The sequence below is a fragment of the Tachyglossus aculeatus genome, chromosome 2 (genome assembly GCF_015852505.1).
Source record: "Tachyglossus aculeatus isolate mTacAcu1 chromosome 2, mTacAcu1.pri, whole genome shotgun sequence".
In the NCBI taxonomy this organism is placed as follows: domain Eukaryota; kingdom Metazoa; phylum Chordata; class Mammalia; order Monotremata; family Tachyglossidae; genus Tachyglossus; species Tachyglossus aculeatus.
In genome coordinates, this window is record NC_052067.1 from 169,230,886 (window position 1) to 169,352,781 (window position 121,896).

The 121,896-nt window shown below is 49.3% G+C and overlaps 1 protein-coding gene across 3 annotated transcripts; it reads right to left on the reverse strand.

Moving 5' to 3' along the window:
• Positions 1-34,788: 34,788 nt before the first annotated feature.
• Positions 34,789-118,234, reverse strand: ETNK1 (ethanolamine kinase 1). 3 transcript variants are annotated; one of them, XR_005454892.1, is made up of 9 exons: positions 117,855-118,234; positions 84,081-84,340; positions 77,722-77,862; positions 62,698-62,840; positions 48,676-48,759; positions 44,386-44,546; positions 43,238-43,311; positions 36,881-39,926; positions 34,789-35,171 (listed from the first exon to the last, which is right to left on the reverse strand). XR_005454892.1 is itself a non-coding variant. In XM_038760219.1 (8 exons), exons 1-8 carry the CDS (start codon positions 118,107-118,109, stop codon positions 39,854-39,856), a joined length of 1,191 nt encoding a protein of 396 aa, XP_038616147.1. In that variant the 5' UTR covers positions 118,110-118,234; the 3' UTR covers positions 34,789-39,853. The 3 variants fall into 3 exon arrangements, 1 of the variants encoding a protein (XP_038616147.1); XR_005454890.1 differs by having other exon boundaries at positions 34,789-35,322; XM_038760219.1 differs by having other exon boundaries at positions 34,789-39,926.
• Between the last annotated feature and the right edge of the window lie 3,662 nt (positions 118,235-121,896).

Below are 121,896 nucleotides of genomic sequence, written 5' to 3' on the forward strand. Positions count from 1 at the left end.
CTGTTGTAATAATAATAATGATAATAATAATGATAATAATAATAATAACAATAATAATAAGAGAAGCATCGTGGCTCAATGGAAAGAGCACGGGCTGGGGAGCCGAAGATCGTGGGTTCTAATCCCGGCTCCGCCGCTTGTCAGCTGTGTGACCCTGGGCAAGTCACTTCACTTCTCTGGGCCTCAGTTCCCTCATCTGTAAAATGGGGGAGAAGAGTGTGAGCCCCACGTGGGACAACCTTTACATATTTATAACTGTACATATTTATTCTATTTATTTTATTTTGTTAATATGTTTTGTTTTGTTCTCTGTCTCCCCCTTCTAGACTGTGAGCCCACTGTTGGGTAGGGACTGTCTCTAGATGTTGCCAACTTGGACTTCCCAAGCGCTTAGTACAGTGCTCTGCACACAGTAAGCGCTCAATAAATATGATTGAATGAATGAACCTGATTACTCCCCAGCGCTTAGAACAGTGCTTTGCACATAGTAAGTGCTTAATAAATACCATTATTATTATTATTATCATTACCCTGTATCTACCCCAGTGCTTAGAACAGTGCTTGGCACATAGTAAGCCCCTTAACAAATACCAATATTATTATTATTATTAATGATGGTATTTGTTAAGCACTTTACTTTATTATATTCTCATATTGTCCTCTCCTAAGCGCTTAGTAGAGTGTTCTGCACTTTAATTTGTTAAGCACATTACTCTGTTATATTCTCATATTGTCCTCTCCTAAGCGCTTAGTAGAGTATTCTGCACTTTAATGGCTAGAGCCCGGGCTTGGGAGTCAGAAGGTCATGGGTTCTAATCCCAGCTCAGCCACATGTCTGCTGTGTGACCTCGGGCAAGTCACTTCACTTCTCTGGGCCTCGGTTCCCTCATCTGTAAAATGGGGATTAAGACTTGGAGCCCCACGTGGGACAGGGACTGTGTCCAACCTGACTAACTTGAATCTACCCGAGTGCTTAGAACAATGCTTGGCACGTAGTGAGCGCTTAACAAGTACCATGATAATCATTAGTAAGGGCTCCATAAGTACCACTGATTGATTGATTGATTGATTGAAAGAGCTCATAGTTCACAGAGAGGCGTTTAGCTCACAGGGGTCAGGCACTCAATCACACTTATTGAGCGCTTACTGCATGCAGAGCACTGTATTAATAATGATGATGATGGCATTTATTAAGCGCTTACTACATGCAAAGCACTGTTCTAAGCGCTGGGGAGGTTACAAGGTGATCAGGTTGTCCCACGGGGGGCTCACAGTCTTCATCCCCATTTTACAGATGAGGTTACTGAGGCCCAGAGAAGTGAAGTGACTTGCCCAAAGTCACACAGCTGACAATTGGCAGAGCCGGGGTCTGAACCCATGACCTCTGACTCCAAAGCCCATAATAATAATAATGATGGTTTTTGTTAAGCGCTTACTATGTGCAAAGCACTGTTCTAAGCACTGAGTATGGCGCTAAGCGCCATACTAAGCAATGGGAGACTATTGTCGTGTTGTACTTTCCTCAGCGCTTAGTACAGTGCACACGGTAACTGCTCAATAAATACGATTGATTGAATGAATGAAAGAATCAACTCCCCATTTTGCAAAGGAGGGGACTTGAGGCCCAGAGAAGTGACATCACTTGCCCAAGGTCACACAGCAGCCAAGTGGCAGAGCCGGGATTAGAACCCAGGCCAGTCAGTCAGACAATTGTATTTATTGAGGGCTTACTGCGTGCGGAGCACTGTCACCAATATGAGTAAATAAATGGCAGATCGGGACATAAGGGGAGTGGGGCTGGGATGGGGGATGAAGAAAGGGAGCAGAATAATAATAATAATAATAATGATGGCATTTATTAAGCACTTACTATGTGCAAAGCCCTGTTCTAAGCGCTGGGGAGGTTACAAGGTGATGAGGTTGTCCCACGGGGGGCTCGCAGTCTTAATCCTCATTTGACAGATGAGGGAACTGAGGCCCAGAGAAGTGAAGTGACTTGCCCAAAGTTACACAGCTGACAATTGGCGGAGCCGGGATTTGAACCCATGACCTCTGACTCCAAAGCCCGGGCTCTTTCCACTGAGCCAAGTGGGAGAAGGGGAAAGGGGGGGCTTAATCTGGGAAGGCTTCTTGGAGGAGATGGGCCTTAAATAAGACTCTGAAGCGGGGCGGGGGCAGGGGGCCGGTTGTGAACGAACGTCTCCGTGGCTCGGTGGAAAGAGCCCGGGCTTGGGAGTCAGAGGTCATGGGTTCGAATCCCGACTCCGCCACTTGTCAGCTGTGTGACTTTGGGTAAGTCACTTCACTTCTCTGGGCCTCAGTTCCCTCATCTGTAAAGTGGGGATTAAGACTGTGAGCCCCAGGTGGGACAACCTTGATTACCTTGTCTCCCCCCCAGCGCTTAGAACAGTGCTTGGTACGTAGTAAGCGCTTAACAGATACCATCATTATAAAAAAGGAAGTCGTCGCTTCGGTTGACATTTCCTGGAATCTGATTCCCAAAAGGACACCTGAGCCGTCCGTCGACCCAGCGTTCAGCACACGGTAGACACTCGATGCATACCATCAATCAATCAATCGTATTTATTGAGCGCTTACTGTGTGCAGAGCACTGTACTAAGCGCTTGGGAAGTACAAGTTGGCAACATATAGAGACGGCCCCTACCCAACAGTGGGCTCACAATCAATATTCCGCTCTGGAGTGAGGGACCGTTCTCGTCAGGTTGGGTGGGCTCACGTCGGCGGGCCGGACCCCCTTTTTGAACTCCAGTTGGTTTGCATTTGGGGGGCCAGGCCTCCGCGGATCTCAAATATTCAGCAGATATTCTGTTTAAACCATAGCAGAGGTGGATGGTTTGTGTGAGCAACGTGGCCAGAGTGGAAAGATCTCGGTCCTGAGAGTCACAGAGAACCTCTAGATGGTAGTAGTAATAATAATAATAACAATAATAATAATAATAATAATAATAATAATAGCATTTGTTAAGCGCTGACAATGTGCCAGGCACTGTTCTAAGCGCTGGGGGGATACAAAGTACTCAGGTCGTCCCACGTGGCGTTCATAGTCTTCATCCCCATTTTACAGCTGAAGGAACTGAGGCCCAGAGAAGTGAAGCGACTTGCCCAAAGTCACACAGCTGACAAGTGGCGGAGCCGGAATTAGAACCCGCGACCTCTGACTCCAAAGCCCGGGCTCTTTCCACTGAGCCACGCTGCTTCTCTAATGGTAGTTACAGTTCCTCTAGACTGCAAGCTCGCTGTGGGCAGGGAATTTGTCTGTTCTATTGCTCTCTTGTATTCTCTCAGGCGCTTAGTAGAAGCAGCGTGGCTCAGTGGAAAGAGCCGGGGCTTTGGAGTCAGAGGTCATGGGTTCGAATCCCGGCTCCGCCACATGTCTGCTGTGTGACCTTGGGCAAGTCACTTAATAATAATAATAATAAGGATGGCATTTATTAAGCGCTTACTATGTGCAAAGCACTATTCTAAGCGCTGGACTTCTCTGAGCCTCAGTGACCTCATCTGTAAAATGTGCATTAGGACTGTGAGCCCCATGTGGGACAACCTGATCACCTTGTATCCCCCCCAGCGCTTAAAACAGTGCTTTGCACATAGTAAGCACTTAACAAATGCCATTATTATTAGTAGTAGTAATAGTAGTACAGTGCTCTGCACACAGTAAGCCCTCAGTAAATACAACTGACTGACAGACTGACCTGGGTTCTAATCCTGGCTCTGCCGCTTGTCTGCTGTGTGACCTTGGGCAAGTGACTTCAAGTCTCTGGGCCTCAAGTTCCCTACTTTGCAAAATGGGGAGTCAACACCTGCCCTCCCTCTTTTTTAGGCCGCGAGCCCCATGTGGGATCTGATCATCTTGTATCCATCCGTTGGTTTAGTTCAGTGCTTGGCTCACTGTAAACCCTTCATTCATTCATTCATTCATTCATTCATTCATTCATTCAATCGTATTTATTATTAATGATGGCATTTATTAAGTGCTTACTATGTGAAAAGCACTGTTCTAAGCGCTGGGGAGGTTACAAAGTGATCAGGTTGTCCCACCTGGAGCTCACAGTCTTAATCCCCATTTTCCAGATGAGATAATTGAGGCTCAGAGAAGTGAAGTGACTAGCCCAAAGTCACACAGCTGACAAGTGGCGGAACTGGGATTTGAACCCATGACCTCTGACTCCAAAGCCCAGGATCTTTCCACTGAGCCACGCTTTACTGAGCGCTTACTGGGTGCAGAGCAGTGTACTAAGCGCTTGGGAAAGTACAATACAGCAATAAAGAGTGACAATCCCCATCCATAATAAGCTCGCAGTCTAGAGGTGGGAAGACAGACATTAATACAAATAAATGGGCATCAGTAGAAATAAAATAACAGATATTTGCCACAGTTAGTGTTGTTATTGTCATTGTTAACCTAACTTTGCCACTTGCCTGTTGTGGGGCCAAGGGCCAAGCCCGTTGACTTCTCTGGGCCTCAGTTCCCTCATCTGTAAAATGGAACTTCAATACTGGTTCTCCGTCCCCTTTAGACTGCGATCCCCCTGCAGTCTTTATTAGGCTTTTATTTTGATTAAATTCTTTGATGAAATTCTTCTTCTGCAGGACAAGAACCAGGTCTAATCCGATGCTGTTTGATCTCACCCAAGCTCTTGGCACATAGTAAGCATTTATTAATAATAATAATAATAATAATGGCATTTGTTAAGCGCTTACTATGTGCCAAGTACTGTTCTAAGCACTGCGGGGATATAAAATGATCAGGTTGTCCCACGTGGGGCTCACAGTCTTAGTCCCCATTTTACCGATGAGGGAACTGAGGCCCAGAGAAGTGAAGCGACTTGCCCAAAGTCACCCAGCTGACAATTGGCAGAGCCAGGATTTGAACCCCTGACCTCTGACTCCAAATAATAATAATAATGGCATTTATTAAGTGCTTACTATGTGCAAAGCACTGTTCCAAGCGCTGAGCACTGTTCTAAGCGCTGAAGCAGTTACAAGGTGATCAGGTTGTCCCACGGGGGGCTCACAGTCTTCATCCCCATTTTCCAGATGAGGGAACTGAGGCACAGAGAAGTGAAGTGACTTGCCCAAAGTCACACAGCTGACAAGCGGCGGAGCCGGGATTTGAACCCATGACCTCTGACTCCAAAGTCCGGGCTCTTTCCACTGAGCCACGCTGCTTCTCTTAACAAGTACCACAGTTATTATTATTGACTTTTATAATAATGATGGCATTTATTGAGCGCTTACTATGTGCAAAGCACTGTTCTAAGCGCTGGAACACGGGAAGGTGTTTAGAGGAACTGATAAAGCTGTTTAAAAGGGTAAGCTCAGAAGCCTGGAGAAGCAGAGGGGCCTAGGGGGAAGAGCCCAGGCCTGGGTGTCAGAAGGACCTGGGTTCTAATCCCGGCTCCGCCACTCATCCGCTGCGTGACCTCGGGCAAGTCACCTCACTTCTCAGGGCCTCCGTTCCCTCCTCTGAAAAATAATAATAATAATATTGGTACTTGTTAAGCGCTTACAATGTGCAAAGCTCTGTTCTAAGCGCTGGGGGGATACAAGGTGATCAGGTTGCCCCACATGGGGCTCACAGTCTTAATCCCCATTTTACAGATGAGAGAACTGAGGCCCAGAGAAGTGAAGCGACTTGCCCAAAGTCACACAGCTGACAATAGGCAGAGGTGGGATTTGAACCCATGACCTCTGACTCCAAAGCTCGTGCTCTTTCCACGGTGAGCACCGTCCAACCTGACTAGCTTGCATTCATTCATTCATTCGGTTGTATTTATTGAGCGCTTACTGTGTGCAGAGCACTGTACTAAGCGCTTGGGAAGTCCAAGTTGGCAACATCTAGAGACGGTCCCTACCCAACATTCGTTCATTCATTCATTCAATGGTATTGAGCGTTTCCTGTGTGCAGAGCACTGTACTAAGCGCTTGGGAAGTACAAGTTGGCAACATATAGAGACGGTCCCTACCCAACATTCACTCATTCATTCAATGGTATTTATTGAGCGCTTACTGTGTGCAGAGCACTGTACTAAGCGCTTGGGAAGTACATGTTGGCAACATATAGAGACGGTCCCTACCCAACGGCGGGCTCACAGTCTAGAATCAATCAATCAATCAATTGTATTTATTGAGCGCTTACTATGTGCAGAGCACTGTACTAAGCACTTGGGAAGTACAAGATGGCAACAATGTCAGCTGGGCAAGTCACTTAACTTCTCTGTGCCTCAGTTCCCTCATCTGTAAAATGGGGATTAAGACTGTGAGCCCCCCGTGGGACAACCTGATCATCATCATCATCAATCGTATTTATTGAGTGCTTACTGTGTGCAGAGCACTGTACTAAGCGCTTGGGAAGTACAAATTGGCAACCTATAGAGACAGTCCCTACCCAACAGTGGGCTAACCTCTCCAGTGCTTAGAACAGTGCTTTGCACATAGTAAGCGCTTAATAAATGCCATCATTATTATTATTATTATTATTATTATATAGAGACAGTCCCTACCCGAAGGGGGGGAAATGACTGTGTGCAGGGCACTGGACTAAGCGCTTGGGAAGTCCTAATCGGCCACAAGTAGAGACTGTCCCCACCCACCACCGGGCACTGTACTAAGCGCTTGGGGGAGTCCAATACAACAGACACGGTAGACGGAATCGCTGCCCTCGAGGAGCTTCGGGGAGGGGAGGGGAAGGGACAGCTGACGCGTAGTACAGGGCCCAGCACGTAGTAAGCGCTTAACAAATCGATCAATCAATCAATCAATCGTATTTATTGAGCGCTTACTGTGTGCAGAGCACTGTACTAAGCGCTTGGGAAGTACAAGTACAAGTTGGCAACATACCCAACGGTGGGCTCACAGTCTAAAATATCACACATACACACACACACACACACACAAACACACACACACACACACACACACACACAAATCTCCTCGGCAAAGTCAGAGGAATTTCTACTATAATTCTCCGCCCAAATCATCATCATCATCAACCGTATTTATTGAGCGCTGACTATGTGCAGAGCACTGTACTAAGCGCTTGGGAAGTCCAAATTGGCAACATCTAGAGACGGTCCCTACCCAACAGCGGGCTCACAGTCTCAAAGGGGGAGACAGAGAACAAAACCAAACATACTAACAAAATAAAATAAATAGAATAGATATGTACAAGTAAAATAAATAAATAGAGTAATAAATATGTTACTGATAGGTATATCAGCGGACGGAGCCAAAGGTAACGGACCCAAAATAATTTGTCAGTTGCCACCAGCCCTTGCGGTCTTTAATTAAGGGTGAAAAACTCTTTGGGGTGAAAAATCCCTTTGCCCGTGTGTGGAAAACCAAGCGTAACAAAAAGAATTTAATCAAAGTACAAGCCTAATAAAGCCTCCATCGCCGCGGCTAAATGGTGTTGTTGCAGTAGCTGCTCATAGTTTCACATTTAAAAAAGCAGGTCAGTGTTCATTCATCTTGATTAGCGATGCCAACCTAATTACTTCTGGAGGAAACAATAATTAGCCGCGGAGTCTCACCTCATTAATCATGACATTCTCGTAGCCGACTATTTTTATCTGATAAACGGCTTGGATTGGAACAAGGTGTATATTTGAATTCGAGTTAATTGTACACAGCTTGCCGCATAACATTTCACATTTTTATCATTTAACTGCCTCCTTCCTGTGAACTTTTTAGAATGGCATCTATTAAGCGCTTACTGTGTGCAAAGCACTGTTCTCCGCGCTGGGGAGGTTACAAGGTGATCAGGTTGTCCCGCAGTCACAGTCTTCATCCCCATTTTCCAGATGAGGGAACTGAGGCCCAGAGAAGTGAAGTGACTTGCCCCAGGTCATACGGCTGACAGTTGGCAGAGCCGGGATTTGAACCCATGACCTTTTACTCCAAAGCCCGGGCTCTTAACTTCTGGAGGGAACTTGGCCGAGCTATTTATTCCGAGGAAGAGAGAGCGGACGGGCTGTCTTGGTGGTGGGAATGATGTTCCGATCTGCCAGAAGCAGATCAGATCCGATCAGAAGCAGCGTGGCTCAGTGGAAAGAGCCCGGGCTTGGCAGTCAGAGGTCATGGGTTCAAATCCTGTCTCCAGCAATTGTCAGCTGTGTGATTTTGGGCAAGTCAATCAATCAATCAATCAATCAACTTCTCTGTGCCTCAGTTAGACTGTGAGCCCACTGTTGGGTAGGGACTGTCTCTATACGTTGCCAACTTGTACTTCCCAAGCGCCTAGTACAGTGCTCTGCACACAGTAAGCGCTCAATAAATACGATTGATTGATTGATTGATTCAGTGACCTCAACTGGAAAATGGGGATTAAGACTGTGAGCCCCCCGTGGGACAACCTGATCACCTTGGAACCTCCCCAGTACTTAGAACAGTGCTTTGCACATAGTAAGCACTTAATAAATGCCATCATTATTATTATTATTATTTATTGAGCACTTTCGGCATGGAGAGCACTGTGAGTGCTTGGGAGAGCATGGTGTCACAGAGTTGCCCCCAAAGAGCACCACCCTACAATAATAACATTGGCATTTATTAAGCACGTACTATGTGCCAAGCACTGTTCTAAGCGCTGGAGTAGATCAAGGTGATCAGGTTGCCCCATGTGAGGCTCACAGTCTTAATCCCCATTTTACAGATGAGGTCACTGAGGCACAGAGAAGTGAAGTGACTTGCCCAAAGTCACACAGCCGATAAGTAGCGGAGCAGGGATTAGAACCCACAACCTCCAACTCCCAGGCCTGGGCTCTTTCCAGTGAGCCACAGGCCAAGCCGCACTAGGAGACTATAGTATGTATATCTGTAATTGATTGATTTATGTATATATATATATATATATATACACATAATATATACATAATACATACATATATATACGTACATATATATACATAATCATACTATGATTTATATACATAAATCAATCAATTACAGATATTTCCTGACTGATCTCCTATTCCAGTCCAGCCCGCACACTTCATTCATTCATTGTCAGTCATATTTATTGAGCGCTTACTGTTTGCAGAGCTCACTCCCCTAAAACCTGGCTCTCCTCTATCTCTCCGTCGACCCCCGGCCCACATCCTGCCTCTGACCTGAAATTCCCACCCCCTCCACGTCCGACAGACGACCACCCTCCCCACCTTCATCACCTTATTAATAATAATAATGATGGCATTTGTTAAGTGCTTACTATGTGCCAAGCACTGTTCTAAGCTTTGGGGGGAGATACAAGGTGATCAGGTGATCTCTCCCCCTCTCCCCCTCGTCCCCCTCTCCATCCCCCCGTCTTACCTCCTTCCCTTCCCCACAGCACCTGTATATATGGATATATGGTTGTACATATTTATCACTCTATTTATTTATTTATTTATTTATTTTACTTGTACATTTCTAATCCTATTTATTTTATGTTGTTGATATGTTTGGTTCTGTTCTCTGTCTCCCCCTTTTAGACTGTGAGCCCACTGTTGGGTAGGGACTGTCTCCATAGGTTGCCAACTTGTACTTCCCAAGCGCTTAGTACAGTGCTCAGCACATAGTAAGCGCTCAATAAATACGATTGATTGATTGATTGATTGATCAGGTTGTCCCATGTGGGGCTCACAGTCTTCATGCCCACTTTCCAGAGGAGGGAACGGAGGCACAGAGAAGTTACGTGACTTGGCCAAGGTCACACAGCAGACAAGTGGTGGAGGCGGGATTAGAACCCACATCCTCTGACTCCACCTCCTCCAGGAGGCCTTCCCCGACTAAGCTCTCATTTCTCCGACTTCTCCTCCCTTCTGCATCATCTATGCCATTTAGAAGCAGCGTGGCTCAGTGGAAAGAGCCCGGGCTTTGGAGTCAGAGGTCATGGGTTCAAATCCCGGCTCCACCAACTGTCAGCTATGTGACTTTGGGCAAGTCACTTCACTTCTCTGGGCCTCAGTTACCTCATCTGTAAAATGGGGGTTAAAACTGTGAGGCCCCCTGTGGAACAGCCTGATCACCTTCTAACCTCCCCAGCGCTTAGAACAGTGCTTTGCACATAGTAAGCGCTTAACAAATACCATCATTATTATTATTATTATTATTATTATTATCTGTCCCCCTTAGGGACCGTGCCTGCTAATTACTAATGATAATAATAATTATGGTATTTGTTAAACTCCAGGCACTATACTAAGGGCTGGGGTGGATAATAAAAATAATAATAACAATGATGGCATTTGTTAAGCGCTACTATGTGCCAAGCACTGTTCTAAGCACTGGGGTAGATACAAGGTAATCAGGGTGTCCCACGTGAGGCTCACAGTCTTAATCCCCATTTTACAGATGAGGTCTCTGAGGCCAAGAGAAATTAAGTGATTTAATAATAATCACGATGGCATTTGTTAAGCGCTTACTATGTGCAAAGCACTGTTCTAAGCACTGGGGAGACCCAAGGTAATCAGGTTGTCCCACGTGGGGCTCACTGTCTTCATCCCCATTTTACGGATGAAGTCACTGAGGCCAAGAGAAATTAAGTGATTTAATAATAATCACGATGGCATTTGTTAAGCGCTTACTATGAGCAAAGCACTGTTCTAAGCACTAGGGAGACACAAGGTGATCAGGTTGTCCCGTGTGGGGCTCACAGTCTTCATCCCCATTTTACAGATGAAGTCACTGAGGCCAAGAGAAATTAAGTGATTTAATAATAATCACGATGGCATTTGTTAAGCGCTTACTATGGGCAAAGTACTGTTCTAAGCACTGGGGAGACCCAAGGTAATCAGGTTGTCCCCCGTGGGGCTCACAGTCTTCATCCCCATTTTACAGATGAGGTCACTGAGGCCAAGAGAAATTAAGTGATTTAATAATAATCACGATGGCATTTGTTAAGCGCTTACTATGTGCAAAGCACTATTCTAAGCACTGGGGAGACACAAGGTGATCAGGTTGTCCCACGTGGGGCTCACAGTCTTCATCCCCATTTTCCAGATGAGGGAACTGAGGCACAGAGAAGTGAAATGACTTGCCCAAAGTCACACAGCTGGCAAGTGGCAGAAACGGAATTAGAACCCACAACCTCAGACTCCCAAGCCCGGGCTCTTTCCACTGAGCCACGCTGCTTCTCAAGCAGATCAGGTGGGACGCCTGTTGGTCTGTACTTTCCCAAACGCTTAGTAGAGTGCTCTCCGTACGGAGTAAGCACTCAATAAATACTACTGATTGAGTAAGCATTTGCTATTTCTAGACTGTGAGCCCACTGGTGGGTAGGGACCGTCTCTATATGTTGCCAATTTGTACTTCACGAGGTACGGTGAGGAGATTAGCGGCAGGGGGACAGGAGGCCTGAGGAGGGAATTAAACGTCCAGAACAAATGGCGAGGGCGATGGGCCTGGCTGTCAATAACGGTGGAGAAATCACTTTGCCGGGCAAAGGAGAGGAGTCGGAAGGTCTTGAGTTCTAATCTCAGATCTGCCATGTGTCCGCTGTGTGACCTTGGGCAAGTCGCTTCACTTCTCTGTGCCTCAGTCACCTCACCTCTGAAACGGGGATTGAGACTATGAGCCTCACGTGGGACAGGGACTGTTGTCCAACCTGATTTGATTATATTCACCCCAATCAATCAATCAATCAATCGTATTTATTGAGCGCTTACTATGTGCAGAGCACTGTACTAAGCGCTTGGGAAGTACAAATTGGCAACACACAGAGACGGTCCCTACCCAACAGTGGGCTCACAGTCTAAAAGGGGGAGACGGAGAACAAAACACACCAACAAAATAAAATGAATAGGATAGAAATGTACAAGTAAAATAAATAAATAAAGAGTAATAAATATAAGTATAAATACCCCAGCGCGTAGTAAGCGCTTAACGCAGTGCGGTTTAGCAGCAGGAGCCCGGATTTGGGACGTGGGTTCTAATCCTGGCTCCAACCCTAGTCTGCTGTATGACCTTGGGCAAGCCGCTTAACTTCTCTGTGCTTCAGTGACCTCATCTGTAAAATGGGGATGAAGAGTGTGAGCCCCCCCGCGGGACAACCTGATCACCTTGTATCCCCCCAGAGCTTAGAACGGTGCTTGGCCCATAGTAAGTGCTTAACGAATGCCATAATTATAGTTATTATTATTATTATTATAAAGTGAATAGTCGACACGGAAAGTAGGGAGGGTAGGGTGTACTTCCCAAGCGCTTAGTACAGTGCTCTGCACACAGTAAGCGCTCCATAAATACGATTGAATGAATGAATGAATGAATCCCCCCACCCACAGCCCTACAGTACTTGTGTACAAAATCATAATTGAGTTAAATGTTTATTTCCCCCTCTAGACTTTAAGCGCCTTGAATGTACTCTCCCAAGCGCTTAGTACAGTGCTCCACCCCTCTAGACTTTAAGCGCCTTGAATGTACTCTCCCAAGCGCTTAGTACAGTGCTCCGCACGTGGTCAGCACTAGGTAAATACATTGATTGATTGATTAATGGCGAAAATAGGATTTTAGTAGGGCTTGGAAGAAAGAGAAGCAGCATAGCTCAGTGGAAAAAGCCCGGGCTTTGGAGTCAGAGGTCACGGGTTCGAATCCCGGCTCTGCCACATGTCTGCTGTGTGACCTTGGGCAAGTCACTTAACTTCTCTGAGCCTCAGTGACCTCATCTGTAAAATGGGGATGAAGACTGTGAGCCCCCCGTGGGACAACCTGATCACCTTGTAACCTCCCCAGCGCTTAGAACAGTGCCTTGCACATGTCTCTATATGTTGCCAACTTGTACTTCCCAAGCGCTTAGTACAGTGCTCTGCACACAGTAAGCGCTCAATAAATACGACTGATGATGATGATGATAGTAAGCGCTTAATAAATGCCATTATTATTATTATTATTGTACCCCCCCCAGCGCTTAGAGCAGTGCTTTGCACATGGTAAGCGCTTAACAAATGCCATTATTAAATTAAATTAAAGGGAGGGCAGCGGACATGAATGAAAGGGAAGTAGCGCAGCGTGGCGGATAGCACACAGGCCTGAAAGTCAGAAGGTCCTGGGTTCTAATCCCGGCCTTGCCATTTCTCTGCTGTGTGACCTTGGGCAAGTCATTTCAGTGACCTCAGTCACCTCATCTGTCAAATTCATTCAGTCGTATTTATTGAGTGCTTACTGGGTGCAGAGCACTGTGTTAAACGGGAATTAAGACGCTGAGTCTCATGTAGCATGGGGGCTCCGTTCAAACTGTTTAACTCGTATCTACCCCAGCGCTTAGAACAGTGCCCGGCACATAGTAAGCGCTTAACAAGCGCTTCTAGACTGTGAGCCCGTTGTTGGGTAGGGACCGTCTCTATAGGTTGCCAACTTGTACTTCCCAAGAGCTTAGTCCAGTGCTCTGCACACAGTAAGCGCTCAATAAATAGGATTGAATTGAATGAATGAACAAGTACTTTAAGTATTATTATTATTATTATTATTATTATTATTATTATTATTATTACTATTATTAGTAAGAGAACATCTCAGGTAGGAGGAGGACCTGAGCAAAGGTTTGATGGTGAGAGAGCTGAAAATGAGCCCCAGTGAGTTGTTTGGTATCGGAGGAACAAATTGTACAGGCTGGGTTGTATTCATTCATTCATTCAATTGTATTTATTCATTCATTCATTCAATCGTATTTATTGAGCGCTTACTGTGTGCAGAGCACTGGACTAAGCGCTTGGGAAGGACAAGTTGGCAACATATAGAGACAGTCCCTACCCAACAGTCTAGAAACGGGTTGTATTCATTCATTCATTCAATCGTATTTATTGATCCCTCATCTGTCAAACGGGGATGGAGACCGAAGCAGCGTGGCTCAGTGGAAAGAGCCCGGGCTTTGGAGTCAGAGGTCACGGGTTCGAATTCCGGCTCCACCAACTGTCAGCTGTGTGACTTTGGGTAAGTCACTTCACTTCTCTGGGCCTCAGTTCCCTCATCTGGAAAATAAGGATTGAGACCGTGAGCCCCCCGTGGGACAACTTGATCACCTTGTATTTCCCCTAGCGCTTAGAACAGTGCTTTGCACATAGTAAGCGCTTAATAGATGCCATCATTAAATGCCATTATTATTAGTAAGCGCTTAACTACTACCAGCGTGGCTCAGTGGAAAGAGCCTGGGCTTTGGAGTCAGAGGTCATGGGTTCGAATCCCGGCTCCGCCACATGTCTGCTGTGTGACCTTGGGCAAGTCACTTAACTTCTCTGAGCCTCAGTTACCTCATCTGTAAAATGGGGATTAAGACTGTGAGCCCTCTGCGGGACAACCTCATCACCTTGTATCCCCCCCTCCAGCGCTTAGAACAGTGCTTTGCACATAGTAAGTGCTTAACAAATGCCATTATTATTATTATTATTATTATTATTGAGTGCTTACTGTGTGCAGAGCACTGTACTAAGCGCTTGGGAAGTACAAGTTGGCAACATACAGAGATGGTTGTAGTGAGAGAGGACCAAGAAAATGGAGGAGGTGGAGATATTAAATCTCAATTTTCCCAATGAGGAAATCGAGGCCCAGAGGAGCGAAGTGACTTTCCCAAGCTCACACAGCGGACAACTGGAGCCGCCAAGATTAGAACTCAGGTCCTGTGACTCCGAGGCCTAGGCTCTTTCCACTCGGCCATGCCGCTTCGCTGTTCTTTATGCCGCGACCATCCTATCAATCCCATCCTTGGGATTGTTTCTCATTAATTCAAGCGCTTAGTCCAGTGCTCTGCACACAGTAAGTGCTCAATAAATACGATTGATTGAATGAATGAATGAATTCAATCATTTATTGATCACCTGCTGTGTGCAGAGCACTGGACTAAGAGCTTGGAAAGCACAATTTGGCAACAAAGAGAGACAGTCCTTACCCAACAACGGGCTCACAGTCTAGAAGGGGGGGAGACAGACAACAAAACAAAACAAGTAGTTGGGCAACAATAGCATCTTGTACGTATTTACAATTCTATTTATTTTATTTTGTTAATATATTTTGTTTTGTTGACTGTCTCCCCCTTCTAGACTGTGAGCCCGCTGTTGGGTAGGGACCGTCTCTATCTGTTGCCAATTTGGACTTCCCAAGCGCTTAGTCCAATGCTCTGCACACAGTAAGCGCTCAATAAATATGATTGAATGAATAGTTTCTAATTCCCCTTCTTGCACAGTGGGATCCTGAGTGCCAAGCACTGGATCTGAATTTTAACTCTGGTTCTTTTCCCCGCACCTTGTAATAATGATAATGATGGTACTCATTCAGCGCTTACTATTTCATTCATTCAATTGTATTTATTGAGCGCTTACTGGGTGCAGAGCACTGGACTAAGCACTTGGGAAGTCCAAGTTGGCAACAAAAAAAGACTGTCCCTACCCAACAGTGGGCTCACAGTCTAGAAGGGGGAGACAGAGAACAAAACAAAACATATAAACAAAATAAAATAAATAGAATAAATATATACAAATAAATAAATAAAGTGAATAAATAAATAAATAAATGAATGAATAAATAAATGAATGAATAAATGAATAAATAAATTACTTTGTGCCAAGCACTGTTCTGAGAGCTGAAGCGGATACAAGTTAATCAGGTTGGCCCCAGTCCCTGTCCCACGTGGGGCTCACAGTCTCAATCCTCATTTTACGGATGAGGAAACTGAGGCCCAGAGAATAATAATAAATAAATAATAATGTCATTTATTAAGTGCTTACTATGTGCAAAGCACTGTTCTAAGCGCTGGGGAGGTTACAAGGTGATCAGGTTGTCCCACGGGGGAGCTCGCAGTCTTCATCCCCATTTTACAGATGAGGGAACTGAGTCCCAGAGAAGTGAAACGACTTGCCCAAAGTCACACAGCTGACAAGTGGCGGAGCTGGAATTTGAACCCATGACCTCTGACTTCAAAGCCCGGGCTCTTTCCACTGAGCCATGGTGCTTCTCCAGAGAAGCTAAGTGGCTTGCCCGAGGTCACACAGCAGACAGGTGGCAGAGCCGGGATTAGAACCCCCAACCTTCTGACTCACAGGCCCGGGGTCTACCCACTAGACCAGACTGCTTCGATAGAAAATTAGTTTGGGGGAATCAGGGCAGAGAAAATGTCTATCAATCAGCCAGTTAGACATACTATTTTTTAATGGCATTTATGAAGCGCTTACTATGTGCAAAGCACTGTTCTAAGTGCTGGGGAGGTTACAAGGTGATCAGGTTGTCCCACAGGGGAGCTCACAGTCTTTATCCCCATTAAATAATAATAATAATGATAGCATGAATTAAGCGTTTACTATATGCCAAGCACTGTTCTAAGTGCTGGGGGGATGCAAGGTAATCAGATTGTCCCATGTGGGGCTCACAATCTTAATCCCCATTTTACAGATGAGGGAACTGAGGCACAGAGAAGTGAAGTGACTTGCCCAAAGTCATACAGCTGACAGAGGTGGAATTTGAACCCATGACCTCTGACTCCAAAGCCCGGGCTCTTTCCACTGAGCCACGCTGCTTCTCTAGAACATTTAACATTGTGTGACTAGCCCAAAGTCGCACAGCTGACAGTTGGCGGAGCCGGGATTTGAACCCATGACCTCTGACTGCAAAGCCCGGGCTCTTTCCACTGAGCCACGCTGCTGGTTGCTTGCTGTGTGAAGAGCACTGTACTAGACTGTACGCTCAGGCCTTCCCAGACTGAGCCCCCTCCTTCTTCTCCCCCTCCTCCCCCTCTCCATCCTCCCCTTCTTACCTCCTTCCCTTCCCCACAGCACCTGTATATATGTATATATGTTTGTACAGACTTATTACTCTATTCATTTATTTATTTTACCTGTACATATCTATTCTATTTATTTTATTTTGTTAGTATGTTTGGTTCTGTTCTCTGTCTCCCCCTTTTAGACCGTGAGCCCACTGTTGGGTAGGGACCGTTTCTATATGTTGCCAACTTGTACTTCCCAAGCACTTAGTACAGTGCTCTGTACACAGTAAGCGCTCAATAAATATGATTGTATGAATGAATGAATGACGACACGATGATAATAGCAATAATAGTTTGTTAAGTGCTTACTATATACATATATACTATTTATTGTCTGTGGAATTTAGACGGTGAGCCCGCTGTTGGGTAGGGACCGTCTCTATGTGTTGCCAACTTGTACTTCCCAAGCGCTTAGTACAGTGCTCTGCACACAGTAGGCGCTCAATAAATACGATTGAATGAATGAATGAATGAATGAATGAATGAATGCTGGGCAGGGAAGGTGTCTACCACCTCCATTGTATTGTACTCTCCGAAATGCTTAGAATAATAACAACAATAATCATGGTATTTGTTCAGTGCTTACTATGGTCCAAGCACTGTTCTAGGCGCTGGGGGAGATACAAAGTCATCAGGTTGTCCTACATGGGACTCACACTCTTCATCCCATTTGACAGAGGAGGGAACTGAGGCCCAGAGAAGTGAAGTGACTTGCCCAAAGTCACACAGCTGACGAGTGGCGGAGCTGGGATTAGAACCCACGACCTCTGACTCCCAAGCTCAGTCTCTTTCTACTGAGGCATGCTGAGTGCTCTGCACACAGTAAATTCTCAATAAATACCTCTGAATGATTGATTGATTACTCAGTGCCACTTGTCTGCTGTGTGACCTCGGGCTAGTCGCTTCACTTCTCTGGGCCTCAGTTCCCTCGCCTGTAAAATGGGGATGAAGACCGTAAGCCCATATGGGACAGGGACTGTGTCCAACCCGATTTGCTTGTATCTACAGCACGGCTCAGTGGAAAGAGCACGGGCTTTGGAGTCAGAGGTCATCATCATCATCAATTGTATTTATTGAGCGCTTACTATGTGCAGAGCACTGTACTAAGCGCTTGGGAAGTACAAATTGGCAACATATAGAGACAGTCCCTACCCAACAGCGGGCTCACAGTCTAAAAGGGGGAGACAGAGAACAAAACCAAACATACTAAGAAAATAAAATAAATAGAATAGCTATGTACAAGTAAAATAAATAAATAAATAAATAAATAAATAAATAAATAGTAAATGAATGAATAAATAAATAAAATGGGGATTAAGACTGTGTGTGAGCCCCCCGTGGGACAACCTGATCACCTTGTAACCTCCCCAGCGCTTAGAACGGTGCCCTGCACACAGTAAGCGCTCAATAAATGCCATCGTTGTTATTATTATTATTATTATTTCTCCCAACCACCTCTCACCTCTCAGGTCATGGGTTCAAATCCCAGCTCTGCCACATGTCTGCTGTGTGACCTTGGGCAAGTCACTTAACTTCTCAAAGCCTCAGTTACCTCATCTGTAAAGTGGGGATGATGACTGTGAGCCCCATGTGGGGCAACCTGATCACCTTGTATCCCCCCAGCGCTTAGAACAGTGCTTTGCACATAGTAAGTGCTTAACAAATGCCATTATTATTATTATTATTATTATTATTATTGTTATTATTATCTACAAGCAAGAAGTAACGTGGCTTAGTGGAAAGAGCCTGGGCTTGGGAGTCAGAGGTTGTGGGTTCCAATCCCGTCTCTGCCACGTATCAGCTGTGTGGACAAGTCAATTAACATCTCAGTGCCTCAGTTACCTCATCTGGAAAATGGGGATGAAGACTGTGAGCCCCATGTGGGACAGCCTGATCACCTTGCAACTACCCCAGTGCTTAGAACAGTGCTGGGCACATAGTAAGCGCTTAACAAATACTATCATTATCATTATTATGATTATTACCTACCCCAGCACTTAGAACAGTGCTGGGTACATAGGAAGCGCTTAACAAATACTATCATTATCATTATTATGATTATTATCTACCTCAGCGCCTAGCACATTGCTTGGCACATAGTAAGCACTGAAAAAATACCACAATTACTATTAGACATAATCTTCACCCATAAGGAGCTGCACTGCACCCTGTGCAGAATACTGTACTAAGCACTTGGGAAACTTCAACAGTTAGAAGATACGGTCTCCACCCACAAGGAGATTAGAGTCTAGCAGAGTAGACAGACCCAGAATGATTGCACATTCATTATTCTTTAATAATTTAATAATAATCCAGACTTCCAGGCCCTGGGATAATAATAATAATAATAATAATAATAATGGCATTTATTAAGCACTTACTATTTGCAAAGCACTGTTCTAAGCACTGGACCTACCCACCAAGCGATGCCGCTCCTTAGTCGGGGGGAGAGTGGGCATCAGCCTTCTCATCTCTTCTTGGCTAAACCAATTACTTTCAAGAATCAATTCAGATCTAAATCCATTTCATTCATTCATTCATTCATTTAATCGTATTTATTGAGCGCTCACTGTGTGCAGAGCACTGTACTAAGCGCTTGGGAAGTCCAAGTTGGCAACATCTAGAGACGGTCCCAACCCAACAGCGGGCTCACAGTCTAGAAGGGGGAGACAGAGAACAAAACAAAACATATTAACAAAATAAAATAGAATATGTAAAAATAAAATAAATAGAGTAATAAATCCATACAAACATATATACATATATACAGGTGCTGCGGGGAGGGGAAGGAGGTAATTTGATTTGGGGGGGAGAAAAAGTAATGGAGATAGTGTCTACAATTGGTCTTTTTCTTTGCATTTTGAAGGCCCCTCCAGCATCTAACAACATTGCAGTTGTTAATACCCACTCACCCTCCCTCGTGGGTAGCTTTCTCCTTTCCCTGTCCATGACATTTTGGAAGCGGTGAAAATAAAGCGGAAAATAGCAAATTCATCTTTTTTTTCCTCTCTCCAGTGACCTTTTAAGCACAGAACAAACATAGAGGACTGACTTTATGCTTACTCAACCCCGTAATTAGTATGTCCTCATACGGCCCAATTCTGCTTTTCTTCAGGGTGTCACTTAATTAAATTTGAAAAAAAAATGAAACGAATTGCACGGGTTTCTGTTCCCTTTAAATGGGCAGATAATTACACATACTGAGATCTTTTTTACAATAACTTCTAGCCACAGCAACCAATTGTAGTTTATATGAAGAATTAGGCCTAACTGTGGTTTTGTCTTTTGGTTTTTGTTGGTTTTTTTAAATGTAGAATTTTCAGGAGCATCCAGGCTCTTCTGATGCCGTCGCCTAACCACGTTGAATGAAACTCTGTGTTTGCAGATTATTTCAGCTCCATGCCTTCCCTGGCTATACTTTTAATTCACCCTACCCTCCCTAATTTCCGTGTCGACTATTCACTTTATAATAATAATAATAATAACTATAATTATGGCATTTGTTAAGCACTTACTATGGGCCAAGCACCGTTCTAAGCGCTGGGGAGGATACAAGGTGAACAGGTTGTCCCACGGGGGGCTCACACTCTTCACCCCCATTTTACAGATGAGGGAACTGAAGCACAGAGAAGTTAAGTAGCTTGCCCAAGGTCATACAGCAGACTAGGGTTGGAGCCGGGATTAGAACCCACGTCCCAAGCCCGGGCTCCTGCTGCTAAACCACACTGCGTTAAGCGCTTACTACGCGCTGGGGTGAATATAATCAAATCAGGTTGGACAACAGTCCCTGTCCCACGTGAGGCTCACAGTCTCAATCCCTGTTTCAGAGATGAGGTGACTGAGGCACAGAGAAGTGAAGCGACTTGCCCAAGGTCACACAGCAGACACATGGCAGATCTGATATTAGAACTCAAGACCTTCCGACTCCTCTTCTTTGCCCGGCAAAATGATTTCTCCACCGTTATTGACAGCCAGGCCCATCGCCCTCGCCAGTTGTTCTGGACGTTTAATTCCCTCCTCAGGCCTCCTGTCCCCCTGCCGCTAATCTCCTCACCATACCTCGTTCTCGCCCGTCCCGCCATCGACCCCCGGCCCACATCATCCCCCGGGCCTGGAATGCCCTGCTCCCTCTGCCCATCCGCCAAGCTAGCTCTCTTCCTCCCTTCAAGGCCCTGCTGAGAGCTCACCTACTCCAGGAGGCCTTCCCAAACTGAGCCCCCTCCTTCCTCTCCCCCTCGTCCCCCTCTCCATCCCCCCCAACTTACCTCCTTACCTTCCCCACTGCACCTGTATATATGTATATATGTTTGTACATATTTGTTACTCTATTTATTTATTTATTTATTTATTTTACTTGTCCATATCTATTCTATTTATTTTATTTTGATAGTATGTTTGGTTTTGTTCTCTGTCTCCACCTTTTAGACTGTGAGCCCACCGTTGGGTAGGGACTGTCTCTACATGTTGCCAACTTGTACTTCCCAAGCACTTAGTACAGTGCTCTGCACACAGTAAGCGCTCAATAAATACAATTGATGATGATGATGATGATGATGAATGGGTGTGAAGAGTGTGAGCCCCCCATGGGACAACCTAATTACCTTGTATCCTCCCCAGTGCGTAGAATGGTGCTTGGCCCATAGTAAGTGCTTAACAAATGCCATAATTATAGTTATTATTATTATTATTATTATTATTATTATTATTATCATTATAAAGTGAATAGTCGACACGGAAAGTAGGGAGGGTAGGGTGAATTAAAAGTATAGTCATGGACAGCCTGCCTGCTTTATTGAGGAAGTTGACACTATCAGACGTGAGGTCCCTAAAATCTCCCGGCCCCTCTCCATCCCCTCCCTCAGCCTTTCTTCAACTGTTCCATCTTTCCCAGCAGGATCTGTTGAGGCGATCTCCTACCTCCTCTCAAAATCCCGTCCCCGTCCGCCTGTGCCTCCGACCCCATTACTTCGCCCCTCATCAAAACACTTACCCCCTCCCTTCTCCCCTCCCTGACCACCATCTTCAACTCTTCCCTCTCCAGTGGCTTCTTCCCCACTGCTTTCCAATATGCCCACATCTCGCCTTTCCTAAAAAAAACCCTCCCTGGACCTCCCAGCTCCCTCCAGTTATCACCCCATCTCCCTCCTGCCATTCCTCTCTAAATCCCTTGAACAAGTCGCCTACACCCCCAGACATAAAGTAACTCTCCTCCAATTCTCTCCTCGACCCCCTCCAATGGGATTTCCTTCCCCTTCGCTCCGCAGAAACCGCCCTCTCAAATGATTCACTCATTTATTCAATCAGTCGTATTTATTGAGCCCTTGCTGTGCAGAGCACCGTACTAAGCTATAATTCTATTAATTCTAACGTTTTTTAATAGCATTTATAAGCACTTACTAACGGTTTTGACACCTGTCTACATGTTTTCTTTGGTTGTCTGTCTCCCCCTTCTAGACTGTGAGCCCGTTGTTGGGTAGGGACAGTCTCTACATGTTGCTGACTTGTACTTTCCAAGTGCTTAGTCCAGTGCTCTGCACACAGGAAGCACTCAATAAATACGATTGAATGACTGAATGAATGAAAGTACAATTCGGCAACAGATAGAGACAGTCCCTGCCCAACAACAGGCTCACAGATTTGCTTTTCTACTGTTATTGCTGCCTGTCTACTTGTTTGGTTTTGTTGTCTGTCTTCCCCCTTCTAGACTGCGGGCCCGTTGTTGGGTAGGGACTGTCTCTATCTGTGGCCGAACTGTAACTTCCAAGCTCTCAGTACGGTGCTCTGCACACAGTAAGCGCTCAATAAATATGATTGAACGAATGAATGAATGAAAGTACAATTCAGCAACAGATAGAGACAGTCCCTACCCAACAACGGGCTCACAGATTTGCTTTTCTACTGTTATTGCTGCCTGTCTACTTGTTTGGTTTTGTTGTCTGTCTCCCCCCTTCTATCAATCAATCAATCGTATTTATTGAGCGCTTACTGTGTGCAGAGCACTGTACTAAGCGCTTGGGAAGTACAAGTTGGCAACATATAGAGACAGTCCCTACCCAACAGTGGGCTCACAGTCTAGAAGGGGGAGACAGAGAACAAAACCAAACATATTAACAAAATAGAAATGGAGAGAGAGAGAAACAGAGAGGGGGCAGAGAAACAGACAGAGAAAGAGAGGAAGAAATAGAGAAATGGAGAGAGAGAGAGAGAGAAACAGAGAGGGGGCAGAGAAACAGAGACAGAGAAAGAGAGGAAGAAATAAAGAAATGGAGAGAGAGAGAGAGGGCAGAGAAGCAGAGACAGAGAGAGAGAGACAAACAGGCAGAGACAGAAAGAGAAACAGAGACAGAGACAGAGACTGTGGGCCCGTTGTTGGGTAGGGATTGTCTCTATCAGTGGCCGAATTGTACCTTCCAAGCTCTCAGTACGGTGCTCTGCACACAATAAGCACTCAATAAATACGATTGAATGACTGAATGAATGAAAGTACAATTTAACAGATAGAGACAGTCCCTACCCAACAGCGGGCTCTTAGATTTGCTTTTCTACTGTTATTGCTGCCTGTCTACTTGTTTGGTTTTGTTGTCTGTCTCCCCCCTCCTAGACTGTGGGCCCATTGTTGGGTAGGGATTGTCTATATCTGTGGCCGAACTGTACCTTCCAAGCTCTTAGTATGGTGCTCTGCACACAGTAAGCGCTCAATAAATGCAACTGAATGAATGATTTAATCTTTCCTCCTTGGCAAATCCAACGGCCTCTACTCCATCCAAATCTTCCTCGACCTCTCAGCTGCCTTCGACGCTGTGGCCCACCCCCTTCTCCCGGAAAGGTTCTCCAACTTCGGCTTCACGGACACTGTCCTCTCCTGGTTCTCCTCTCATCTCTGTGGCCGCTCATTCTCCATCTCCTTGGGGGGCTCCTCCTCTGCCTCCCACCCCTCACTGTGGGGGTCCCTCAAGGTCCAGTTCTGGGTCCCCTTCTCTTCTCCATCTCCACCCACTCCCTCAGAGAACTCACTCGCTCCCACGGCTTCAACTACCACCTCTATGCAGAAGCAGCGTGGCTCAGTGGAAAGAGCCCGGGCTTTGGAGTCAGAGGTCATGGGTTCTAATCCCAGCTCTGCCATATGTCTGCTGTGTGACCTTGGGCAAGTCACTCAACTTCTCTGAGCCTCAGTTCCCTCATCTGTAAAATGGGAGTGAAGACTGTGAGCCCCCCGTGGGACAATCTGATCACCTTGTATCCCCCCCAGAGCTTAGAACAGTGCTTTGCACATAGTAAGCGCTTAAAAAATGCCATCATCATTATTATTATTATTAGTGGCAAGAGCCCGGTCTTGGGAGTCAGAGGACATGGGTTCAAATTCCGTCTCTGCCACTTGTCTGTTTTGTGATCTTAGGCAAGCCACTTCACTTCTCTGTGCCTCAGTTACCTCATTGGTAAAATGGGGATTAAGACTGTGAGTCCCACATGAGACAACCCGATTACCTTGTATCTACCCTGGACCGTAGAACAGTGCTTGGCACATAGTATGCACTTAACAAATACCATAATTATTAATTATTATGATAATCAAATCTCCATCTCCCTGTCCTGATCTCACAACCTCTTTCTCATCTCGCATCTCCTCCTGCTTCCACGAAGCAGCGTGGCACAGTAGGAAAGAGCACGGGCTTAGGAGTCGGAGGTCATGGGTTCAAATCCCGGCTCTGCCAATTGTCAGCTGTGTGACTTTGGGCAAGTCACTTAACTTCTCTGGGCCTCAGTTCCCTCATCTGTAAAATGGGGATTAAGACTGTGAGCCCCCCATGGGACAACCTGATCACCTTGTAACCTCCCCAGCGCTTAGAACAGTGCTTTGCACATAGTAAGCGCTTAATAAATGCCATTATTATTATTATTATTATCTATACCTGGATGTCCTGCCGTCACCTCAAACTTTACTTGTCAAAAGCAGAACTCATCTCCTCCTGCTTCCAAGATATCTACACCTGGATGTCCTGCCATCACCTCAAGCTTTACCTGTCAAAAGCAGAACTCCTTGTATTCCCAACTCAGCCTTGTCCTTCTGATTTTCCCATCACTGTAACCAGCACCACCCTCCTTCCCATCTCCCAAGCCTGTAAACCTGGCGTTATCCTTGATTCCTCTCTCATTCAACCCACATATTCAATCTGTCACTAAATCCTATCCTAAGTGCTAAAATCTGTCCTTTCCTCTCTATTGAAACCGGTACCACGTTAATCTGAGCCCACATCCTCTCCCGCCTCGATGACTGCATCAGCCTACTCTCTGACCTCCCAGCCTCCTGTCTCTCCCCACTCATTCATTCATTCATTCAATCATATTCATGGAGCGCTTACTGTGTGCACAGCACTGTACTAAGCGCTTGGAAAGTACAAGTTGGCAACATATAGAGATGGTCCCTACCCAACAGAGGGCTCACAGTCTAGAAGGGGGAGACAGAGAACAAAACAAAACCTATTAACAAAATAAAATAATTAGAATAAATATGTACAAATAAAATAGAGTAATAAATACGTACAAACATATATACATATATACAGGTGCTGTGGGGAGGGGAAGGAGGTAAGGGGGGGATGGGGAGGGGGAAGAGGAAGAGAGGGAGGAGGGGGCTCAGTGTGGGCAGGCCTCCTGGAGGAGGTGAGCTCTCAGTAGGGCCTTGAAGGGAGGAAGAGAGCGAGCTTGGCGGATGGGCAGAGGGATTGGGGGCATTCCAGGCCCGGGGGATGACGTGGGCCGGGGGTCGATGGCGGGACAGGCGAGATCGAGCTACGGTGAGGAGAGTAGCGGCAGAGGAGTGGAGGGTGCGGGCTGGGCTGGAGAAGGAGAGAAGGGAGGTGAGGTAGGAGGGGGCGAGGGGATGGATGGACAGCCTGGAAGCCCAGGGTGAGGAGTTTCTGCCTGATGTGTAGGTTGATTGGTAGCCACTGGAGATTTTTGAGGAGGGGAGTAACATGTCCAGAGCATTTCTGGACAAAGACAATCCGGGCAGTGGCATGAAGTATGGATTGAAGTGGGGAGAGACAGGACAATGGGAGATCAGGGAAGAGGCTGATACAGTAATCCAGATGGAATAGGATGAGAGCTTGAACGAGCAGGGTAGCGATTTGGATGGAGAGGAAAGGACAGATCTTGGCAATGTTGCAGAGGTGAGACCAGTAGGTTTTGGTGACGGCTTGGATGTGAGGGGTGAACGAGAGAGTGGAGTTGAGGATGACAGCAAGGTTGTGGGCCTGTGAGACAGGAAGGATGGTAGTGCCGTCAACAGTGATGGGAAAGTCAGGGAGAGGGCAGGGTTTGGAAGGGAAGACAAGGAGTTCAGTCTTCGACATGTTGAGTTTTAGGTGGCGGGCGGACATCCAGATGGAGATGTCCTGAAGGCAGGAGGAGATGCGAGCCTGGAGGGAGGGAGAGAGAGAGAGCAGGGGCAGAGATGGAGATCTGGGTGTCATCAGCGCAGAGATGATAGTTGAAGCCGTGGGAGTGAATGAGGCCACCGAGGGAGTGAGTGTAGATTGAGAACAGAAGGGGACCGAGAACTGAACCTTGAGGAACCCCTACAGTAAGGCGATGGGAGGGGGAGGAGGAGCCTGCAAAAGAGACTGAGAATCAACGGCCGGAGAGATAAGAGGAGAACCAGGAGAGGACGGAGTCTGTGAAGGCAAGGTCGGATAGCGCGTTGAGGAGAAGGGGCTGGTCAACAGTGTCGAAGGCAGCTGAGAGGTCGAGGAGGATTAGGATAGAGAAGGAGCCATTGGATTTGGCAAGCAGGAGGTCATTGGTGACCTCCAGTCCATACTTCACTCTGCTGCCCGGATCGTTCTTCTACAGAAACATTTAGGCCATGTTTCCTCACTACTCAAGAAACTCCAGTGGTGGCAAAAAAACTCACCAGCAGCTTTGAAGTGGTCCATCCCCACACCCCCTCCTCCCTCCCGTCCCTTCTGTCCTTCTCCCTCCCAGCCGGCCCCCTCCGCTCCCCTGCCAGCGCTCACCTCCTCCCCGGGCCTCCGTCTGGCCCATCTCAGCCCCGACTCCTGGCCCCCATCCTGCCTCCGGCCTGGAACGCCCTCCCTCCTCAAATCCCACAGACAATTACTTGTCCCCCTTCAAAGCCTTTCTGAAGGCCAACCTCCTCTGAGAGGGCTCCCCAGACTAAGCTCCACTTAGCGTGGCTCAGTGGAAAGAGCATGGGCTCGGGAGTCAGAGGTCATGGGTTCGAATCCTGGCTCTGCCACTTATCGGCTGTGTGACTTTGGGCAAGCCACTTCATTCATTCATTCAATCATATTTATTGAGCGCTTACTGTGTGCAGAGCACTGTACTAAGCGCTTGGGAAGTACAAGTTGGCAACATATAGAGACGGTCCCGACCCAACAGTGGGCTCACAGTCTAGAAGGGGGAGACAGACAACAAAACAAAACATATTAACAAAATAAAATAAATTGAATAAATATGTACAAATAAAATCAATAAATAAATAGAGTAATAAATACATACAAACATATATACATATATACAGGTGCTGTGGGGAGGGGAAGGAGGTAAGGTGGCGGGGTGGGGAGGGGAAGAGGAAGGAGCGGGCTCAGTCTAGGAAGGCCTCCTGGAGGAGGTGAGCTCTTAGTAGGGCTTTGAAGGGAGCCCTTTAATTTCTCTGTGCCTCAGTAATTTCACCTGCAAAATGGGGATTGAGATTCTGAGCCCCACATGGGACAACCTGATTACCTTCTATACCCCCCAGTGCTTAGAACAGTGCTTTGCACATAGTAAGCGCTTAACAATCAATCAATCAATCGTATTTATTGAGCACCTACTTTGTGCAGAGCACTGTACAAAGCGCTTGGGAAGTATAAGTTGGCAACATATAGAGACAGTCCCTACCCAACAGTGGGCTCACAGTCTAAAAGGGGGAGACAGAGAACAAAACCAAACATACTAACAAAATAAAATAAATAGAATAGATATGTACAAGTAAAATAAATAGAGTAATACATCTGTACAAACATATATACATATATACAGGTGCTGTGGGGAAGGGAAGGAGGTAAGATGGGGGATGGAGAGGGGGACGAGGGGGAGAGGAAGGAATAATAATAATAATATTGATAATTAATAATAATGACGGTATTTGTTAAGCGCTTACTGTGTGCAAAGCACTGTTCTTATCATCATTATTATTTTCCTCATTCCCCACTCCCTTCTGCGTCGCCCTGACTTGCTTCTTTTATTTATTTACCTCGTCTATCTCGCCTCCGACCTCTCGCCCACATCCTACCTCTGGCCTAGAAAGGCCTCCCTCCTCATAGCAGACTCCCACTTCAATTCAGCACTTAGAACAGTGCTTTGCACATAGCAAGCGCTTAGCAAATGCCATCATTATTTATTTATTGTCTTCGCCCCCGGGGTGGGGAAGGGTGGAGCGTGATGAAGGGCTGAACGTCAACTGGCCCAGGAGCTTCAGCTCTTGAACCCGGAGCCGGGGACCCTGCAGGAAAAGCGGAAGGGCCCAGCCTGCTCTGGGGAATCCATCGGATCGGAGTTACTGAGCGCTTACTCTGTGCAGGGCACTGTACTGAGCGCCTGGGAGTGGCCGGCGGAACAGTTGGCAGACACGTTCTCTGCTGTCCAGGAGTTTACGGGCTAGAGTCCAGGCTGGGGAGTCGGGCGGCCGTGGGTTCTAATCTAATCTAATCATGTAGAGATCAATAAATGCAACTGAATGAATGTAGCCATAATTCTATTCTGACGACTTGACACCTGTCTACATGTTTTGTTTTGTTCTCTGTCTCCCCCTTCTAGACTGTGAGCCCTTTGTTGGGTAGGGACCGCCTCTACAGGTTGCCGATTTGTACTTCTCAAGCGCTTAGTACAGTGCTCGGCACACAGTAAGAGCTCAATATATACGATTGAATGACAATGACTCTCCCCCCTTTCAAAGCCTTATTTAAGGCCCATCTCTTCCAAGAAGCCTTCTCTCACTAAACCCACCGCCTCTCCTCTCCTCCCTCTCCCTTCTGCACCGCTCTTACTTGCTCCTTCATTCATCCTCCTTCCCATCCCCATAGCACAGATGTAAAAAGCTATATGCATCTGTCATTTTTCTATTTATTTCTGTCCTATTTATTTATATTAGTGTCTGTCTTCCTCCCTTCAAGGCCCTACTGAGAGCTCACCTCCTCCAGGAGGCCTTCCCAGACTGAGCCCCTTCCTTCCTCTCCCCCTCGCCCCCCTTTCCATCCCCCCGTCTTACCTCCTTCCCTTCCCCACAGCACCTGCATATATGTATATATGTTTGTACAGATTTATTACTCTTTTTTATTTATTTTACTTGTACATATCTATTCTATTTTATTTTGTTAGTATGTTTGGTTTTGTTCTCTGCCTCCCCCTTCTAGACTGTGAGCCCGCTGTTGGGTAGGGACTGTCTCTATATGTTGCCAACTTGGACTTCCCAAGCGCTTAGTACAGTACTCTGCACACAGTAAGTGCTCAATAAATATGATTGGTTGATTGATTGATTGATTTTCCCCTCTAGACTGTGATCTCATTTTGGTCAGAGAATGTGTCTGTTTTTTGTTATATTGTCCTCTCCCAAGTGCTTAGTACAGTGCTTTGAGCGCAGTAAGCGCTCAATAAATGCAATTGAATGTTTGTCCCCCCCTCCAGCCCCAGAACTTATGTCCATATTCATAATTTACACATTTATATTAATGTCTTTTTCCCCCTCTAGACTTTAAGTTCATTGTGGGCAAGGAATGTGTCTGTAATACTGGGCACTCTTCCAATCGCTTAGTACACTGCTCTGCACACAGTAAGCGCTCAATAAATACCATGGATCTATCACAGCTCTGCCTTCCATCTGCATCGACCTTGGGCAATGCGCAACTTCTCAGTGCCTCAGTTTCTTTATCTATGAAATGGGGATTCAATATCTGTTGTCCCTCCTACTTGCCTATGAGCCCCAAGTGGGGCAGGAATTGCATCCAGCCAGCGCTTAAAGAGTGGCTTAATAAGCGCCCGACAAACACCACAGATAAGCAGATAAGCTGGAGAAGCAGCGTGGCTCAGTGGAAAGAGCCCGGGATTTGGAGTGAGAGGTCATGGGTTCAAATCCCGGCTCCACACTTATCAGCTGTGTGACTTTGGGCAAGTCACTTGACTTCTCTGGGCCTCAGCAACCTCATCTGGAAAATGGAGATGAAGACTGGCGAGCCCCTCGTGGGACAACCTGATCACCTCATATCTCCCTAGCGCTTAGAACAGTGCTTACGTACATAGTAGGTGCTTAACAAATACTGCCATTAGTATTATTAGTAATAATAATAATTATTAAGTATAATATAATTATACTTATATATTATAATATATAATTATATGTTTATGTATATATATGGCATATGTATGTTAATAATGTATATAATATGTAATTATATATAATATATAAATAATAATTCTATATGTTTATGTATAATATATGACATGTGTATGTTAATAGTATATAATATGCAATTTTATATAATATATAAATAATATATATCATGTATATTGTATATAATTATATGAATATCATATATAACTATATATAATATAGTTATAATTTTATTATTATTATGAGAAGCAGTGTGGCTCAGTGAAAAAGAGCCCGGGCTTTGGAGTCAGAGTTCATGGGTTCAAATCCCAGCTCCGCCACTAGTCAGCTGTGTGACTTTGGGCAAGTCACTTCACTTCTCTGGGCCTCAGTTCCCTCATCTGTAAAATGGGGATTAAGACTGTGAACCCCCCGTGGGACAACCTGATCACCTTGTAACCTCCCCAGCGCTTAGAACAGTGCTTTGCACACAGTGAGCGCTTAATAAATGCCATCATTATTACTATTATTATTATTATTACTATTATTACAGCACAGGACTGGGAGTCAGAAGGTCATGGGTTCTAATGCCAGCTCTACCACTTCTCTGCTGTGTGACCTTGGGCAAATCACTTCACTTTGTATCCATCCTGATTACTTTGTATCTACCCCAGAACTTAGAACAGCACTTGGCACAGAGTAATTGCTTAAGAAGTGCCCTAATTAATGATCATTAATTAAATGATCATTAAATACGATTGATGACGATCATTACGGTGTGCAGCACCGTAGTAAATATTGGGGAGACTATAATACAGTAGTTGGTGGACATGATCCCTGACCTCAAGGAGCTAACAGCGTGGCATAGCGGCTAGAGCCCGGCCCTGAGAGTCAGAAGGTCATGGGTTCTAATTCCGGCTCTGCCACTTTGCTGGGTGACCTTGCGTAAATCACTTCTCCGGGCCTCAGTGACCTCATCTGGAAAATAGGGATTGAGACCGTGAGCCCCAGGTGGGACAGGGACTGCGTCCCAACTGATTTGTTCGTATCCACCCCAGCGCTTGGCACAGGGTAAGTGCTTAACAAATGATAAAAATGATGACGGCATTTATTAAGCACTTACTATGTGCCAAGCGCTGGGGTGGACACAAACAAATCAGTTGGGACGCAGTCCCTGTCCCCTTAGCACATAGTAAGTGCTTAACAAATAATAATAATGATGATGGCATTCATTAAGCGCTTACTATGTGCTAAGCACTGTTCTAAGCGCTGGGGAGGTTACCAAGTGAGCAGGTTGTCCCACGGGGGGCTTCACAGTCTCCATCCCCATTTTCCAGATGAGGGAACTGAGGCCCAGAGAAGTGACTTGCCCAAAGTCACACAGCTGACAATTGGCAGAGCCGGGATTTGAACCCATGACCTCTGACTCCAAAGCCCGCGCTCTTTCCACTGAGCCATGCCGCTTCCCAAAACAAATCCCATTATTATTATTATTATTATTATTATTATTATATGAAACCCTCTGCGTCCCTTGCCTGCATCAGAGGAAGCAAGGCAGGCAAGGGATTGGAGCCTAGACTAGCAGAGAAGCAGTGGCCTAGTGGATCAAAAGGACCTGAGTTCTAATCCTGCCTCCACCACATACCCGCTATATGACCTTGGGCAAGTCGCTTCACTTCTCTGGGCCTCAGTGACCTCATCTGTGAAATGGGGATTAAGTGCGAGTCCCACGTGGGACTGGGACTGTTTCCAACCTGATTGACTTGTATCCACCCCAGCGCTTACAACAGTGCTTGGCACATAGTAAGTGCCTACCAAGGACCAAATTATTAGTAGTAGAGGAGGCGAGGTGTGGGTTCTGCCCTTGCCCCTGCCATGACCCCCCACCTCAGGGTGGGCTCCTCGGGGGTCTCTCGGCCCCTCACCACGAGACGCCGTGGTCATCGTCATCAATCGTGTTTATTGAGCGCTTACCGTGTGCAGAGCACTGTACTAAGCGCTTGGGAAGTACAAGTTGGCAACATATAGAGACGGTCCCTACCCAACAGTGGGCTCACAGTCTAAATGGTCGGCCTCCACCCCTCTCCCCTCGGCAGGAGCCGCACCGGATTGTCTCTCTTTATGGCTCAATTGTACCTTCCAAGCGCTTAGTACAGTGCGCTGCACGCAGTAAGCGCTCAATAAATTCAACCGAATGAACAAATGACCTGAAGAGGAGCGAGAAAAGGAGGAGTGAGAAAAGGAGGATCTACCACGGCAAAGTGGGTAGAGCACAGGCCCTGGGAGTCATGAGTTCTAATCCCAGTGTGGCTCAGTGGAAAGAGCCCGGCCTTTGGAGTCAGAGGTCACGGGTTCAAATCCCAGCTCCGCCAATTGTCAGATGGATGACCTTGGGCAAGTCACTAAAAAGCAGCGTGGCTCAGTGGAAAGAGCCCGGGCTCTGGAGTCAGAGTTCATGGGTTCAAATCCCGGCTCCGCCAACTGTCAGCTGTGTGACTTTGGCCAAGTCACTTCACTTCTCTGTGCCTCAATTCCCTCATCTGTAAAATGGGGATTAAGACTGTGAGCCCCCCCGTGGGACAACCTGATCACCTTGTAATCTCCCCAGCGCTTAGAACAGTGCTTTGCACATAGTAAGCACTTAATAAATGCCATTATTATTATTATTACTTCACTTCTCTGGGCCTCAGTGACCTCATCTGGAAAATGGGGATTAAGACTGCGAGTCCCCTGTGGGACCTGATCACCTTGTAACCTCCTCAGCGCTTAGAACAGTGCTTTGCATATAGTAAGCACTTAATAAATGGCATTATCATTATTATTATTATTATTATTATTAATCCCAGCCCCACCGTTTATCTGCCGGGTGACCTGGGGCGAATCACTTCACTTCTCTAGGCCTCAGTTCCCTCATCTGCAAAATGGGGATTAAAGACTGTGAGTCCACGCGGGACAGGAACTGTGTCCAGTGCAAATTGCTTGTACCCATTCCACCTCTTAGTACAGTGCCTGGCACATAGCACTTTAAGAGCACAATTATTACTTATTATTAATAGTAATATTAGTAGTAGTAGTTCAACTATTATTGTACTTCCCAAGCGGTTAGTCCAGTGCTCTGCACACAGTAAGCACTCAATAAATACGATTGAATGAATGAATTAGGGGCAGACAAGTGATTCCGGGAGGAAGGGAGCACGGCGCAGACTTGTTCTCCCGCGCCAACCTTCTCTTGCCTCTCCTGGGCCCTTCCCTGACTCGGGACAAAAGCAGGCAGTCCAGGGCGTCCCCGCCTCCCCTCCAAATCCTCTCGAGATCCCACCTCCTCCAGGAAGACTTCCCTGCTGGATTCCGAGCATCCGAATGTCCCTGGGCCAGCTCCGGGAAGTCTGACATCACTCATACGAACTCACTTGAGAAGCAGCGTGGTGCAGTGGGCAGACCCCGGGCCTGGGACTCGGAAGGTCGCGGGTTCTAATTCCACCTCCACCCCTAGCTTGCTGTGAGACCTTGGGCGAGTCACTTCTAGACTGTGAGCCCACTGTTGGGTCAGGACCGTCTCTATATGTTGCCAACTTGTACTTCCCAAGCGCTTAGTACAGTGCTCTGCACACAGTAAACGCTCAATAAATACGATTGAATGAATGAACTTCGCTTCTGTGTCTCGGGTACTTCATCTGTAAAATGGGGATTGAGTCTGGGAGCCCCACGAGGGACAGGGACTGGGTCTAACCCGATTGGCTTCTATCAGTCCCGGCGCTTAATACAGTGCCTGGCACCAAGTAAGCACTTAATACCACAATTACAATATCAAACCCATCCTTAGCGGGCACACAATTATTCAATTGTACCTTCGATTACCGCCAATGTTTTGAACTCAGTCTCTTCCCCGTTAGAATAGAAGCTCCTTATGGATAGGGAACGGCGTGGTTTAGTGGAAAGAGCCCAGGCTTGGGAGTCAGAGGTCATGGGTTCTAATTCCGACTCCGCCACTTATCAGCTGTGTGACTTCGGGCACATCACTTCACTTCTCTGTGCCTCAGTTACGTCATCTGTGAAATGGGGATTGACTGTGAGCCCCACGTGGCACAACTTGATTACCTTATCTACCCCAGTGCTTAATCATCAATCAATCGTATTTATTGAGCGCTTACTGTGTGCAGAGCACTGTACTAAGCGCTTGGGAAGTACAAGTTGGCAACATATAGAGATAGTCCCTACCCAACAGTGGGCTCATAGTCTAGAAGCGCTTAACGAATACCATCATTATTTAATCCTTTCTGTTTTGTAATAATGATAATAATGATGGTATTTGTTAAGCGCTTACTATGTGCTGGGCACTGTACTAAGCTCATAAGTACTTAGTCCAAGGCCCTGCCTTTAGCGGGCGATCAGTACATGGTTTTAGCACGGTTCCGCACACCGAGGAGTGGCCGAAATTTAGCGAGAGGCAGACAAATCCCACGTTACTGTGAGCCCGCTGTTGGGTAGGGACCGTCTCTATATGTTGCCAACTTGTACTTCCCAAGCGCTTAGTACAGTGCTCGGAGCACAGTAAGCGCTCAATAAATACGACAATGCACGATGAGGCCGGCGTCCACTAACTTCAACGACTGAATGGCCCTCGGGGGCCGCGGGCGCGATCGGAGGGCAAGAACACCAGAAACCAGCACGGTCCACGGGGTCGACGCCGTTAGAGCTCAGCTTTATTGTCACGACCAGTTTTCATTTATTTACAGGGTAGAAATCTCTTCCAAAAGATACATTCCTTCAATTACTTAATGACGGACGGTCTTATTACAACAGAAATAAAGCTCAAACAACACTGTTATCCAAAAGGGGGGGGGGGGGGGGGGGGGACCAGAACAAAACCCCAAACAATCGACTGCAAAAAAAAGTTTATGAACAGGGAGCAAAATGGTACGGGTTTACTTCATTTCCTAACATAGATGAGGTTACCGGTTTAGTTCTCTTCGCTCGGGGGCCCCCGGTTGATCCACGGAACAGATTTCTGACAAATAAATGGAAGTCTTCAGGGTCCAAACGAAATTGAGATCACTGAAGAGAGGCAACGTAAAACAGGGAGTATCTTCATCAGCGGGCGGATCGACGGGTCCTCGGACGCCCGGGCCCAACCCGGAACGCCTACACCGTCGCCTTCGCCGAGAGGTATCGATACGTTTTGGGGTGCCGAGGCTGTCTGCGGCACCTACAGTATATATATGTACAAAGCAGCAACACGACTACGGTTTTCACATTCAGTAAATGACAAATCCGCGCCCCCGCCTCCCGATTCGAATCCGCCCGATCGCCCCGGCCTCTCTCGGCCCGCCCCGCGCGGGACACGGGAGCTCTCTCCGAGCGCTCGGCAGGTTCCCGGGATTTGCTCCCGAGAAGAGACGTTAAGGGGTCGGCGGGGTCCTCCCGTGTCCCGTCGGACTAATCGGGACAGACTCCGCGCGGCGGCTCCTCGGGACGCGGGCGGTGATGCGATACGGCTCGCGGCCGGGCCTTGGGAGCGACCCACTTCGGGAGCCCGGCGAAACCGTCGGCTGCCCGCGACCGGTGACCGTCGCCAAGGTCCCGGGTAAGGACGGGAAGAGGAAGGACTCTACCTAAGGTGGGCACCTCTTTTGCCAACGCGAGGCGGCGAGGCCTGAACTTTCAAGCTCCGCAGCTCGGCCCTAACTTCGAAAACTGGGGAACGGGCACGATCAACCACCGCAATTTCGGCTGCCCCGAACGGAGACTCCTCTCCCTACGTTTCTCACGACCTCTCCCTTCCTCAGACGTTCCCCGGATTTGTAGAAATCCCTGGGAACGGAATGACTTTTATTTAGGAGACGCTGAAGTACTTTTCTCACGCCAATGGTTAAACTATTCCTCCGGGCGCTTCTTCGGGTTTCGACTAAAGTACTGGGAAAACGGAGCCGAAGGGAGACATCGGAATCAGCCCGACTGCCAAAAAGAATTTCTGCCCAAACCTCCTGCAACCGCCTCCACTGATCTAGATCAAGAGCAACTCTACCACATTGTTGGCCTCTTTAAAAGGCTTGGACTTAAAATCTCAGACCCCTGCGTCATTGTCAAACCTATGGCCGACCCCCGAGGGAGGTCCGGCCGGGCTCGGAGAGCCGCATCGCGCTTTTGGTTGACTCTCTTCGGCCCCAAGCAGCCGACGACCAAAGGACGCTGCCATTCACCGCCCATCGTCCCGCCCCGCGGTTGGGATCGGGAAACAAAAACTTAGCATGGTTGTTCGTTAACGAAATGCGCCATCAGAGCAAAACCCTACCCACTTGGAGAGGATAAATTCAGGAAAAAACAGATCGCCAGGTCTTTTTCGGTCTCGTCTTCCTGCCGGCCGCTACTGCCGTCTTAGCCTCTCTAGGTTGAACCGGTGCCTTCCACCACGAGAGCCCTCCTCAACGCCCTGAAAGGGGGTCGCGTCGCCCCACTTTCTTGGTGTGCCGGGAAATCCCGGCACCCCCGATTCCCCCTGGCCTGGAAATCGTTCATTTCACCAACAGCTCCGTCTCCGAGGCGGCGCGGGTTAAAACGACGGTCCAAGGCAGGTCTAGATTAGAAGTCGAGACCGCCGGGGTGGAATCCGCCTTCCCCGCAGCGGGCGAGGGATCCGCGGAGGGTGCCGAGGGGCGGCGCGCGTTCCCCGGGGCTAAAACCCTACAGGGCGACCCCGTTTCCTCTGCACTAACCGAACCCCCCAGACCAAGGTCTTCCGTCAGTTGGGGAGACTCGATATTTACCAAGGTGCGCGCTCCGTCGTCGTCGTCGTCTCACGCGACGGCCGAGGATTCCGCCGGATGGGTCCGGGAGGGACGGCCTTCTCCATTTCGGGCCAACAGTAATCGCTTCACCCGGCCGAGTGAACGTTTGTCTGTAGGCGGTGGGAATGGGAAGTCCTCCTCTCGGACCACGGCAGTGGTTGTCCATTTCTCGGGGCGGGCTGACCCCTCCGCTACTTAATCCGCCCCCTTTCCCCCGGAGCGAAGCATGTCGACGCGGTGATGGACTCTTCTCTCCCCAGGCGGGGGGAGGCCACGATCTGGGGCACCCCGAAAGCTCCCGGCGGATCCCTAACCGGGCTCCGGCCGAACCCCGACGCCCGGCCAGATGAGCGGACGGAAGCGAAGACGGAAAAATGTCAGGGGGTTGGAGGAGGAGGAAATCTTTCTTTACAGCGGGATCTCTACAAAAGGAGGGAGGATACAGTGCGACACACAAGGTCATAAGTGCGAGGTACGTTTCACGCTCATTTACAAATGGCTATGTACACGGTCGTATTTACAGCGCCAATCGGACCCGGTTAATGACTTCTGTGCTCAAATTCTCGCCAAAAAATGAAGGAGGAACACAAAGCCCAACTTTAGGGGCAGCGTTATCGAAAGCACACGAGACTTTAGGTTTCCAGAAACTGACGGTGGCGGGGAGCTGAAATGAAAGAAACCACATGGACAACAACAAATAAAAAGCCGGAGGGGTTAACCAGGTCTGATCGTTTCGGTGGGTCGCGAGGGGGAAAAAACGAAACCAAAAAGAGAAAAAAAAAAAGTCAGTTGCTCAATGCTGCTTTTACAAAAGCTCCCAGGCCACCAACGGCCTTTAAGCTAAACATTGTGCACATAGGAATGTCATATACCGAACAACTCTCTTGGTATTTACAGTTCAGGTTCACCCTGGGTTGAGTTGTTAGGCGGAGACATTCAAGCCTCCCAACTTGAAAAGAAAAAGGCAACGGGGATTAGCATTTCGGCAAGTCCCGGAGAGGTGGTTTCGGGTCTTCGGGGCTTCAGATTCTCTTCTCCCTTTGGAATTCCTTAAATGGTTAGCATCGTGAAAGGACGAGAATGAACTTTATACAACATAGTGTTCTGTTTTAATTCCCCTGTTCTAGCCAGTGAAATATCTCCAGGATCGGGGGTTTGGAAAAACCTGCCACCGTCTATTCCACCGGCTCAGAGATCCTTGAATATATGGAAAGAAAGCTAATTCCGTTTTCACCGGGGCGACTATTTGCTGAAGCGGACAACAACGATTGACCTCCCACTATAGGTTTGGGTTGGTTGGTTGATTTTTTTTCTTAGTTTTGGGGGGTTTTTTGTGTTTTTTTTTTTAGGTTTTTTGGGTTTTTTTGAACTAAGCGGGTAAGAAGTCTCGGGAGGTAGAAAAAGGAATCTTGGTCTAACACTGTTACGGGCACCAATCCGTTTGAAGACGCTCCTTTCGATGGCCTTTTGGGTTAAAAAGTGGTGGTACTCTTCGTTTGAGCTGTAAGCCCTGAGGATCTTAAGCAAGCAACGCTTGGGGAAAACGTGTGGCCTGACTGAGGATGTGACAATAAGAAATCTGGGCTAAACATCCTGCACCACAAATGGCCTCGGGGAGAAGGAAAGCGGGCGGGGAGGGGGCAGGCTCTGAGGGCGGGCGGGCTGCCGTGCCAACTTGGTATACGGGCACTTCAGTGACCTCTAAGTGCAAAGCTTGTCAGTAGTTTCCTTCAAAAAAAAAAAAAACACCCCCAAAAATCACAAAAACTGACCATTTGACTGCCGAACGCCAACGCGATCGTCCTCAAGATATACAGACGGTTTCACAGATCCTTCCCCCGCCCGCCCCCAAAAGTGAAAATAAGTCTCCCAAAACCCTCCTTCACACACCGCAAGGGTCCCTTCCTCTAAATTCACATTTCGGGAATTTGACTGTTCCGAGGATAACAGGCTTGAAGGATCCAAGGAAGCCTGAATATCCCTTCACGGCCGCTACGCGCACCGAGCATTCGTCCCGCAACGACCGTGGGCCGCTGCGGACGCTCCCCCCCCAAAAAAAAATCAAACCGTCTAGGACTACTAGGTTCTCAGTACTAGACAGAGGAAAACGGGCTAGGTGGGTGAGGGGAAGGGGTAGGCAACTGGATAATGGGGGTTGGGGGGGTGGACTTCAACGATATCCTCTTGTTCCCGACTCTGACGGAATTTCAAGTTTCAGAAACGCTTGGTTCGACCCGGCCGGACTAGGAGACGTCCCGCGTCCGGGGTTCGCGTTCTGCCCGAGAAGTCCCCCTTCCCGACTGTCTTCCCCGGCGGTTCCGCCCGCCGGATCGGAGGTGGGGGGGAGAGGTCGGCCGACTGGAGGACGGGGACCGGGTTCGGAGCCTCGATTCCCAAACCGGCGTCATCCCGGCCGAGCCGTCTGGGCCCCCGGCGCCTCCGGGGAGGAGCCTCCGCCCGCAAGCGGACGCTTCGGCCGGGAGATCTCCCTCCGGGATCCGCCCGGACACCCTAGCTAAGGTCGCCTCCGCCGGGGCCCGGCAGCCGACCTTTCCGGAGCCATCCCACTGCCGCCCGGACCTCCCGGGGGAATCGGGAAGCGGCAACGGGATCGGGCTAAAACTGGCAATAAATAATTCACACGGACAACGGGGGGTGAAATGATCCAAGACCAACGAACAAAGGAAAAAGGATCGAGTCACCGGCTCTCCGACCCCTTCCGGATTCACCGGGCTTCCATTCCAACTCACACCGGGCAGCGGTGGTGGGGTGGGGGGAAGGTGGGGGTGGGGAGGGGACGGGGAGAAGGTAACACCTCCTGTATTAGGCTGAATATCGGGTGGGTCGTGTGGAGAGAAGGATGACCGAACGGACATGAAAGGACTTGGGACAAACGTGCGCTTTCCGCTCTCTGTTCTCTACAAGCCTGCGGAGGAGGACGCGATCTCTTCTCTACTCGGGCACTTTTAAGGCGGTGACCTCGGGCTTCATCTTGAAGTACTGGTTGAAGCGGACGATGGCGTACCTGGCGGGGAGAGACGGAGAGGGCCGGACGCTGACCGGGAGAAGAGTTCCCGTGGGGAAATTCCCCCTTCTAGACCGTGAGCCCGTCGTTGGGGAGGGACCGTCTCTTTCTGTTGCCGCCTGGTACATTCCGAGCGCTTGGTCCAGCGCTCTGCACACAGTGAGCGCTCAATAAATCATCATCATCATCATCAATCGTATTTATTGAGCGCTTACTAGTGCAGAGCACTGGACTAAGCGCTTGGGAAGCACAAATTGGCAACATATAGAGACAGTCCCTACCTAACAGCGGGCTCACAGTCTAAAAGGGGGAGACAGAGAACAAAACCAAACACACTAACAAAATAAATAGAATCGATATGTACAAGTAAAATAAATAGAGTAATAAATCTGTACAAACATATATACATATATACAGGTGCTGTGGGGAAGGGAAGGAGGTAAGATGGGGGGGATGGAGAGGGGGACGAGGGGGAGAGGAAGGAAGGGGCTCAGTGTGGGAAGGCCTCCTGGAGGAGGTGAGCTCTCAGCAGGGCCTTGAAGGGAGGAAGAGAGCTAGCTTGGCGGAGGGGCAGAGGGAAGGCATTCCAGGCCCGGGGGATGACGTGGGCCGGGGGTCGACGGTGGGACGGGCGAGAGCGAGGCCTAACGGGGAGGAGGTGAGCGGTGGCAGAGGAGCGGAGGGTGCGGGCTGGGCTGGAGAAGGAGGGAAGGGAGGTGAGGTAGGAGGGGGCGAGGGGATGGATGGACAGCCTCGAAGCCCAGGGTGAGGAATTTCTGCCTGATGCGCAGATTGATTGGTAGCCACTGGAGATTTTTGAGGAGGGGAGTGACTTGCCCAGAGCGTTTCTGGACAAAGATAATCCGGGCAGCAGCATGAAGTATGGATTGAAGCGGAGAGAGACACGAGGATGGGAGATCAGAGAGAAGGCTGATGCAGTAATCCAGACGGGATAGGATGAGAGCTTGAACGAGCAGGGGAGCGGTTTGGATGGAGAGGAAAGGGCGGATCTTGGCAATGTTGCGGATGAATGAAGAACAGTGCTTTGCACATAGTAAACACTTAATAAATCCCATCATTATTATTATTATTATGAATGAACATCAGGGATGAGCCGTCCGGGGGCCGAAGGGGCTGCGGACGGGCGCCGGCCATGGGCTCGTGGCGCCACCTGGCGGCCGGGCCTGGCCACGACTTTCCCGGAATCCGGAGGGAAGCGCGATCGGGAATGGGGCGCCCATCCCCGGGAATGGGGCGCCCACCTCCGCTGCGGGGCCTCGGAGCTGTCCCCGCACACCGTGAGCTCGCTGCGGGCAGGGACTGTCTCTCTCTCTCTCTCTACTGTTCTAACATACTTTCCCAAGCGCTTAGTAGAGAAGCAGCGTGGCTCAGTGGAAAGAGCCCGGGCTTTGGAGTCAGAGGTCAGGGGTTCGAATCCTGGCTCCGCCACCTGTCCGCTGTGTGACCTTGGGCAAGTCACATAACTTCTCTGAGCCTCAGTGACCTCATCTGTAAAATGGGGATTAAGACTGTGAGCCCCACGTGGGACAACCTGATCACTTTGTATCCCCCCAAGCGCTTAGAACAGTGCTTTGCACATAGTAAGCGCTTAACAAATGCCAACATTATTAACAGTAGTAGTAGTAGTAGTAGTAGTAGTAGAGAATCAATCAAACGTATTTATTGAGCGCTTCCTGTGTGCAGAGCACTGTACTAAGCGCTTGGGAAGTACAAGTCGGCAACACATAGAGACAGTCCCTACCCAACAGCGGGCTCACATGGCTCAGTGGAAAGAGCCCGGGCTTTGGAGTCAGAGGTCATGGGTTCAAATCCCAGCTCTGCCAACTGTCAGCTGTGTGGCTTTGGGCACGTCACTTCAGTTCTCTTGGCCTCAGTTACCTCATCTGGAAAATGGGGGTGAAGACTGTGAGCCCTCCGTGGGACAACCTGATCACCTTGTCACCTCCCTAGTGCTTAGAACAGTGCTTTGCACATAGTAAGCGCTTAATAAATGCCATCGTTATTATTATTATTACAGCATGGCTTCGCGGAAAGAACCCGGGCTTGGGAGCCAGAGGTCGTGGGTTCTAATCCCGGCTCCGCCACTCGTCAGCTGGTTTGGGGCAAGTCGCTTCACCTCTCTGGGGCTCTCATCTGAAAAATGGGGATGAAGACTGTGAGCCCCGTGGGGGACAACCTGATTACCTTGTATCCCCTCCAGTGCTTAGAATGGTGCTTGGCACATAGTAAGTGCTTTAAAAAAATACCATTATTGTTACTATTACTACGCGCTGGGGCTGAGACAAGCACGTTGGGTCGGAGACAGTCCCTGTCCCACATGGGGCTCACAGTTAACCCTTTCTCACTGGGCCTCCAGCTCGCCCATCTTGCCGTCGACCCCTGGGCCCCGTCCCACCTCTGGCCCAGAACGCGCTCCCTCCTCAAATCCCCCAGACAATGACTCTCCCCACCTTTACTGACGGCCCACCTCCTCCAAGAGGCCTTCCCAGACTAAGCCCCACTTTTCCTCATCTCCCCCTCCCGTCTGCGTCGCCCTGACTTGCCTCCCTTTGCTCTTCCCCCCTCCCTGCCCTACAGCACTTATATCTAGATCTGCCATTTTATTTACTTCTATTAATGCCTGTTTACTTAATAATAATAATAATAATGACGGCATTTATTAAACTTGTACTTCCCAAGCGCTTAGTACAGTGCTCTGCACACAGTAAGCACTCAATAAATATGATTGAATGAATGAATGAAGCACTTACTATGTGCAAAGCACTGTTCTAAGCGCTGGGCAGGTTACAAGGTGATCAGGTTGTCCCATGGGGGGCTCATAATCTTAATCCCCATTTTACAGATGAGGGAACTGAGGCACAGAGAAGTGAGGTGGCTTGCCCAAGGTCACACAGCAGACTCACAGTCTTCAGCCCCATTTTTACCGAGGAGGGAACTGAGGCCCAGAGAAGTGAGGTGGCTTGCCCAAGGTCACACAGCAGACCAGTGGCGGAGCCGGGATTAGAACCCACGACCTCTGGTACTAATGGCAGTAACCCCATTACTATTATTATTACCAATAACAATACACAGACACATTCCCTGTCCACGACGAGCTTACAGTCTAGAGGGGGTGAAGTGAACGACAGCTGGGTACTCGCATAAACACACGCACACAGATGTGTACTACTAATCTTTCACACATTTTCCGCCAAAAAAAAAAAAAGGGGAAGCCTTCCGGTGCAAGCAGAGGGTTAAGTGTTCTGAGAAGAGGAAGGAGGGCCCACAGAATCAAAAATGCAGCGACTTACCCCAGGAAATCGAAGTCGATGGTGGAATATTTGGCTTGAATCAAAGCCCAAAGTCCCCAGAAAAAGTGAGAGGCCTAAAGGAAAAGCATCGGAGGACATCAGTTTATTAATAATAATAACAATAATAACATCATCATCAATCGTATTTATTGAGCGCTTACTATGTGCAGAGCACTGTACTAAGCGCTTGGGAAGTACAAATTGGCGACATATAGAGACAGTCCCTACCCAACAGTGGGCTCACAGTCTAAAAACTATAACAATAATATATATATATATTATATATATATATATATATATACACAAAACTATAACAATAATAATAATGGAATTTCTTAATCAATCAATCAATCCATCGTATTTATTGAGCGCTTACTGTGTGCAGAGCACTGGACTAAGCGCTTGGGAAGTCCAAGTTGGCAACATATAGAGATAGTCCCTACCCAACAGTGGGCTCACAGTCTAGAAGGGGGAGACAGAGACACAAAACCAAACATACTAACAAATTAAAATAAATAGAATAGATATGTACAAGTAAAATAAATAAATGGAGTAATAAATCTGTACAAACATATATACCTATATACAGGTGCTGTGGGGAAGGGAAGGAGGTAAGATGGGGGGGATGGAGGGGGGACGGGGGGAAAGGAAGGAGGGGGCTCAGTCTGGGAAGGCCTCCTGGAGGAGGCCTTAAGCGCTTACTATGTGCCAGGCACGGTATTAAGCGCCGAGGTGGATTCAAGAAAATCGGGTTGGACCCAATCCCCGTCCCACGTGGGGCTCGCGATCTCCATCCCCATTTTACAGAAGAGGGAGCGGAGGCCGGGAGAAGCGAAGTGACTTCCCCACGGCCACACGGCAGAGTCGGGATTAGAACCCAGGTCCTCCCGACACTCCCAGGCCGCGCTGCTCTTCTAGGCGCTTGGGAGCGGACGGCAAGGACGTCGGAGTCGGTCGCCGTGGCGAGGGGGAGGCGGGCGTCGGGATAAATGCCGCCCCACCACCAGAATCCAGGCACCGTTGGGTAGGGACTGTCTATATGTTGCCAATTTGTACTTCCCAAGTGCTTAGTGCAGTGCTCTGCACACAGTAAACGCTCAATAAATACGACTGATGATGATGCTGATGACCGGCCGGGGGGAGCTTACCAGCGCGAACTGGTTGACTTGAATGTAGAGGACCTCCACTTCCTTCTCGCTCACGTCCACGCCGAATCCTTTGAATTCCTTGTAGGCCTCAAGGTAGGCTCTCAGCCACTGCACCTGCAGGGCCTTATCCGGATAGAGGCTGTAGTCCACTTCGCTCACTCCTACGGAAAACACGAGGGAAAAGGGACGACGACGACAACGAGTCCCTTTCGGCCAACGCACCCCAGCGGGCCTCGTATGGGTGGCTCTTACTTCCATCTCTACTTTTCAATCAATCAATCAATCGCATTTATGGAGCGCTTACTGTGCGCAGAGCACCGTACCAAGCGCTTGGGAAGTACAAGTTGGCAACGTATAGAGACAGTCCCTACCCAAAAGTGGGCTCAACACTGACTTTTCACCTTTTTTTTTTTTGGTTCTTTCTGGTTAGAATAATAATGATGGCATTTGTTAAGCTCTTACTATGTGCCAACCACTGTTCTAAGCGCTGGGGAGGTTACAATAATAATAATAATAATAATAATAATAATAATAGTCTTAATCCTCATTTTACAGATGAGGTAACTGAGGCCCAGAGAATTCAAGTGACTTGCCCAAAGTCACACAGCTGACAATTGGCAGAGCCAGGATTCGAACCCATGTCCGAACGTTTCCCGGAAACGTTCTCCAACCTCGGTTTCACTGACACCAGTCTCTCCTGGTTCTCCTCTTATCTCTCCGGATGTTCATTCTCAGTCTCCTTGGCGGCCTCCTCTTCCCTCTCTCATCCCCTCACCGTGGGGATGAGACTGTGAGCCCGCTGTTGGGTAGGGACCGTCTCTATATGTTGCCAACTTGTACTTCCCAAGCGCTTAGTACAGTGCTCTGCACACAGTAAGCGCTCAATAAATACGATTAAATGAACCAACAGTAAGCGCTTAACAAATGACATTATTACTATTATTTTGACAGTATTTGTTAAGCGTTTACTACGCGGCGGGCACTGTCCTGAGCGCTATGGTAGAACCAAGCTAATCAGGTGGGAGACAGCCCTATCCCACTTGGGGCTCACGGTCTTCATCCCTGTTTGAAAAATGAGGGAGGTGAGGCCCGGAAAAGCGCAGTGACTTCCCCCAGGGCCCCACGCTTCCCGCCGGGAAGCGTCTCTGCCGCCGTTCCCGGAGGATGCCAAGGCGTGTCTTCGTCCCCCGGTCCCCGCCAGAGGCCACGAGGTCCGATCTCCGCACGGGGGGCGGGAGGAGGCAGAGGCGGCAAGGTTGTCAAAAGAGGTGATCGTCGGTCAAATCTCCAACTGTGTCTAGTTTTCCAGAGCCCCGGGAAAGTTGAAACGTCCCAGCCCAAGGGCCCGGGGGAGGGACCGTCTCTATATGTTGCCAACTTGTACTTCCCAAGCACTTAGTACAGTGCTCTGCACACAGTAAGCGCTCAATAAATACGACTGAATGAACCTTATTATCCTTGCTCTCTCTTTCAATCCCCATATTGAGTCTGCAACCACCACCATCCTCTCCATCTCAAGCCTGTGACCTGGTAGGGACCGTCTCTATATGTGGCCCATTTGTACTTCCCAAGCGCTTAGTTCAGCGCTCTGCACACAGAAAGCGCTCAATAAATACGATTGAATGAATGAATGAATGAATGAATGAATGGAAGAATGACTCGTGCTCATCTCCCACGTCCCGTGACAGAAACGACAGGCGACGGTGGGTTCTGGCTTCTCCCTGGGGCCGCTTGGCAAAAGACCATCCCCATCGTGCTCTCGTCCCATCCTCGGGAAATAAAATCGGCAGGGAAAATACGAGGTGACATGCTCTTTCCATCCTGCCTTGTTTCTTCCTCTCGGGGTAAAAAGACGACCCTCTCCCGGTCCCCGCCAGAGGCCACGAGGTCGGATCTCCGCACGGGGTGGCGGGAGGAGGCAGGGGCGGCAAAGTTGTCAAAACAGGTGATCGTCGGTCAAATCCCCAACTGCGTCTAGTTTTCCAGAGCCCCGGGAAAGTTGAAACGCCCCAGCCCAAGGGCCCGGGGGACAAAGTCCCCCTTCTAGACTGTGAGCCCGCTGTTGGGTAGGGACTATCTCTATATGTTGCCAACTTGTACTTCCCAAGCTCTTAGTTCAGTGCTCTGCACACAGTAAGTGCTCAGTAAATACGATTGAATGAATGAATGAATGAAAGAATGACTCATGCTCATCTCCCACGTCCCGTGAGAGAAATGACGGGTGACGGTGGGTTCTGGCTTCCCCCCCGGGGCCGCTTGGCGAAAAACCATCCCCATCGTGCTCTCGTCCCGTCCTCAGGAAATAAAATCGGCAGGGAAAATGCAAGGCAACAGGCTTTTTCCATCCTGCCTTGTTTCTTCCTCTCGGGGTAAAAAGACGACTCTCTCCCTGGTCCCCGCCGAGGCCACGAGGTCGGATCTCCGCACGGGGTGGCGGGAGGAGGCAGGGGCGGCAAAGTTGTCAAAACAGGTGATCGTCGGTCAAATCCCCAACTGCGTCTAGTTTTCCAGAGCCCCGGGAAAGTTGAAACGCCCCAGCCCAAGGGCCCGGGGGACAAAGTCCCCCTTCTAGACTGTGAGCCCGCTGTTGGGTAGGGACTATCTCTATATGTTGCCAACTTGTACTTCCCAAGCTCTTAGTTCAGTGCTCTGCACACAGTAAGTGCTCAATAAATACAATTGAATGAATGAATGAATGAAAGAATGACTCGTGCTCATCTCCCACGTCCTGTGAGAGAAACGACAGGTGACGGTGGGTTCCGGCTTCTCCCCTGGGCTGCTTGGCGAAAGACCATCCCCATCGTGCTCTCGTCCCGTCCTCGGGAAATAAAATTGGCGGGGAAAAGGCGAGGCGCTGGGCTCTTTCCATCCTGCCTTGTTTCTTCCTCTCGGGGTAAAAAGACGACCCTCTCCCCGGTCCCCGCCAGAGGCCACGAGGTCGGATCTCCGCACGGGGTGGCGGGAGGAGGCAGGGGCGGCAAAGTTGTCAAAACAGGTGATCGTCGGTCAAATCCCCAACTGCGTCTAGTTTTCCAGAGCCCCGGGAAAGTTGAAACGCCCCAGCCCAAGGGCCCGGGGGACAAAGTCCCCCTTCTAGACTGTGAGCCCGCTGTTGGGTAGGGACTATCTCTATATGTTGCCAACTTAGACTTCCCAAGCTCTTAGTTCAGTGCTCTGCACACAGTAAGTGCTCAATAAATACGATTGAGTGAATGAATAAATGAATGAATGAAAGAATGACTCGTGCTCATCTCCCACGTCCCGTGAGAGAAACGACGGGCAACGGTGGGTTCTGGCTTCTCCCCGGGGCCACTTGGCGAAAAACCATCTCCATCGTGCTCTCGTCCGGTCCTCGGGAAATAAAATCGGCGGGGAAAATGCAAGGCAACAGGCTTTTTCCATCCTGCCTTGTTTCTTCCTCTCAGGGTAAAAAGACGACTCTCTCCCTGGTCCCCGCCGAGGCCACGAGGTCGGATCTCCGCACGGGGTGGCGGGAGGAGGCAGGGGCGGCAAAGTTGTCAAAACAGGTGATCGTCGGTCAAATCCCCAACTGCGTCTAGTTTTCCAGAGCCCCGGGAAAGTTGAAACGCCCCAGCCCAAGGGCCCCGGGGGAAAAAGTCCCCCTTTCTAGACTGTGAGCCCGCTGTTGGGTAGGGACCGTCTCAATATGTTGCCAACTTGGACTTCCCAAGCTCTTAGTTCAGTGCTCTGCACACAGTAAGCGCTCAAAAAATATGACTGAATGAATGAATGAATGAATGGAAGAATGACTAGTGCTCATCTCCCACGTTCCGTGAGAGAAACGACTGGCGACGGTGGGTTCCGGCTTCTCCCCAGGGCTGCCTGGCGAAAAACCATCCCCATCGTGCTCTCGTCCCGTCCTCGGGAAATAAAATCGGCGGGGAAAATGCGAGGCCACAGGCTTTTTCCATCCTGCCTCGTTTCTTCCTCTCGGGGTAAAAAGACGACTCTCTCCCAGGTCATCCGCCACCGACAACGCGCTTGTCCTTATTTTGTTTGTTCGTTTTAACAAGGTTCTTCCCGAATCTTTCTTTTTATGTAATAATGATTACGGTATTTGTTAAGCGCTTACTCTGCATCAGGCACTGTCCTAAGCGCTGAGGAGGATACAAACAAGTTGGACTGGACACAGTCCCTGTCCCACGTGGGGCTCACAGTCTTCATCCCCGTTTTCCAGACGAGGGAACTGAGGCCCGGAGGCGTGAAGCCGACTGCCTGAGGTCCCGCAGGAAACGGGTGGCGGTGCCGGGATTAGAACCCAGGTCTTACCTGCAAACTCGTTGAAATGGTTCCCGATGTCGTAGGCCACGTAGTTGTAGCCCGAGTATTCATAGTCGATGAACTGGACGTCACCTGGGGGAAACACAGAAAAGGACGTCTGAGCCTTTTGGGTAGGGACCGTCTCTACGTGCTGCCGATCTGTACTTCCCAAGCGCTTAGTACAGTGTTCTGCGTACGGTAAGCGCTCAATAAATACAACTGAATGAAGCAGTGTGGCTCAGTGGAAAAAGCACTGGCTTTGGAGTTAGTGGTCATGGGTTCTAATCCCGGCTCCGCCAGTTGTCAGCTGTGTGACTTCGGGCAGGTCACTTAACTTCTCTGTGCCTGAGTTACCTCATCTGTAAAATGGGGATTGACTGTAAGCCCAAGTGACTTGGGCAAGTCACTTAACTTCTCTGGGCCTCAGTTCCCTCATCTGTAATATGGGGATTAACTGTAAGCCCAAGTGACTTGGGCAAGTCACTTAACTTCTCTGGGCCTCAGTTCCCTCATCTGTAATATGGGGATTAAGACTGAGCCCCATGTGGGACAACCTGATCACCTTGTAGCCTCCCCAGCGCTTAGAACAGTGCTTGCACATAGTAAGCGCTTAATAAATGCCATCGTTATTAATGGAGAAGGGCCAGACAGTACACTACCTGAGCCTAAATCTGCTGTGGGCAGGGACTGTCTCTGTTGCTGAATTGTCCTTCCCAAGCGCTTAGTACAGTGCTCTGCACACAGTAAGCGCTCAATGAATACGAATGAATGAATGAATAATAATACTAATGATGTTTAAGCACTTACTGTGTGCAGGCACTGTACTAAGCATCCGGGTGGATACAAGCTAATAGGGTTGGACAGGGTCCCTGTGAGCCCGCTCCCGGGTAGGGACCGCCTCTATATGTTGCCAACTTGTACTTCCCAAGCGCTTAGTACAGTGCTCTGCACACAGTAAGCGCTCAATAAATACGATTGAATGAATGAATGAATGCCCCACAGTACGGCAGACCATCTCCATCCCCATCTGACAGGTGAGGGAACCGAGGCCCGGAGAAGTGAAGCGACTTGCCCGAGGTCACTCAGCAGACAAGCGGTGGGGCGGAGATTCGAACCCATGGCCACCTGACTCCTAAGCCTGTGCTCTAACCCCTAGGCCACGCCGCCTCTCATCTTCTCCGGCACGTTCTGGTCTCGGTGATGGATTTGTCGCCCGCAATTCGGAGATGCAGCCAAGGAAAGGCAGCGGACCGGGGGTCCCAAATCGAGTTGGCAGTGACTCTGGTGGGCAGCTTGCTTTATTTCCCGGCCCCCCCCGCCATTCCCAGAGAAGCAGCGTGGCTCAGTGGAAAGAGCCCGGGCTCTGGAGTCAGAGGTCATGGGTTCAAATCCCAGCTCCGCCAATTGTCAGCTGGGTGACTCTGGGCAAGTCAGTTCATTCATTCATTCATTCAATTGCATTTATTGAGCGCTTACTGTGCGCAGAGCACTGGACTAAGCACTTGGGAAGTCCAAGTTGGCAACACCTAGAGACGGTCCCTACCCGACAGCGGGCTCGCAGTCTAGAAGGGGGAGACAGACAACAAAGTAAAATATATTAACAAAATAAAATAAGTAGAATAAATATGTACAAGCAAAACAGAGTAATAAATACATACAAACATATATACATATATACAGGTGCTGTGGGGAGGGGAAGGAGGTAAGGCGGGGGGGGGGATGGAGAGGGGGAGTGGGAGAGGGGGAAGTCACTTCACTTCTCTGTGCCTCAGTTCCCTCATCTGTAAAATGGGGATTAAGACTGAGCCCCCCGTGGGAGAACCTGATCACCTTGTATCCCCCCCGGCGCTTAGGACAGTGCTTTGCACATAGTAAGCGCTTAACAAATACCATCATTGCAGAGAAGCAGCGTGGCTCAGTGGAAAGAGCCCGGGCTTGGGAGCCGGAGGTCATGGGTTCTAATCCCGGCTCCGCCACTTGTCAGTTCTGTGACCTCAAGTCACTTCTCTGGCCCTCAGTGACCTCATCTGTCAAATGGGGACGAAGGCTGTGAACACCCTGTGGGAAAACCTGATCACCCTGTAACCTCCCCAACGCTTAGAACAGTGCTTCGCACATAGTAAGCCCTTAACAAATGCCATCACTATTATTAGTATTATTCCAATGCCCTGGACCACTGGATACCTAACCGGGAGTCAAGGAAAATCTGCCCACAATAGGACTCCAGGAGGCCTTCCCAGACTGAGCCCCCTCCTTCAATCAATCAATCAATCGTATTTATTGAGCGCTTACTATGTGCAGAGCACTGTACTAAGCGCTTGGGAAGTACAAATTGGCATCACATAGAGACAGTCCCTACCCAACAGTGGGCTCACAGTCTAAAAGGGGGAGACAGAGAACAGAACCAAACATACCAACAAAATAAAATAAGTAGGATAGAAATGTACAAGTAAAATAAATAAATAAATAAATAAATAGAGTAATAAATGTACAACATACATATAAGGATATATATATATATCCTTCCTCTCCCCCTCCTCTCCCTCCCCATCCCCCCAGCCTTACCTCCTTCCCCTCCCCACAGCACCTGTATATACGTATATATGTTTGTTCGTATTTATTACTCTATTTTATTTGTACATATTTATTCTATTTATTTTGTTAATATGTTTTGTTTTCTGTCTCCCCCTTCTAGACCGTGAGCCCGCTGTTGGGTAGGAACCATCTCTAGACGTTGCCGACTTGTACTTCCCAAGCGCTTAGTCCAGTGCTCTGCACACAGTAAGCGCTCAATAAATACGATTGCATTGAATGAATGAATGAATGAATCACTCCACTTCCGCCACATGGGGGCGACAGTTCCCTACCGATGTATCCAGATTCATTCATTCATTCATTCATTCATTCAACGGCGCTCACTGTGTGCACAGCACTGGACTAAGCGCTTGGAAAGGACAATTCGGCCACAGACAGAGACGGTCCCTACCCTACAACGGGCTCACAGTGGAGAAGCAGCGTGGCTCAGTGGAAAGAGCCCGGGCTTTGGTGTCAGAGGTCTTGGGTTCAAATTCCGGCTCCACCAACTGTCAGCTGAGTGACTCTGGGCAAGTCACTGCACTTCTCTGGGCCTCAGTTCCCTCATCTGGAAAATGGGGATTAAGACTGAGCCCCATGTGGGACAACCTGATCACCTTGTAACCTCCCCAGCGCTTAGAACAGCACATAGTAAGCACTTAAATAATAATAATAATATAATTATTATCATATCATCATACCATCATCATCATTGTTATTATTATTATTAGAAGGGGGAGACAGACGACAAAAGAGAAGCAGCATGGCTGCTTGGCAAGAGCCTGGCTTGGGAGTCAGAGGTCACGGGTTCTAATCCCAGCACCGCCACTTGTCAGCTGTGGGACCTTGGGCAAGTCACTTCACTTCTCTGTGCCTCAGTTGACCTCATCTGTCAAATGGGGATGAAGACTGTGAGCCCCACGGGGGACAACCTGATGACCTTGTATCTATCCAGCGCTTAGAACAGGGCTTGGCACATCGTAAGCACTTAACAAATTAATATTATTATTATTAAATAGACAGGGGTCAATAGCATCAAAATAGATCAACAGAATAGTCCCATCCCCGTCCCAAACAGGTCCATTAGGACCTCGACGAGCAGCAGCGTGGCTCAGTGGAAAGAGCGCGGGCTTTGGAGTCCGAGGTCATGGGTTCAAATCCCGGCTCCGCCACTCAGCTGTGTGACTTTGGGCAAGTCACTTCACTTCTCTGGGCCTCAGTTACCTCACCTGTAAAATGGGGATTGAGACTGTGAGCCCTACCTGGGACAACCCGCTCACCTTGTAACCCCCCCAGCGCTTAGAACAGTGCTTTGCACATAGTAAGCGCTTAATAAATGCCATCATTCTCTGGGCCTCAGTTCCCTCATCTGTAAAATGGGGATGAAGACTGTGAGCCCCCCGTGGGACAACCTGATCACCTTGTAACCCCCCCAGCGCTTAGAACAGTGCTTTGCACAGACTAAGCGCTTAATAAATGCCATTATTTTATTATTATTTGTGTGTGGGGGGGTCTTATTCTGACCCTACCACGGCCAGGAGGGGAGGGAAAGCTTCCCTTTTGGAAATCTGAAAGCCTGCGTCAGCGGAGCACGGGAGAAAGGATTTAAAGGCTTCTGGCGCCTGCAGTTTTCCGGCGAGAATCCACCCTGGGGAGTTGAGCTTCTTGGCTGATGTTGGGGGGGATCGCAGGGGGAGCCGGGGGGGGACAGGGAAGAGGAGGAGGGGGGCAGGTAAACGCCGGCCTCGATAATCATCATAATGATGGCATTTGTTAAGCGCTTACTAGGTGCCAAGCACTGCTCTAAGCGCCGGTGTACAGACCAGGTGATGAGGTGGTCCCACGGCGGGGGGGGCTCACAGTCTTAATTCCCATTTTAAGGATGAGGCAACTGAGGCCCAGAGAAGTGGAAGTGGCTTGCCCAAGGGCACACGGCAGACAGGTGTCGCAAATCAATCAATCAATCGTATTTATTGAGCGCTTACTATGTGCAGAGCACTGTACTAAGCGCTTGGGAAGTACAAGTTGGCAACACATAGAGACAGTCCCTACCCAACAGTGGGCTCACAGTCTAAAAGGGGGAGACAGAGAACAGAACCAAACATACCAACAAAATAAAATAAATAGGATAGAAATGTACAAGTAAAATAAATAAATAAATAAATAGAGTAATAAATATGTACAACCATATATCCATATATACAGGTGCTGTGGGGAAGGGAAGGAGGTAAGATGGGGGGGGATGGAGAGGGGGACGAGGGGGAGAGGAGGGAAGGGGCTCAGTCTGGGAAGGCCTCCTGGAGGAGGTGAGCTCTCAGCAGGGCCTTGAAGGGAGGAAGAGAGCTAGCTTGGCAGATGGGCAGAGGGAGCAGGGCATTCCAGGCCCGGGGGGTGACATGGGCCGGGGGTCGATGGCGGGACAGGCGAGAGCGAGGTACGGGGAGGAGATTAGCGGTGAAGGAGCGGAGGTTGTGGGCTGGGCAGTAGAAGGAGAGAAGGGAGGTGAGGGAGGAGGGGGCCAGGGGATGATGGACAGCCTGGAAGCCCAGGGTGAGGAGTTTCTGCCTGATGCGCAGATTAATCGGTAGCCACTGGAGGTTTTTGAGGAGGGGAGTGATATGCCCAGAGCGTTTCTGGACAAAGATAATCCGGGCAGCAGCATGAAGTATGGATTGAAGTGGAGAGAGACACGAGGATGGGAGATCAGAGAGAAGGCTGGTGCAGCAAAGCGGCGGGGCCGTCCGCTGGGAGAGGAGACGCTCGCCCCTCCGGGCCCAAAGCCCCCCCTTCTCCAACCGGGGACCAGCCGGCTACAACCCGAAAAGGCGGGGGCTTCCCGGGGCGGGCGGGGAGGGAGAAGCAGCGTGGCTCAGTGGAAAGGGCCCGGGCTTGGGCGTCAGAGGTCGTGGGTTCAAATCCCAGCTCCACCAATTGTCAGCGGTGTGACTTTGGCCAAGTCACTTCACTTCTCCGAGCCTCAATGACCTCATCTGTAAAATGCGGGTTAAGACTGTGAGCCTCATGGGACAACCTGATCACCTTGCATCATCATCATCATCATCAATAGTATTTATTGAGCGCTTACTATGTGCAGAGCGCTTGTACTATGTACTAAGCGCTTGGGAAGTACAAATTGGCAACATATAGAGACAGTCCCTACCCAACAGTGGGCTCACAGTCTAAAAGGGGGAGACAGAGAACTAAACCAAACATACTAACAAAATAAAATAAATAGAATAGATATGTACAAGTGAAATAAATACAGTAATAAATATGTACAATGTGTACAATATGAGGGGTGAGCATCTCCTCCCCAGTGCTTAGAACAGTGCTTTTTGCTCATAGTAAGCACTTAAGAAATGCCATCATCATTATTATTATTAAAGTCTGTGAACCGCCGCTATTCTGAGGGGATTTTCTTTCTTTGTTTGGTAGGGGGGCGGCTCCTGAAAAGATCGTGTAATGTGAAAATCCAATAGTGCAAAGAGGTGGGGGACCATCACCCCACGTGTTCAAACTCCGGCTCAGGGTTTCCCCTCCCGAAATTTGAAAACTTTCCCCGTGGAGATAAAATAATAATAATAATAATAATAGCACTTGCTAAGCGCTTACTGTGTGCAAAGCACCATCCTAAGTGCTGGGGACTATAAGTTGATCAGGTTGTCCCACATGGGGCTCACAGTCTTCATCCCCATTTGACAGATGAGGTCACTGAGGCCCAGAGAAGTGAAGTGACTCGCCCAAGGTCACACAGCAGGCAAGTGGCAGAGCCGGGATTAGAACCCACGACCCCCGACTCCCAAGCCCGGGCTCTTGATGATGATGGCATTTATTAAGCGCTTACTAGGTTCAAGCGCTTAGTACAGTGCTCTGAACACAGTAAGCGCTCAATAAATACGATTGATTGACTGATTAATCCAAGGCAGACTCGCTGGAAACAGCGCTCGGCTCACGGAGAATCCGGCATCTACTTCAAAACCGGTGGGGGAACTGAAAAATTCGCTCGTGGGGTGTGGGAGCAGCAGCACGGCCCAGCGGGTAGAGCCCACGCCTCGGCGTCAGAGGGTCCTGGGTTCTAATCCCGGCTCTGCCACTTGTCTGCTGTATCACTTCGCTTCTCTGGGCCTCAGTTCCCTCATCTGCAAAATGGGGATTGAGACCGTTGAGCCCCACGGGGGACAGGGACTGGGGCCAACCCCATCATCATCAATTGTATTTATTGAGTGCTTACTGTGTGCAGAGCACTGTACTAAGCGCTTGGGAAGGACAAGTTGGCAACATATAGAGACAGTCCCTACCCAACAGTGGGTTCACAGTCTAAAAGGGGGAGACAGAGAACAAAACCAAACATACTAACAAAATAAAATAAATAGAATAGATATGTACAAGTAAAATAGAGTAATAAATATGTACAAACATATATACATATATACAGGTGCTGTGGGGAAGGGAAGGAGGTAAGATGGGGGGATAGAGAGGGGGAAGAGGGGGAGAGGAAGGAAAGGGGGAGAGGAAGGAAGGGGGAGAGGAAGGAAAGGGGGAGAGGAAGGAAAGGGGGAGAGGAAGGAAAGGGGGAGAGGAAGGAAAGGGGGAGAGGAAGGAAAGGGGGAGAGGAAGGAAAGGGGGAGAGGAAGGAAAGGGGGAGAGGAAGGAAAGGGGGAGAGGAAGGGAAACGCCATCTGTTGCATCCCCCCCACCAGCGCTTAGTACCGGTGCCTGGCACATAGTAAGCGCTTAACGAATGCCGTAATTATTATTATTAAATGAATGACAGCACCGAAAGATCGCTTAAAGGAAAGATCCCCGGGGGATGGAGGAGAACTTGGAGGTTGGTGACTTTTTCCCCGATGGCGGAGAGCTGTCCCTTGCGCGTTGAAATGCCAAGCGGCGTTTGGGATGCCAGCCATAAATTGCAAGCAAAAGGTAACGCGGTTAATGAGCGACCCAGAGGGGGCTGTTACCGGAGCTCTGTCGAAGTGAACAAGTGGGGCGAGGAGCCTCCATTAGTGCGTTTAAAAAGCACGGAGTTGGGCTGCCAGTTGGCACGAGCCGCGGCACGGATACCTAATCTGCGGCACACGTGACGAAAATCGGGCAAACTCACGTTTCACAAGACGCAAACGCTTCAGAAGGTAAAAAAAAATTAAAATAAAGGAGAAAAGTGTCTGCATTTTACCGATTTTTTTCCTGTCTTTTTCACACCATCATGGATTGGAAGCGGAACTCAACTTTCAATGTCCCCTTTAGCAGCACAGGCCAAGAGATGCCACCTTCCCTTGATTCCGGGAGAGAAATTTGGGGGATGGCATCGCTCTTGTCATTCAGTTGACTGAATTGGTGGTGCGCTTTGGGGAACCCCCCCTCCCCGAGAATCTCCCTTATATAATAATGATGGTATTTGTTAAGCGCTTACTATGTGGGGGGATACAAGGTGGTCAGGCTGTCCCACGAGGGGCTCACAGTCTTAATCCCCATTTTACAGATGAGGTAACTGAGGCCCAGAGAAGTTAAGTGGCTTGCCCAAGGTCACCCAGCTGACACGTGGCAGAGCCGGGATTCGAACCCATGACCTCTGACTCCCAAGCCCGGGCTCTTTCCACTGAGCCATGCTGCTTCTCCCATCTCTGCTATATTGTACTCTCCCAAGCGCTTAGCATGGTGCTCCGAACACAGTAAAGGGCTCAATAAATACCACTGCCAGAGAGATACACATATATCTCCGTGGAGATGGGAGGAATTCCTTTCGATCGAATTCCTTTCAATTAAATCCTCTCCCTTCAGGTATTTGATTTTCACCCCACTCTCACGCCCAAAGGCCTTTATGTACGTATCCATAAATCACATATTATAAATTATTTCTATTTCTGTCTCCCCCTCCAGACCGTAAGCATGTTGCGTGCAGAGAGAATGGATCTACAGTGCTCTGCACATAGTAAGCGCTCAATAAATACGATTGATGATCTACTACCCGAACTCTGCGCACAGTAAGTGCTCAATACCACTGATGATGAGGCTAACAATGCTAATAATAATAACGGCATTTGTTAAGCGCTTACTGCGGGCCAGACACTGGACTGAGCGCCGTGGTGGATCATCATCATCAATCGTATTTACTGAGCGCTTACTATGTGCAGAGCACTGTACTAAGCACTTGGGAAGCACAAATTGGCAACACATAGAGACAGTCCCTACCCAACAGTGGGGATCCGAGTAAATCGGGGTGGACACAGTCCCTGTCCCACGTGGGGCTCCCGGTCTCCATCCCCGTTTTCCAGATGAGGTCACTGAGGCCCAGAGAAGTCAAGTTGCTTGCCCGAAGTCACGTAGCCGACAAGTGAAGCAGAAGCAGCGTGGCTCAGTGGAAAGAGCCCGGGCTTTGGAGTCAGAGGTCATGGGTTCAAATCCCAGCTCTGCCAATTGTCAGCTGGGTGACTTTGGGCAAGTCACTTAACTTCTCTGGGCCTCAGTTCCCTCATCTGTAAAATGGGGACTAAGACTGTGAGCCCACGTGGGACAACCTGACCACCTTGTAACCTCCCCAGCGCTTAGAACGCTGCTTTGCACATAGTAAGCGCTTAATAAATGCCATCATTAAGTCACTTAACTTCCCTGGGCCTCGGTTACCTCATCTGTAAAACGGAGATTAAGACTGTGAGCCCCCCGTGGGACAACCTGATCACCTTGTAACCTCCCCAATGCTTAGAACAGTGCTTTGCACATAGTAAGCGCTTAATAAATGCTATTAAAAAAAATAAGTGGCGGAGCCGGAATTAGAACCCACGACCTTCTGGCGCCGGGCCCGGGATCTGGCCACTGCTCATTCATTCATTCATTCAATCGTATTTATTGAGCGCTTACTGTGTGCAGAGCACTGTACTAAGCACTATGCCACGCTGCTTCTCAAATCCAAGGACGATGACAACGATACACGGGATGGGCTAAAATCGTTCTTTTCACCCCGCCAGGGGTTTCCTAACAACCGTCGGACAAAAGTGAGAGTTGCCCTCTGTCCATCTGTGACCGTGAGCCCGCTGTTGGGTACGGACCGTCTCTATATGTTGCCAACTTGTACTTCCCAAGCGCTTAGTACAGTGCTCTGCACACAGTAAGCGCTCAATAAATACGATTGATTGATTGATTGATCTGGCCAAGCGACAGGCTCGATGGTGTCTTCCGCCACCGAGGGGATGGCCCCGGGGGCGGGATGCAGGGGGGCAGTTTGGGAGGCGGGACGTGAGGCGGGTTCAGGGCTGGAACAACTGGCGGCGGGCACCTCGCCGGGCACTGCCAACCGTTTCCCGTCCTTGATTCATTCATTCAATCGTATTTATTGAGCGCTTACTGTGTGCAGAGCACTGGACTAAGCGCTTGGGAAGTACAGGTTGGCAACATCTAGAGACGGTCCCTACCCAACAGCGGGCTCACAGTCTAGAAGGGGGAGACAGACAACCAGACAAAACATTAACAAAATAAAATAGGATAAATATGTATAAATAAAATAAAGAGTGATAAATACGTACAGACATATACACAGGTGCTGTGGGGAGGGGAAGGAGGTAAGGGGGGAGCTCAGTGTGGGAGGAGAGGACTCAGTCTTGGAGGGACGCGGGGGACGGAGCCGGGAGGAAGGAGCAAGACGTGCTCGGCAGGTGCGGTGACACCTGCACATAGTAAAGCGCTCAATAAATACGACTGACTGATTGATTGATTGATCTTGAGGCCGAAGCCTGAACCTTCCTTTCAGAAGAAGAATAATGATGATGGTATTTGTGAAGTGGTATTTCTAAATATTGGAGTAGAAAGAAGATAATAATAATGATGGCATTTATTAAGCCCTATGTGACTGGCCCAGGGTCACGCAGCTGACAGTTGGTGGAGCCGGGATTTGAACCCATGACCTCTGACTCCAAAGCCCGGGCTCTTTTTCCACTGAGCCACCCTGCTTCTCTTCACCTGAATTTGCTTCTCTTAATCTGAATCTCAAGGGCTCCATCTTTCTAAAGCAGACACTGTCCCGTGTCATTTACCCTCGGCGCCAAACACGCGTCTCGCTGACCGGGCTCTCGAAATTCCCGTTTTCTTCGGGCGTGCCTGAAAGATCCAGCCAAATCTCTCAGCCACCGAACCTCAAACCACCGGATTCGCCGGGGCAACACGATCAGACCGTATTGCTTTGGGATTCCACTGCGCCCAGACTGACCTTGGTGTCCGGGCGAGTGAATTTTACGGCTTGGGAGAGATGGCGAGGCGCGAAAAGTAAGTAGCAGCAATATTAAACCCCAAAGCGGCCCCTTCCCGACCTCAAAACGGAGCCTCGTGTTTAGACTGCGAGCCCACTGTTGGGTAGGGACTGTCTCCATATGTTGCCAACTTGTACTTCCCAAGCGCTTAGTCCAGTGCTCTGCACACAGTAAGCGCTCAATAAATACGATTGATGATGATGATGATGATGAAACGCTAACAGCGTTGTACCCCGCGACATCTCTCCGGGAGACGCATGGGGATTCACTGATAATAATAATAATGATGATGGTATCTGTTAAGCGCTTACTATGTGCAAAGCACTGTTCTACACGCTGGGGAGGTTACAAGGTGATCAGGTTGCCCCATGGGGGGCTCACGGTTTTCATCCCCATTTTCCAGATGAGGGAACTGAGGCCCAGAGAAGTTCATCTAGCCCCTTCTTTCCTCTCCTCCTCGTCCCCCTCTCCATCCCCCCGTCTTACCTCCTTCCCTTCCCCACAGCACCTGTATATATGTATATATGGTTGTACATATTTATTACTCTATTTATTTATTTATTTATTTTACTTGTACATTTCTATCCTACTTATTTTACTTTGTTGGTATGTTTGGTTCTGTTCTCTGTCTCCCCCTTTTAGACTGTGAGCCCACTGTTGGGTAGGGACTGTCTCTATGTGATGCCAATTTGTACTTCCCAAGCGCTTAGTACAGTGCTCTGCACATAGTAAGCGCTCAATAAATACGATTGATTGATTGATTCATCGGAGAAGCAGCGTGGCTCAGAGGAAAGAGCCTGGGCTTGGGAGTCAGAGGTCACGGGTTCAAATCCCGGCTCCACCAACGGTCAGCTGTGTGACTTTGGATGACTTTGGGCAAGTCACTTAACTTCTCTGGGCCTCAGTTACCTCATCTGTAAAATGGGGATTAAAACTGTGAGCCCCCCGTGGGACAACCCGATTACCTTGTAACCTCCCCAGCGCTTAGAACAGTGCTTTGCACATAGTAAGCGCTTAGCAAATACCATCATTATTATTATTATTATTAAGTGACTGGCCCAGGGTCACACAGCTGACAGTTGGCGGAGCCGGGATTTGAACCCGTGAACTCTGACTCCAAAGCCCGGGCTCTTTCCACTGAGCCACGCTGCTTCTCAAACCCCGAGCAGAATGGGGCCAAGCTGACCGATCCCCGGGGCGCGTCCTCCATCTCAGTGCTCCGCACACAGTAGGCGCTCAATAAATACGACTGAATGAATGAACCTCCAGAGAGCTGGTGAGTCTGATGAATAAAAGACGGAGAACGGGAAACCAGGGGGCTTGGCAGCCATCAATACTGGAGCGACGCCGAGATTCTAGACTGGAAGCTCACGGTGGGCAGGGATCGCGTCTACCAATTCAGTTCCCAAGCACTTAGTCCAGTGGTTGGCACACTAATATTCATTCAGGCATTCAGTCGTATTTACTGAGCGCTTACTGTGTGCAGAGCACTACTAAGCGCTTGGAAAGTCCAACACGGCAATAGAGAGAGACAATCCCTGCCCGCAACGGGCTCACGGTCTAGGGCGGGGGATATAGATACCACCGATGGATGCCGTGCCAGGGTTGGAATAAAATGAAAGCACTACAAAGCACCCGGCAGAGCCCGAGAGCCGGGCCGTTTTCCAAGTGGGCGTGATGACACTGGCATTGGCGGGGTGGTGGTGGGGAGAGGGGGAGAGAGGACCATCAGCTCCAGATATCCGGCACATCCCGTGGCTTAGAGGCTGATGGGGGCGGGTGGGAGGGCGACCGAATTCCAAAATGGGTCACCTCGCCCATCGGGATAATGTCTGAGAGGCGGGGGAGAGAGGAAAAAGAGGAGAGACAGAAGGAAGGGGGAGACAGGGAGGGACAGAGACAGAGAGAACATAGACATCCAACCCACTGCACTGCAGGCTGGTGAATTAGAGTGGCGCCCACAGACTTATGAATCAGAGTGGTGCCCGTAGGCTGGTGAATTAGAGAGGCGCCCACAGACTTGTGAATCAGAGTGGTGCCCGCAGACCGGTGAATTAGAGTGGTGGCCCCAGGCCGGTGAATTAGAGTGGTGCCCACAGACCGGTGATTTAGAGTGGTGCCCACAGACTTGTGAATCAGGGTGGTGCCCCTAGGCTGGTGAATCAGAGTGGTGCCCGCAGACTGGTGAATTAGAGTGGTGCCCCCAGGCTGGTGAATTAGAGTGGTGCCCGCAGACCGGTGAATTAGAGTGGTGCCCCCAGACTTGTGAATCAGAGTGGTGCCCATAGGCTGGTGAATTAGAGTGGCTCCCGTAGGCTGGTGATGCCCGCAGCCTGCTGCATTAGAGTGGTGCCCGTAGGCTGGTGAATTAGAGTGGCATCCACAGACTTGTGAATAAGAGTGGTGCCTGTATGCTGGTGAATTAAGAGTGGCTCCTGTAGGCTGGTGAATTAGAGTGGTGTCCCAGGCTGGTGAATTAGAGTGGTGCCCGTAGGCTGGTGAATTAGAGTGGCGCCCTCAGACTGGTGAATTAGAGTGGCGCCTGTAGGCTGGTGAATTAGAGTGCTGCCCGCAAGCTGGTGAATTAGAGTGATGCCTGCAGGCTGGTGAATTACAGTGGTGGCCACAGACTTGTGAATCAAGAGTGGTGCCCGTAGGCTGGTGAATTAGAGTGGCATCCACTGACTTGTGAATAAGAGTGGTGCTCGTATGCTGGTGAATTAGAATGGCTCCTGTAGGCTGCTGAATTAAGAGTGGTGCCCGCATGCTGGTGAATTAGAGTGGTGCCTGTAGGCTGGTGAATTACAGTGGTGCCAACAGACTTGTGAATCAAGAGTGGTGCCCGTAGGCTGGTGAATTAGTGGTGCCCCCAGGCTGGTGAATCAGAGTGGCGCCCGTAGGCTGGTGAATTAGAGTGGCGCCCGCAGGCTGGTGAATTAGAGTGATGCCCGCAGGCTGGTGAATTAGAGTGACGCCCGCAGGCTGATGAATTAGAGTGATGCCTGCAGGCTGGTGAATTAGAGTGACGCCCGCAGGCTGGTGAATTAGAGTGACGCCCGCAGGCTGGTGAATTAGAGTGGCACCCACAAACTTGTGAATCAGAGAGGTGCCCGCGGGCTGGTGACTTAGAGTGGTGCCCGGCATGGGCCCAACGTCAAGACCCCAAGCCCCAGGGGATGAAGGAGAGCCCCTAGGAGTGGGGGGCCGGGCTACTTACCCTGCTTGTCATTGTAGATGATGTTCTTACACAAGAGGTCGTTGTGGCAGAGGACGACGGGCGAGCCCAGGTTGGCCAGGTACTCCTTCATCCACGTCATCTCCTCCTGCAGGACCTGGGGGCTTGGGACGTCCTCCAAAAACCTGGGCGGGTTGAAAGGAAAGCACCAAGTTACCCCCTGCTCACCCACGCCCTTCTCAAGGGCCGAGAGAGGGAAGCGGCGGGGCCGAGTGGAAAGGGTTGGGGCCCGGCAGTCGGAAGACCCGGGTTCTCGCCCCGCCTCTGCCGTTTGTCTGCTCTGTGACCTTGGGCAAGGCGCTTCACTTCTCTGGGCCTCGGTGCCCTCGGCTGCGAAACGGGGACTCAAAGACCTGCTCTTTGTGAGCCCCAGGCGGGACGTGATGATCTCCTCCGGCGCTGGGCACAGAGTCATCGCTTAACATATTAAAGCGATTACAATTAGTATCATTATCAGGGAAATGACTTTAGTCATTCATTCAACCGTATTTATTGAGCGCTTACTGTGTGCAGAGCACTGGACTAAGCGCTTGGGAAGTACAAGCCGGCAACGGATAGAGGCGGTCCCTACCCGACAACGGGCTCACGATCTAGAAGGGGGAGACAGACAACAATACGCAGCGTGGCTCAGTGGAAAGAGTCCAGGTTTTGGAGTCAGAAGTCATGGGTTCAGATCCCGGCTCTGCCAACTGTCAGCTGTGTGACCTTGGGCAAGTCACTTAACTTCTCCGCGCCTCAGTTCCCTCATCTGTAAAATGGGGATTAAGACTTTGAGCCCCACGTGGGACAACCTGATCACCGTGTATCCCCCCAGTGCTTAGAACAGTGCTTTGCACATAGTAAGTGCTTAACAAATGCCATCGTTATTATTATTACTATTATTATTATTATATACAAGTGCTGTGGGGAGGGGAAGGACTTTATGAGGGTCGTCGCACCTGTCTACTAAGGGAACCGTTCGAATTGAGAAGCAATACGGCCTGGTAGATAACGCCCGGGCCTGGGTTTTAATCCTGGCCCTGCCACTTGTCTGCTGAGTGACCCTGGGCAAGTCACTTCACTGTGCCTCAGTTCCCTCATCTGTAAAATAGGGTAGGAAAAAAAAAAACTGAGAGCCCCCCGTGGGACAACTTGATCACCTTGTATCCTCCCCAGCACTTAGAACAGTGCCTTGCACATAGTAAGCGCTTAACAAATGCCATTATTATTATTATTATTATTATTGTTATTATTATTAAGACTGTGAGCCCCAGTGTCCAACCCAATCAGGGCGTGTCTACCCCAGAGGCTGGCACAAACTATGCACTTAAATGCCATTTAAAAAACAAAGAAACAAAAATAAACCCTCCGATACGTGGGCTGAACCAATCAAGGGTGTTGTTTCAATATAATTGATTCCACTCCTACTCAGCTTGGGACATAGCCATCAGCACCAACCAAGTATTTAGGGATGACAATAATAGTAATGGCATTTATTAAGCGCTTACTATGTGCAAAATACTGTTCAAAGCGCAGGGGAGGTTACAAGGTGATCAGGTTGTCCCACGGGGGGGGGGCTCACAGTCTTCATCTCCATTTTATTCATTCATTCAATCGTATTTATTGAGCGCTTACTGTGTGCAGAGCACTGGACTAAGCGCTTGGGAAGTACAAGTTGGCAACCTCATTTTCCAGATGAGGGAACTGAGGCCCAGAGAACTGAAGTGCTTGACCAAAGTCATACAGCTGACAATTGGCGGAGCCGGGATTTGAACCCATGACCTCTGACTCCGAAGCCCGGGCTCTTTCCACTGGGCCACGCTGCTTCTCTGTACTCTCCCAAGCACTTAGTTCAGCGGTCTGCAAACAGGTAGCGCTCAGGAAATAGCACTGATTCGCCTTCAGGGCCTTGGGAAGCCGCCCCCTGCATAGAGGAGCAGCATGGCCTAGTGGCTAGAGCCCGGGCCCGGGCATCAGAAGGTCATGGGTTCTAATCCCGGCTCCGCCACTCGCCCGCTGTGTGGCCTTGGGCTGGTCACTTCACTTCTCTGTAAAATGGGGGTGAAGACTGTGAGCCCTGTGCAGCAGTGACTGTCTCCAGCCCCGGTTGCGTGTATCCACCCCAGCAATTAGTCCAGTGTCTGGCATTCATTTATTCATTCAATCGTACTTATTGAGCACTTACTGCATGCAGAGCACTGTACTAAGCGCTTGGAAAGTACAATTCAGCAACAGAGAGAGACAATCCCTACCCAACAACAGGCTCACAGTCTTGAAGGGGGAGACAGGCGACAAAACAAGCAGACAAAACAAGCAGACAGGCATCAATATCATCAGAACAGATAAATAGAATTATAGCTATATAATAATAATCCATCATCATCATCAATCGTATTTATTGAGCGCTTACTGTGTGCAGAGCACTGTACTAAGCACTTGGGAAGTACAAGTTGGCAACATGCAGAGACAGTCCCTACCCAACAGTGGGCTCACAGTCTAAAAGATAATAATAATAATGATGGCACTTGTTAAGCGCTTACTATGTGCGAAGCACTGTTCTAAGCGCTGGGGGGGATACAAGGTGATCAGGTTGTCCCACGAGGAGCTCAGTCTTAATATCCATTTTACAGATGAGGGAACTGAGGCCCAGAGAAGTTAAGTGACTTGCCCAAAGTCACACGGCTGACAAGTGGCAGAGCCGGGATTAGAACCCACAACCTCTGGCTCCCAAGCCCGGGCTCTTCCCACTGAGCCACACTGCTTCTCCATACACATCAGTAATAAAATAAATAGAATAATAAATATGTACAAATGTAAACAAGTGCTGTGGGGCAGGGAAGGGGGTAGGGCAGAGGGAATAAAAAATAATAATAATAATGGCATTTATTAAGCGCTTACTATGTGCAAAGCACTGTCGGGCGATGGGGAGGGGAAGAGGAGCAGGGGAAAAGGTGGGGCTCGGCCTGGGAAGAAAGTAAGCACACAGTAAGCGCTTACCAAAGACCATCATGATTATTATGGACAGCCTACATTGTCATTAACGGTTTAAAAAGGCCATTCTGGGTCACAGAACCAGAATGCCCTGGGAGGGAAAAATATCTACCGGAACCTGTTGTTGTGGGAACATTTTTCCAAAACAAAACAGAACAAAAAAAAAAAAAACCCAAATGAAAAAAATACTTCCTCCTATTACCTCTCTCTGCCCTCCCCCTTGGCATTTCCGAAGCCCTTCGGGACATGTATGGGCTCATTCCTCAGAGGGGGTTTTAGCGGGATCTGGACACTCACCAGTGGCTTTTTGGTTGTATTTTTTTGCGGTATTGGTTCAGCGCTTACTACGTGCCAGGCACTGCACTAAGCGCTGGGGTAGATCCGGGCTAATCAGGTTGGACCCAATCCCTGTCCGACGTGGGGCTCACAGTCTTAACCCCCATTTTACAGATGAGGTCACCGAGGCCCAGAGAAGCGAAGGGACTTGCCCACGGTCATCGGTCACACTTCTGCCTCTTGGCTAAGCGGACACTCAAAGTAATAATAATAAAAATAATGATGGTATTTCTATGTTGGAGGCCTTCCCAGACTGAGCCCCTTCCTTCCTCTCCCCCTCGTCCCCCTCTCCATCCCCCCCATCTTACCTCCTTCCCTTCCCCACAGCACCTGGATATATGGATATACGTTTGTACGTATTTATTACTCTATTTATTTTACTTGTACATATCTATTCTACTTATTTTATTTTGTTGGTATGTTTGGTTCTGTTCTCTGTCTCCCCCTTTTAGACTGTGAGCCCACTGTTGGGTAGGGACCGTCTCTATATGTTGCCAATTTGTACTTCCCAAGCGCTTAGTACAGCGCTCTGCACATAGTAAGCGCTCAATAAATACGATTGATTGATTGGTTGATTGATTAAAGCGCTTACTATGTGCCAAGCACTGCTCTAAACACTGGGGGAGATACAAGGTCATCAGGTTGGCCCCCGTGGGGCTCACAGTCTTCGTCCCCATTTTACAGATGAGGGAACGGAGGCCCAGAGAAGCAAAGTGGGTTTGCCCAAGATCACACAGCAGATGAGTGGCGGAGTCAGGATGACAACCCACGTCCTCAGACTCCCAAGCCCGGGCTCTATCCACTAAGCCATGGGGCTTCTCAATCAATCAATCAATCAATCAATGGCATTTATTGAGCGCTTACTGTGTGCAGAGCACACAGGTCAACCTGACCTGGGGACTAAAGGCCCACGGCGGTCAGCGGCCACGGGACATCCCGCCCCGGGCTGAAGTTGGAGGCCGGAAGGACGGAGGAGGCGGCACCGGCTTTGTAATAATAATAATGTTGGTATTTGTTAAGCGCTTACTACGTGCTAAGCACTGTTCTAAGCGCCGGGGGGGATACAAGGTAATCAGGGTTGTCCCACGTGGGGCTCACAGTCTTAATCCCCATTTTACAGGTGAGGGAACGGAGGCACAGAGAAGTGAAGTGACTGGCCCAAAGTCACACAGCTGACAGTGCTCTCCACACAGTAAGCGCTCAATAAATACAATTGATTGACAATTGGCGGAGCCGGGATGTGAACCCATGACCTCAGCCTCCACAGCCCGGGCTCTTTCCACTGAGCCACGCTGGGCGAGACTACCGCCTAAAGCCCCCACAGGGCAGCCCCTCTCCCATTCATTCATTCAATCCTACTTATTGAGCGCACACTTTGTGCAGAGCACTGGACTAAGCCATAGGGAGAGTCCAATACAGGAGACATACCCTGCCCACAATGAGCTGACAGTTATAGGTCTCAAGAGCGTCAGGCTCAACTGCTCAATGGCCAAGGGTGGGGGGTGGAGGAGGGAACTGCCAGTCCTGAGGGGTCCCAGGACGCCCGGGCATGGAGGACCAGCCTCGGCCGAGACCCCCAACCAGGAGTGGGCACCACGCGGTAAACAGTCCAGGGCCCACCATGGCCAAGTGTGCCCTCGAACTCGCCAGCGGTAAACAGTCCAATCAATCAATCGTATTTATTGAGTGCTTACTGTGTGCAGAGCACTGTACTAAGCGCTTGGGAAGTACAAGTTGGCGACATATAGAGACAGTCCCTACCCAACAGTGGGCTCACAGTCTAGAAGGGGGTTCACAGTCCAGGACCCACCACGGTCAAGTGTGCCCTCAAACTCGCCCTCCGACCTCTCGCCCCCGTCCTGCCTCTGGTCAGGAGCTCCCTTCCTCCTCTAATTCATTCATTCATTCAATCGTATTTATTGAGCACTTGCTGTGTGCAGAGCACTGGACTGAGCGCTTGGGAGGTACAAGTTGGCAACATATAGAGACGGTCCCTACCCAACAACGGGCTCCCAGTCTTCCCACAGACGATTACTCTCCCCCTCTACAAAGCCTTATTGAAGGCCCATCTCCTCCAGGAGGCCTTCCCTAAGCCCCCTTTCCTCGTGAGTCCCACGGTTGGGTAGGGACCGTCTCTATATGTTGCCACCTTGTACTTCCCAAGTGCTTAGTACAGTGCTCTGCACACAGTAAGCGCTCAATAAATACGATTGATTCATTCTCCCACTCCCTTCTGCATCGCCCTGACTCGCTCCCTTTCTTCATCCCCCTTGCAGCCCCACACCCCCCATTTATTTACTTCTATTCCTGCCCGTCTCCCCCTCTGGCCTGTGAGCTCCCTGTGGGCAGTGGGTGTCTGTTATATGGTTATACCATCCTCTCCCACGCACTCAGTACACTGTTCTGCACGCAGTGAGCGCTCGATAAACAGGACCGGTGGACTGACTGAACCGACGCGGCGCTCCAGGAAGCGCCTGTGAGAAATAAACGGTAAGAGGGTGGAATTACAAAATGAGCAGGGGTGGGGCGGACACCTGGCTGCTCCGATAAGACCGGGCAGTGCAGGGGGAGGGGAAGGAAGGGGGAAGGAGGACAGGAGGAGGAGAGGGAGGAGCAGAAGGGGGAGGGAGGAGGGGGGAGAGGAGGAGGAGGAAGAGGAGGAGGAGGAAGAGGAGGAGGGAGGAGGGGGAAGGAGAGGAGGAGAGGGGGAGGAGGAGGAGAGGAGGAGGAGGGGGAGGAGGAGGGGGAGGAGAAGGAGGGGGGAAAGAGGAGGAGGGAGGAGGGGGAAAGAGGAGGAGGGAGGAGGGGGAAAGAGGAGGAGGGGGAGGGGGAAGAGGAGGAGAGGGAAGAGGAGGAGGAGGAGGAAGAGGGGGGGAAGAGGGGGGGAAGAGGAGGAGGAGGGGGAAAGGAGGAGGGGGGAGAAGGAGAAAGAGGAGGGGGAGGAGGGGGAAGGGGGAAGAGGGGGAAGGGGGAGGAGGAGGTCGAAGAGGAGGAAGAGGAGGGGGGGAAGAGGAGGAGGGGGAAGGGAGAAAGAGGAGGAGGAAGAGGAGGAGGAGGAGGAAGAGGAGGAGGGGGAAGAGGAGGAGGAGGGGGGAAGAGGAGGAGGGAGAGGGGAGGAGGGAGGGGGGAGGAGGGAGGAGGAAGGGGGATGAAGGGGGCAGGGGGGGAGGAAGGGGAGAAGGGGGAGGGAGGGGGAAGGGGGGAGGAGAGGGAGAAGAGTGAGGAGGGTGAGGAGGAGGAGGCCAAATGGTGATGGCAGGCTTCCAGGCTCGGCCTGTGGCTGGGGGCAGACGAGGCAGACGCCCAAGGGGACGGTGGCGGTGCCGCGGGCTGCCCTGGGGAGGGATGGGGCCCGCTGGACTGTCCCCGCCGCCCATTCCTGGCCCGGAGGCCGGCTGTCTAGCACACTGCCTTGGGCGGGGGCGGTTGGGGCAGACCCAGAAGGTTGGTACGGGGTTGGCCATCACGGTGACGCCCGGTGACCGGGCGGAGACCTCAGCCCTGGGCCCACTCTGTCCCCTCTGCCCCATCAGTGGCCTTTACTGAGCCCTTACTACGCGTGAAGCACTGTAGTAAGCACTGGGGAGCGTCCCCTCCAACACCCACTCCCTCGGAGAACTCAGTCGCTCCCCCGGCTTCAACTGCCACCTCCATGCGGATGAGGCCCAAATCTCCCCCTCCAGGCCTCATATCTCTCTCGCTCTCTCCCAGCCTCCCGTTTCCTCCGGCCTTCAGGGCGTCTCTCCTTGGCCGCCCTCCCGTCACCTCAAACTTAACAGGCCCAAGACGGAGCCCCTCATCTTCCCACCCAAACCCTGTCCCACCCACCTTCCCGTCTCCTTGGCGTTCTCCTCGACTCCTCTCCCTCCTTCAACTCACATGTTCAAGCCGTCGCTAAATCCTGCCGATTCCCCCTTCTTTGAATGTGGCTAAAATCCTCCCTTTCCTCTCCATCCAAACTGGTACCGCGTTAATCCAATCTCTTATCCCGCCTGGATGATCACATCAGCCTCCTGCCTCTCCCCGCTCCAGTCCATAGTTCACTCCGCTGTACAAGTTATCTTTCTACAGAAACATTCGGGCCTCGTCTCCCCCCTCCCTCAAAAGTCAAAAGACTCCAGCGGTTGCCCATCCACCTCCACATCCAACAAAAACTCCTCACCATCGGCTCTAAAGGCTGTCCATCCCCTCGCCCCCTCCTCCCTCACCTCCCTTCTGTCCTTCTCCAGCCCAGCCCGCACACTCCGCTCCCGTCTGTCTCTCCCTCTAGACTCTAAGCTCTTCGTGGGCAAGGAATGTGTCTGTTTATTAATAAAGATGAAATTTATTATTCATTCATTCATTCAATTGCATTTACTGAGCGCTTACTGTATGCAGAGCACTGGACTAAGCGCTTGGGAAGTACAAGTTGGCAACATATAATAATGATGGCATTTGTTAAGCACTATATTCAGAGCACTGTTCTAAGCACTGGGGGGGGGGGGGGATACAAGGTGATCAAGTTGTCCCACTTGGGGCTCACAGTCTTAATCTCCATTTTACAGATGAGGTAACTGAGGCTCAGAGAAGTTAAGTGACTTGCCCAAGGTCACACAGCAGACATGTGGCGGAGCTGGGATTCGAACCCATGACCTCTGACTCCAAAGCCCGGGCTCTTTCCACTGAGCCACGCTGCTTCTCTTCTATAGAGACGGTCCCTACCCAACAGCGGGCTCACAGTCTAGAAGGGGGAGACAGAGAACAAAACCAAACATATTAACAAAATAAACTAAGCAGAATAAAAATGTACAAGTAAAATAAATAAATAAATATTATTAATAGATAATTATAAATTATTAAGCTCTTACTATGTGCAAGGCACTGTTCTAAGCGCTGGGGAAATAAATAAATTTATTTATTTTACTTGTACATATTTATTCTACTTATTTTATTTTGTTAATGTTTTGTTTTGTTCTCTGTCTTCTCCTTCTAGACTGTGAGCCCATCGTTGGGTAGGGACCGTCTCTATATGTTGCCAACTTGTATTTCCCAAGCGGTTAGTACAGTGCTCTGCACACAGTAAGCACTCAATAAACACGATTGAATTAATGAATGAATAAGGAGGGGAGGTTGAGAAACAGCGTGGCTCAGTGGAAAAGAGCCCGAGCTTTGGAGTCAGAGGTCATGGGTTCAAATCCCGGCTCCGCCACTTGTCAGCTGTGGGACTTTGGGCACGTCACTTCATTTCTCTGAGCCTCAGTTACCTCATCTGTAAAATGGGGATTAAGACTGTGAGCCCCCCGTGGGACAACCTGATCCCCTTGTAACCTCCCCAGCGCTTAGAACAGTGCTTTGCACATAGTAAGCGCTTAATAAATGCCATCATCATTATTATTATTACAAAGTGATCAGGTTGTCCCACGGGGGGCTCACAGTCTTCATCCCCATTTTACGGATGAGGTAACAGGCCCAGAGAATAATAAATAATAATAACGATGGCATTTATTAAGCGCTATGTGCAAAGCACTGTACTAAGCACTGGGGAGGTTACAAGGAGATCAGGTTGTCCCACGGGGGGCTCACAGTCTTAATCCCCATTTGACAGATGAGGGAACTGAGGCCCAGAGAAGTGAAGTGACTTGCTCAAAGTCACACAGCTGAAAAGTGGCGGAGCTGGGATTCGAACCCACGACCTCTGACTCCGAAGCCCGGGCTCTTTCCACTGAGCCACGCTGCTTCTCATGTTGCTGTATTGTTCTCTCCCAACTGCTCAGTAGAGTGCTTTGCACACAGTAAGCGCTCACTAAATACGATTGATGGACTGAGCAGTCAGGCCCCCCTCCGAAGGAGGAGCTCAGGGTGCAGCTGCCCATGCGCTCCCCCTCCAGAAATATGCCCACGGCCCTGTCAATCAAATCAATCAATCGTATTTATTGAGCGCTTACTGTGTGTAGAGCACTGTACTAAGCGCTTGGGAAGTACAACTTGGGAACATATAGAGACAGTCCCCGTCGGCTTCTGCTTTGGATTTCCCCCCCCAGCCTGGGGCTCTTCTGGGCGTTTTGGCTGGGGAAGGGAACGTGAAGCGCTTAGTACAGTGCTCTGCACACAGTAAGCGCTCAATAAATACGACTGAATGAAATGAAGCCCAACCCGGGCTGTGCTGGACTCTCCCAAGGGCTTCTGCACACCGCAAGTGGCGTGGCAAAGTAGACGGAACTCCGGCCTAGGAGTCAGAATGATAACGATGGCATTTGTTAAGCGCTTACTATGTGCCACGCACTATTCTAAGCACCGGGAGAGATACAAGGTGATCAGGATGTCCCCCGTGGGGCTCCCAGTCTTCATCCCCATTTTACAGATGAGGTAACTGAGGCACAGACAAGGGAAGTGACTTGCCCAGAGTCACACAGCTGATGTGGGTTCTAATCCCGCCTCTGCCACTTGTCTGCTGTGAGACCTGAGCAGGTCACATCACGTCTCTGGGCCTGTTACCTCGTCTGGAAAACTCATTCATTCAATCATATTTATTGAGCGCTTACTGTGTGCAGAGCACTGTACTAAGCGCTTGGGAACCACAAGTTGGCAACATATAGAGATGGTCCCTACCCAACAGCAGGCTCACAGTCTAGAAAATGGGGATTGAGTCTGTGAGCCCTCTGTGGAACAGGGACTGTGTCCAACCCTATTTACTTGGCTCCATCCCAGCGCTTAGTACAGTGCCTGGCACGCAGAAAGCGCTTAACACACGCCACAACTATCATTACAGTGCCTGGCACAAAGTAAGCATTTAACAAATACTATAAAATAAAATAAAAGCAGTGTGTGAGCCCCCAGTGGGACGGGGATTGAGTCCAATCTGATTCACCTGTATCGACCCCAGTGCTTAGAATTGTGCTTGGCATATAGTAAGCACTTAAGTACCATCATTATTATTATTAATTCTTAGTATAATAATTATTAATTATTATTAGTAGTAGGAAGCGTACAAACAACAAGGCCCTGCCGAGAGCTCACCTCCTCCAGGAGGCCTTCCCAGACTGAGCCCCTTCCTTCCTATCCCCCTCGTCCCCCTCTCCATCCCCCCCATCTTACCTCCTTCCCTTCCCCACAGCACCTGTATATATGGATATATGTTTGTACATATTTTTTTACTCTATTTATTTATTAATTTCATTTGTACATATCTATTCTATTTATTTTATTTTGTTAGTATGTTTGGTTTTGTTGTCTGTCTCCCCTTTCTAGACTGTGAGCCCACTGTTGGGTAGGGACTGTCTCTAGATGTTGCCAATTTGTACTTCCCAAGCGCTTAGTACAGTGCTCTGCACATAGTAAGCGCTCAATAAATACGATTGATGATGATGGATTTTTGCCAGGTAGAATGTGAGTCCGGCAGCACCTAAGGAGCGAGAACCCAAGGCCCCAAGACCATCTACGTCACAGCCCCGGACCCTTACCCTCAAAATAAACTCTATGAACTGGGTTATAATAATAATAATAATAATGGCATTATTAAGCGCTTACTAGGTGCAACGCACTGTACTCAGGGCTGGGGAGGTTACAAGGTGATCAGGTTGTCCCAAGGGGGGCTCACAGTCTTCTTCCCCATTTTACAGATGAGGGAACTGAGGCACAGTAAAGTGACTTGCCCAAAGTCACAAAGCTGACAAGTGGCAGAGCCGGTATTTGAACCCATGACCTCTGACTCCAAAGCCCGGGCTTTTTCCCACTGAGCCACGCTACTTCTCTATGATTCAAGGTGGCCTAGTGGCTAGCCCGGGCTTGGGAATCAATAGGTCATGGGTTCCAATCCCGGCTCTGCCACTTCATTCATTCATTCAATCGTGTTTATTGAGTGCTTACTGTGTGCAGAGCACTGTATTAAGCGCTTGGGAAGTCCAAGTCGGCAACATATAGAGAAGGTCCCTACCCAACAGCGGGCTCACAGTCTAGAAGGGGGAGACAGACAACAAAACAAGACATATTCACAAAATAAATAGAATAGTAAATATGTACAAGTAAAATAAAGTAATAAATCTGTACAAACATATATAGAGGTGCTGTGGGGAGGGGAAGGAGGTAAGGTGGGGGGGAGGGGGACGGGGGGAGAGGAAGGAGGGGGCTCAGTCTGCTGCACACACTTGTCTGCTGTATGACCTTGGGCAAGTCACATCACTTCTCTGAGCCTCAGTTCCCTCCTCTGTAAAATGGGGATGGAGACTGTGAGCCCCACGTGGGACAAGGGACTACGTCCAACTTGATTTGCTTGTCTCCACCCGGCGCTTATCACAGTGCTGGCACTGACTGAGACTGAGCCCCCTCCTTCCCCTCTCCATCCCTCCTGCCTCACCCCCTTCCCCTCCCCCACATCACCTGTATATATGGATATATGTTTGTACGGATTTATTACTCCATTTATTTAATTTGTACACAGTTATTCTATTTATTTTATTTTGTTAATATGTTTTGTTTTGTTCTCTGTCTCCCCCTTCTAGACCGTGAGCCCATTGTTGGGTAGGGACCGTCTCTATATGTTGCCGACTTGTACTTCCCAAGCGCTTAGTACAGTGCTCTGCACACAACAAGCGCTCAATAAATACGATTGAATGAATGAATGGCACATAGTTAAGAGCATAACAAAATCCACCACCATTTTTCTTTCCTAGAGCTGTGGGCGCTGTGTTGGTGAGGATGCAGCTGGCCCACAGTGGTTTCTCTTCCTGGGGGGCGAGGGGGAGGAATGGGTACGGTTAGCCTCGCTGCCCAATTCGCACTCGGCCCTCGGCCCCGACTCTGGACAGAGACCCAGGCCCCCGTGGGGATTTCTCCCCACCTATTTGCCGGGCACCAGGGAAACCCACGTTCCACAAGAGAAGCAGCGTGGCTCAATGGGAAAGAACCCGGGCATTGGAGTCAGAGGTCATGGGTTCAAATCCCGGCTCTGCCAATTGTCAGCTGTGTGACTTTGGGCAAGTCACTTCACTTCTCTGGGCCTCAGCTACCTCATCTGTAAAATGGGGATGAAGACTGTGAGCCCCACGTGGGACAACCTGATTACCTTGTAACCTCCCCAGCACTCAGAACAGTGCTTTGCACATAGTAAGTGCTTAATACCATTATTATTATTATTATTATTATTATTATTATTATTAAGTTCCCTGGAGCAGTGGGGGCCGGGGGTGAGCTCACCCCCCATCTGCCTTCCAGTCCACCCGCCGATGACATTTATTTATGTTTTGAGTGAGTACTTGAGTTCTCGCCCATCCCGCCGTCGACCCCCGGCCCAAGTCCTCCCCCGGGCCTGGAATGCCCCCAATCCCTCTGCCCATCCGCCAAGCTAGCTCTCTTCCTCCCTTCAAAGCCCTCCTGAGAGCTCACCTCCTCCGGGAGGCCTTCCCACACTGGGCCCCCTTTTCCCTCTCCTCCTCCCCATCCCCCCACCCTACCTCCTTCCCCTCCCCACAGCATCTGCATATATTGATTCATTCTATCATATTTATTGAGCACTTACTGTGTGCAGAGCACTGTACTAAGCGCTTGGGAAGTCCAAGTTGGCAACATATAGAGACGGTCCCTACCCAACAGTGGGCTCACAGTCTAGAAGGGGGAGACAGACAACAAAACATATTAACAAAATAAAATAAATAGAATAAATATGTACAAATAAAATAAATAGAGTAATAAATACGTACAGACATATATACAGGTGCTCTGGGGAGGGGAAGGAGGGGGCTGAGTGTGGGAAGGCCTCCTGGAGGCGGTGAGCTCTCAGTAGAGCTTTGAAGGGAGGAAGAGAGCGAGCTTGGCGGATGTGCCGTGGATGTGTATATATGTTTGTACAGATTTATCACTCTATTCTACTTGTACATATTTACTATTCTATTTATTTTGTTAATGATGTGCATCTAGCTTTAATTCTATTTGTTCTGACGACTTAACACCTGTCCACTTGTTCTGCTTTGTTGTCTGTCTCCCCCTTCTAGACTGTGAGCCCGTTGTTAGGTAGGGACCGCCTCTATATGACTTGTACTTCCCAAGTGCTGAGTACAGTGCTCTGCACACAGGAAGCGCTCAATAAATACGACTGAATGAATAAATAAGTCATTTAGGATCTACACTTGAAAGATGGGGGTGCAGGGGCTGTGGCGTTTGGGGGGCCGGGGGGGGGGGGGAGTATCAACTGTCCGAAAGAAGGTGTCGGAGACGACGCAGGAGGGAGAGTGGGGCCGGGGAAGCCCAAGGTACGAGCAGGTAAGCCAGAGGGCATCGTGCCTGCTTCTCAGTAATAATAATAACAATAATAATATTATTATTATTATTGTTATTATTATTATGGTATTTGCCGACTTGTACTTCCCAAGCGCTTAATACAGTGCTCTGCACACAGTAAGCGCTCAATAAATACGATTGAATGAATGAATGAATGTTAAACGCTCACTAGGTGCCAAGCACTGTACTGCTTGGCACAGTATCCGCTGGGGTGGATACAAGCAGATCGGGTTGGACACAGTCCCTGCCCCGCATAGGGCTCACAATCTTAAGCCCCGTTTTTCCAGATGAGGTCACTGAGGCCCAGAGAAGGGAAGTGACTTTCCCAAGGCCACACGGCAGACATGGGGCAGAGCCAGGACTAGAACCCAGATCCTTCTGACCCCTAGGCCTTATCCACTAGGCCATGCTGCTCCCCCATGGAGCCCGGGACACGTGTGCACGCATGCACACAAACACGCCCCCAGTTTCCCTTCACGGAAGGGGGTCTCCATGTTACCACACGATAATAACAATAATAGTGATAGTCGTGGTATTTGTTATTAATAAATAATAATAGTGATAGCTGTGGTACTCATTAATAATAGTAATAATAATTGAGAAGCATACAGCTATTAATAATAGAGAAGCACCGTGGCTCAGTGGAAAGAGCACGGGCTTTGGAGTCAGGTCATGGGTTCAAATCCCGGCTCCGCCAATTGTCAGCTGGGTGACTTTGGGCAAGTCACTTCACTTCTCTGCGCCTCAGTTCCCTCATCTATAAAATGGGGATGAAGACCGTGAGCCCAACATGGGACAACCTGATCCCCCTGTAACCTCCCCAGCACTTAGAACAATGCTTTGCACATAGTAAGTGCTTACTAAATGCCATCATTATTATTATTATAATTGCGGTATTTGTCAAGCGCTTACTATGTGCCAGGCACTGTCCTAAGCGCTGGGGCGGATTCAAGCAAATGGGGCTAGACAGTCACTGTTCCATGCTGGGCTCATGGTCTCTAACTCCATTTTACAGATGAGGGAACTGAGGAACGGAGAAGTGAAGTGACTCGCCCAAGGCCACACAGCAGATAAGCGAAAGGGCCGGGAGTGAGCAATTACCATACGCCAGGCATTGTACTAAGCGCTGGGGTGGATATGAGATCACTGCATTGAGCACAATCGCTGTCCCACGTGGGGCTCCCAGTCTCCATCCCCATTTTCTAGATGAGGAAACTGAGGCCCAGAGAAGTCAAGTGCTTTGTCCAAGGTCACACGGCAAAGTCGGAATTAGAACCCAGGTCCTTCTGACTCCCGGGCTGTTCAGGACGCTGATTTCGTTCCCAGGACCCGGACCCCAGGAGGGGGTGGAGGTGATTGGCGGGTGGAGAAAGAGGGTAGCAGGGTAGGATTAGACAGTCAGGAAAAAGCAATATACCAGTTGAAAATGGAAGGCAAAATCATTTTTACCTTTTATTGATTTCCTCATCGGCGAATTCCGTGGGTATGAGGGAGAAGTACTTCCCCATCTTCAGCCAAAGATTAGATTTGGGAATCCAGCCATTGTGCGCATGGATAGCGTGAATTTTAGCCAGCTGACGTGCTATGAGCCTGTTTAAAAAGAAAAAAAGGAGACATCCCAGTTAAACAGGATATGGCTATTTGCTCACCCGAGAGAGAGTCCAATGACTAAACTGCTGGACGCCTTCATGTCATTTCTAGCCTGCCCAAGTTGCCACCCGACATTATTATTATTATTATTATTTTAAAAACAGAATCTTCGCCCTCGGGGACCTTATTCCTTCATTCAATCGGATTTATTGAGCACTTACTGTGCACACAGCACTGGACTAAGCGCTTGTAAAATATAATCCCTTGGATACATCCACGATAACCAGAGAACACCATGACGCTATTCGACTTCGCAGGCAAGGGAGCTGGGGAAAAGGGATTCGTTCAATCGCATTTACTGAGTGTGTGCAGAGCACTGTACTAAGCGCTTGGAAGGAAGAAACGTTCGGGGAAGTCCTGGGACAGATTTTGTCCACCTGCAAATGGGAGGCTGAAAACTTTGCCCCAACAGGTGAGGGAGGCAAGCGGATCAATAATAATAATAATAATGAGAGCATTTATTAAGCACTTACTATGTGCAAAGCACTGTTCTAAGCGCTGGGGAAGGTGATCAGGTTGTCCCACGGGGGGCTCACAGTCTTAATTCCCATTTTCCAGATGAGGCAACTGAGGCCCAGAGAAGTGAAGCGTCTTGGCCAAAGTCACATGGTCGGCAATTGGCGGAGCCGGGATTTGAACCCACGACCTCTGACTCCAAAGCCCGGGCTCTTTCCACTGAGCCACGCTGCTCAAGTGACCCTAGGATCCGCTTGACCCGGAACTTCGTTCTGGCGGGAGCAGAGAACCGGCCTCTTTCTCGCCGTCTCAGACGGGGGTGGGGACGCTTGGGGCGGGGGGCTTTTCTGATCCACACTGTAAAACGGCATTGCCCTGCTTACTCTGTGCCAAACCCTGCCCTAAACGCTGGGGTGAAGACAAGCTTATATGGCAGTATTTGTTAAGCATTTACTATGTGCAAAGCACTGTTCTAGGCGCTGGGGAGATACAAGGTGATCCGGCTGTCCCACGTGGGGCTCACAGTCTTAATTCCCCATTTAACACGAGGGAACTGAGGCACAGAGAAGTGAAGTGACTTGCCCAGAGTCACACAGCTGACAGTTGGCGGACCCAGGATCTGAACCCCTGACCTCTGACTCCAAAGCCCGGGCTCTTTTCACTTCTTTTCGACTGTGAGCCCACTGTTGGGTAGGGACCGTCTCTATATGTTGCCAACTTGGACTTCCCAAGCGCTTAGTGCAGTGCTCTGCACACAGTAAGCGCTCAATAAATACGATTGATTGATTTCCACTGAGCCACGCTGCTTCTCTAAGGGTTGGATCCGGTCCCTGTCCCACATGGGGCTCGCACTCTTCATCCCCATCTTCCAGGCGAGGCCACTGAGGCCCAGGGAAGCAACATGCCCCAGGTCCCACAGCAGGCAAGTGGCAGAGGTGGGATTGGAACCCAAGTCCTCCTGACTCCACGCCTGGGCTCTACCCACTAGGCCGTGCCGCTCCTCTGCTGTACTGTCCTCTCTCGGGTGCTTAGAGAAGCAGCTTGGCTCAGTGGAAAGAGCCCGGGCTTGGGAGTCAAAGGTCGTGGGTTCTAATCCCGGCTCCGCCTCTTGTCAGCTGGGTGACTTTGGGCAAGTCACTTCACTTCTCTGGGCCTCAGTTCCCTCATCTGCAAAATGGGGATGAAGACCGTGAGCCCCATGTGGAACAACCTGATTACCCTGTAACTATTCCAGAGCTTAGAACAGTGCTTGGCGCATGGTAAGCATTTAACAAATAACATCATCATCATCATCATCATTATTAATATAATGAATTATTATTAATAATATTATAATTATTATTATATTATTATTATTATTGTTGATGATTGTTTTAGTAGAAGTAGTAGTAGTGGTACTAGTAGAAGTACAGTGCTCCACACATCCGCAGTAAGCTACTCGATGAGTATCACTGATCTTCTAGACTGTGAGCCCACTGTTGGGTAGGGACCATCTCTGTATGTTGCCAACTTGTACTTCCCAAGCGCTTAGTACAGTGCTCTGCACACAGTAAGCGCTCAATAAATACGACTGAATGAATGAATGAATGAATCAGTGGGAAGGAGAAGGGCTTTCAGAGAATTAACTCATAATGGCATTTGTTAAGCGCTTACTATGTGCAAAGCACCGTTCTAGAGAAGCCGATGACGGAAACACTGCGGCCGGGGAGTTAAGGGAAGCAGAAAATGGATTATAATAATCTAAAGCCTTCTAGACCGTGAGCCCGTTGTTGGGTAGGGACCGCCTCTAACCGCTGCTGACTTGGCCTTCCCAAGCGCTTAGTCCACTGCTCTGCACACAGTAAGCGCTCAATAAAATACGACTAACTGAACGAATAAAGCCGGCAGAGCTGAGCATCCGCACTGCTCCGGCAGGTCAGAATAATAATAATGATGATAACAGTGGCATTTATGAAGCGTGTATTATGTACCTATATATGTATATATACCTGTATATATGTATACATGTTTGTACGTATTTATTACTCTATTTATTTTATTTGTACACATTTATTCTATTTATTTTATTTTGTTAATATGTTTTGTTTTGTTGTCTGTCTCCCCCTTCTAGACTGTGAGCCCGCTGTTGGGTAGGGACCGTCTCTATATGTTACCAAGCGCCTAGTACAGTGCTCTGCACACAGTAAGCGCTCAATAAATACGACTGAATGAATGAATGACTGTGCAAAGCACTGTTCTAAGCGCTGGGGAGGTTACAAGGATCAGGTTGTCAATCAATCAATCAATCAATCAATCGTATTTATTGAGCGCTTACTATGTGCAGAGCACTGTACTAAGCACTTGGGAAGTACAAATTGGCATCACATAGAGACAGTCCCTACCCAACAGTGGGCTCACAGTCTAAAAGGGGGAGACAGAGAACAGAACCAAACGTACCAACAAAATAAAATAAGTAGGATAGAAATGTACAAGTAAAATAAATAAATAGAGTAATAAATATGTACAACCATATATACATATATACAGGTGCTGTGGGGAAGGGAAGGAGGTAAGACGGGGGGATGGAGAGGGGGACGAGGGGGAGAGGAAAGATGGGGCTCAGTCTGGGAAGGCCTCCTGGAGGAGGTGAGCTCTCAGGAGGGCCTTGAAGGGAGGAAGAGAGCTAGCGCGGCGGATGGGCAGAGGGAGGGCATTCCAGGCCCGGGGGATGATGTGGGCCGGGGGTCGATGGCGGGACAGGCGAGAGCGAGGTACAGTGAGGAGATTAGTGGTGGAGGAGCGGAGGGTGCGGGCTGGGCTGGAGAAGGACAGAAGGGAGGGGAGGTAGGAGGGGGCGAGGTGATGGACAGCCTTGAAGCCCAGGGTGAGGAGTTTCTGCTTGATGCGCAGATTGATCGGTAGCCATTGGAGGTTTTTGAGGAGGGGAGTAATATGTCCAGAGCGTTTCTGGACAAAGATAATCCGGGCAGCAGCATGAAGTATGGATTGAAGTGGAGAGAGACACGAGGATGGGAGATCAGAGAGAAGGCTAGTGCAGTAGTCCAGACGGGATAGGATGAGAGCTTGAATTAGCAGGGTAGCGGTTTGGATGGAGAGGAAAGGGCGGATCTTGGCAATGTTGCGGAGCTGAGACCGGCAGGTTTTGGTGACGGCTTGGATGTGAGGGGTGAATGAGAGAGCGGAGTCGAGGATGACACCAAGGTTGCGGGCTTGGGAGACGGGAAGGATGGTAGTGCCGTCAACAGAGATGGGAAAGTCAGGGAGAGGGCAAGGTTTGGGAGGGAAGACAAGGAGCTCAGTCTTCGACATGTTGAGCTTTAGGTGGCGGGCGGACATCCAGATGGAGATGTCCTGAAGGCAGGAGGAGATGCGAGCCTGGAGGGAAGGGGAGAGAGCAGGGGCAGAGATGTAGATCTGGGTGTCATCAGCGTAGAGATGATAGTTGAAGCCGTGGGAGCGAATGAGGTCACCAAGGGAGTGAGTGTAGATTGAGAACAGAAGGGGACCAAGCACTGAACCTTGGGGAACCCCCACAGTAAGAGGATGGGAGGGGGAGGAGGAGCCTGCAAAAGAGACTGAGAAAGAACGACCGGAGAGATAAGAGGAGAACCAGGAGAGGACGGAGTCTGTGAAGCCAAGGTCAGATAACGTGTGGAGGAGAAGGGGGTGGGCCACAGTGTCAAAGGCAGCTGAGAGGTCGAGGAGGATTAGGACAGAGTATGAGCCGTTGTGAGCCCACGGGGGGCTCACACACAGTCTTAATCCCCATTTTACAGATGAGGGAACTGAGGCCCGGAGGAGTGAAGTGACTTCATTCGTTCATTCATTCAATCGTATTTATTGAGCGCTTACTGTGTGCAGAGCACTGTCCTAAGCGCTTGGGAAGTACAAGTTGGCAACATATGTGCCCAAAGTCACCCAGCTGACAATTGGCGCAGCCGGGATTTGAACCCCCGTCCCTCTGACTCCGAAGCCCGGGCTCTTTCCACTGAGCCACGCTGCTTCTCTTGAAGGCACTCATTCGGCCGATCGTATCATATCGTTACGGCGTGTGGAGCGCTTGTGAGCCCGTTGTTGGGTAGGGACCGTCTCCATATGTTGCCAACTTGTACTTCCCAAGCGCTTAGTCCAGTGCTCTGCACACAGTAAGCGCTCAATAAATACGACTGAATGAATGAATGGGGGAGGACCGCAGAAGGGCAGCATGTTCCCAGCTCCCGGTCTAGGGGGATCCAGCCCTCCCAGACTGAGCCCCCTCCTTCCTCTCCCCCTCGTCCCCCTCTCCATCCCCCCAAGTCTTACCTCCTTCCCTTCCCCACAGCACCTGTATATATGGATATATGTTTGTACATATATATTACTCTATTTATTTATTTATTTATTTATTTATTTTACTTGTACATTTCTATCCTACTTATTTTATTTTGTTGGTATGTTTGGTTCTGTTCTCTGTCTCCCCCTTTTAGACTGTGAGCCCACTGTTGGGTAGGGACTGTCTCTATGTGATGCCAATCTGTACTTCCCAAGCGCTTAGTACAGTGCTCTGCACATAGTAAGCGCTCAATAAATACGATTGATTGATTGATTGATTGAGCGCTTACGGCGTGCGGAGCGCTTGTGAGCCCGTTGGTGGGTAGGGACCGTCTCCATATGTTGCCAACTTGTACTTCCCAAGCGCTTAGTTCAGTGCTGTGCACACAGTAAGCGCTCAATAAATACGACTGAATGAACGAATGGGGAAGGACTGCAGAAGGGCAGCGCGTTCCCGGCTCCCGGTCTAGGGGGATCTGGCCTTCCCAGACTGAGCCCCCTCCTTCCTCTCCCCCTCGTCCCCCTCTCCATCCCCCCAAGTCTTACCTCCTTCCCTTCCCCACAGCACCTGTATATATGTATATATGTTTGTACGGATTTATTACTCTATTTATTTATTTATTTTACTTGTACATATCTATTCTATTTGATTTTGTTAATATGTTTGGTTTTGTTCTCTGTCTCCCCCTTCTAGACTGTGAGCCCACTGCTGGGTAGGGACTGTCTCTATATGTTGCCAACTTAGACTTCCCAAGCGCTTAGTCCAGTGCTCTGCACACAGTAAGCGCTCAATAAATACGAATGATTGATTGATTGATTTACTGAGCGCTTACGGCGTGCGGAGCGCTTGTAAGCCCATTGTTGGGTAGAGACCGTCTCCATATGTTGCCAACTTGTACTTCCCAAGCGCTTAGTCCAGTGCCGTGCACACAGTAAGTGCTCAATAAATACGACTGAATGAACGAATGGGGAAGGACCGCAGAAGGGCAGAGCGTTCCCGGCTCCCGGTCTAGGGGGATCCGGCCTTCCCAAACTGAGCCCCCTCCTTCCTCTCCCCCTCATCCCCCTCTCCAACCCCCCGAGTCTTACCTCCTTCCCTTCCCCACAGCACTGTGTATATGTATATATGTTTGTACGGATTTATTACTCTATTTATTTATTTTACTTGTACATATCTATTCTATTTAATTTTGTTAATATGGTTGGTTTTGTTCTCTGTCTCCCCCTTCTAGACTGTGAGCCCACTGTTGGGTAAGGACTGTATCTGTTGCCAACTTGGACTTCCCAAGCGCTTAGTACAGTGCTCCGCACACAGTAAGCGCTCAATAAATACGACTGATTGATAGATCGATCGATCGATCCGGCCGGGCGGAGGGAAGCCGGGGGGTCACCTGAAGATGTGCGGGCTGCAGACGTGCTCGGGATCGAGCGCCTGGCCCTGGATGAACTGGTAGCAGAGCCCGTTGTTGAAGGTGCAGTAGAGCTGGGGGGCGCAGCCGTGGGCCTGCAGGACGCGGAAGCTCTTCACCTCCTCCTCGCGGTCCACCAGAAGCTCCGTCTTGTTGCCGTAGATGCGCACCAGGACCACGTCCTCCATGCTGTCGCCCACGTAGCAGCCGATCAGCTTGTTGGTGATCCCGTCCGTGAACAGCTGAAAGGGGGGAGAGGGGGCACGCGTGAGGGCCGGCTGCCAGGGGAAAGAGGAGCCACCCCCCCACCCCGGGGGGGACGCGCGCCCACTTTCCGGGGGAAGACCCTGCTCGAAATTCATTCACTTGTCTTCACTGAGCGCTTACTGCGTACTAAGCGCTTGGGAAGTCCAAGCTGGCAACATCTAGAGACGGTCCCTACCCAACAGTGGGCTCACAGCCTTCCAGGCTGCTCGAAATCTGGCCGGGCGGCGGCCCTTTCGAGACGCGGCGGCCAGAGGAAAAGAAATGGAGACCGTGAGACTCCTATCGATGATGGCAAGCGCTTAGTGCAGTGCTCTGCACAAAGTAAGCGCTCAATAAATACGACTGAATGAATGAATGATGGTATCCCCCTCCCCACCCTACCTCCTTCATCATCATCATCATCATCAAGGAGCTCCTTCCCCTCCCCACAGCACCTGTATATATGTTTGTACAGATTTATTACTCTATTTTACTTGTCCATATTTACTATTCTATTTAGTTAGTGATGTGCATTTAGCTTTAATTCTATTTGTTCGGACGACTTGACACCCGTCCACATGTTTTGTTCTGTCCTCTGTCTCCCCCTTCTAGACTGTGAGCCCGTTGCTGGGAAGGGAGAGTCTCTATATGTTGCCGACTTGTACTTCCCAACCGCTTAGTACAGTACTCAGCACACAGAAAGCGCTCAATAAACACGACTGAATTAATGAATGAATGAATGAATATTTGTTAATCACTTACTATGTGCCAAGCGCTGGGGCAGATACAAGGGCATCAGGTTTTCCCACGTCGGGCTCACGCTCTCCGTCCCCCATTTGATGGCATTTATTAAGCGTTTACTATGTGCAAAGCACTGTTCTAAGCACTGGGGAGGTTACATGGTGATCAGGTTGTCCCACGGGGGACTCACAGTCTTCGTCCCCATTTTACAGATGAGGGAACTGAGGCACAGAGAAGTTAAGTGACTTGCCTAAAGTCACACAGCTGAAAATTGGTGGAGCTGGGATTCGAACCCACGACCTCTGACTCCCAAGCCTGTGCTCTTTCCACTGGGCCACACAGGTCACTGAGGCCCAGAGAAATGAATTGACTTGCCCAAATAATAATAATAATTTTGGTATTTGGTTAAGTGCTTACCATGTGCAAAGCACTGTTCTAAGCAGTGGGGAGGATACAAGGTGATCAGGTTGTCCCATGTGGGGCTCACTATCTTAATCCCCATTTTCCAGATGAGGTAACTGAGGCACAGAGAAGTGAAGTGACTTGCCCAAAGTCACACAGCTGAAAATTGGTGGAGCCGGCATTTGAACCCACGACCTCTGACTCCCAAGCCCGGGCTCCTTCCACTGAGCCACGCAGGTCACTGAGGCCCGGAGAAGTGAAGTGACTTGTCCAAAGTCACACAGCTGACAAGGGGTGGAGCTGGGATTAGAACCCAAAACCTCTGTGAGTCCCAAGCCCGGGCTCTTGCCACTAGAGAAGCAGCATGGCTCAGTGGAAAGAGCCCGGGCTTTGGAGTCAGAGGTCATGGGTTCGAATCCCAGCTCCCCCACAAGTCTGCTGTGTGACCTTGGGCAAGTCACTTAACTTCTCTGAGCCTCAGTTACCTCATCTGTAAAAATGGGGATTAAGACTGTGAGCCCCATGTGGGACAACTTGATCACACTGTATCCCCCCAGCGCTTAGAACAGTGCTTTGCACATAGTAAGCGCTTAATAAATGCCATAATTATTATTATTATTATTAATTAAGCCACGCTGCAGGGGACACAGAGAAGCAGAGTGGCCTGGTGGATGGCGTGCACGGCTGGGAGTCAGAGGTCATGGGTTCTAATCCCGGCTCCGCCGCTTGTCCGCTGTGTGGCCCTGGGCAAGTCTCTTTACTTCTCTGGGCTTCAGTGACCTCATCTGTTCAATGAGGATTAACATCAGAAGCCCCGTGTGGGACATGGACTGTTTCCAACCTGATTAGCTTAGTACAGTGCCTGGCACATAGTAAGCGCTTAACAAATACCATTAACAGAAACAATCGTCTCCTGAATGTGTTGTACTCTTCGTGGCACTTAGCATGATGCTCCGCACACAGTAAGCGCTCAATATAGTCTAATGACTGATTGTGAGCCCACTGTTGGGTAGGGACCGTCTCTATATGTTGCCAACTTGGACTTCCCAAGCGCTTAGTACAGTGCTCTGCATACAGTAAGCGCTCAATAAATATGACAATGAATGAGTGAATAATGCCACACCAGTGGCAGCAACGGAGATCGTTTCAAGGAGAAATGAAAATTCTGTCAAGAGCAGGTGGTTAGTTCTGCTTTGTTGCCTGTCTCCCCCTTCTAGACTTGTGAGCCCGTTGTCGGGTAGGGACCGTCTCTAAATGTTGCCAAACTGGACTTTCCAAGCGCTTAGTACAGTGCTCTGCACACAGTAAACGCTCAATAAATACGATTGAATGAATGAATGAATACAGAGAAGCAGCGTGGCAGAGTGGAAACAGCCAAGGCTTGGGAATCAGGGTTCTAATCCCCCCTCCGCCACTGACCAGCTGTGTGACTCTGGGCAAGTCACTTGACTTCTCTGTGCCTCAGTGACCTCATCGCTAAAATGGGGATTAAGACTGTGAGCCCCACGTGGGACAACCTGATGACCTTGGATCTACCCCAGTGCTTAGGACGGTGCTCGGCACATGGTAAGCGCTTAACAAATGCCATCGTTACGATTTATTATTATTACTGGCAGAAGTGAGCAGGAGAGAACACTACGCCAAGGTGAAAACTAAGAATAATAATCACAGTATCTGTTAAGCGCTTACTGTGTCAAGCACTGCTCTAAGCATTCATTCAATCGTATTTATTGAGCGCTTATTGTGTGCAGAGCACTGTACTAAGCGCTTCACTGGGGTGGGTTCGAGTTAATCAGACTGGACCCGATCCCTGCCCCACATGGGGCTCACAGTGGAAGGAGGAGGGAGAACAGGGACTTTACGGAAGAGGAAAACAAGGCCCAGTGAAGTAAAATTCATTCATTCGATCGTATTGATTAAGCACTGCACTAAGCGTTTGGGGGAGTCCAATATAACAATGAACAGACGACACATTCCCTGCCCACGGGTGACTTGCCCAAGGTCACACCACTAGCAAGTGACAGAACTGGCAGAAGAACCCGGGTCTTTCGACTCCCGATCTCCATTAAGCCCCGCTGCTTCTCTAGTTGACTAGACCACGGAGGAGTCAGAGGTCCTGGGTTCTAATCCTAGCTCTGCCACATGTCTGCTGTGTGGCCCTGGGCAAGTCTCTTTACCTCTCTGGGCCTCAGTGACCTCATCTGTAAAATGGGGATAAAGACTGTGAGCCCCACGTGGGACAACCTGATCACCTTGTACCCTCCCCAGCGCTTAGAACAGTGCATAGTAAGCGCTTAACAAATGCCATCATTATTATTATTATTACTACGACTCCGGTTCCGACGCATTTCAGAGGCCTATATTCCTTTTCTGTAAAATGGGGATTAAAACTGTGAGCCCCCCGTGGGACAACCTGATCACCTTGTAACCTCCCCAGCGCTTAGAACAGTGCTTTGCACATAGTAAGCGCTTAATACCATCATTATTATTTTACTGAAGGAATCCAACGGTGGTATTTATTATTTATCGGGTGCTTACTGTGCGCAGGCCACTGTACTAAGCGCTTGGGAGAGGACAACATTACAGAGTTGGCAGACACGCTCCCTGCCCGCAACCAGCCAGCGCCTTAAAAAGCTTGAGGGAGTGAGGGAGGAATCGTCCTAATTTTCAAGGAGTAATACAGTCTTTTCACGAGGCAACAAAAGAAAAAGAAAATGGTAGAGGTCATCAGTTCTACCGGCATCTTAAATCACTCTTCCATTCACCACACGCCTGCGCCTAAATCCGTATGAGTTACTACCGTATTCGGTTATCCTTTAATCCTTGGAATCCTGGGAGCCGAGTTAATAAAATGAACTATTCATTACCTTAAATTACTTAATATTTAGTTTAACCATTAACAGCTTTAGAAGATGGCAATCAGTGGCGGATTCCCATCGGCAGGGCGGCCAGAGCCAAAAACGCCCCTCGCAACTGTTCGGAAAGGGGATCTGCGTTCACCCCGAGGAGATTTTCAAGAGGAAAAATCTCAAAATCCTCGGCAAAGCGCTATAGAGAAAATGGGAAGATCAGAAATGAGCCCGGGGAGTGGGGAGCCTCGAGAATTTCTTGAATCTTCATATTTAATAACAGTAATTCTCACTGTCGCTCGAGCCCATCTATCTCGCCGCCGACCTCTCACCCACATCCTCCCTCCTCAGACATGATTGCTTCCCCTGCCATATTGAAGGCCCATTCATTCATTCGTGCAATCGTATTTATTGAGCGCTTACTGTGTGCAAAGCACTGTACTAAGCTCTCCGGAAGTACAAATCGGCAACATATAGAGACGGTCCCTACCCAACAACGGGCCCACCTCCTCCAAGGAGCCTTCCCTGACCCAGCCCTCCTCTCCCTCCCACTCCCTTCTACGCCACTCTGAGAAGCGGCCTGGCTTAGTGTCAAGACCCCGCGCTTCAGAGTCGGAGGTCGTGGGTTCCAATCCCGACTCCGTCACTTGTCTGCTGTGTGACCTTGGGCAAGTCACTTCACTTCTCTGGGCCTCAGTTCCCTCATCTGTAAAATGGGGATGAAGACTGTGAGCCCCACGTGGGACAACCTGATAACCTTGTATCTACCCCAGTGCTGAGAACAGTGCTTGGCACATAGTAAATGCTCAACAAATACTATTGTTATTGTTGTTATTATTATTACTTGCTCCTTCATTCACCCTTCCTCCCATCCACACAGCACAGATGTATATATATACATCTGTATACATATAGATAGATAGATATATATCTGCAATTTATTGATTTATATTAATGTCTGTCTAGCTTGTAGTGGGAAGGAATGTGTCTCTTTCTTGATATATGTACTCTCCCAAGCGCTGCACACTGTGCTTTGCACACAGTAAGTGCTCAATAAATACAACTGAATGAATGTTAGTCTTTTAGACTGTGAGCCCACTGTTGGGTAGGGACCGTCTCTATATGTTGCCAACTTGTACTTCCCAAGCGCTTAGTACAGTGGTACAGTGCTCTGCACACAGTAAGCGCTCAATAAATACGATTGATTGATTGATTGAATAATAATTATGATGTTTGTTAAAGCACTTACTGTGTGCCAGGCGCTGTACGGAGCACTGAAACCGACATAAGCAAATCGGATTGGACACAGTCCCTGTCCCCCGTGGGGCTCACAGTCTCCATCCTCTTTTTCCAGAGGAGGGAACTGAGGCCCAGAGAAGTGAAGTGACTTGCCCAAGGTCACAGAGCAGAGAAGCGAGTGGTGGAGCCGGGATCAGAACTCCTCCCCTCTGAATCCCAGGCCAAGGGTAAATTCAACTGAATGAAAAATAGGAAATGAGACCCTGAAGCAGATAACCCTTTATGTTCCCCAGACTACCACGGAATCTTTAGGGGAAAGTGTCCAGAGATGTTTTCTCCACTCTGGAGAGTCCCCTGAGGCGCCATGTGAACAATAATGATAATAATAATAATAATAATAATAATAATAATAATGGCAATTGTTAAGTGCTTACTATGTGTGAAGCACTGTTCTAATAATACTAATAATGATGATGGTACTTGTTAAGCGCTTACTATGTGCAAAGCACTGTTCTAAGCGCTGGGGGGATACAAGGTGATCAGGTTGTCCCACGTGGGGCTCACAGCCTTAATCCCCATTTTACAGATGAGGGAACTGAGGCCCAGAGAAGTGAAGTGACTTGCCCAAAGTCACACAGCGGATAAGCGGCGGAGCCAGAATTGCAACCCATGACCTCTGACTCTCAAGCCCGAGCTCTTTCCACTAAGCCACGCTGAAGTGGAGAGAGACTGTTTGGCGGTGAAAAAGGGGAAGTTTAAATTGACCTTTAAATGTAAACACTAAAAAAACAAATAAATAAAGCCTAAGTGCTTTTCAAACAGGCCCTGTCGCTTTTCTCCCAAGCAAAACAGGTCTCGATTCAGGCAGGATCTGACTAATCCACGGGTCTCTGGTCCCTGGAGCCCTCTGAGACACTAATAATAATAATAATAATAATAATAATAATAACAACAACAACAACGACAGTATAAGTTAAGCATTTACTATGTGTCAAGCACAATTCTAAGTACTGGGGTGGATATAAGCTAAGCAGGTTGGACCCATTACAAGAACCAACTTCTTGTACTTCCCAAGCGCTTAGTACAGTGCTCTGCACACAGTAAACGCTCAATAAACAGACAATGAATGAATGAATCAACTAACACTCAGCTCCGGGTGACAAAATGGGCTTCGCCAGGAAAACCCAGGTTTTCTTTCCAAAGACTGATTGTCCTGAAAACATAATCCCTGTAACAAAATTAGTTTCCATTAAAAAAAAAAAATTAAAACAAAAACCAAAAATCTCCCACTGTGATAACCCAGAAAAGCCCTGGCAGCTTTGCGCTGTTCCTGATAAAGCAGAATTCCACCAACTTGTTGTTACTTTGGGAAGTGTTGGGGACCTTGGCAATTTAGTTTCAAAAAAAAAAAAAAAAGTCAGATGACCTTGTGCACGCCAAGGTCACTTCAAGAGTGTACCAGAGGACTAACTTAGAAACATGCAATGCCACTTTCCAACTGCCTTGTCCACCCCATCGTCTTACTTCTTTTAAAAAAAAAAAACCAACCAAAATGGTATTTTTTAAGCATTTACTGTGCACTGTTCTAAAGACTGGGATACATAAAAGAAAATCCAGGTTGGACACTGTCTATGTCCCCCATAGGGCTCACAGTCTTAATCCCCATTTTACAGATGAGGGAACCTGATGCACGGAGAAGGGAAATTAACTTTGAAAAAAAGGCCTTCCCCGATTAGTCCCTCATTTCCTCTTCTCCCAATCCCTCCTCCCAAGCAGCGTGGCCTAGTGGTTAGAGCCCGGGCCTGGGAGACAGAAGGTCACGGGTTCTAATCCTGGCTCTGCCACTTGTCTGCTGTATCACTTCGCTTCTCTGGGCCTCAGTTTCCTCATCTGGAAAATGGGGATGAAAACTGTGAGCCCCATAGGGGACATGGACAGTGTCCAACCTGATTTTCTTGTATGTATCACTTCTCTGGGCCTCAGTTCCCTCATCTGGAAAATGGGGATGAAGACCGTGAGCCCCATGTGGGACAGGGACTGTGTCCAGTCTGATTAGCTCTCCCCCTCGTCCCCCTCTCCATCCCCCCCCATCTTACCTCCTTCCCTTCCCCACAGCACCTGTATATATGTATATATGGTTGTACATATTTATTACTCTGTTTATTTATTTATTTTACTTGTACATATCTATCCTATTTATTTTATTTTGTTGGTATGTTTGGTTTTGTTTCCTGTCTCCCCCCTTTTAGACTGTGAGCCCACTGTTGGGTAGGGACTGTCTCTATGTATTGCCAATTTGTACTTCCCAAGCGCTTAGTACAGTGCTCTGCACACAGTAAGCGCTCAATAAATACGATTGATGATGATGATGATTAGCTGGTTATTTCTCCCAGCGCTTAGAACAGTGCCTGGCAGATAGTAAGCACTTAACATCAGCGCTTAGAACAGTGCGTCGCACATAGTAAGTGCTTAACAAATACCATCATTATCATTATTATTATTAAATACTATCATTATTGTTATTATATTCTGCATCACCCTTGCATTGGGATTTGCTCCCTTTCCTCACCCCTCCCTCAGCCCCACAGCATTTATGTCTATATCTCTCATTTCTTTATTTCTATTAATTAATGCCTGTCTCCCCCTCTAGACTGTAAGCTTATTGTGGGCAGGGTACGGGTCTACCAACTCTGTTTGGTTGTACTCTCCCAAGCGCTTAGCATGGCGCTCTGCACATAAAAAGTGCTCAAAAAAATACTATCGATCGACTTGCCTAGGGTCATGCACAGCAGACTAGGGGCAGAGGCAGGATTAGAACCCAGGTCTTCGAACCTCCAGGCTCCAGCTCTTTCCACTAGACCACCCTGCTTCACCCTGACTGCCGAACCGTTTGCCTCCCCCTCCGCTGAGCTGTTAAGGATTCATCGGTGAACTACTGTTTGTGGATGACGGCACAAAATCATAATAATAGTGGTATTTGTTAAGCGCTTACTATGTGCCAGGCACAGTACTAAGCGCTGGGGTGGATACCAGCAAATGGGGTCAGACACAGCCCCCGTCCCACGCGGGGCTCACAATCTCAATCCCCATTTTACAGACGAGGGAACTGAGGCCCAGAGAAGCGACTTGCCCAAGGTCACCGAGCGGATGAGTGGCGGAGCCGAGATTAGAACCCATGACCGCCTGAGTCCCAGGCCCGGGCTCTACGCACTCCACCAGGCCGCTTCTCGCCATGCGGCCAACCTTAGTAATAATAATAATAATAATAATGATGGCATTTATTAAGCACTTACTATGTGCAAAGCATTTATTAAGTGCTTACTATGTGCAAAGCCCTGTTCTAAGCGCTGGGGAGGTTACAAGGTGATCAGGTTGTCCCACGGGGGGCTCAGTCTTAATCCCCATTTTATAATAATAATAATGGCATTTATTAAGTGCTTACTCTGTGCAAAGCACTGTCCCAAGCGCTGGGGAGGTTACAAGGTGATCTGGTTGTCCCACGAGGGGGGCTGAGTCTTAATCCCCATTTTACAGATAAGGCCCAGAGAAGTGACTTGCCCAAAGTCACACAGCTGACGAGTGGCGGAGCCGGAATTTGAACCCATGACCTCTGACTCCGAAGCCCGGGCTCTTTCCACTGAGCCAGGCTGCTTCTTTAAGACACACAACCGCTCTCCCGATGTTTTGAATGCTGTGCTTGTTTTCTGGGGGGAGCGCCAGTTTAGGTTAAATTGCACCTTTTATGTATTAATTCATAATGTTCACATCTGTTCAACATTTGAAACTTTAACCGGAACCGTAACAGTCTGGGGGGCAGAATAATTTTCTGGAAGACTTTCTAGCTGGAGAAGCAGCATGGTGGTGGCCAGAACACAGGCCTGGGCAGTCGGAAGGATCCAGTACCGGCTCCGCCGCCTCTCTGCCGCGTGACCTTGGTCAAGTCACTTACTTCTCTGGCTTAGTGGAAAGAGCCCGGGATTGGGAGTCAGAGGATGCGGGTTCTAATCCCGGCTCCGCCACTTGTGTGGCCCCGGGCAAGCCCCTTCACTTCTCTGGGCCTCAGTTCCCTCATCTGTAGAATGAGGGTGAATAATAAGAATGGCATTTTACTAAGCACTTACTATGTGCAAAGCACTGTTCTAAGCGCTGGGGAGGTTACAAGGTGACCAGGTTGTCCCACGGGGGGCTCACAGTCTTCATCCCCATTTGACAGATGAGGGAACCGAGGCCCAGAGAAGTTAAGTGACTTGCCCAAAGTCACACAGCTGACAGTTGGCAAAGTCCGGATTTGAACCCACGACCTCTGACTCCAAAGCCCGTGCTCTCTCCACTGAGCCACGCTGTGAAGACTGTGAGCCCCACGTAGGACAACCTGATTACCCTCTATCTACCCCAGGGCTTAAAACAGAGCATGGCACATACTAAGCGCTTAACAAATACTACTATTACTATTGTTATTATCAGTAGTATTATTAGTATTATTCTCTGGGCCTCAGTTGCCTCATCCATAAAAAAATGGGGATTAAGACTGTGAGCCCCATGTGGGACAGAGACTGTTTCCAACCCAATTTACATTCATTCATTCAATCGTATTTATTGAGCACTTACTGTGTGCAGAGCACTGTACAAAGCGCTTGGGAAGTGCAAGTTGGCAACATATAGACACGGGCCCTACCCAACAGTGGGCTCACAGTCTAGAAGGGGGAGACAGACAACAAAACAGAACATATGAACAAAATAAAATAAATAGAATAGTAACTATAGAATAATAAATATGTACAAGTAATTTACATGTGTTTTTTCTCCCCCACCCCCCAGCCCCAACCAGCACTTAAGCACAGTGCCAGGCACATAGTAATAATATAATAATAATGGCATTTATTAAGCACTTACTATGTGCTAACCACTGTTCTAAGTGCTGGGGAGGTTACAAGGTGATCAGGTTGCCCCATGGGGGGCTCACATTCTTAATCCCCATTTTGCAGATGAGGGAACTGAGGCACAGAGAAGTGAAGTGACTTGCCCAAAGTCACACAGCTGACAGTTGGCAAAGTCCAGATTTGAACCCACAACCTCTGACTCCAAAGCCCGGGCTCTGAGCCCACTGTTGGGTAGGGACTGTCTCTCTATGTTGCCAACTTGTACTTCCCAAGTGCTTAGTCCAGTGCTCTGAACACAGTAAGCACTCAATAAATACGATTGATGGATTGATTTCCACTGAGCCACGCTGCTTCTCCTAGTAAGTAAGGGCTTACGTAGTAAGCCCTTAACGAATAGCATTATTATCATCATTTTATACAAGATGGCCAAACTCAGGACAGCACTATGGGCTGAAACAAAACCCAGGGGCTCCAGAAAATTCTGGGGTGCATCTTCCCTGGGTGAGGAAGAAAAATTCTGGTTTCATTACTCCGCCTTGCCAGGGTACTTCCTGATGGGCCTCAGGCCGAACCGTTAGTGGTGGGTAGGAAAGGGGATTTTTGTTGGGTTTATTTCAGGGGGGTTTCCCCAAATAAAGTAGTCTCCCTGCAGTCACAGTCACTGCTGAAACGGTCTCTGGTTCAGGATGCCTACGGGGCACCTGTTCTGCTAGGCTCCAGTGAGGATTAGATGGAGTGGCTGCTTTGTCGCATAGGTAACAAGCAATTAAAATAAATGTTTCCTCGGGTTATCAGCTGTGGGATAACTCTCCCCGCTGAAGCAATGAGCAGAACCTGTAGGATTGCATAAGAGTGAAAACAGGTGAGTCATTTCACCTCACAGCCCGGGTGGATGGCGGTGAGGAAAAAATAAAGAACCTCTGACAAACTACCAAGAGACCCCCATTTTCGAGGGACTCTGTGGTGTTCTCCCAACACAACTTGCACCTTTCCAAAGCTCTCCGGGCCCTCTGTGAACTTGAAAGTTTGGGCATTCAACAAATACCAGGAACTGCGGGGGATAAGGGCCTCTGGAATGCCCATATATGTTTGTACATATTTATTACTCTATTTACTTGTACATATCTATTTTATTTTGTTAATATGTTTTGTTTTGTTCTCTGTCTCCCCCTTCTAGACTGTGAGCCCACTGTTGGGTAGGGACCGTCTCTATATGTTGCCAACTTGGACTTCCCAAGCGCTTAGTACAGTGCTCTGCACACAGTAAGCGCTCAATAAATACGATTGATTGATTGATTGATTGATTTCCCCCAAGGTAGGAGACCTCAGTCGTCTCTTGGTCGTCCAAGTCACTGACGAAGAAGCAGCGTGGCCCAATGGGTAGAGCCCGGGCCTGGGAGTTGGAAGGACCTCCGTTCTGACCATCTGTCTGCTGGGTGACCCAAAGCAAGTCACATCACCTCTCTGGGCCTCAGTTCCTTCATCTGTAAAACGGGGATTTAAGCTTCGCGGGTCCAACCTGATTAGCTTGTACCTACTACTCCAGTGCTTAGTATAGGGCCTGGGAATTGTTTTGTTCTCTGTCTCCCCCTTCTAGACTGTGAGCCCACTGTTGGGTAGGGACCGTCTCTATATGTTGCCAACTTGGACTTCCCAAGCGCTTAGTACAGTGCTCTGCACACAGCAAGCGCTCAATAAATACGATTGATTGATTGATTGTACTTCCCAAGCGCTTAGTACAGTGCTCTGCACACAGTAAGCGCTCAATAAATACGATTGAATGAATGAATAATAATAATAATAATGATAATAATAATACTTTGGGTATTTGTTAAGCGCTTACTATGTGCAAAGCACTGTTCTAGGTGCTGGGGAGGATACAACGTGATCAGGTTGTCCCATGTGGGACTCACAATCTTAATCCCCATTTTACAGATGAGTTAACTGAGGCCCAGAGAAGCAAAGTGAGTTGCTCAAAGTCACACAGCTGACAAACAGAGGAGCCGGGATTTGAACCCACGACCTCTGACTCCCAAGCCCATGCTCCTTCCACTGAGCCACGCTGCTTCTCTACATAGTAAGCACTTAAATACCATTAAATTTACCTCCTTCCTCTCCCCCACCTCCCCCTCCCCATCCCACCCTACCCCCTTCCGCTCCCCACAGCACCTGTATATATGCATATATGTTTGTACGTATTTCTTACTCTATTTTATTTGTACATACTTATTCTATTTATTTTATTTTGTTGATATGTTTTGTTTTGTTGTCTGTCTCCCCCTTCTAGACTGTGAGTCCGCTGCTGGGTAGGGACCGTCTCTATATGTTGCCAACTTGTACTTCCCAAGCGCTTAGTACCGTGCTCTGCACACAGTAAGCGCTCAATAAATACGATTGAATGAATGAATTTTTAAAAAACCTTGAAAATACAAACAGGGAAGCAGTGTGGCCTTGTGGAAAGAGCCTGTGGAAAGGCTGGAAAGGGAATGTTCATTCATTCCATTGTATTTACCGAGCGCTTACTGTGTGCAGAGCACTGTACTAAGCACTGGGGAGAAGACAATACAACGATAAACAGACACATTCCCTGCCCTCAATGAGCTTACAGCCTAGAGAGTGCCTACCAACTCCGTTACTGTATTCTCCCAAGCATCTACCACAGTGCTCTGCACACAATAAGCATTCAATACTAATAATGATTGCATTTGCTAAGCGCTTAATATGTGCCAAGCACTGTTATTAAGGATTAAGACGTGGGACAACCTGATCACCTTGTATCCCCCCCCCCCACCCCACCCCCGCCCCCTCAAGCGCTTGGCGCTTAACCGCTTAACAAATACTACCATTATTATTATTTTCAAGTGCTTTGTACAGTGCTCAGTACACACTAAGTGCTCAATAAATACTACTGAATGAATGAATGAGGCAAGATAATAATAATAATAATAATGGCATTTATTAAGCTCTTACTATGTGCAAAGCACTGTTCTAAGCGCTGGGGTAGATACAAGGTGATCAGGTTGTCCCACGGGGGGCTCGCAGTCTTAATCCCCATTTTACAGATGAGGTAACTGAGGCACAGAGAAGTTAAGTGACTTGCCCAAAGTCACACAGCTGACAACTGGCAGAGCCGGGATTTGAACCCGTGACCTCTCACTCCAAAGCCCCCGCTCTTACCACTGAGCCACCAGTGAGGAGGTTGGCGGCACCAGAGGAGCTGAGGGTGCAGGTTGGGCTGGAGAAGGAGAGAAGGGAGGTGAGGGAGGAGGGGGCGAGGGGACGGATGGCTTTACAGCCAAGACTGAGGAGCTTTTGCTTCATTTGAACGTTGAGAGGCAACCAATCAATCGTATTTGTTGAGCGCTTACTATGTGCAGAGCACTGTACTAAGCGCTTGGGAAGTACAAATTGGCAACACATAGAGACAGTCCCTACCCAACAGTGGGCTCACAGTCTAAAAGGGGGAGACAGAGAACAGAACCAAACATACCAACAGAATAAAATAAATAGGATAGAAATGTACAAGTAAAATAAATAAATAAATATATAGAGTAATGAATATGTACAACCATATATACATATATACAGGTGCTGTGGGGAAGGGAAGGAGGTAAGATGGGGGGATGGAGAGGGGGACGAGGGGGAGAGGAAGGAAGGGGCTCAGTCTGGGAACCACTGGAGATTTTTGAGGAGGGGAGTGACAGTCATTCATTCAATCGTATTTATTGAGCGCTTCTTGTGTGCACAGCACTGTACTAAGCGCTTGGGAAGTCCAAGGTGGCAACATATAGAGACGGTCCCTACCCAACAGCGGGCTCAGAGTCTAGGAGACTGTGCCACGACATGGCCAGAGCGATTCTGTAGGAAGATAATCCGGGCAGCAGAGTGAAGTATAGACTGAGGCGGGGAGAGACAGGAGGACGGGAGGCCCGAAAGATGACTGATGCAGTAATCTAGTTGGGATAGGATGAGTGCTTGCCAAGCACTTACTATGCGCCAAACGCCGTTGCAAGCGCTGGGGTGGATACGAGTTTAATCAGGTTGGATAAAGTCCCTGTCCCACATGGGGCTTACAGTCACACCAGGAGGGAGTAGGATTTAATCCCCATTTTCCAGATGAAAGTGCCTGGAGCCCAGAGAAGGTACGTGACTTGTCTAAGGTCAGAGGGCAGGCACATGACAATCAATCAATCAATCAATCGTATTTATTGAGCGCTTACTATGTGCAGAGCACTGTACTAAGCGCTTGGGAAGTACAAATTGGCAACACATAGAGACAGTCCCTACCCAACAGTGGGCTCACAGTCTAAAAGGGGGAGACAGAGAACAGAACCAAACATACCAACAAAATAAAATAAATAGGATAGAAATGTACAAGTTAAATAAATAAATAAATAGAGTAATAAATATGTACAACCATATATACATATATACAGGTGCTGTGGGGAAGGGAGGTGATGAGGTTGTCCCACGGGGGGGTTCACAGTCTTAATCCCCATTTTACAGATGAGGTAACTGAAGCCCAGAGAAATGACGTGACTTGCCCAAAGTCACACAGCTGACAGTTGGCGGAACCGGGATTTGAACCCATGACCTCTGACTCCAAAGCCCAAGCTCTTTCCACTGAGCCACGCTGCTTCTCCAGGTTGGACAAAGTCCCTGTCCCACATGGGGCTTACAGTCACACCAGGAGGGAGTAGGATTTAATCCCCATTTTCCAGATGAGGTGCCTGGAGCCCAGAGAAGGTACGTGACTTGTCTGAGGTCAGAGGGCAGGCACATGACAATCAATCAATCAATCGTATTTATTGAGCGCTTACTATGTGCAGAGCACTGTACTAAGCACTTGGGAAGTACAAATTGGCAACACATAGAGACAGTCCCTACCCAACAGGGGGCTCACAGTCTAAAAGGGGGAGGCAGAGAACAAAGCCAAACATACCAAAAAAATAAAATAAATAGGATAGAAATGTACAAATAAATAAATAAATAAATAGAGTAATAAATATGTACAACCATATATACATATATACAGGTGCTGTGGGGAAGGGAAGGAGCCTGACAGAGCCAGGATTAGCAGCCAGGTCCTCTGACTCCAGGCCTGGGCTGTTTTTACTACGCCATACTGATTCATCAACTCCCTTCTCCCACTCCACCCAGGCTCGCGCTCTGTTCCTCCCCATCCAACCTACACGGCATCGTCTCCTTCTCCGGCATCGTCTCCTTCTCCTCTCTCCCATCAGCCTTCCTCGTGCCCCTCCTCTTCCCCGGGCCTCCTTCCCCCATCATTCATTCGTTCAAATGCACTTATTCAGCTCTTACTGTGCGCCCAGCACCGTACTAAGCGCTTGGAAAGTAGAATGCAGCGATAATACAGAATATATACAATAATAAAAATAACAATGATGGTATTTGTTAAGCGCTTACTATGCGTGAAGCACTGTTCTCAGCGCTGGGGGGGGGATGCAAGGTGATCAGGTTGTCCCCCCCGTGGGGCTCACAGTCTTCATCCCCATTTTGCAGATGAGGTCACTGAGGCACAGAGAAGGGAAATGACTTGCCCAAAGTCACACAGCTGACAGGTGGCGGAGGCAGGATTAGAACCCATGACGTCTGACTACCAAACCTGGGCTCTTTCCACTAAGCCTCGCTGCTTCTCTAAGCCAGAGAAATTAATTTAATGTCATTATTATTATTAAGTGCCGTCGAGTTGTTTCCGATTCACAGCGACTCCGTGGATTTGCTTTCTCCAGAACATCCTGATCTTTGCCATATATAATATAATATGTATACTTAATAGTATATCACATATAATAATAATAATAATAATAATGATATCTGGCAGACCACTGTTCTCCCCCATCTTCAGAGCTCTCCTGAAATTACAATTCCTCCAGAAAGCCTTCCTCCATTTCCCATGCCCCCTAATTGCTACTTCATCACTTCGGCACCTCCTAATCACATAATGATGATGATGACAATAGGAATGTTAATACTAATAATAATAATAATAACAATAATGACGATGGTACTTTCTGAGCGCTTACTATGTGCCAAACACTGTTCTAAGCATTGGGGGAATACATTGTGATCAGGTTGTCCCATGTGGGGCTCACAGTCTTAATCCCCATTTTATAGATGAGGTAACTGAGGCCCAGAGAAGTGAAGTGACTTGCCCAAAGTCACACAGCTGACAAGTGGCAGGGCACCTGTATATATGTACATGCTTGTACATATTTATTTATTTTACTTGTACATATTTGTTCTATTTATTTTATTTTGTTAATATGTTTTGTTTTGTTGTCTGTCTCCCCCTTCTAGACTGTGAGCCCGCTGTCGGGTAGGGACCGTCTCTATATGTTGCCAACTTGTACTTCCCAAGCACTTTGTACAGTGCTCTGCACACAGTAGGCGCTCAATAAATACGACAATGAATGAAGTGACTTGCCCAAAGTCACACAGCTGAGAAGTGGCAGAGCTGGGATTTGAACCCATGACCTCTGACTCCAAAGCCCAAGCTCTTTCCATGGAGCCATGCAAATAATACTATAATAATAATAAAAACTGTGATTTGGAAGCAGCATGACCTAGTGAATAGAGCTCGGGCCCGGGAGTCGGAAGAACCTGGGCTCTCATCCCCGATCCGCCATCTGTCTGCTGTGTGACCTTGGGCAAGTCACTTTACCTCTCTGGGCCTCAGTTCCCGCCTCTGTAAAATGGGGATGAAGACTGTGAGCCCCATGCAGGACAGGGACTGAGTCCAACCCAATCTGTTCCTGTCCACGCCACTGCTTAGTACGGTGGTTGGCACATAATAAGCACTTAAATTCCACAATTATTATTATTATTATATGTAAAATGGGGATGAAGACTGTGAGCCTCACGCTGGACAGGGACTGTGGCCAACCCAATTTGGTTCTATCCACCCCAGCGCTTAGTACAGTGCTTGGCACATAGCACTTAAATTCCACAATTATTAATTATTATTATCTGTGAAACGGGGATGAAGACTGTGAACCCCATGCGGGACAGGGACTGTGTCCAACCCAGTTTGTCTGCATCCACTCCAGCACTTAGTACAGTGCTTGGCGAAAGACCCCGGGCTTTGGAGTCAGAGGTCACGGGTTCAAATCCCGACTCTGCCACTTGTCAGCTGTGTGACTTTGGACAAGTCACTTCACTTCTTTGGGTCTCAGTTCCCTCATCTGTCAAATGGGAATGAAGACTGTGAGCCCCACGTGGGACCACCTGATCGCCTTGTAACCTCCCCAGCGCTTAGAACAGTGCTTTCCACACAGTAAGCGCTTAATAAATGCCATCATTATTATTATTATTATAAGCACTTAAATATCACAACATTTAACTCCTTCCCCCATCATTATTATTTATTATTATTATTATCATCTGTAAAATGGGGATGAAGACTGTGAGCCCCATGCGGGACAGGGCCTGCGTCCGACCTGATTAGGTTCTATCTATCTGTCTGCCTAGGACAGTGCCTGGCACATAGTAAGTGTTTAACGAATACCATAAAAAGCCGGTAAAGACAAGGTGATCAGGTGACACCCTCGGCCGGTCTCCCATGGCACTTGCTGTATAGTAGGAGGGGGAGCGGGCAGTGAGTCACCATTTACAGGTGAGAAAACTGAGGGACTGAAAAGTCAAATGACTTCCCCAAGGTCACCCGGCAGGGGAGTGGCAGATCTGGGATCCCACGGTACGCACTCCCGCCCACAACCCCCTTTTCCTCCTATCTGCAAACGACTTGAGCGTCTCTCGCCCATTAGACTGTAAGCTCCAGGAGGGCATGCGAGGATCCAATCTACCGACTGGCCGTGGGCAGGGAATGCATCTATTTATTGTTGTAGCACGTTATCCCAAGGGCTAAGTCCAATGCCCTGCACACAGTAAGCGCTCAATAAATGCGACTGACACGGTCCCCACCCTAGGCCGGGCTCCCAGCATAAGCGGGATGGCGAACACCACTGGGGTACTTGTTCTGTATGTCGGCTTCCCCGGCACGGCTGGTTCCTCCTTTCTGATCTCCCATCCTCCTGTCTCTCCCCGCTTCAGTCTATACTTCTCTCCGCTGCCCGGTTCATCTTTGTGCAGAAACGCTCTGGGCCTGTTACTCCCCTCCTCAAAAATTTCCAGCGGCTGCCAGTCAACCCACGCATGAAGCAAAAACTCCTCACTCTCGGCTTCGAGGCTGTCCATCCATCTCCTCGCCCCCTCCTACCTCACCTCCCTTCTTTCCTTCTCCGGCCCAGACCGCTCCCTCCGCTCCTCCGCCGCTAATCTCCTCACTGGGCCTCGTTCTCGCCCATCCCACCGTCCACCCCCGGCCCACATCCTACCTCTGGCCCGGAATGCCCTCCCTCCACACATCCAAACTAGCTCTCTTCCCCCCTTCAAAGCCCTACTGAGAGCTCACCTCCTCCAGGAGGCCTTTCCAGACTGAGCCCCCCTTTTCCTCTGCTCCTCCTCCCCTCCCCATCACCCTGACTCCCTCCCTCTGTCCTACCCCCTTCCCCTCCCCACAGCGCTTGTGTATATCTGTACATATTTATTACTCTATTTTATTAATGAGATGATGTGTATACAGCTATAATTCTATTTATCTATTTTGATAGTACTGATGCCTGTCTACTTGTTTTGTTGTCTGTCTCCCCTTCTAGGCTGGGAGCCGGTTGCTGGGCAGGGACTGTCTCTATCTGTTACCGAATTGTACTTTCCAAGCACTTAGTACAGTGCTCTGCACACACTAAGCGCTCAATAAATACGACTGAATGAATAAATGAATGAATATGAAAAATGCCTTCCTCTATTCCCTGGAATGCCCGGAAAATGCCTTCCTCTATTCCCTGGAATGCCCCTACTTGATTCCCTCAGGCTTCGCCACTCCCATCCCCTCCACCACCAAAGCCTTATGCTTTCCTACACTGCCCCCCGCGTTTTTACAATAATGATGGCATTTATTAAGCGCTTACTATGTGCAAAGCACTATTCTAAGCGCTGGAGAGGTTACAAGGTGATCAGGTTGTCCCACGTGGGGCTCACAGTCTTAATCCCCATTTTACAGATGAGGTCCCTGAGGCCCAGAGAAGCGAAGTGACTTGCCCCAAGTCACCCAGCTGACAACTGGCGGAGCCGGGATTGGAACCCGTGACCTCTGACTCCAAAGCCCAGGCTCTTTCCACTGAGCCATGCTGCTTCATTCCATCGGATTTTACTGAGTGCTTGCTCTGTGCAGGGCACTGTACAAACTGCTTAGGGTTATTTTTAATATTACCATTTTTACGGTGGTGGTCTTTGTGAAGCGCTTCCTATGCGCCAGGCCCTGTACTAAGCGCCGGGGTGGATATAAGCAAGTCCCCGTCCCCCGTGGGGCTCCCGGTCTCGATAGCCACGGGTTAAAAGGGCTGGCCACCGGCAGCTTGGTGCCATTTCGGTTTAGGTGGCCTTCGGCAAGTTCTGCCCGGTTTCCAAAGCTCAAGGCTTCCTTCTCTAAGCTCCCCGTCGGCGGAAAATGCGTCTAATAACTCGTGGGGATTCTAAACCATCCAGTGATGCTCTTTATCAGCCAGTCAATCGCGTTTAATGAGTGCTTGTGTGCGCAGAGCACTGTACTACTACTAATAATGATGATGATAATGTGCTAATTTAATAATAACTTAATAATAAAGTTAAGCGCTATGTGCCAGGCACTGTTCTAAGCGTTAGGGGAGACACAAGGTAATCAGACCGTCCCCCGTGGGGCTCACGGGCTTCACCCCCATCTTACAGATGAGGGAACTGAGGCCCAGAGAAGTGAAGTGGCTTGCCCAAGGTCACCCAGCTGACAAGTGGCGGAGCCCGCGGGATTAGAACCCACGTCCTCTGGCTCTTTCCACTGAGCCACGCTGCTTCTCTAAGCCTGTACTCTGCCCTTGGGTGAATATAGTAGAATCAATCAATCGTATTTATTGAGCGCTTACTATGTGCAGAGCACTGTACTAAGCGCTTAATAATAATGTTGGCATTTGTTAAGTGCTTACTATGTGCAAAGCACTGTTCTAAGCGCTTGGGGGGATACAAAGTGATCAGGTTGTCCCACGTCGGGCTCACAGTCTTAATCCCCATTTTACAGATGAGGTAACTGAAGCTCAGAGAAGTTAAGTGACTTGCCCAAGGTCACACAGCAGACATGTGGCGGAGCCGGGATTCGAACCTATGACCTCTGACTCCAAAGCCCAGGCTCTTTCCACTGAGCCACGCTGCTTCTCTGTAGAACAATATTAAGAGACGCATTCCCTGCCCACAATGAGCTAACAGTGGAGCACTTGAATGAATGCCCTTCATTCATTCAATCGTATTTATTGAGCGCTTACTGTGTGCAGAGCACTGTACTAAGTGCTTGGGAAGTACAAGTTGGCAACATATAGAGACGGTCCCTACCCAACAGTGGGCTCAAAGTCCTTGGGAGAGTACATGCTGTAACACTGTACCAGACACATCCCCTGCCCACAATGAGGATACAGTGGAGAGCTTATCTTGTGCAGGGCACTGTAACGCTTTAAGTGTTCTACTGTCCTCTCCCAGGCGCTTAGTACACTGCACTGCACGCAGAAAGCGTTCAATAAATACAGATACCTGACTGACTGCTTGGGAGACTACAGTACAGTGCCGCTGACCCCCTGCCCGCCCCCTCCCGGGGTAATCGTGTTGCCCGCCTGCTGCTCTCCAGGTGCCCCCCACCCCCCTCCACGCGTGTCCTCCATCCTCACAAAAAGCCACCTGGTACATGTTGGGGAGGGGACGAGGGGGAGAGAGGGTGAGGGGGGCAGAGAGGGCCAAGGGGAGAGGCAGAGAGGGCCAAGGGGAGAGGCAGAGAGGGCAAGGGGGGGCAGAGAGGGCAAAGGGGGGGCAGGGAGGGCCAAGGGGGGGCAGGGAGGGCCAAGGGGGGGCAGAGAGGGCCAAGGGGGGGCAGAGAGGGCCAAGGGGGGGGGGCAGAGAGGGCCAAGGGGGGGGGGCAGAGAGGGCCAAGGGGGGGCAGAGAGGGCCAAGGGGGGGCAGAGAGGGCCAAGGGGGGCAGAGAGGGCCAAGGCGGGGCAGAGAGGGCCAAGGGGGGGGCAGAGAGGGCCAAGGGGGGGGCAGAGAGGGCCAAGGGGGGCAGAGAGGGCCAAGGGGGGGCAGAGAGGGCCAAGGGGGGGCAGAGAGGGCCAAGGGGGGGCAGAGAGGGCCAAGGGGGGGCAGAGAGGGCCGGGGGGGGGGCAGAGAGGGCCGGGGGGGGCAGAGAGGGCCGGGGGGGGAGCAGAGAGGACCAAGGGGGGCCAAGAGGGCAAAGGGGGGGCAGAGAGGGCAAAGGGGGGGCAGAGAGGGCAAAGGGGGGGCAGAGAGGGCAAAGGGGGGGCAGAGAGGGCAAAGGGGGGGCAGAGAGGGCAAAGGGGGGGCAGAGAGGGCAAAGGGGGGGGCAGAGAGGGCCAAGGGGGGGCAGAGAGGGCCAAGGGGGGGCAGAGAGGGCCGGGGGGGGCAGAGAGGGCCGGGGGGGCAGAGAGGGCCGGGGGGGGGCAGAGAGGGCCAAGGGGGGCAGAGAGGGCCAGGGGGGGCAGAGAGGGCCAAGGGGGGGCAGAGAGGGCCAAGGGGGGCAGAGAGGGCAAGGACTTGGAGCACACTGGGGTGAGCGGGCAGGCAGCAGAGGCAGGAAACAGAGGCCGCAGAGGCCACACAGGGCGGAAGCAGAGACGAGGCGAAGCCAACCTTGGCAGCCTGGCCCCAGGAAGTGAGTCCTACCAACCGTATGAAGGGTGCGGCCTGGGTGCCAGCCCCCGGGCCCGGCCCGACCCGGGGCGGGGCTCAATCAATCAATCATATTTATTGAGCGCTTACTGTGTGCAGAGCACTGTACTAAGCACTTGGGAAGTCCAAGTTGGCAACATCTAGAGACAGTCCCTACCCAACAGTGGGCTCACAGTCTAGAAGGGGGAGACAGAGAACAAAACAAAACATATTAACAAAATAAAATAAATGGCATAGATATGTACAAGTAAAATGAAGAGAGTAATAAATACGTACAAACATATAAACATATATACAGGTGCTGTGGGGAAGGGAAGGAGGGGTGGAGGGGGAGCTCTCGCAGCTTCACAACATGTCTCTTGACTAACTGTCACGGGAGGAGGAAACTGGCATGGAGGATTAATTAATTATTACTATGGTATCTGTTAAGCGCTTGTCACGTGCCAAGCGCCGTTCTCCGCACTAGGGTAGATGCAAGGCAATCAGGTAGTCCCACGTAAGGGCCCCATTTTCCAGATGAGGTCACTGAGGCCCGGAGAAGTGAAGTGACCTACCCAAGGTCATCCAGCAGACACGGGGCGGGGCCGGCATTAGAACCCAGGCCCTTTCGGACTCCCAGGGCCGGGCTCTAAAAGCTGGGGAAGGAAGGGGGAGAAGTCTATGCCTTATGCTGCGTACTGAGCATCTCCCCCATCCGTGGCTCAGTGGAAAGAGCCTGGGCTTTGGAGTCAGAGGTCATGGGTTCAAATTCCGGCTCCGCCAATTGTCAGCTGTGTGACTTTGGCCAAGTCACTTGACTTCTCTGTGCCTCAGTTACCTCATCTGTCAAATGGGAATGAAGACTGTGAGCCTCCCGTGGGACACCTGATCACCTTGTAACCTCCCCAGAGCTAAGAACAGTGCTTTGCACATAGTAAGCGCTTAATAAATGCCATCGTTGTTATTATTATTATATCCCCATACCCTTTCCCCTCTAGACTGTAAACTCCTGGAAAGCACAATTCAGCCACCAATATAGACAATCCCTACCCAACAACGGGCTCAGGGTCTAGAAGGGGGAGACAGACAACAAAACAAAACAAGTAAACGGGCATCAATAGCGTCAATATAAATAAACAGATTTATATATATACGCATCATTAATAAAATACAATCATTCATTCACTCATTCAATGGTATTTATTGAGCGCTTACTGTGTTCAGAGCACTGTACTAAGCGCTTGGGAAGTACAAATCAGCAACCTATAGAGGCGGACCCTACCCAACAAAGGGCTCACAGTCTAGAAGTGGGAGACAGACAACAAAACAAAACATGTAGACAGGTGTCAAGTCGTCAGAATAGAATTATAGCTACATTCATTCGGTTGCATTTATTGATCTCTACATGATTAGATTAGATTAGAACCCACGGCCGCCCGACTCCCCAGCCTGGACTCTAGCCCGTAAACTCCTGGACAGCAGAGAACGTGTCTGCCAACTGTCCCGCCGACCACTCCCAGGCGCTCAGTACAGTGCCCTGCACAGAGTAAGCGCTCAGTAAGTCCGATCTGATGCATTCCCCAGAGCAGGCTGGGCCCTTCCGCTTTTCCTGCAGGGTCCCCGGCCCTGGGTTCTAGAGCTGAAGCTCGAGGGCCAGCTGACATTCAGCCGTTCATCATGCTCCACCCTTCCCCACCCCGGGGGCGAAGATAATTAATCAATTAATAAATAAATAATAAATAAATAAATAAATGATGGCATTTGCTAAGCGCTTGCTATGTGCAAAGCACTGGGGAGGATATAAGGTGATCAGATTGTCCCGGGGGGGGCTCACAGTCTTAATCCCCATTTTACAGATGAGGGAACTGAGGCACAGAGATCAATCGTATTTGATTGATGTTAAGTGACTTGCCCAAAGTCACACAGCTGACAATTGGCAGAGCTGGCATTTGAACCCATGACCTCTGACTCCCAAGCCTGGGCTCTTTCCACTGAGCCATCCTGTTTCTCTACAACTATAATACAGCCTCTCCAACGTTTAATGTTCAATATTCATTCGTTCATTCAATCAATCGTATTTATTGAGCGCTTACTGTGCGCAGAGCACTGTACTAAGTGCTTGGGAAGTACAAGTTGGCAACATCTAGAGACGGTCCCTACCCAACAGTGGGCTCACAGTCTAGAAGGTGGGCTCACCGTCTAGAATTCATTCAATTGTATTTACTGAGCCCTTCCTGTGGGCAGAGCACTGTACTGAGCGCTTTGGAGACTACAATACAGCAATAAAGAGGGACGATAACGACTTAACCTTTACACCCTCGACCTCCCCACCTTCCACATTCTCCCGCTCTGGCCCAGGGAGCCAGACAATGCTACAGGGAGATGATTGATTTCTTTTTCTTTTTTAACCCTGGGGCTCTTGGGAGAGAAAGTAAAAACAATCTAGAGGCCCGGGGACCGTCTCTATATGTTGCCGATTTCTGCTTTCCAAGCGCTTAGTCCAGTGCTCCGCACACAGTGAGCGCTCAGTAAATACGATCGAACGAATGAATGAATGACATATGTATATATGTTTGTACATATTTTTTACTCTATTTATTTATTTATTTTATTTGTACATATCTATTCTATTTATTTTATTTTGTTAGTATGTTTGGTTTTGTTCTCTGTCTCCCCCTTTTAGACCGTGAGCCGACTGTTGGGTAGGGACTGTCTCTAGATGTTGCCAATTTGTACTTCCCAAGCGCTTAGTACAGTGTTCTGCACATAGTAAGCGCTCAATAAATACGATTGATGATGATGATGATTGGGCCAGCTCGCCTCAAAGGGGCCGGGATCTGCTAACCGATGGACTTGGGGGGGGAAGGAAGGAGTTCTTCCTAAGGAGTCCATCGCAGCTGGGTGAGACTGAGCCCGTTGTTGGGTAGGGATTGTCTCTATTTCTTGCTGGATTGTACTTGCCAAGCGCTCAGTACAGTGCTCTGCAGACAGTAAGCGCTCAATAAATACGGCTGAGTGAATGAATAAGTTTATTTTTTTACGAACCCAGCGCCGGAGCCTCACGGAGAGGGTGGCAGGTGCCGGAAACGAGGAAGGGAGAGGCGTTGGCAGTGTCCAAATCATTCTGTCCAAAGGTCAGGACGACTCGCCAAGGGGCCGGAGCCCAAAAGCCAAAGCTCACTTTCAGAGCCAAACACAATGCGCTGAGCACTCTGGATGGGGCGGATCTACCACCTGGGCAGGGAGAGAATATTCAAGCGGCATGGCACAGTGGCTAGAGCCCGGGCCTGGGCATTATTACTATTATTGTTATTATTATTATTATTATTATTATTAAGAATAATGATTGCATTTGTTAAGCACTTACTATGTGTGAAGCACTGTTCTAAGCGCTGGGGTGGATACAACACGATCAGGTTGTCCCACGTGGGGCCCGCAGTCTTCATCCCCATTTAACAGATGAGGTAACAATCAATCAATCAATCAATCGTATTTATTGAGCACTTACTATGTGCAGAGCACTGTACTAAGCCCTTGGGAAGTACAAATTGGCAACACATAGAGACAGTCCCTACCCAACAGTGGGCTCACAGTCTAAAAGGAGGAGACAAACAACAGAACCAAACATACCAACAAAATAAAACAGGATAGAAATGTACAAGTAAAATAAATACATAAATAGAGTAATAAATATGTACAACCATATATACATATATACAGGCACAGAGAAGTGAAATGACTTGCCCAAAGTCACACACCTGACAACTGGCGGAGCCAGGATGAGAACCCATGACCTCTGACTCCCAAACCCGGGCTCTTTCCAATGAACCACGCTGCTCCTAATCTAATCCAATAATGAGTTCTATTATTCTATTTATTTATATTAATAATAATCATAATAATAATAATAATGGTATTTGTTAAGTGCTTACTATGTGCAAAGCCTGTTCTAAGCGCTGGGAAGGTTACAAGTTAATCAGGTTGTCCCACAGGGGGCTCACACTTTTAACCCCCATCTTACAGATGAGGTAACTGAGGCACAGAGAAGTTAAGTGACTTGACCAGAGCCACAGAGCTGACGTTTGGCGGAGCCATGATTTGAACCCATGACCTCTGACTCCATAGCCCGCGCTCTTTCCACTGAGCCACACTGCTTCTCTAGTGGAGTGACTTGCCCAAAGTCACACAGCTGACAAGTGGCGGAGCCGGAATTAGAACCCATGACCTCTGACTCCCAAGCCCGGGCTCTTTCCACTGAGCCACGCTGCTTCTAATCTAATCCAATAATAGGTTCTATTATTCTATTTATTTATATTAATGATATGCATATACCTATAACTCTATTTATTGATATTGATGCCCGTTTACTTGTTTTGATGTCTGTCTCCCCACTTCTACACTGAGCCGGTTGTTGGGTAGGGATTGTCTCTATCTGTTGTCGAACTGTACTTTCCAAGCGCTTACTACAGTGCTCTGCACACAGTAAGTGCTCAATATGATTGAATAATCCCGGTTCTGCCACTTGTCTGCTGGGTGGCCTTGGGCAAGTCACTTCACTTCTCTGGGCCTCAGTTCCCTCATCTGTCAAATGGGGATTAAGACCATGAGCCCCTAGAGACACAGGAAGTAAATCCAATCTGACTAGCTTGTAATAATAATAATGGCATTTATTTATTTTACTTGTACATATCTATTCTATTTATTTTACTTTAATATGTTTGGTTTTGTTCTCTGTCTCCCCCTTCTAGACAGTGAGCCCACTGGTGGGTAGGGACCGTCTCTATATGTTGCCAACTTGTACTTCCCAAGTGCTTAGTACAGTCCTCTGCACACAGTAAGCGCTCAATAAATACGACTGATTGATTGATTAAGCGCTTACTATGTGCCAAGCACTGTTCTATGCACTGGGGTTGATATGAGGTGATCAGGTTGTCCCACGGGGGGCTCACAGTCTCAATCCCCATTTTACAGATGAGGCAACTGAGGCCCAGAGAAGTGAAGTGACTCGCCCAAGGTCACACAGCAGACACCTACCCTGATGGCATCTTCAATCCATGAAACCAACGCCTCGAAGATTAGGAACTTCTTTATTATTTTTTTTTAATTTAGTGTCACATTCAAATCATCAGGTATCTCTAAAGCAGCAGCACGGCCTAGTGGAAACAGTCCGGGCACCTGAGTTCTAATCCTGTGTGACCATGGGCAAGTCCCTTCACTTCTCTGGCACAGTCTCTGTTGCCGAATTTGTACTTTCCAAGCGCTTAGTACAGTGCTCTGTACACAGTAAGCGCTAAGAGCACGGGCTTTGGAGTCAGAGGTCAGGGGTTCGAATCCCTGCTCCGCCATATGATCTTGGGCAAGTCACTTAACTTCTCTGGGCCTCAGTTACCTCATCTGTAAAATGGGGATTAAGACTGTGAGCCCCACGTGGGGACAACCTGATCACCCTGTAGCCTCCCCAGCGCTTAGAGAACAGTGCTTTGCATATAGTAAGCGCTTAACAAATGCCAATTATTATTATTATAAATATAAGTGAATGAATGAATGAGTAATAAGTGCTTAACAAATACCACTATTAATAATAATAATAATAATATATTGTTATATGTTATATATTATTATAATAATAATATTATTATTCTCTGGGCCTCAGCTGCCTCAGCTGCAAAATGGGGATTAAGTCCTACTCCCTCCTTCTTTGACCGACCGTGAGCTCCACGTGGGACGGGGGCTCCGACCGAACCGATTATCTCGCGTCCACCCCAGGGTTTAGAACAGCGCCTGCCACGCAGTGAGCGCTTAACAAGCCCTGCCATCATGATGATGATGATTCATCCCTGAACGGTACCAAGAGGGAATTGATCACAAAGCAATTTAACCTTCCAAATCAAGAGAGCAAAATTCGAAAAGCCACCCCAACGGTTTTTCCCTTCTGGCAGAACTGAGTTTGGGCTCTTTGGGGCAATTCTCTGAGCGAATAAAACGAAACCTCAACATGTGGAAAGCATCAGGGGTCGTCTACTCCGCGAAGGTTTCCTTCACGGTGGAGTTTTAGAATTTCCTGTTTGAACTTGAAGGCAGAAGGATTTGTCCGTCTCCCAGGGGGGTGGGGGAGGAGTGTTTCAGGTTAACACAGAACCCCAAACGCCAGGTATTATCAATTTGAACTAAAAATCTATTCGTTGGTGAGAAACGGGTAATTTGGCCTATTTCCTCCGGACTGTAAGCTCCTTGTCGGCAGAGAACGTGACTCCCAACTCTGTTCTACTCTACCGTCCTCTCCCAGGCGCTGAGCTCCGCACACGGTAAGCGCTCAAGCGGTGTGGCTTAGTGGGTAGAGCCCGGGCCTGGGGCTCAGAAGCTCCTGGGTTCTAATCCCGGCTCCACCACTTGCCTGCGGCGTGACCCTGGGCAAGTCACTTCACTTCTCTGGGCCTCAGTTCTCTCATCTGTAAAATGGGGATTGAGACCGGGAGCCCCATGAGGGGCAGGGACTGTGTCCAACCTGGTTGGCTTGTAATAATAATCATAATAATCATAATCATAATAATCAAGGCCCTACTGAGAGCTCACCTCCTCCAGGAGGTCTTCCCAGACTGAGCCCCTTCCTTCCTCTCCCCCCTCCATCCCCCCATCTTACCTCCTTCCCTTCCCCACAGCACCTGTATATATGTATATATGTTTGTACATATTTATTACCCTATTTATTTTACTTGTACATATCTATTCTATTTATTTTATTTTGTTAGTATGTTTGGTTTTGTTCTCTGTCTCCCCCTTTTAGACTGTGAGCCCACTGTTGGGTAGGGACTATCTCTATATGTTGCCATCTTGTACTTCCCAAGCGCTTAGTACAGTGCTCTGCACACAGTAAGCGCTCAATACGATTGATTGATTGATGGCATTTATTAAAAATTTGGTATGTGCAAAGCACTGTTCTACCCACCCCAGTGCTCAGTACAGTGCCCGGCACGCAGGAAGCGCTCATCGAATACCACAATTATTATTATCATCATGATTGAGAAGCGCAGCGTGGCTTAGCGACAAGAATACGGCCCTGGGAGTCAGAAGGACCTGGGTTCTAATCCCGGCTCCGCCACTCGTCTGCCTTGTGTCCTTGGGCAAGCCATTTCACTTCTCTGGGCCTCAGTTACCTCAACTGTCATATGGGGGTTAAGACTGTGAGCCCCAAGGGGGACATTTCTAGACTGTGAGCCCACTGTCGGGTAGGGACCATCTCTATATGTTGCCAACTTGTACTTCCCAAGCACTTAGTACAGTGCTCTGCACACAGTAAGCGCTCAATAAATACGACTGAATGAATGAATGAATCCCGATGACCTTGTTTCCACTCCAGTGCTTAGAACAGTGCTTGGCACGTAGCAAGCATTTAACAAATACTGTAATTATTCTTATTATTAATTTCCTCAGGCAGGCAGAAACTAGAAAGGGATGGGCCCGTTAAGAAAAAAAAACGGTGTGGAAATCCTCTAGACTGTGAGCTCCCCAAGGGCAGGGATTGTCTCTCTTTATTGCTGTATTGTACTTTCCCAAGCGCTTAGTACAGCGCTCTGCACACAGTAAGTGCTCAATAAATACGACTGAATAAATCCCGATGACTTGTATCCACTCCAGTGCTTAGAACAGTGCTTGGCATGTAGTGAGCATTTAACAAATACCGTAATTATTCTTATGATTAATTTCCTCAGGCAGGCAGAAACTAGAAAGGGATGGGCCCGTTCAGAAAAAAAAACGGTGTGGAAATCCTCTAGACTGTGAGCTCGCCAAGGGCAGGGATTGTCTCTCTTTATTGCTGTATTGTACTTTCCCAAGCGCTTAGTACAGCGCTCTGCACACAGTAAGTGCTCAATAAATACGACTGAATAAATCCCGATGACTTGTATCCACTCCAGTGCTTAGGATATAGTAAGCATTTAACAAATACCGTAATTATTCTTATGATTAATTTCCTCAGGCAGGCAGAAACTAGAACGGGATGGGCCCGTTCAGAAATAAAACGGTGTGGAAATCCTCTAGACTGTGAGCTCGCCAAGGGCAGGGATTGTCTCTCTTTATTGCTGTACTGTACTTTCCCAAGCGCTTAGTACAGTGCTCTGCACACAGTAAGCGCTCAATAAATACGATTGAATGAATCCCGATGACCTTGTATCCACTCCAGTGCTTAGGATATAGTAAGCATTTAACAAATACCGTAATTATTCTTATGATTAATATCCTCAGGCAGGCAGAAACTAGAAAGGGATGGGCCCGTTCAGAAAAAAAACGGTGTGGAAATCCTCTAGACTGTGAGCTCGCCAAGGGCAGGGATTGTCTCTCTTTATTGCTGTACTGTACTTTCCCAAGCGCTTAGTACAGCGCTCTGCACACAGTAAGTGCTCAATAAATATGATTGAATGAATGAATGAATCCCGATGACCTTGTATCCACCCCAGTGCTTAGAACAGTGCTTGGCATATAGTAAGCATTTAACAAATACCGTAATTATTCTTATTATTAATTTTCTCAGGCAGGCAGAAACTAGAAAGGGATGGGTCAGAAAAAAAAACGGTGTGGAAATCCTCTAGACTGTGAGCTCGCCAAGGGCAGGGACTGTCTCTCTTTATTGCTGTATTGTACTTTCCCAAGCGCTTAGTACAGCGCTCTGCACACAGTAAGCGCTCAATAAATACGACTGGATTTACTAAAGGGCATCCACCATCTCCACAAGGGTCGGCTCTTCTGGCAACCGGAAAGTAAAATGCCTGGGTAGAGTTTGGTGCCTAGGACGCTCTCTGTCTAAGCTCCTGGAGGATTCTAGGACGGGGAGGGCCCGGAGGGCTTTTGCTTTTGTTTTCGTTTCCTACCTCCTACGTATGGTTACAAGTTCAAGAAAGGGAAATTAAGAGAGCTTTGAGTCATCCTAAACGTTATTTGTTACTAATAAGATGTTTTCAGACCGGGGCCGATGAAAACGGAGAACAATAATAATAATAATTATGGTATTTGTTCAGCGCTTACTATGTGCCAAGCGCTGGGGTAATAATAATAATAATAATGATGGTATTTGTTAAGCGCTTAGTATGTGCAAAGCACTGTTGTAAGCACTGGGGAGGTGATCAGGTTGTCCCACAGGGGGCTCACAGTCAATCCCCATTTTACAGATGAGGTGACTGAGGCCCGGAGAAGTTAAGTGACTTGCCCAAAGTCACACAGCTGACAATTGGCAGAGCCGGGATTTGAATTCATGACCACTGACTCCAAAGCCTGTTCTCTTTCCACCGAGACACGCAAGGTGATCGGGTTGACCCACTTGGGGCTCCCAGTCTTAATCCCCATTTTACAAATGAGGTCACTGAGGCCCAGAGAAGTGAAGTGGCTTGCCCAAGGCCACACGGTTGAAAGTCGGAGGAGCCGGGATTAGAACCCACGACCTCTCCCGACACGGAGGATTCAATCTGACTGGGTTCCCTGGTAAACGGCTTCCATGACAACCAGGGCGCTGCAGACACCGTCCTGTCCTGCCTGCAGTGAGGCCCGGGGTGGTAATAATAATAATAATAATAATAATAATAACAATAATAATAGCGGCATTTATTAAGCGCTTACTATGTGCAAATCACTGTTCTAAGCACTGGGGAGGTTACAAGGTTGTCCCACGGGGGGCTCCCAGTCTTCATCCCCATTTTACAGATGAGGTCACTGAGGCCCAGACAAGTGAAGTGACTGGCCCAAAGTCACACAGCTGACAATTGGCAGGGCTGGGATTCGAACCCATGACCTCTGACTCCAAAGCCCGGGCTCTTTCCACTGAGCCACGCTGCGGGAGAGGGGGCTGGGGTGAGGCTGAGGATGCCTAGGGTGAGGTGACTAAGAAAAGTGAGTAAGGACTCCCCAAGCGTCCACACAGCCGGGTTGGGCTGGGTTATTCATTCATTCAATCGTATTTATCAAGCGCATACTGTGTGCAGAGCACTGTACTAAGCGCTTGGGAAGTACAAGTTGGCAACATATAGAGACGGTCCCTACCCAACAGCGGGCTCACAGTCTAGAAGGGTTAAGTGCTCACTACGTGCCAGGCGCTGCCCTAAGCATTGGGAAGGATACAGGCAAATCGGGCTGAACCCGATCCCTGTCCCCCGTGGGGCTCACAGTCTTTCACCCCCATTTTCCAGACGAGGGAACTGAGGCCCAGAGAAGCGAAGGGACTTGGCCAAGGTCACCCGGCTGACAAGTGGGATGAGAAGCCAGGAGCTTCTGAGTCCCCGGCTCGGGCTCTCTCGTTCTAGGGGGAAAAGGGCGCTGCTGTTCAATCCTTAAGGCCCTGTGACTAGCGCGTAGAACAGTGCTCTGCACATAGTAAGCGCTTAATAAATGCCATCATGATGATGATGATGACTTGGAGAGAAGCTCTGAGGCTGGAATGCCCTGCACCAGGTGGAGAGGGCAGGGTGTCCGGGTGTCCGTCCCCCGAGGATCTGGGCGACCTCCAGTGGGACAGGACGACTGAGGGAGGCAGAGGGGAAGAGGGAGCCCCTGAGGAGCAAGGGGGGGAGGGAGGGGGAGGGAGGGAGGGAGGGAGGAAGGGAGAAGAGGGAGAAAGGTGGGGAGAGGAGGGAGAAAGGTGGGGAGAGGAGGGAGAAAGGTGGGGAGAGGAGGAGGAAGGGAGAGACGGAGTGGCGAGAGGGGAGGGAGGGCAGGGGACGGAAGGGAAGGTGGGAGAGAGAAAAGGGGGAGGGAGAGAAGGGCAGAGGAAGGAGAGAGGAAGAGGGAGAAGGGGGAGCGGGAGAAGGGGGAGCGGGAGAGAGGATGGGAGGGAGGAGGGGGGAGAGGGAGAGAGGATGGGAGGGAGGAGGGAGGGCAGGGGATGGGAAGGGGGAAAGTGGGAGGGAGATGGGAGAGAGGGAGATGGGAGAGAGGGAGATGATGGGAGAGAGGGAGATGATGGGAGAGAGGGAGAGGAGGAGGGAGGGGAGGAGGGAGAGGGGGGAGGAGGGAGAGGGGGAGGGGGGAGAGGGAGGGATGAGGGAGAGGGAAGGATGAGGGATGAGGGAGAGGGAGGGAGGTTGGGACGGTGAAGAGACAGGAGAAGGGGGAGGGAGAAGGAGAGGAGGGGAAGGAGAGGAGGGGGGAACGAGAGGAGGGGGGAAGGAGAAGGGGGAACGAGAGGAGGGGGGAAGGAGAGGAGGGGGGATGAGGAGGGGATGAGGGGGGATGAGGGGGGATGAGGGGGGATGAGGGGGGAGGGAGGGGGGAAGGAGAGGGGGAAAGGAGGGGGGAAAGGAGGGGTGGAAGGGAGGGGGGAAGGGGGAAGGGAGGGGGGAAGGGAGGGGGGGAAGGAGGGAAGGAGGGGGGGAGGGAGGGAAGGAGGGCGGAAGGAGGGGGGGAAGGAGAGGGAGGGAGAGAAGGAAGAAGGGAGAGAGAGAGAGAAGAAGAGAGGGAAGAGGAAGGAGGAAGGGAAGATGGAGAGAAGAAGACAGGAGGGGGAGGGAAAGGCAGGAGAGATGGAAGGAGGGAAGTGCGGGCCGTTTCCCGTGATCCCCCGGGGCGGCGGGGGGGACTGTTTCCCGTGATCCCCCGGGGCGGCGGCGGGTTGGCCTGTTTCCCGTGATGCCCCGGGGCGGCGGGGTGCCTGCCGCTCGTACCTGCAGGGTGACGTGCCGGGCGTCCCAGTGCGGGCGCAGGTGTCGGAGGAGGCTGAGGGCGCCCCGGCGGCAGCGGCCCTCGTCGTCCTCCTCCTCGTCATCCTCCTCGTCCTCCTCGTCGTCGTCGTCGTCGTCGCCGCCGCCGCCGCGGCCGTCGTTGCCGCGGCGGGCGCCCTGCCCGCCCCTTTGGCGGACCGTCACGTCCAGCCGGGGCACGTCGGGGGCGCCGGGGGGCACGTGGATGTAGTTGGCCATGGCGCGGGCCCGAGCCCAGGCCCAGGCGGCCGCAGACACCGCCGCCGCCACCCCCACCAGCGCGGCGCCCGCCACCGCGACCGCCGGGGAGGGGGCACGGCACGGAGGGCACGGCACGGACGGCGGGCACGGAGCAGGAGCAAGAGGAGGAGCAGCGGGCACCCGTGGGCACCGCCGACGCTCCGCTGAGGAGGAATGCCAACGCGCGGCCCCGGGGCACGCTGGGACTGGCCCGCCTCGCGCGCGCCCGCCCCTCATTCTGACGTCACAGGCGGCGCGAGCCGCCGAGGGGGGGGCGGTGCCCCCTCGCCGGCGGGCCAATGGGCGGCCGCGCCCCACGCCGCGCATGCGCGCCGCCCCGGCGTCGTTGCCCCGGCAACCCCCCCTTCCCGCCTGAGGGGCCTCGCGCCCCCGTCGGCCTCCCCTCAGCCGCACGCGGGCCTCATTTTCATCCTTAGTCACCAATCAATCAATCAATCAATCAATCGTATTGATTGAGCGCTTCCTGTGCGCAGAGCACTGTACTAAGCGCTTGGGAAGTCCAAGTTGGCAACATCTAGAGACGGTTCCTACCCAACAGTGGGCTCGCAAGGTGGTCACAAGGTGATCATCAGCAATCGTATTTATTGAGTGCTTACTGTGTGCAGAGCACTGTGCCAAGCTCTTGGGAAGTACAAGTTGGCAACATGTAGAGACAGTCCCTACCCAACAGTGGGCTCACAGTCTAAAAGGGGGAGACAGAGAACAAAATCAAACACACTAACAAAATAAAATGAATAGATATGCACAAGTAAAATAGAGTGATCACCTTGCATCCTCCCCAGCGCTTAGAATGAATCAATCAATCGTATTTATGGAGCGCTTACTGTGTGCAGAGCACTGGACTAAGCGCTTGGGAAGTCCAAGGTGGCAACATCTAGAGACGGTCCCTACCCAACAGTGGGCTCACAGTCTAGTACAGTGTTCTGCGCGCAGTAAGCGCTCAATAAATACGATGGATTGACAACCTGATCACCTTGCATCCTCCCCAGCGCTTAAAATGAATCATCAATCATATTTATTGAGCGCTTACTGTGCGCAGAGCACTGTACTAAGCGCTTGGGAAGTCCAAGTTGGCAACATCTAGAGACAGTCCCTACCCAATAGTGGGCTCACAGTCTAGTACAGTGCTCTGCGCACAGTAAGCGCTCAATAAATACGATTAACAGCCTGATCACCTTGCGTCCTCCCCACCGCTTAGAATGAATCAATCAATTGTATTTATTGAGCACTTACTGTGTGCAGAGCACTGTACTAAGCGCTTGGGAAGTACAAGTTGGCAACATATAGAGACGGTCCCTACCCAACAGTGGGCTCACAAGGTGGTCACAAGGTGATCAGGTTGTCCCACGGCGGGGGGGGCTCACAGTTTTAATCCCCATTTTCCAGATGAAGTAACTGAGGCCCAGAGAAGTGAAGTGATCAGGGGGCTCGGTCTTCATCCCCATTTTCCGGATGAGGCAACTGAGGCCCAGAAAAGTGAATCGACTTGCCCAAAGTCACACAGCTGACAAGCGGCGGAGTCAGAATTAGAACCCACGACCTCTGACTCCCAAGCCCGGGCTCTCCCCACTGAGCCACACTGCTTTGCCATAATAATGATGGCATTTCTTAAGCGCTTACTATGTGCAAGGCACTGTTCTAAGCGCTGGGAAGGACACAAGGTGATCGGGTTGTCCCACGGGGGGCTCACAGTTTTAATCCCCATTTTCCAGATGAGGGAACTGAGGCCCAGAGAAGTGAAGTGGTCACGGGGCTCGGTCTTCATCCCCGTTTTCCGGATGAGGCAACTGAGGCCCAGAAAAGTGAATCGACTTGCCCAAAGTCACACAGCTGACAAGCGGCGGAGTCAGAATTAGAACCCACGACCTCTGACTCCCAAGCCCGGGCTCTCTCCACCGAGCCACGCTGCTTCGCCATAATAATGATGGCATTTGTTAAGCGCTTACTATGTGCAAGGCACCGTTCTAAGCGCTGGGAAGGACACAGGGTGATCAGGTTGTCCCCCGGGGGGCTCACAGTTTTAATCCCCATTTTCCGGATGAGGGAACTGAGGCCAAGAGAAGTGAAGTGATCACGGGGCTCGGTCTTCATCCCCAATTTCCGGATGAGGCAACTGAGGCGCAGAAAAGTGAATCGACTTGCCCAAAGTCACACAGTCACAAAGTCACCCAAAGTCTCGCTCATCATAATAGTCATTTGGGTGTTAAGCGCTTACTATGTGTCAAGCGCTTAGTACAGTGCTCAAATGCTTAGTATAGTGCTCTGCACACAGTAAGCGCTCAATAAATACAATTGATTGATTGATTCTAAGCGCTGGGGAGGATGCAAGGTGATCAGGTTGTCAATCGTATTTATTGAGCGCTTACTGTGCGCAGAGCACTGTACCAAGCGCTTGGGAAGTCCAAGTTGGCAACATCTAGAGATGGTCCCTACCCAACAGCGGGCTCACAGTCTAGAAGGGGGAGACAGAGAACAAAACCAAACATATTAACAAAATAAAATCAACAGAATAGATATGTACAAGTAAAATAAATAAATAAATAGAGTAATAAATATGTACAAACTTATATACATATATACAGGCATATATATCATCCGTTGTGTGATCTCGGGGAAGTCACTTTGCTTCTCTGGGCCTCAGTTATCTCACCTCCAAAATGGGGACTGAGACTAGGAGCCCCACTTGGGACAGGGACTGCATCCAACCCGATTTGCTTATATCCATCCCGCAGCTTACTACAGCGACTGGCACCCAGTAAGCGCTTAAAAAATACCACATATTCATCATCAATCATATTTATTGAGCGCTTACTGTGTGCAGAGCACTGGACTAAGCGCTTGGGAAGTCCAAGTTGGCAACATATAGAGACAGTCCCTACCCAACAGTGGGTTCACAGTCTAAATGGGGGAGACAGAGAACAAAACCAAACATACTAACATAATAAAATAAATATTATTATTCATTCATTCATTCACTCAATCGTATTTATTGAGCGCTTACTGTGTGCAGAGCACTGGACTAAGCACTTGGGAAGTACAAGTTGGCAACATATTTCTCCTCAGCACCTCGCCACCAACTTGAACCCTCCTTCACACTTCAGCGCACATCGACCTACTACTTATTATAGTTGTGCTGTTTGTTAGATTCCTTCCTTCATTCATTCAATCGTATTTATTGAGCGCTTACTGTGTGCAGAGCACTGGACTAAGCGCTTCATCATCATCATCATCATCAATCGTATTTATTGAGCGCTTACTGTGTGCAGAGCACTGGACTAAGCGCTTGGGAAGTACAAGTCGATAACATATAGAGACGGTCCCTACCCAACGACGGGCTCACAGTCTAGAAGGGGGAGAGAGATGACAAAGCAAAACATGTAGACAGGTGTCCAAATCGTCAGAACAAATAGAGTTAAAGCTCTATGCACATCATTAACAAAATAAAGAGTAAATATGTACAAATAATATGTGCCAAGTACCGTACTAAGCAGCGTGGCTCAGTGGAAAGAGCCCGGGCTTCAGAGTCAGAGGTCGTGGGTTCTAATCCCTGCTCTGCCACTCGTCAGCTGTGTGACTTTTAGACTGTGAGCCCGCTGCTGGGTAGGGACCGTCTCTATATCAATCAATCAATCAATCAATCGTATTTATTGAGCGCTTACTATGTGCAGAGCACTGTACTAAGCGCTTGGGAAGTACAAATTGGCATCACATAGAGACAGTCCCTGCCCAACAGTGGGCTCACAGT

Bases quoted from the DNA above. Each gene is read 5' to 3' on its own strand.
- ETNK1 (XM_038760219.1), bottom strand. From the start codon at position 118,109: ATGGCCAACTACATCCACGTGCCCCCCGGCGCCCCCGACGTGCCCCGG. The intron at 48,760-62,697 runs GTAAGTAGCCCG...TGTTTCCCCCAG, and splicing joins CATCTACAATGACAAGCAGG to GTGACGTCCAGTTCATCGAC. The intron at 43,312-44,385 runs GTAAGCTCCCCC...CTTTTCCTTTAG, and splicing joins AAGTCAACCAGTTCGCGCTG to GCCTCTCACTTTTTCTGGGG.